The 143437-nt window shown below is 49.2% G+C and overlaps 1 protein-coding gene across 1 annotated transcript; it reads left to right on the top strand.

Annotated features, from left to right (window-relative positions):
- The first annotated feature begins 28958 nt into the window (after window positions 1-28958).
- NSG2 (neuronal vesicle trafficking associated 2) lies at window positions 28959-88437 on the top strand. Its single transcript, XM_062189636.1, has 4 exons — window positions 28959-29087; window positions 48141-48224; window positions 86133-86243; window positions 88246-88437. The coding sequence occupies exons 1-4, from the start codon at window positions 28959-28961 to the stop codon at window positions 88435-88437; spliced, it is 516 nt and encodes a 171-aa protein (XP_062045620.1).
- Window positions 88438-143437: the final 55000 nt, after the last annotated feature.

Here is a 143437-nt window from a genome sequence, read left to right as displayed (position 1 = left end):
ATCAGTGCCAGCAAGAAAGACCTGAGGAACTGCAGAGGGTGACAGACACAACCAAACAGTAGCCCCGATCACAGCTGCTGGTGGCGTAGGATCATGGTGTGTAGCCACTGGTAAAGCAAATGCATTTGTCAGAAATGGCTGCATTTATGCGACACAGACGATTTTTACTCAGGGGGCTGGTGTTGTGTCACAGTCAGCTAATCTGCCAACCACAATGCCGGCATCTCATATCAGAGTGCTGGTTTGAGTCCCAGCTGCTCTGTTGCCCATCCAGCTCCCTGCTAATGCGCCTGGGAAAGCAGCAGAAGATGGCACAAGTACTGGGCACCTGCCACCCACGTGGGAGACCCGGATGGAGTTCCAGGCACCTGGCTTCTTCCTGGCCTACCCCTGGCTGCTGAGGCCATTTGGAGAATGAGCCAGCGGATTGGAAGATCCATTTCTGTCCATCTCTCCCTTTCTTTCTGTCCCACCCTGCCTTTCTAATAAATAAAAATAAATCTTAAAGTCTTACCTTAGGACTGTGCTGACTTCCCCACCTTTCATCATAAGACAGTCCCCAGAGACCCGGGCTCTCATCCCACAGACCAGCACACTGATCCATTACATTCATAACCCAGCACCGGTCAGGAGAGCACGCTGGAGATCCTGGTAAGATGTGTGTTCTCGAAGAATGGGGGCTGGATTCTACAAAGATTCAGGAACCTGCTGGAACTTTCAGTGAAAATTTTAGAAGTCTAAAGAAGAAAATTTCAACTACAACCAGTTGTCAGTGTTAGGGCATGATACCCCCTCCACAGTAAAAACAGTGTGCTTCTGATATGGTAAAGATTAGATAGAGGGGCCAGTGCTGTGGCGTAGTAGGTAAAGTTGCCGCCTGCAGTGTCAGCATCCCATATGGGCGCCAGTTCAAGTCCCAGCTGCTCCACTTCTGATCCAGCTCTCTGCTATGGGAAAGCAGTGGAAGATGGCCCAAGTGCTTGGGCCCCTGCACCCTCACGGAGACAAGGAAGAAGCTCCTGGCTCCTGTTCTGGCCATTGCGGCCGTCTGGGGAGTGAACCAGCCGATGGAGGACCTCCCCGACTCTGCTTCTCTCTCTGCTTCTGCCTCTCTGTAACTTTGCCTTTCAAATAAATAAATAGATAGATAATTTAAAGTTCATGAGCTGGAAGCTGCACCTCCTTTGCTTTGTGTTGTCACGTTCACCAACCTGCCAATCAAGGGACCCCTCCCAGGAAGTACCTCCTCTTACTTGGGACATGGGGGTGGAACCACGTAAACACTTCCGTTTTTCTCAGTGCGTAAAGAGCTAGGAAGCGTGGTAACTCTCTCTCCTCCCTGTGCGCTCAGGGCGAGTAGAGCAGAGTATGATAAATCCCTTTCTTTGGCTCCCTTTCCCTAAACAAAGCCCTAATGGGCCCTGTGTCTTTTCTCACTTTGTAACAAAGTTTATCAGGCTGCTTGCGGTGTTTGGGCCTGTATTTAGAATTCTCTAAGTAAAAGGTAAGAACCTGGAAAATTAATTTTGGCCCTAACCCAGCTCATAACATTTCCTGAATTCCTTGCACAAACTTGAAGTGCATAACATGGTAACTTCTCTGTAGGCTTAGAGGATATAGTCCTCTCTTAGGAATATTTAAGGATTTTTATTTATTTATTTGAGAGAGTTACAGACTGAGGGAGAGATGGAGAGGTCTTCCATCCACTGGTTCACTCCTCAAATGGCTGCAACAGCTGAAGCTGCACCGATCTGAAGCCAGGAGCCAGGAGCTTCTTCCGGGTCTCCCACGTGGGTGCAGGGGCCCAAGGACTTGGCTACCTTCCACTGCTTTCCCAGGCCACAGCAGAGAGCTGGATCAGAACAGAAGCAGCAGGGACACGAACTGGCACCTACATGGGGTGACAGCACCACAGGCGGAAGCTTAGCCTGCTGTGCCACAGCGCCAGCCCCTCACCTAGGAATATTGATGTGACCCCTATAGTAAGTGACACAGAAGGTTGTCAGGAAAGGACTCTGCAATAGGCCTAGACTGGCGCAAGTGCCTGCTGCTTGGATCACAAGATCTAGGGGACGTCACAGTGTTGGGGATGTTGGTGGTGGGAAAGGATGTAATATGATGCTTATGGAAAAGCTACAACAGACTCCAAAATGGGATGATGATCAACGTCACGCTGTTCACAGCATAAAATGAAGTGTCTTTTGTTAAACAGCTTCTGACATGTTTCCAGGCTTTGATATAGACAGATTGCTTAGCCAGGGGCACCCAGTGATTAGGTACCTGGAATTTCATTTTATAAATAGGATTCTGTGGGACCTAGCAAGTGAAACCATTAGGGTACCGGCAGCAGTCATAAAATGGAAATAGTACACGTGGGATTGAAGGCTGGGCAGGAACAGAGTATGAACAAGCTGCACGAGCAATTAACCTCATCCTCATGACACCAACGTCATGTGCACACGCTTCCCGCTGGACACACACTTGTGCCTGATGGCCATACGGGTGATCTTGTGTAAGTGGCTGAAAGAGGAGGAACCATGCAAGCTTTTACAGATAGGGTAGTTTGGTCGTGATGTAAGCCAGTGTGGATGGTGATAGCAGTAAGGCCTTATTCAAAGATGGCCCCAAAGGATAGTGGGAAGGGAAAGGGGAAGAGTAGTAGGTCATCTGCTTCATGTGGGAGGTGAGAACCTATGTGGGTTCTAGGGCGATGGATGGCCAGTGACCTGGCCATTTGATCTGGAACCCAGGACTGGAAGACTGGTGACAAAAAGTTATGTGGAGGGGCAGATGGGTGAACATAGGGAAGTGGGCACAAAGTGTGGATATTTTTGTATGCTATGGTGGTGCCCTTTAGAAAGCATTTCCTGCTGGGGGCCCATGTTGTGGCAGAGCAGGTAAAGCTGCCGCCTGCGGTACCATCTGCTCCACCTCGGATCCAGCTCCCTGCTAATGCACCTGGGAAAATAGTAGAAGATGGCCCAAGTGCTGTGGCCCCTGTACCCCCCTGGGAGACCCACAGGAAGCTCCAGGCTCCTGGCTTCAGATCAGCACAACTCTGGCCATTGCAGTCATTTGGGGAGTGAACCAGCTGATGGAAGACTTCCCTCTCTGTCTCTCCCTCCCTCTCTAGCTCTGCCTCTCAAATAAACAAATAAATCTTAAAAAAAAAAAAAAATCCCCTGCCAAAGAGGCACTGGGCAACCAAGGAGACAGGCTGAAGGCCAGATGTCATTAGCCATCCTTTGTCATTGGCCACCCAGGAACTCCATGACTTTTTGTTTTCCGTGTCTTTGATTTATAGTTATCATTTCCCTTATTATGTTTGCTTTGGACTTCTTTTGCTGTTCTTTTTCTCTAGTTCTGAAGTGAGAGCTAGATTACGGATTTGGAAGTTTTCCTTTTTCTAATGCTATTTATGTTTAATGCTGTTTGTAACACTTAATGCTCTAATTTTTTCTTTCGGCACTACTTTAGCTGTGCCTCCTAAGTTTTCATATGCTGTGTTTTCATTTTTGTTCACTTGGCATATATTTTTTGATTTCCTTTGAAACTTCCTCCTGGACCTATGATTACGTAGAATTAAGTTGTTTGGTTTCTATCTGTTGCTGTTTCATTGTTATCATTTTTATTGATTTTTGGTTTGATTCTGTTATGATCTGTATGAGTTTAATTTTCTTTCCATTTGTTGAAGTTTGGGCGGTGCCCCGTGATGTGGCCTATGGTGCCATGTCCCCTGAGTGCTTGGGAATAATGCGCATTCTCCTGCCCAGTGCTCTGTAACTGTGCGCCAGATTCCTTTTGTTCATTCTGTTAAGCTAGTCTATATTCTTGTTGATTTTTTGTGGTTATATCGGTTGTTTAAAGAAGCATATTGGTATCTCCGAAAATAACTGTTTTCTATTTGTACTGTAAGTTCGGTCAGTTTTACTTCATGTATTTGTGTGTGGTGAGGATTGCAGTGTCTCAGTGGATTGACCATTTATCGCTGTACAATGTCCTTTTCTGTCTCTGATCATTTTCTTTGTGCTTAAGTCTACTTTACTGATATTGGCATAACTCTTTCTACTTTCCTTTTGTTATATCTCTTCCTGTCCTTTTACTTTCAACTTACCTGTATCGTAATTGAATTGAGTTTCTCATCGACACAGTATAGCTGGGCCATGTATTTCAATCCATTCTGACAACTTCTGTCTTTTAACTGGTGTATTTAGATAATTTACATTTAATGTAATTATTGATATGTTAGCACTTAAGTCCTCCATTTTCTTTTCTCTTCTGCTTTCCTTTTTGGCCTTTGTTTTCTTTTTCCTGCTTTCCTGTTCTTTGTGTGGTCTCCACTGATGCGGGATCAGCATAGAAGTAAGAGAATGAAGGGGGAGGAGAAGGCTCATTGCTGGAGGCAGCGAGAAAGCCAGGTCCCTACTTAGTCTTTTCCGCCGTCACCGTCACCGCAGTGAGGGTATTGGGGCACATGAACACGGCCTCTTTGGGTTCCCCGCTCAGGTCTTGCAGGTGTGGGAAGGAGTGGAGCTCCAGGTTTGTATGTGCTATTTGATGAAAGTGGGTGGTTATTGAATGCAAGCTCACTGTTCTACTAGACCATCTCTTTCCCGGTCTTTGGATGGAAGGACTTTGACCTTCTTTGGTGCATGCCTATGGCATTTCCAGATCTCTGGGTTCTTTGGCTCCAGTTTCAGAGTCTATGAGTAAGGGGAACATGCAGGTGACCCCCATTGCATTGTCCTTGGGTCCTGAGGTCCTCGGTTGGTCAGTCTGCTTCTCTATACCTCTCACCATTGTCTCCTAGGTGCTTTATATATAGGGTTAAACTTTTTAGTTTTAATATTTTGTGAGAGGAATAAGGGAAAAGAATGCCTACTCTGTTCCTCTGAAAGCATAAATCTCAATGTATTTTATACAGGAAAATTCAAATGCAATTTAATAAGGAATGGGTGACCTTTTGAACAAATGGTGCTGGAACAATTTGGATAGCCACGTGCAAAAAAATGAACTTCTACACTAAACTGCTAATGGATGAGTGATTATACACATGGTGGCATCTCCATACCATGGACTACTATAAAACAAATTCTCAACTAATAATTCAAGATGGGTCATTGGTAAAATGTAAAATATTAAAGTATTTGGAAGAAACAGGGGAAAGTCTTCTTGAGGTAAGATTAGGCAGAGAGTTCTTAGAGATGATGCCAAAAGAAAAATCCATAACAGAAAAAGTGGTAAATTGGAACTCATTGAATTAAAATACTTTGCACTGCAAAGGACACTGTTAAGAGAATTGAATGCCATAGAATGGGAGAAAATATTTTAAAAAGCATGTATCTGACAAAAGGCTAATATCTAGTGTATATAAAGAACTTTCCATATTGTACATTTTGAAATTGCTAAGAGAATAAATTTCAAATGTTCTCACCACAGAAATACTGAGTAGTTGAGGTGGTGAGTATGTTAACCGGCTTGATTTAATTATTCAATATTGTATTAATAAGTCATAACGTTTTATACCCCATAAATTTATACAATTATTAATTATCAATGTGCAATTAAAAATAGCCCTCCTAACTCTACAGTGAAAAAATAACCCAATCCAATTTAAAATGGGCAAAAACTTGAGCGTAGGGACCAGTGTTGTTAACGCAGTGACCAGGTTAAGCTGCTACCTACAACACCTGCATCCCACATCAGAGTGCCTTTTCAATCCTGGCTGCTCTGCCTCTGACCCAGTTACCCGCTCACGCACCTGGGAAGGCAGCAGAAGATGGTCTAAGTACCTGCACCCCTGCCACCCACGTGGGAGACCAGGGTGGAGTTCCTGGCCAGCCTCGAATATTGTGGCCACATGGAGAGTAACCAGTGAATGAAAGAACTCTCTCTCTCTCTCTCTCTCTCTCTCTCTCTCTCTGCCTTTTAAATAAATAAACATTAAAAAACCCCACTAATCATGTAACTCCTCTACAACCCAGCAATTGCACTTCTGGGCATTTGTCACAAAGAAATGAATTTATGTGCATGCAAAGACCTGTACGTGAATATTTATAGCAGCTTTATTTGTGATATCTAAAGCCTGAAAAGACAACCCCATGGCCTTCAGTGGATGAGTGATTATGCAAATGGTGGTATTGCCGTATGATGGACGACTGTTCATCAATAAAAAGAAACAAACTATTGGGCCATCTAACAACCTGGATGAATCTCCAGAGATTTATGCAGACTGAAAAAAGCCATCTCGCAAAGGCTCTGTGCTGCATTATTCCATTTATATGTGCCGTTCTTGAAATGGCACAGTTATAGACATGGAGAACAGGTGGATGGTTGGAAGGATCAGGAAGGGGGTTAGGGCAGGAGAGCGGCACGCGTGCCTGTGGAAGTGCAGAGTGCGGCTGAGATATATTCTGTGTCTTGACCTTGGCAATGCCGGTATGCTGGATGTGATTTTGCACCAGAGTTTTGAAAGACATCACCACTGGGGGGAACTGAGTAGATGACATAGGCTCTCTCTGTTATTTTTTTATAATTGCTTGTGAGTCTTCACTTATCTCAAGAAAAGTTTAGACAAGCGCATTCTAGTTCCGAGGCTAAATTGCTACTTACTATACTAGTAGACAATAAACAAAGCTGCGCTTAAAAGCAAATGCACCACATGCCTGTGAGTCTATGTCTGTCTCCTTTACCCTGTTCCACCGATCATTTTTTCTTTACTACATACTGCAATGACACGATAGTAATTTTTGAGTAGCTATTCATACAACTAGCTGTAGTAATTTTAGGAGTTAGGTAATGTGTTCTATAATTTAAAATGTTTTTACTGCAAAATCGTTTTGGCTCTTCTAAGCCCCTTTGTCTTTCCATGTTAGTTTTGAGAATCAGCTAGTTTGTGTCTATGTTCGTGGGCCTTTGATTGCATTGAAGCTATGTGAGATATCTTCAAAAAGTTCATGCACAATGAATATTATGAAGAAAGCTATGTGTGGGTTTCAAAGATTTTTTTGCATGAAAATAAACTTATGCTTTAACTTAAATTTCCCACAAACATTCAAAGCCCCCCTCCTGATGTGTTCAGGCCTTCTTTCATTTTGTGAGGTGTGCAGTGCATTATCTTTGCAGTCTACAGATCTTGCACGCATTTTGTAGGCTCTGTATGTAAATATTTTGTGATTTTTGGTTCACTGTGAAACACACTTTTAATTTGAATTTTCTCTTGTTGATTGTTAATATATAAAACTTTTTGAGATTTCTACATTCTTTGAATGAAGATTTTTATTCCCTCCTTCCAATCTCTATGTGCCTTTTAGTTATTTTCCTCGCTTTGTTGTACTGGCTAAGAATTCCAGAATGCCAGTTCTCATAGTGGTGTTCCTGCGACACTAATGTATCCTCATGACACTCTGTTATTTTAAGAATATGATGGAATTTAGAGACAATTTTCAGACAACTGGGAGCAGTCTAGCTTGTGAATAAGTCCGTTAGTTTCAGTATTTAGTAAACGCCATATTAGAACTATTTCCTCACTGAGATGGACCTTTCTTCATTTCTTTAAAAAAAAAAAAAAAGAAATCGCCATGACATGGAATCTTCTGGACATTAAGAGGCAAAGACCAAATTAAAAAGGAAATTATCTAAATAAAAAGCATTGCCAAAAAAAAAAAAAAAAAAGCATTGCCAAGTGCCAAGTTGTTATGAAACATGAACTACCCACTCTTGCCTGAAGGTGGGAGTCTTCAATTACATAATGGTCTGGAGTAGAGAGAGTGGTGGAGGGGTGACATCCACACACAAATGCCTTTCCTGACAGGAGCCAGGGTCAAGTGGAACATCACCCACCTATTCACCCATTCGTTCAAGTAATATTTACGAAGTACATATAGTGTATCAGATTCTGTTCTAGGAGCTAGGGGGACAACAGTGAAGAAAACAAACAAAAACCCCTGTATTAAGGGAAATCATACAATAAGTAAGTAAAGTATACTGGTCAAAATGTTGATATACAGGGACAGGGCTTGTGAGCATTCTGGGTGCAGGCCAGGCTCCCGAGGCTGGGGATCAGGAGGACACTAACAGAAGAGACCCAGTGGCATGCGTAGGAGGGAGGGGGAGAGTAACAGAGACCAGATTATGCCGGGATGCTTCGAGGACCTTACTTTCCTTCAGAGTTCCGTGGAAAGCTATTGGAGGGTTTTGAGTAGAGGACCGACAGGAGCTGAGGAATATGTCATAGAACTACCTCGGCAGCTGAGAATGACTGGAGGGAGGCGAGGGCCTTCTTACCTTCTATGAGTCGGTGAGGAATGAGTTCTCCCCTAATTCTTTAATATAAACATAACCACCAGGCAAGTGTGCTATCTGTAGAAAGGGGGTTTTCATGAGGAATTTGCAAATAGTACATGTGCTCGTTCCTTGAGACCATCACATCCCTGTTGGACTTTAAGAGGAATAGATGTTTAGGGTCTGCTCATCCTTGATGGTATAGGAGATGGTGATAGGCCCAGAAGAGGGATTTTCCATAGCGTCTTCCATAGCAATGCGTAAACTTAACTTCAGTTATTGGATTTCGGCATGTTGGCTTACTTTCTTTTGGTAAATCCACTGTTTTGCTTTTCAATTTATTTCCAGAACTTAGTTTTCAATTCTCATTTTCTCCAATTACTAGGATATAGTATTTTAATTTTTGAAAGATATTTTCAAAATTTCACACATGATTGTCCATCTACGCAAAAGCAACCTATGAAATAATATGTGATAAAATCAGTGGTAGATGAGCCAAATGTTCATATGAGCAAGGGTTAGTCGCAGTCCATGTTTCTTTCTGTTGACTTAGAATAAATGTTGGGGGGGGGGCATGTGAGGAGCAAAAACAAGTTTAAAAATGAAAATCACTCATAAAATCATCCATTAAAACCCATCTTTAATAACTATTTGAGCTGTTATATTTGCACATAGTTAAGATTATAAGGTCTCCAACTTTTTTTTTTTTTTTTGACAGGCAGAGTGGATAGTGAGAGAGAGAGACAGAGAGGAAGGTCTTCCTTTTTTGCCGTTGGTTCACCCTCCAATGGCCGCTGCGGCCAGCACATCTCGCTGATCCGAAGCCAGGAGCCAGGTGCTTCTCCTGGTCTCCCATGGGGTGCAGGGCCCAAGCACTTGGGCCATCCTCCACTGCACTCCCGGGCCACAGCAGAGAGCTGGCCTGGAAGAGGGGCAACCGGGATAGAATCCGGCGCCCCAACCAGGACTAGAACCCAGTGTGCCGGCGCCGCAAGGCGGAGGAGGATTAGCTTTTTAAGCCATGGTGCCGGCCAGTCTCCAAAATTTTGATGCTTTTTCCTGAACATTGCATCATAGACATTTCCCATAATATTCAATATTCTGAGACACCATTCTTAATGACTGCTTACTATTTCATCAAATTGGATTGGCTTCATGCGTTTTGGGCTACTCTAACATAGTACCCCAGATTGGGTAATTTATAAAGAATAAAAGTTTATTGGCTCATGGTTCTGGCGGCTGGTGCTGACCTATGATGAGAGTCTTCTGACTGGCTCCTATCATGGTAGAAAGGAGAAGGGCAAGAGAGGGTTGGCACATGCTGAACTCACTTTTATTTCAAATCCACTCCTGCAGGAATGACGCTAAGTCTCCCCCTTGTGGGGCAACGTCAGAGGAATGGCCATGTGGGAAGACTCCGGGCATTCGGGAGCTCAGGAAGCCAGAGCACGGTGTCGAGGGGAAGCATGGCAGGCGTCTGCGGCCTAGATTGGAGATTCTGGTCTTTGTCTTACAGGGATTTGTTAGGCTTATGACCTTGGTGGGAAGGAAAACACAGTTGCTTGTCGGGTAGCAAGTTGGACTCCCTACCACACTTCCTGCTCGAAATCCTCTCGGAGGCTCCAAACCTCAAATCACTCACCGGTGATTTATTTTACAACACAGGCTACAAAGAAGAGGCAGGTGAATGGATCATTGAACAGCAAAATAGTCTCTTGGAATATCCTTTAGAGACAAGTGTCTGGGCAAAATTCAAAACCTTTCTCAAGAAGTCTTTATTCTGATTAACTTATGTCTTTCTAAGTGGGTTCCTGGACCTTAACTGGAAGGGTTCTCTGTAAGGAATCCTGTTGATACGAAGTTGATGTCCTTTTCCACGCTTGCGGCTTGCCTCTTGTATTGGGAGACTCTCTATCTGTTTCGAGCCGACCAGGGGAGACATCGCCACTGACCTTTCTGCCTGTCTCTTGTCCTTTTTTCCCTTTAACTCAAAGTAGGCAATGTCCCCTTCCCTTTTAAGAAGAAAGAGAATCTCATGCTTTTCATAGCTTTCTGACTTCTGCTATTTGAAATTTAAATATAGAGCTCCTAGCAATAATAGGAGCCCAGCTTCCTTTTATGCTTACCTCTGGGAGATTCTTAGAACAAATTTCTATAAAAGCTCATATTCCTATCTGGCCATTACATTTTGTATAACATTCTTAAAGCTGACAACTTAACAAGATTTATAATGAGACGTTTAAGGCTTTTGTCATCTCTTTCGTTGGAGGTGTACTTACACAGGGAGACAAAACAAAACACTAAATGCTAACGCATCATGAAAACCGATCTCAGAAGCGCTCAGATCTTTTGAAACGTAGTTTTACAAAACATAACTATTTCCAGATAAAGCATCATCGGAAGCCTTCTGGAAAAAGACCCACATTGTATTCACTTTTCTTTCAGCTTCCAATTCTAACACGGATGTCTCAGGAAACCGAAATAAAACTCAGAAGATACGCATCTGGAAGTAAAGGTCTGAGTTTAACTGAAAAGGTTAAACAGGAGAAAGGAGCGGCAGGCAACGAAGAAATGCGTGTGTGCTCATTATCTCATTTACAGGGCGCAGGTGCAGATCATTTGTGCTGTTCTTGAGGCTGGGAGAGGAATGTTGATCCAAATGCATTCTGACGTTATTAGAAATGACTAAAGACACAATTTTAAAAAGATTAAGTGTGCCTTCTGAATCATGGAAGACAAATGTTTGTGTGTGAAACAATGAAGGAAATAGCAAGGAACCAGAAAACACGACGAATGTAAGGCAGTACATTTGTGGTATGCTGGGTTGGGCCTCTGCCTCTGGTGCCAGCATCCTGTGTGGGCGCCGGTTCGGATCTCAGCTGCTCTGCTTCCTTTCCAGCTCCCTGCTGATGGTCTGGGAGGGTGGTGGGAGATGGTCCAGGTGCTTGGGCCCCTGTGCCCATGTGGGAGACTCAGAGGAGGCTCCTGGCTTTGGATTGGCCCAGCTCTGGCCATTGCAGCCATTTGGGGAGTGAACCAGCAGATAGAAGATCTCTCTAGCTTTCTCTCTGTCTGTAGCTCTGCCTCTCAAATAAGAAAATCAATCTTAAAAAAAAAAAAAAAAGACAGTACATTTCATTGTAAGAGTTGATTTTCTATACTGAGTCAAATTCCCAAATGGAGAGATTCTCACATGGATGAGGTTACTTACAAAGTGTAATTACAGAAGGCTGAGGAGAGTCAATACAAAACATGGAGTTTGCAGTTGTATTTTAGATAAAGAGCAAATTCTAACACAGGAAAATAGGATTAGCAGGTCATTTCACATGCACAAAACAAGATTCATGAGATGTGATGTCATCATTAAACCATGTGCCAAATACCATAGCTTTAGTGCAAGGCAAAGTTTCATACTATTAACAGAAGATAGAAATAGCCTCTCATTTTTGATAGATTAAGCAAGAAAATTTCAATGAGGGCAAAGAAGGTTTAAATAACATAAGTAACACACATGATTTAATACTTGGTGTAAAATATGTGTACGTTCAGAACGGGGCTTCGGTCCTTAGTTTCAGAGAATTTTAACAGAAATAATTTATGTGTTGGGCCATAATGAAAATTTACTACATTTTCCAAAGCAGAAAATACACAGACCATGCTCTTTGACTACACACAATGGAACTAGAAACTATTCTCAAAAGGTACATATTATAGCAACAATGCATATCAAGCATTTGGAAATTTAAACCAAACCAGACCACTTTACTGAACAACTCTTGTATCCAAGACAGAAACCAATTTTTAGCTATAAAATACTTGGAAAATGGTAATGTCAAAGCTGCACTAATCAAAGGTTGAATGAAAGTCATAGCATTAATTTCATTCATTTTCAAACGGGAAGAAGACAAATCAATAAACTAGATATTTATCCCAGGAAGTTCAAAAGACAAAAATAAGATAAGCTTACAGAAATCAGGGAGACAAAAATAACATTTTGAAAGTGTGAATGAATACATTAGAAAATAAAAAACAAACTGGCTAACTGAAGAGTTGGTTCTTCAAAGTGCTTACCTAATAATAGAATGAGAAATGTAAGTACTTGCTTGGCACTTATAGGTGCTGGTTTGAGCACTTCTCTTATTGACTCATCTAATCCATGTAACGCCCCAATATGGTATTATCAGTATCCTCAATTTTGAAATGAGGACACTGAGGCACAGAGAACTAACACAGCTTACTCAGGATCCTAAATCTAGCAACGTGGCGGAGCTGAGATTTGGCCCCAGCCAGTGTGGCTTCAATAGACTATCTACCTAATTCCTATACTGTAGTCACAATTAATATGGAAAATAGTTACAGACTTGCAGAAATGCTTTAAAAGTTATAAGTGAAAGCAATTTGCACATGAAACATGGATGATTTTAAAATATTCTTTATAGGTTATTTACGGTGGAGGTTACCTAGCAATGTCAGGAGATGGTGAAGAACAGTGACCTCTGTGTTTTATGCAGGTCAAGGCCAGTACTGTGCCTGCCATAAGGGTGTATCATTAGGGCACTGTGGCAGGTGAACAGCTGTGGTTTGGAGTGTTTGACACACCTTTGCACCTTTTGGAAAATCTCCCTTTCTTTTCATGAGATGATTTTGCCTATTTATCTATTCTTCTCTCCCTTAGGGTTTTTTTTTTTTTTTTTTGACAGGCAGAGTGGACAGTGAGAGAGAGAGACAGAGAGAAAGGTCCTCCTTTGCTGTTGGTTCACCCTCCAATGGCCGCCGTGGCCAGCGCGCTGAGGCCGGTGCACTGCACTGATCCGAAGGCAGGAGCCAGGTGCTTCTCCTGGTCTCCCATGGGGTGCAGGGCCCAAGCACTTGGGCCATCCTCCACTGCACTCCCAGGCCATAGCAGAGAGCTGGCCTGGAAGAGGGGCAACTGGGACAGGATCGGTGCCCCGACCGGGACTAGAACCTGGTGTGCCCGCGCCACAAGGTGGAGGATTAGCTTGTTGAGCCACGGCTCCGGCCCTCTCCCTTAGTTTTTAGTAATTTGTAGCATGTCTTAATTTTTATTGATATTTTATATTGTGTATAAAGGAAATAGAGGTTCTACTTACGGTTATCTTCCTACATGTGGTTTGAATAGGAGTTGTCATCCCATAGATCTCATTTCCCTCATGAGAAATGAACCTGGGGCTGGCCCTGTGGCTCAGCAGGTTAAGCCTACACCTAAGAAGCCGACATCCCATATGGGCCCAAGTTCAAGACCTGATTGCTCAGTTCCATCCAGCTCCCTGCTAGTGAGCCTAGGAAAGCAATGGAGAATGGGCCAAGTGCTTGGGCCCTTGCACCCACGTGGGAGATCCAGAGGAAGCTATGGGCTCCTGGCTTCAGCCTGGCCCAGTGCCAGCTGTTGTGGCCATTTGGGGAGTGAACAAGTAGATGGAAGACCTCTCTCTCTCTGTCTTTCCTCCTCTCTCTGTAACTCTGCTTTTCAAAATAAGAAAAAAAAAATCTTAACAAAAAGTACCAGAACAGGAAGTGGTCCTGGTACTTCAGCCCTCCAGGGTCCTTCCTCAGGAGCATTGAATTTAGGACTCAGGAGAGAAAACCTCAAACTCTTTATCCTGGGGAACCATCTTAGCTGAGAGCAAGTAAAACCTTAGTCAACAATTAACAAGAGCTATCGGAACCAAGAATGAAATCTTTCTACACATCTGAAAATGACTAAAATACCAAACACTGACAACATTAAATGCCAACAACACTGAAAGCAATAACTCTAATTTGTTCCTGGTGGAAGAGCAAAATGGTACTAATGCTTTGGAAGACAGTTTTTTTTTTTTTTTTAAAGAGACTAAACATACTCTTGAACCACATCATCCAGCAATCACTTTGCAAGACATTGACTCAAGTGAGTTGAAAACTTATGTTCTCATGAATGTTGCACACAGAGCTGTTGCACTGTGGCACAGTGGATTAAGCCACCACTTGTAAAACCAGTATCCCATATCAGAGTGCTGGTTCAAGTCTCTACCGCTCTAGATCCAGCATTCCTTGTAATGCCCCTGGGATGATAATAGCCCTTGTACTTGAGTCTCTGCCATCCACGTAGGCGATCCAGAAGGAGTCCACGCTCCTGGCTTCAGCCTGGCCCAAACCTGGATACGACAAGCATTTCTGCAAGTAAACCAGTGGAGAGAAGATTTCTTTTGCTCTCCCTGCCTTCCAAATAAATAAATAAATAAATAAATAAAAGTTTTTAAAGCTTACACATAAATCTTTAAGGCAGCTTTATTCACCATGGTTGCTATAACTTTTTTTTAAAGATTTATTTTATTTATTTGAAAGATATAGTTACAGAGAGAGGTAGAGGCCGAGAGGTCTGCCATCCACTGGTTCACTTGCCAGATGGCCACAATGGCCAGAGCTGAGCTGATTTGAAGCCAGGAGCCAGGAGCTTCTTCCTGGTCCCCCACATGGGTGCAGAGGCCCAAAGACTTGGGCCATCCTCCACTGCTTTCCCAGGCACATTAGCAAGGACCTGGATGGGAAGTGGAAGAGCCAGGACTTGAACTGGTGCCCATACGGGATGCCGGTGCTGCAGGCTGAGCCTTGACTCACTGTGCCACAGCTATGGCCCCCATCGTTTCTAAAACTTGAAAGCTACCAAGATATCTTTCAGTAGATGAATTGGTAAACAAACTGGTACACCTAGCAAACGGAATATTACTCAGAGGTAAGAGGTGAATGAGCTCTCGGGTGATGAAGACATGGAGGGGCCTCAAACCCATATTGCTAAGTGAAAGAAGCCAGTCTGAAAAGGCGCCATATTGCATTATTCCAAGTAGAAAAGGCAAATTCTGGTACAGGCAACTTTATAACCACTTTAACTATATAACCACTATAACCTTATTCCAGGGATTCAGAGAGAGGAAGAAAGGACTAGATGAAGTACCAGGGATTTTTAGGACTATCCTGGATGTTACTGTAATGTTCAACAGGCATTATTTTTGCCAAAACTCATAGAATGTACAGTACAAATTGAACCCTGGACTATGGGTATGGTTAATAATAATGTATTAGTATTGGCTCATTAAGCATAATAAATGCACTCCACATGCAAGATGTCAGCAATAGGAGAAGCTGAGTGTGCGGGTCAGGGGTGGGGCAGAAGAGGCAGTGTATGGGAATTCCATGCTTAGCTTTTCTGTAAACCTAGAACTGCTCTCATAACGGTCTGTTAGTTATAAGCAGCAATCAGCTCTTTGAAGGAGAGGGACTTAAGCAGCATGGAGCTGTGGGTCTTGAAGGAAATTCATGATGTTTAGGAGACCTTAAACCATCATCTTCAGCTTCGCCACTGCTTTTTCCCTGAACACTGTTGACTACCAACGGCTGGCCCAGAAACTGAGCAGAAAATGGTGTGGCCCAGAGCCTTTAGCCATGTTGGGGGCTGGGAAGACAAATACTGGACTCCAGGGCTACCGTGAGGTCCAGAACTAGAAGGGGAAAGAGCCTGGGGGAGAAGATAAGTGCCTAGAAATGAGCCCAGCCTTCCCTGACCTTTTCCTCCTGTGCGGCTTCCTGATCCCCACTCTGTCCTGTGACTCACGTCCCATGTAGAAAATGCATGCGAAGAGTTAAAGACACACACAGAACCCCCGAGGCCTCGGGTGCTGCAGAAACCATGATGGTTCGAGGTCTGCTGTGGGTGAAGCGCCCTGGTAAGTGTGCTTTGCTTTCACTTACGTCCCCAGGTCTGTTCAAACCAAAAATAGACCAGATCTTTACAAAAAGGGAAACCTGGCCTCTGTCTCAGTCCCTGGTTGTGTCTAGATGATTATGTTCCTACTGCAGAATAACAGTGAACTGTGTTTGTAGGAAGATAACCGTAAGTGGAACCTCTATGATTTCCTTCATACACAATATAACATATCAATAGAAATTAAGACATGCTACACATTACTAAAAACTAAAGGAGAGAAGAACAGACAAATAGACCCAGGTCCACATGTGATCCAGATGGTGGAATGACCAAATATGGATTTGGAAATGTTTGCCATCAATAAAATAGATGATAAGATGTGAAATTTTATCAAAGAGCCCAGTTCTATAAAAATAACTATAAATATATAACTAAACCCAATAACCTAAATAGATTTGTTTAACAGTAAATGGGACAAATTAAATGGAAAAAAGCATGAAGACTACACAGATGAGCAGTTTAGTGAAGTGGAAGGGAGGTGAAATACAAAATAGCTGGATTAAAACATGGAGAGGACCAAACAAAAGGATGGACCACACAGAGAGGGCCGTGAGAAGTGCAGGGACAAGTTCTGACTCTCCTTAGTGTCCCAGAAAAAGAGGAGAGAGAAAACAGAGTTGATAAGTATCAGAAGAAGTAAATATGGCAGAAGACATCAAACCACTGATTCAAGAAGTACTTGAAATGCTGCTCATGATAACTTCCAACAAAATCACGCGTTGCTACTTAACAAAACTGCTAAAAACCAAAGTCAAGAAAAAGTAGTACAGGGAACCCAGAGTGAAAAAGAACCATTTTTTTTTCAAATGAGAACCAATAAGTAGACAGTTGATTTTTCAAAAATAAATAAATAAATAAATAAAAAATAAAACCGTTGGATGGTATCTTTTTCAAAAAATTTAATTTACTTAAGAAGTAGAGAGACAGAGAGAGTGAGCTTCCCTGTGGTGGTTCACTCCCCCAGATGCCAGCAATGGTCACCTGGCAGCCAGGAACTCAATCTAGGTCTCTTATGGGAGAGGCAGGGCCTTAATTACACCACCACCATTGCCTCTCAGGGTCTGCCTTAGCAGGAAGCAAAGTCAGGAGTGGAGCGAGGTGTAGAACCCAGGTCCTCAGATGCAGGCATCTTAACCTCTCGGCCAATGCCCACTCCGGATCGCATCTTTGAGGTGATGAAACACAGAAGTCTACTGTCAATCTAGAAATTTGTATCCAACAAAACTATTTATGATTTAAAAATGAAGGACAATGTCAGATACATAAAAAGTAACAAGAAAATTTATCGCCAATAGCTTACATTAAAGTAAATATTAAAAGGTAGTGTTTAGGCAGAATGAAAATGATCCTAAATGTAATTAAGACAGAAATAAAAAGAAAGTTAGGTAAGTCCAACGTTACAGTGGGAGATTTCTTAGCTCACTTAATGTAGCTACTGATAGAACAAGCAGACAAAAAATTGTTAGCAGATTTGAAAATGTGGCAATGCAGACAGCAATAAAGAGTAATAAAGATACACATTTGGACTAATCGAAATGAGTATTGACTTACTAAAACTTCATTATAACAGTCATGTGTGCTAACTTTTAAACATGTGTAACTAAAACTTACCACAAGAGCACAAATGTAGGAGGGTGCAAATATAGTTGCATTGTTCTAAGATCCTTGGATTGAGAAGTGAAAGAACTAATTTAAATGACACCATAATGAATCAAAGATGTATATTGTAGTCTTTACAGTAATGACTGAAGTAATAAAAAGTAACAAATAAAACTAAATGTAGGTGGAGATGTAACAAAAGTATTTGAATAATGAAAAAGAAAGCAAGGAGAAATAAAGTCATCAAGAACAGAGGGGAATCAAAACAACAGGAAAATGATAAGCACACACAGATCAATAATTACATTTAATGTAACTGGACTAAATTCAATCAAAAGATACAGGTTTTCAGGTTAGGTAAAATTCAATTATTTGTGGCTTACAAGGAGCATTTCTAAAATAAAATAGTAGCGATATTTACAGTAAAGGGATGAAAAAGTATTTACATAAAAACATTAATCAGAAAAAGCTAATATGGCTATATTAATGAAGTAGACTTAAAGATAAGAAGTAGTTGTAGAGCTAGAGGGACATATCACATTGATAGAAAGGGCTAACTGACTAGATACAGTTCTAAATTTGTATCTACCTAATTACAAAGCTCAAATATAAAAGGCATAAACTAACAAATAAAAGGAAAACTAGGTACATCCACAGTGAAACAGTGGGAGATTTTATAACTCACTTGATGTAGTTAGTTAGAGAAACAGCAAACAAAATCAGTTAATGGGCAGAAGATTTGAACAATATGTTAGAGAAATCTAACCGTATTGATCTCTATAGAACCCTGTACTCAATAATAAAAGAATACACATTCATTTCAAGTGCATATAAAATAGTTACCATATTGGCCATATGCTGTGCACAGAATGAGTTTTAACAAATCACAAAGGAATTAGATCATACATAACATGTTCTCTGATCACAGTGTTCTGAGATATTGGCTAACAATAAGAGAGATGTAGGGCTGGCGCCGTGGCTCAACAGGCTAATCCTCCACCTTGCGGCTCTGGCACACCGGGTTCTAGTCCCGGTCGGGGCGCTGGATTCTATCCCGGTTGCCTCTCTTCCATGCCAGCTCTCTGCTGTGGCCCAGGAGTGCAGTGGAGGATGGCCCAGGTGCTTGGGCCCTGCACCCCATGGGAGACCAGGAGAAGCACCTGGCTCCTGCTATCGGATCAGCGCGGTGCGCCGGCCACAGTGTGCTGGCCTTGGCGGCTATTGGAGGGTGAACCAACGGCAAAGGAAGATCTTTAAAAAAAAAAACAAAAAACAATAAGAGAGATGTTTAGAAGAACCCCCAAATGTTTAGAAATTAGATGAGACACTTCTTAGAAAGACGTCTCAGTGGCCATTATGTGAAATGTGCCTAAAAGGCTTCTGTTAGTCTTAACTTCTGTCTTGTGGAGGAAGATTGTCTAAGAAAATAAAGCCAAAAGAGAGAGAAGCAGAGACAAAAGACAGATAGATGGATTGAATGACTGAGAGGCCGGTTTACTCCTGTGGTCTCTGCAGCTGGGCTACTTGAACCCATACTTTTGTGATTGTGTCTTGAGTAGCTCCACAAATGTGTTACTGGCAACCTCAAGAATCCTTATGAGTACAGCACATAGGGACGCCTTCCCCAAGCTGGACTCTGTGCTGTCCTGTCCTTATTTCTCCTGCAAGCAGACCAGTGCTGTACTGTCTTCCTGGGAATCGGCCAGGCCTTTGCACGTGCCTTTACTTCTTTGTCTTCCTGCCTTCTTTGTCTTGGACATCAGCTAAGACTCCTCGTAGGAAATTTTGTCTGTCCCAGGGCTAGAACTGGATGATGAACTCTTCTCCCATACTGCCTACTGCACCATGGGCATCCCTCAGTAAGAGAGATCATCCTACTGCCTACGTTCAGAGACTTGATTTCCAAAATTGTAGCATTGGGAAGTCACTATTTAAAGTCTTGATTTTCTTATCTGCAAGATGGAGATAATAACAGTATCTATCACACAAGGTAATTGTGTGAATTAAATGGTCTTACACATGATACACACTTAACACTAGTGCTTGGTACATAGTATGTACTCAATAAATGTTAGGTATTATTACTACAGAGATTTGTTGTGAAGATTAAGGCATAATGCATACAAAGTTTCCCAGCATATAAGAAGGCCCATGAAAACTGTCTATTGATGTTGGCACGGGTCCAAGACCTTGAACCATCTTGGAGAGGATTCAAAATCCAATGTCTGATGCCATCATCCATGCTTTCTCTACCCTACAGTACTGCCTCCTTGGACAGAGTTTGAAAGTTGATGAATTTCATATTTGGAACAATTCTTCTCTCCTTTAAGCCATACACCACAGATGACTGCAATAGCCAGGCCAAAGCCAGGAGCCAGGAGCCAGGAACTTCCTCCAGGTCTCCTACATGGGTGGCACCAGCCCAAGTACTTGGGCCATCCTCTGCTGCCTTTCCCATGCCATTAGCAGGGAGTTGTATCAGAAGTGGAGGAGAGAGGGCCAGAGTTGTGGTGTAGTGAGTAAAGCTGCTACCTGCAGTGCCAGTATCCCATATGGGTGCTGGTTAGAGTCCCAGCTGCTCCACTTCCTATACAGCTCTCTGCAGTGGCCTGGGAAAGCAGTAGAAGATGGCCCAAATCCTAGGGCCCCTGCACCTGCATGGGAGACCCGGAAGAAGCTCTTGATCCTGGCTGCAGATTGGCACAGCTCTGGCTGTTGCAGCCAATTGGGGAGTGAACCAGCAGATGGAAGACCTCTCTCTGTCTCTGTTACCTCTCTGTGTAACTCTGACTTTCAAATAAATAAATAAATCTTAAAAAAAATAAGTGGAGCAGCCAGGATATGAACCAGCATCCATATGGGATGCTGGAGTGACAGGTGGCAGCCTCACTTGCTAAGCTACAACATAGCCCCTAAAATGAACTTTTAAAAATAGAACTGATAGGGTCATTCACACAAAAGCTAGCTAACTTGCTTAGGTACTTTTCCAGGATCCTAGTGGCTAACAGTTTAAATTCTTTGAGGTACTTATTTGCTGTCTGTTCATCCTCATTGATGAAATACTTTCCAAGTTTTTTAAAATTTGAAAGAGAGAGAGACACAGAGAGAGAGAAGGAGATTCTATCTGCTGGTTCACTACCCAAATTCACTTCCCAAGGGCCCATAGTAGGTAAGGCTGGGCCTGGTTGAAACCAGGTGCCAGGAAATCAGTCTGCATCTCCTAAGTGGACGGAAGGGACCCAACTGCTTGAGTGTCCGTTAGCAGGAAGTGTGTGCGTTAGCAGGAAGCTGGAATTGGAAGAGCTCGGACTTGAACCTAGACACTCTGATACAGGACATGGGTATCCCAGGAGGCAATGTAACTTCTGTGCCAAGTGCCAGCCCCTTTTTGCCTGTTTTAAAACTCAGTTATCATGGTTGTGCTTTGGTAACTTACAGTTTTTGAAGAATTAGTGCATTTAATTTGTTTCATGAGATTTATGTACATAGAGTGCTTTTTGTAGTCTTTTTTCTTTTGAATGCCTGCTTTTCTCTGTAGCGCTGTCCCTTCTTTCTTTCATGGTGTTGGTAATTTGTGAATTCTTTCTTTTCTCTTTGTCAGGCTTTCTAGAGGTTTATAAAATCTATTGATCTTTTCTTTTTTTAAAAAATATTTTTACTTATTTATTTGAAAGGTAGAGTTACGGACAGAGGGAGAGACAGAGAGAAAGGTCTTCCTTCCGCTGCTTCACTCCCTAAATGGTGTCAATGGCTGGAGCTGCACCGATCTGAAGCCGGGAGCCAGGAGCTTCTTCCGGGTCTCCCACGTGGGTACAGGGGCCCAAGGACTTGGGCCATCTTCCACTGCTTTCCCAGGCCATAGCAGAGAGCTGGATTGGAAGAGGAGCAGCCAGGAGTAGAACTGGTGCCCATATGGGATGCTGGTGCTTCAGACCAGGGTGTTAACCCGCTGTGACACAGCCCCGGCCCCTATTGATCTTTTCAAAGAAGCAGCTTTTGGTTTCATTGATTTGCATGATTTTTCTGTTTTAAATTTTATTGATTTTTCCCATTATTTTCTTTGGATTTATTTTGTTCTTATTTTTTCTGAGTGACAGCTTAGATAATGTGAAACCGTTCTCTTTTATAATATACACATTGAATGCTGTACATATTTCTCCAATCACTGCTTCAGCAGCTCTCCCAAAATTTTGATATCTTGTATTTTTGGTTTTTAGTTCAAAATATTTTCTAATTTCCGTTGAGAGTTTTTTCTTTGACATATGGAATATTTAAAAGTGTAGAACCATTTCCAACTTCTTGGAGATTTTCTTATTGTTAGTATGTCATTGATGTTATGCTCTAATTTCATTATAGGTAAGAGAAAGACATTTCTTCTTACAGAGTCAGAGCGAGAGGGGAGAGGGGAAAGGGGAGAGGGGAGAGGGAGCTCTCTTGTACCCACTCGTTCACTCCCTCAATGGCTGCAGCAGCCAAGGCTGGACCAGGCTGAATCCTGGAGCCTAAAACTCCCCTCAGCTGGAATGCAGGGGACCAAGTACTGAAGCCATCTTCCACTGCTTTCCTAGGCACGTTGGCAGGAAGCTGGATTGGAAGCTGAGCTTGATCTGGTGCTTGGATATAGGATGCCTACATTATGGGTGGTGGTTTAACTTGCTGTACCACAACACTGGCCCTAGAGAACATCTTTATATCATCTCGATTTTTTAAAAAAAATCGTTCAGGTTTGTTTTATAACTCAGGATCTCATCTTGCTAAGTGTTCCCTGTGTTCTTTTCCTCCTGCTGTTGGGTAGTTTCCTATAAAGTTAGCTGACTGAAGATTTTGTTTGATTTTCCTACAGCAGTGACTCTTAACTAGTTTTTGTCCCATTCCCTGAAGGGACACTTGTCAATGTCTAGAGATGTTTTCGATTGGTGCAACTTGGGGGAACCCACATGCATACAGGCCAGGGATCCTGCTATAAACATCCTACAATACACAAGACAGTCTCCCCCCAAATAATAATCCATTCCAAAATGTTAACAGTCCCGAGGCCGAGAAACCTTATTCTCTATCTTTACTGATTTTTGTTTGTTCTATCAGTTAACAAGAAAGAAGTATTTTCATATTTGCTTCATATGTAAACATTATATACATACACACACTAACTATTTTTCTTTAAATCAGGCATAATAGTATCTGTAATGTGAGATTCATGACAAGTATAAAAGAGAGGGGAAGGAGGGCTATATTATTATGTAAGGTATATAATTCATTGAAGACAACACTTATAAATATCTCTATACCGGCCGGCGCCGTGGCTCAGTAGGCTAATCCTCCGCCTTGCGGCGCCGGCACACTGGGTTCTAGTCCCGGTAGGGGCACCGATCCTGTCCTGGTTGCCCCTCTTCCAGGCCAGCTCTCTGCTATGGCCCGGGAGGGCAGTGGAGGATGGCCCAAGTGCTTGGGCCCTGCACCCCATGGGAGACCAGGAGAAGCACCTGGCTCCTGCCTTCGGATCAAATATTTTCACACAATACGTTTTGTGTATTTGTAAGTAATATATTTATTATATATGTTAACCTCCACATTGGAGAGGAAATGTGGAATCTGTCTGTGTCTGGCTTATTCACTTAGCATAATAATGTGCAGTTCCATCCATGTTGCTGCAGATATGAGGATTCCATTTATTTTTATGTCTGAGTAATACTTAATCATATATATCCCTATATTTATATCACTATATTTAAATCACATTAAAAAACCATTCATCATTTGATTCCATATCTTTGCTATTGTGAACTGGGCTGCAGTAAACATGCGGGTATAAGTATGTCTTTCGTATGCTGACTTCATTTCTTTTGGATATATTCCCAGAAATGGGATGGCTGGGTTGATACAGTAGATCTATTTTTCATTTTTTGAAGAATCTCCATAGTGTTTTCCATAATAGCTGTACTACCTGCAGTCTCACCAACAGTATCTTAGGGTACCATTTTCTCCACATCCTCACCAGCATTTTTTGTTATTTTTTGACTTTTGGATAACAGCCTTTCTAACTGGAGTGAGGTGATACCTCATTGTGGTTTTTCATGATTAGTGATTTTGAACATTTTTTATGTTTTGGTGATCATTTGCATTTCTTCTCTTGAAAAAAGTCTATTCAGATCCCTTGCCCATTTCATAACTGGATTGTTTTTGCATTTGTTGAATTTCTTGAGCCCCTTATATATTATGGACACTAATCCTTTATCAGATGCATAGTTTGCAAATATTTTCTCCCATTTTGTCAGTTGTCTCTTAACTCTGTTAATTGAAGCTTCCGGCTTTGATATAATCCCATTTGTTTATTTCTGCTTTTGGGTCTTGCTCAAAAAGTCATTGTCTCTGACAACGTCTGGGGGTGGTTCTCTTATGTTTTGCTCTGGTAATTTGATAGTTTCCAGTCTTAGATCTAGTTCCTTGATCCACTTTGAGTTGATTTTTGTAAAAGATGTAAGGTAGGGGTCTTGCATAAGACGTCTGCCTGGGGAAATCCAATTTCTTCAACGCCATTTATTGAAGAGACAGTCTTTTCTCCAGAGAATGTTTTTTTGGATATTTGTCAAAGAACAGGTAATTTTGGATCTGTGGATTTATTTCTGGAGTTTCTATTCTGTTCCATTGGTCTCGGTTTCTATTTTTATGCCAGTATTGTACTGTTTTGGTTGTTTCACCTTGTAGTACATATTGAAATCTGGTTTGTTCTTATGGTTTATAATTGCTTTGACTATCTGAGATCTTCTGCATGTCTATAAGAATCTCAGGATTTTTTTTCCTAACTCTGTAAGGAATGTCTTTGGTATTTTGTGGGAGATTGTGTTGAACCTGTAAATTGCTTTGGGTAGTTTGAATACATTGATACCATTAATTCTTCCAATCTGTGAGCATAGGAGATTTTTCACTTTTAAACTCAGTGGTTTATTTAGACCACTTACATTGAATGCAGTTGCTAATGTGTTTAGATTTAAGTCTACTATTTTATTATTTGTATTCTGTTCCCTCAATTTTCTTTGCTAGGTGTTTCTTTTTTTCTGCTTTCCTTGGGTAATTTAAACTCTTTTGTATTCTATTTTAATTGCCCTATTGCATTTTGACCATGTCTTTTTGCATAATTTTGGTTGCCCTAGGCATTACAACAGACATATTTAACTTTTCACAGTTTGATTGGGATAATACATATTTTGCAATTTCAAGTGCAATGTTGAAACATTACCACCGCATTGATTGTTTATCCCCCACTATTAGTTTTGCAGTTGTCTTAAGTATTCTATTTTTATACATTGAAAAATCTCATCAGAAAATGTCATAATTTTAGTTTTCAACTATCAAACATATTTGAAAGAACTTCATGGAAGAGTGATGGTCTATTCCACTAAGAACCTCTCCATCTCATTCTCTAATGAGAGGGACGATCTTCTTCTAGATCATTCCAGCCTCTTGTTTCTTCTTCCAGCTTCTCTCCTGGCCTCACCTAACAAGAAGTTTGGGTTTTCCATTACCATGAGACAATCCATTCTTCTGACCATGCTAAACTTCCAGAATTACTTAAAGTTCAATTTGTGCTTATGGCACAGTTGCAAGACATGCCAAAGAGAATTTCTTTTCCGTTGGAGGCAGAAATAGTAGAATTGAACACAAATGCTTACACCTGACTCCGTGTGAATGTCTATATTATGTTGTTCTTAGATAATGCTTGTCCCTGGAAATCATCCAAGTATTTGAAAAGGAGGAAGTGGAGGTCTAACATTTATTGAAATATCTACCTCTCACATATATGCATCCTTCTATTAACAGAGTACTATGCTTGTTTTTTAGCCTGTATTGTCTCAGAAACATCTTTATCTTCTCTCTCTCTCTCTCTTTCACACACACACACACACACACACACTTTATTACTGAACATTACATATAATAAGTATGTTTTCTTCTAGTATTTTAGTTAGTAGAGTGTATTATTAGCACATGAGCACTATCTAGGATGATCAAACAAATTCTGACTCAAACTAGGATATTTTTGAGAGCTAAAGGGACACTATTACAAATACTAAGACAGTTAGACTTCATGAAATCCATCATAAACAGCACTGCAGCTGGGGATGAACAACCAGCATAGATTTGAATCACAGGAGAAACCAGGGGCAACAATCTTGACCTCAGAGGATTTGAAGTAGCATAAGATCAGTCTTCAGTCAGGAGGTAATTGAGCTATTCAGATCTTTCCCATCAAGTTAAAAAGGGTTCTTTGAGTGTAATCTCTTCCCAAACTCACAACCACTCAGCAAGGGAGGTTGCTATGATTTGATGAGATCAGGTGTGTTCAGGGTGGTATGGCTATAGACTGTTTTTTTATTTTTTTATTTTTTTGACAGGCAGAGTGGATAGTGAGAGAGAGAGACAGAGAGAAAGGTCTTCCTTTTTGCCGCTGGTTCACCCTCCAATGGCCGCTGTGGCCGGCTCATTGCGCTGATCCGAAGCCAGGAGCCAGGTGCTTCTCCTGGTCTCCCATGTGGGTGCAGGGCCCAAGCACTTGGGCCATCCTCCACTGCCTTCCCGGGCCACAACAGAGAGCTGGCCTGGAAGAGGGGCAACCGGGATAGAATCCGGTGCCCCAACCAGGACTAGAACCTGGTGTGCCGGCGCCGCAAGGCGGAGGATTAGCCTCTTAAGCCACGGCGCTGGCCAAGACTGTTGCTATGATTTGAAATATGTCTCAAAAAACCTCACGTGTTGGAAATTTAACCCACACCTTCATTGGTTAATGATGTTTGGAGATGGAGCTTTTGAGAGGTCAGTAGATTAAATGGGAGGGGGCATAATGGTGTTAATGGCTTTATAAGAAGAGGAAGCGACACTGGAGCTAGCAGCTTGCTCTGTCTCACCACATGGTGCCCTCCACTGTGTAACAAAGACCCTCATAGATGCTGAGCCAGTGTCAGTTCCATGCTCATGAACTTCCTAGCCACCAGAACCATGAGCCAAATAAATTTCTATGTTTTGTAAACTACCTGGCCTCAGGTGTTTTATTATAGTAACAGAGGATGGACAAGGACAGAGGTGTTACTATTCTTACAGTAATGATAAGAGAGTAGAAGGCTAGAGGGTGAATGCAAGATGTCCAAAATTCACACCATCCCAATTTAGTAAGCTGACACTAGGACTATGCCCTTTCTGATTCCAGGCACCAATCCCGTATCCTCATGTAGCTTGGATTCAGACTTTAATGGCAATGAACCAAGGTTCCAGACCCAGTGCTGGAGCTATCCCAGCGCTATGACCTGAGCTGACCTGTCTGACTACAGCACGGTGGAGGGAGTAGCAGCCTATGTTTAGGTAGTGCTTGCCAGGTGCCCTGCTCTGTGCTAAGTGCTTTCCTTGTGCCATCTCATTCATGCCTCACACTTACCCATCACGTAGGTACTACTAGAAATCACATTTTGCAATGGGCAGAAACCGTTTTAAAGAGGCTGTAAGGGTGCTCACTCCATTGGAGATACATAACAATTATTAGTTCCCCTTCTCTCCTCAGCATAGTTCATAACATGGTGTAAGGTTTTTTTTTTGACAGGCAAAGTGGATAATGAGAGAGAGAGACAGAGAGAAAGGTCTTCCTTTGCCGTTGGTTCACCCTCCAATGGCCGCTGCAGCCAGCGCATCATGCTGATCCGAAGCCAGGAGACAGGTGCTTCTCCTGGTCTCCCATGCAGGTGCAGGGCCCAAGGACTTGAGCCATCCTCCACTGCCTTCCTGGGCCATAGCAGAGAGCTGGCCTGGAAGAGGGGCAACCGGGACAGAATCCGGCGCCCCGACCGGGACTAGAACCCGGTGTGCCGGCGCCGCAAGGCGCAGGATTAGCCTGTTAAGCCACGGCGCCGGCCTCATGGTGTAAGTCTTAAACAAGTCTGTGTTTCATAGTGTTGTTCTGGAAGGTCTTGAGAGGTGACCGCTTCTAATGTGTGTGCTTGCTTGTCCAGTTTTTCCAAAGGTACAAGGATTGCTTGTTATATGATGGATATTAATTATGTTATTTTTGTTGGCGTGGAAAGGATCCCTCCCACTTTCTTGAAACCGTTTTGTCCCATGCAGTGGTTGTGGCCATGCATGAGAAACAGCAGGGGGTGCCAGATGACAGATGGTATGGGAGCCTGTTCCCCGGTGGGAGGGGGCGCGAGCGAGCGAGCGAGCAAGCAGGCAGGCAGGCAGCTGCCAGATCTTCCCCGCTCGCTCTCGCGCCTTGCTCTCAGAAGCTCCGATCCAGACTCACGCGAGGCGCTGTCCTTTCAGCACCACAAGCTCAGGCTGAGGAGGGAGGACTCCTGTTCGTCCTCCTCCTCCTCCTCCTCAAATTGGTTTGGATCTGCTCTGACCCCCAAGAGTGCAGCACAGTAAGTAGGCATTTATTTCTGTGGTAACCACTCCCTGATATCCCCCGAACCCTTGCCATCCTCTGCACCCCCACAACGACCCTGTTTTGTTTAATAACGTTCCATGTGCAGGACTGGCAGGAGAAATTCAGTTGTGCTGGGCTTTTGAGGGTGGGGTGGGATCATGGTTTGACATCCAAGGGAGCTAGAGAGGAAAATGTATGATTTGTTTATTTAGTTGGCAATCTTGCAACACAGGGGCTGCTAACTTTCCATGGAACAACAACAAAAAAATGGCCCTTTGCTATTGAGGAAATGGAGGTATTCCACGGCTGAATAAAAGGATCGGATTCAAATCAGCCTCTTGTTGCTTTAGGAAATTGTATTTCATGTGCAGTATACATAGGCTGGAAAAGGTTGCACCCAGAGACATTAAAAAATTGTTGTATTTTAGGGAGATTGCTGAAGAAAAATCAATATAATAAAATAGCAAGCAGGATGGTGAAATGAAATGCATCATACTGCAGGGGCATCTAGGATAATAGAATTGCATTTTGCACTAAGAGTAGGCTTCTCACTGGTATTATGTGGATACTTAGGCTCTAGTGTCTTAGGCATTTTTTAAGCTTGCATTTGTGTGTGTGTGTGTGTGTCCTGGATCTTCCTCAGCTTTATAAATTTGAGGGCTGTTGAACCCCATGGTCAAGTAGCATATTTTGATGATTAAAGAAGTTTTACTGGACGATGGGGATCATGTCAGGAAGTCTAACCAGAAGATCAATGACTGATCAGTAGATCGAAAACCACCCAAATGGAGCTGTTGAGGACAGCACTGTTTTCTCTGTCGCCAGCCCCTCTTTCCCTGCTTTACCTCCTGCCGTAACCAGAATCCCCCTGCTTGCCTTAGGTCTGGGAAGAAAGGCATAAGGATGGTGAAGCTGAACAGTAACCCCAGCGAGAAGGGCAGCAAGCCGCCTTCGGTGGAGGATGGCTTCCAGACCGTCCCTCTCATCACCCCCCTGGAGGTTAATCACTTACAGCTGCCTGCTCCGGAGAAGGTAAAGCAGGTGTTCTGCCTCTCAGCAGCCCCCAGGCTCCCCCCACCTCCCCATATCAGGAAATAAAACAGCAAAATATTCCACCCCCAAGCCCTTTCATCTTGTCATTTGCCAAATATGCCCCCTTTCTGGTAAAAGGTAGTTATTCCTTCCAGAGGCAAGACATCTCTTGTGTTGTCTCAGATTTGTGGTAAGTGTTTATTCATATTTTTTTGTTCACATCTACATCCATGGGCAAGCAAATTAATCTTTCCTTGTTAAAGTTCTGTCACAGCAGATGAATACTAATAACGCTTCTAGAGGGTGACAGAAAAATCCATCTTGATTATTTTGGAGGAGGTGTTTAAAAAAATGCATTGGTGTAGATTTGAGCACAGAGAATTGGATTCAGTCCAAGAAACATTCAGTTTGCACCTGCTAAGATCTGTCCCCATACACTAGGAGTTGGTGATAAAAGACAACGTTTTGAAAATCCTTATCTGGTATAACAAATGAATATAATGCATCGTGGTCATGCTGAGCAGTACAGAAATTGTGAGGATGCAGACATGGAAACAACTAAATTGTGTTTGCCTGGGAAGAGGATGGGGGTGGGATTTGTGGCTGAGGTTGGGAGAACAGGTTAGGTAAACTGCAGAGGAGAGCATTTGAATAGGGATTCTGAAGGTGAGTAAAAGCCTTCCAGGTAGACCATGGGAGGAAAAGGATGTAAGGTACAGGGCACACACATGCAAAGCATGGAATGCTTTGGGGGAACAGCGAGACTGGGGTAGAGTGTCTTCAGAGGAGGCGGGGCTGGGAATGAGTGACTGGCTGATGGTGCATCTCCTGACATGGGAGTGGTCCGTGAAGAATGGAGGTGGGCACTCCTACAAAGGCAGGTGGGGGCGGGCTGGCCCATGGACCCAGGTGGGAGAGGCATTGTCATCTAAGAGCCACCCAACAGTACTTGCGGTTCAGTAATGTGAGCTTTTGTACACTGTGAGGGAGGGATTTGGAGACAAATGGTGGCGTTCCCTGGCTGAAGAGTGAACAATGGATCATTCCATCTGTTTGATTTTCTCATTGGCATCTCCAGGAGGGCATTGTGTGTCTTAACCAATTGGCTCCATCTAATCAGCAGAAGCGGAGCCAAAGCTGGATAAAGGGCCCCGCTGATTGGCTGGGGGTCGAGTCATTTGTTTTGAAAGTGCAGAGTCAATATAAGAATGTGCTCGGGTGGGGTGGCAGGAATGAGGAATTGTTGAACCATCCGGAGAAACTGGGAAAGCCTTTAAAAGCAAAGTTGGAATTGGCAGTTAACACTAAGGAGATGGAAGGCGGTAGTTTCAGTTGAGGACCTGCTACATGTGTTCCAGAGGGTCTTTGTTTTTCATGGTGTTTTTGAATCCGTCTTTGAGGCTCCTGTTGTGCGAGCGGAACCTCAGAACAATCCTTTCAGAATCTCTGGGGTGAGCCCCAGGTGTCAGCATTCATGAAATCCTGCCAGATAACTCATGTGTGCAGCTGAAGTTGAGGCGCACAGTTAGAGATGTGCATGACCTCTGGGGGTCAGGGATTGTGCACTTACATTTATAGATGACAGCACGGTGAGTCGTGCAGTCTCACAGAAGGAGTAAGTGGAAATGCTAGGGTGTGGGCTCAGACATAAATGGAAGTTGGGAAGGAGAAGGGGACTATTGTCTTTTTTTTAAGATTTATTTTATTTATTTGAAAGACAGAGTTACAGAGAGAGGCACAGAGAGAGAGAGAGAGAGGTCTTCCATCTGCAAGTTCACTCCCCAGATGGCTGCAATGGCTGGAGCTGCACCGATCTGAAGCCAGGAGTCAGGAGCTTCTTCCGGGTCTCCCAGGCAGGTGCAGGGGCCCAAGGACTTGGTCCATCTTCCACTGCTATCCCAGGCCATACCAGAGAGCTGGATCAGAAGAGGAGCAGCCGGAACTAGAACCGGTGCCCATATGGGATACCGGTACTCCAGGCCAGGGCTTCAATCCGCTGCGCCACAGCACTGGCCCTGGGGACTATTGTCTTGAAGTTTACTATTGTCTTACAGGTCTGCATATTCCAGAGAGGTGTACAAGGAAAAGGGACTGTCATCTCTCCCATCCTGCCACACTCTTGTGGGACATCCAGAGATGGCTGCCATCTTTCTCTTACCTTACTCTCCCTACCCATCTCGGAGGGCTTCCTTCTCTCCCTGAGAGAGAACACAGACTGAACACCTGCTGGCCATCTGGTCCAGGTGTGCCTGAAACTATCCCAAAGCCTGGACAACAAATACATCATCTCCTTTGGTGAACCTGAACTTCCATGTATCCTAGAAGATGCAATGGATCCCAGATTAACCACTGCAACTCCCTAGAGGAACACATCCCCACCGGGGCAAACCATGGAGTCCCTCTGAGGTTCAAGATAAAGTCTTTCTGCCAGGTGGCCCTAAGTTGCCTCTTCTGTGAATCAATGAGGATCACAGCTGTTACAATGGTCAGAACAAAGTTGGATGAGGCCACATATGTAACGTGCCTGGCACAAAGCTAACTATAAGACGGTAATAGTTACCATTTTAAGTGTTTCCTAAATGCAGGGTGCTACCCTAAGCCATATTTATGTAAATGTGTGCATCTGAGAGAAGTGCACACACACACACACACTTTTCTTTCATTCACTCAATAGTTCATGGGACCCAAAAGGATCCACTGCTTTGATTCAAATTTGAAGGAAACTCCGTTACAGAGTGGTGAAGCGATTTCCAAAAGCACATAAACAGCGAAGCATCTTGGGTGCAGAACCCAGGCAGTGTAGATCTAGAACCTTCGCCTGCAGGAGGAGCAATCTGGCCCAGAAGTCTGTTGACCTGCTGTCTGGCTCCAGCCCAGTGGCTTCACCTACCTGTGCTTGATTCTTCTCCCTCAGCTCTCTTTCTTCTCTGAGCAGGGAATTAGCGTTTTTTTGTGCACATGTTTAGTTTTGATGATCTTTTCAGGAGTAAACATGTTTCTTCTCCTGATGATAGAAAAAAAGTGTGAAAAAGCGAGTTTCCCTGAAGATGCCCAGGTCTTCTGGGTGCTCAGTGGAGTGAGACGGCTTCCCGCAGAGATGGGAGCCTCGTCTTCAGGTGGGATCCCATCCCAGCTCCAGGCTTTCCCATCCTGCCTTGGCTAATGGCTTGGGGTGGGTTCCCTAACCTGCCTTGGCCTCAGCCTTATCGCGTGTAAAATGAAGATGGTAGCATTGGAACTCAGCTCACAGGCCTGAGGTAGAGGAGCAAGGTAAGCCGGAACATAGCCCTCAGCCCTTTGGTTAGGTTCCAGTCAGATGGTGGGGTTTGAAGCTAAGGTGGTTATCAGAAATGTTTTTCCTTAAATATTTATTTATTTATTTATTTATTTATTTTTGCATGCCAGAGAGAGAGAGAGAGAGAGAGAGAGAGAGATCCTTCATCTGCTGATTCACTCCCCCAGATGGCCATAATAGCTGGGGTTGGGCCAGGCCAAAGCTAGAAGCCAGGAGCTTCATCCAGTCTCCCATGTGGGTGCAGGGGCCCAAACACTTGGGCCACCCACCACTGCTTTCCCAGCCACATTAGCCAGGAGCTGGATTGGAAGTGGATCTGCAGGGCCATGAGCTGGCGCCCACATGGGATACTAGTGTCGCAGGTGGTGACTTTACCCGCTATGCCACAATGCCGGCCAATATTTGGCCCCAATGTTAAATCATGGTTTTCCTTTTAGAAGATGTAAAACACAGAGGGAACTTGGTGTGTAATTATGAAACCCCTCTTTAGATTCTGTCACTGAACAGTCTTTGCTAGTGTGGAATATGAGTGTCAGGACAGAGCCTTTGGGAGATGAATAAGTCTAAAGCACTTGCTCTGGACCAGGGACGGGCTGTGCAGGGCGCTCTTGTCTGTAATTTCATTACTCTTCCCAGTAGCCTCGCCTAGTGTACCCATTTCACTGATGAGGAAACTGAGGCAGTGATCAATGCAGTGATCTGTCCAAGCTTCACCGATGAAGAGTGGAGTTGCTGGGGCTAGAACCTTCGTTTCCCTCTGCCTGATGCTGCCTTACTGTTGAGAAGCCTCCAGCCCTGGGAGAATGCTTCCTCTATCTGCTCTCATCTGTGGCCATCCCGTGCAGGCTCCCAGACCTGATGGTGGGGCTCTGGGGGTGGCTCCATGAGGAAGCAGCACAGCCCCTGGGGCTCCCTCCCTGCCTGGGGCTTGAGGGTTGGCTCTTGCTTGGCCTGGGCTCGCAGATGGCCCTTTGCCTCCTCTCTCTCTCTACTCAGTCCCCAGCTCTCCTTCTGTGTTTTCCAGAGTTGTGCACGGGTCCCTCCCTGCAGACACCCATGCCAGCCCCTCATCCCCACGGCATACCATCCTTAAGTCCTTACCTGACATCCTTCAATGCAGGCCCACTGGCTTCCTTTCCTCTCACGGCTACTTTGTACCTGGGACACGAGCATGTCAGACCCTGCTGGAGAAGACATTCTCAATGGGGGTGATTTTGCCTCCCAAGGGAACATTCAGCAATGTCTGCAGACATTTTTGGCTGTCGCACCTGGAGGGGAGGTGACACCTAGTGGCACCTAGGGGTAGAGGCCATGAATGTTGCTGAACATCCTGCAGTGCCCAGGACCCTCCCCACTGCCCCCAAAGTCTACAGTGCTGAGATGAAAAACCCCTCCCTAGAGTTCTCAACACCCCCAGGGAGCTCTGAACATGCTGTTCCCTCTGTCCAGAATGCCCATCTCACTCTTCTGCTTGTCCCGTAAGCCAAAACTTACCCTCCTAGACTCAATTCAGACAGTGGGTCTCCTGACCTCGCCCATCAGTATAGCTGTGGCTGTATTTATCACATTGGAAGGCACTCCTCCATAAATCCATCTATCATCTATCCCTCCTTCCATCTATCCATTGTCCGTCCGCCATCTATCCATCCATGTGTCCATCTATCCATCCATCCATCCATTGTCCATCCATCCACCTATGCACAAAATCTTGTTGAGTATGTTCTGTGCACCAGGCCATGGAAAGATGCCCAGGTCCCTGCTTTCGTGCAGTGTCCAGTCCAATGAGGAAGAAGGACTTCACATGAACCATTTCTATAAGCAGCAGGGAATGGTTGCAAACTGGGAGAAGGGCTACTAAGCAAAGGCTAAGGCGCTGTGATGTAGGAAAGGCTGTGGCTTAGGCAGACCTCTTTGTGAAGGGATGATGGCCGGAGAAGCCTTGCAGAGGGAGAAGCCCTGGCTGGGACTTGGAGTAGGCACTGATAAAGGGGAGGAGGGGTGGGGGCCCAGGAGGCGGGCAGACATCAAGGGGGCTGCAGGAAGAGTCAGGAGCATGCTGGGTGAGGGGCAGGGACCTCGCAGATGAGGTAAGCGGGGCACCTGCTCACGAGGGGAGGGACGCTGATCAGAGTTTTCTTACAGGACGACGCCCCTGGCTGCCGGGGGCCACCCTAAGGAGAGGGGACAGGCTCAGCTCATGCACGAGGCACCTCTCCTTCTGATAAGTCCTCACGCAGCACCAGAGTATTTTGCCCCCGGACAGAGGTGCTGGGCTTCTTGCAGCATTCCCACCACGAGCGCTGGAAGACAACAGTGGAGGCACGAGGCTGGCGAGCTGTCCCTGCTGTGTTCCTGAGGGGGGCAGGAGTGGAGGGGCAGGGGATGTACTTAGACTGCTGCCAGGAGCCTTTGCTCTCCCTGCCCCACGTGCCCCTTCTAGGCCTGCCCGTGCATCCTCTCAGTAGCCCTAGTCCTCCCACACCGCAGCCAGTGGGAAATGCTGGCTGAACAAGGCCCCCTCCCCTCGTGCGGCTTAAACCTGGGCTCAATTTCTCCACTTGACAGGCAGAGAAATATTCTTGAGACTCAGCAGTCGGGTGGCTTCCTCCAGAGCGTGGGAGTAAGCTCTTTAGATGCCGATTTCAGAGGCCAGGAGCTGCCTTTAGGGTCTCACTGCCTTTTGTCTAACTGGCTGCAACAGCCCAGCCATCCCCACAGCCCCTCTTTCAGGGTGCTGCTGTCACCCCCACTTTGCAGCTGCAGGGACAGGCTCGGAGGGCTGACGTGCTCTCCTACAAGATCAGCGCACGCAGGTGTGCTGCCAGATGCCAGCTGATGGATGGCAGGTCCACAGGAAGCAGGCAGCGTACAGACTCAGCCCTGCGCTGGCAAAGCCCCAGGCGGATCGTGTGCTTGGCAAGCCAGCTACCTGGCTCTGGGCACGCGCGCCTTTCCTTTCATGCTGATGAGTAAGTCTTCAGGAAGAAGCGGGCTCACCTGCTCGGGGGAGGGGAGGGCGCCTAGCTTTAGGAACCAGTCGGTGGTGCTTGGTGTGCTTCAGGTTCTGCATGGCAGACCGCGTGCACCTGGGAGTCCTAGACCTGGGTATAAATCAGCTCAGCTGTTGATCGGCTGTGTGGCTCTAGACACGTTGCTTGGCTTTTCTGGGCTTTGTGTTGTTTCGGCTGTAAAATGAGCAGACCATCTACATAACAGCTTACTGGGAGGGAAAATACACAGAGACTGTCTACAGGCCTCACTCAGGGCACTGCACAAGGGCAGCATTCCCTGTCTTTCATGGGGTGGCCAGAATATGACTCGGGAAGGTGATGCTTGGGAAAAGACTCCAAGAGCGAAAGCTGCCGAGGGGGATCGGAGCTCAGGGGGCAGGAGTTCCACAGGGAGACCTAGGAGCATGCTGAGTGAAGGGACTGGCACTTGTCCCCGAGACCTGTGTGTTCTTGGCTCTCGTCTGGACTGAACTCCGGGTCTCTTTTTCTTCCACAACACAAGATCACAGAAATGTCGCCCTGCCCAGGGAGCAGTGGGATGCACCCTCTGCCAGTTCTAGCATCTTAGAACCCCCTGTTCTTCGAGATTCCTAGGAGACTGATGATAAATCACCCCGAATTGGTGCAAAGGCTCTGAGTAGGCAGCTCCAGCAAATAGATATAAAATGACAAATGAGTATATTAAAAATTCTCTATGATTTGAAGACATAATACTTTTTAGAAGGATTGGCAAGAGAAGAATTTGATAATGCTTAGCATTGATAGCACTGGGAGCAAAGCTGACCTCAATACACTCTTGTTGGTTATATAATTTGATGCAGTGTTATTCAGAGGATGTTTTGACATTGTTTATGCAATTTGAACTGCACGCTATTTAAATGGTATGCTTCCTAATGGCGGGAAGTCATCCTACGGGCATATTCCTTTCAAATATGCCAAGGTCCATATATATATATATATATACACACACACACATATATTTTAAAAATTGATAACAACCTGGACTGTTCTATGAAAAGGGACTGGTTAAGCCAACTCTGGCGCATGGATGGGGACTGAGCAAGTGTTATGAGAGTGAGGCAGATTTGTGTGTGCAATATGCAGGGAGACAGCAGACACGTTGCTTGGTTAAAACAGCTGCAAAGGAGGGTGGTGTGGGGCGACCGCATGGGTGGGAACATAGAATGTACATGTATATTTGATGCTTTTTTTAGTTTTATTTTACTTTTGATTGACACAGAAGTGTACATATGCCAGTACTTCAAAAAATTCATGGAAAATTTGAAAAGTATGAGTTTATTTTGGTGTAAAGCTAGTTTTGAAATCCATGCATCATTTTCTCACAATACACATTTTCTGGATACTGAGGAAAACAATTTGGGCAGTATATTTTTGCTCTGCACCAAAGTAAACTCCTGTTTTAAAATTCCATTTTCCATGAAATTTTTGAAGTTCCTTTTATTTGTGGAGTCTGATATGATGCTCAGATCCATGCAAGCATTGTGAAATGTTATAGGTACAATGCAATAGCATCCAGTCAGAGAAAGATGACATTCTGTCCTTTGCAATGACCTAGGTGAACCTGGAGGGCATCATGTGTGTATGTTTCATTCTTATAATTGATAAAAATAGTTCCAGGGGCTGGCGCTGTGGCATAGTAGGCAAGGCCACTGCCTGCAATGCCGGCATCCCTATGGGTGCCGGTTCGTGTCCCGGCTGTTCCACTTCTGATCCAGCTCTCTGCTATGGCCTGGGAAAGCAGTAGAAGACGGCCCAAGTCCTTGGGCCCCTGAATGCACATGAGAGACCCAGAGGAAGCTCCTGGATCTTGGCTTTGGATTGGCTCAGCTCTGGCTTTTGTGGCTATCTGGGGAGTGAACCAGCAGATGGAAGACCTCTCTCTCTCTCTCTGCCTCTGCCTCTCTGTAACTCTGGCTTTCAAATAAATAAATAAATCTTTAAAAAACACTTTCAGACACATAAGAAACTTAAATATTTGGGGAGTGGGGATAGGGACAGTTGTAGACCATCTGAAGATTTTTATTCTTTTTTTAAGATTTATTTATTTACTTGAAAGGCAGAGTTACAGAGAGAGATAGAGATAGAGATAGAGACAGAGACAGAGAGAGAGAGAGAGAGAGAGAGAGAGAGAGAGAGAGAGATCTTCCAACCGCTGGTTCACTCCCCAAATGACTGCAATGGCCAGAACTGGGCCTGTGTGAAGTTAGGAGCCAGGAGCTTCTTCCTGGCCCAAGTGAGTACAGGAACCCATGGACCTGGGCCATCTTCTGCTGCTTTCCAGGTGCATTAGCAGGGAGCTGGATTGGAAGTAGAGCAGTCGGGTCTTTAACTGGTGCCCATATGGTATGCCAGTGTTGCAGGAGGCGGCTGTACCCGCTATGCCATATGCTGGCCCAAGATTTTTATCCTATGGTTTTCATCTTTATTGCCATGAGTGTGTTTTAGATTTTTTATCGAAAAAACCACACCCACTTCACAGATGGTAACACAGCTTTGGAGACTGATGTAACTTGCTTGCTTTCCTATGTGGAGAGACCACCTTCAGCAAGCTGGCATTCCTGCATTTACAGGGAAGTATCACAGCACTGCAATCAGAATCCATATCCTAACTGCACCACCTACTTGCTGTGTGACACTGGGCAGGTTTAGTAACCACTCTGATATTGTGTCTCCTTATGATAGCACTATCTTCCTCTAAAGTCTGTAGCAAGGGTGAAATGAGAAAAATACACATGGAATGTTTATCACAGTGCCCACTGCACAGTCAATGCTTAATGCAAAATAGGCTTAATGTTGTTGTTGTCACCAGTGTCAGTTCAGTCCTAGAAGTAGGTCCCTGGTCCCTAGAGAACATGGGGTCTAGCTCTAGGCAGCACAAGGGGAGCAGAACCACCAAGTGGCCTGGGCCTCCGGATGCGGGCACACAGGTGGCAGAGCCATGGCCTCACAGTGATCACCAGCCCCAGCCTCTGCTCAGAACAGAAGGAGCTGGAGGCCCCTGCAGGGGCCCCCGTGGCAAGCGCCTCATCTTGCCCCATCCTGTGTGTTGCCATGGAACTGGAGGGTCACAGACGTCTTGGCCTAGATGGTTCATGTGAGGCCACACTGGCCAACCTCCCATCCTGTCTCTTGAGAAAGCAAAAGCCCAGCAAGGGAAACAGAGAAACCCCATGGAAGGAGCCCTGGACCGGGATTCGGCAGGCTCGTTGGTTCTGGAGGGCAGGTTCTGACTCACTCTTGCCGTGCAGTCGGTGTCAAGTCCCTTCCCCTCTCTGGGCCCCTGTGGCGGATGGGGTGGGACAACACTGCCATCACAGTACTCTGAGCTTCTGTCTTCCGAGCCCAATACCCAGCTTCACCGGTCCAAAGAGGAGGAGGTGTGCGGTGGGGAGGCTGCCGACCCAGGACTCAGCCTCGGTAAGGGCACCCCCGCTTTCCCTCTTTAGCGCGAGGGTGTCTTTGTTCATGTAGTCAGCAACATTTCCGGGACCCCATTGTGTCCCGGGTTCCATGGGCTCAGCCTTGGAGTGCTGGGTGGCTCTTGGGTTAGGGCTCAGTTCCCAGCCTTGGTGCTGTCTCCTGGTGATCCTGGGAGGTTGTGATGTCAGTTCTGCTCTCTGGGACCCAGGTAACAGGAGATTGACAGCCCTGCCTCCTAGAATGATTGAGAGGAGCTGCGGAGACACAGGAGGTAAAGTTTCCGGCTTCAGTGGATACCTGTGAAAAACAAAAGCAAAAACAAAAACAAAACCATGAAAAGTAAGAGACAGCATGCCGATGTTGAGTGTGAATCCTGGCTCGGCTGCTTACTGGTCATCTGGTCACAAGCAAATGACTGACCTACCACAGCCTAGATTTTCTCCCCTGGAGAATGAGAAGCAGAGTAAGGACTTCATGGAGAGAGCTGAGAGTTGGAGAGAATGTGGTCAGAAGGATGAGAATGAAATGCACACACAGCGGGAGGGCAGGTGCAGAGTGGCTGGCACACAGTAGGCGCTTGGCGGCTGGCCATCCATTGTCCTGGCTTGGAACTTCTCCTTGCTGCAGGGATGAGCTGAGGTACAGCACAGATCTATTTTTGGCCTGTGCAAGTCCAGCTCATAAAAATACAATCTCGTGCTTGTCAGCACTTCCGAGCTTTTATTTATTGTCCCTGCCAATCGTAGGGCCTCTCCATGTGGGAACCTCTTCATTATTGATAATCCTGGGAAGTAGTATTTTAAATTTTTATGATCTGCACTTTGCACCATCTGAACCTCCATGTATAATCTGGCCTCACCAGCGAAGGGGGAATGACAGTCAGACAAGGGGTCCTTTTGGGATGAATAATTTATCCCATTTTCACAATGCCAGTTATGTTAAATTATGTTGCTCGTATTTGCAGCTGACAGAACAGTGGGGGGCTGATGTGTAAACATGAAAAGAGAACAAAGTTATTACTTTGCCTCTGTCCACAATGATAGTCAAAAACCTGGACTCTCCTTTTTCCAAATTCGTATGAAACCACACCTTGAATAATAAAAAGAGTATTTCCTCTCCCTTCCCTACGTGTTTTTCTTCCAATTTCTCCTATTCATCCAGGGGCTCAGGGCTCTGTTTGGCTCCATTTCTTTTTCAAGCGTGGGTAAAAGAAGAACGGCTGGAATAAGGCCTTTTTTTCTGCAGGTTCATTGTCTCCCTTCTCTCGCTCTCTCTTTGCTTATGCAAGCTGATTCCTCCAAGGTACAATTCATAAGGACTGGCTAACATTTCTGATGCTTTCCCATTCCTAGCACTAAAAAATAAAAGCAATGGTTACTTGTCTTTTATGGGAGGAAATGTTTCTGGCTCTGCTCCCTAAGAACGGAGCACACTGAACTTTAGCAACCTCCTAACGGCTGGTTGAGCCCATTAACTTTGGAGGGCTGGGTTTCCCCCGTCCTCTGCTTCTCCCCACCCCGGTGTATCTTCCCTGTGGCCAGAGCCTGCTCCCCTGCAGGCAGTGCACACCTGGGAAGCCATTCGCTTGTTTGCGATCTTTCCTTAGCTCTCAGGTAATCCTCCAGGTGTCTGGAGCGGCACTGGAGCCCCCTGCAGCTTCATCTGTGTCCCCCACTCACCCCACTGCACGCTGGCCATTCAGAACTGCCTTTGGTGCTTCCCTCAGGTGGCAGGTCGTCTTCTGAATGCTTGCTCATGTGTGGTACTTCCTTGACCCAAGACCCTTTCCCTGGGTTTGGGGAGGCAAAAACGGGAACAGAGAAGTTCATCAGAGAGCTGGGGCTGCCATTGGCCAAGGTGGAGGCAGCGTATGTACCTGGACAGAGGGGTCCATTTGAGAGAATACTTGAGGAAGCTGGCCCTGGGATGGATGGAAAGATGGGATGGGTGTGCGGACTGGAAGAAGGGCTCATGAAAGATTCCTGGGTGTGGTTGGACATAAACAGTGGTGTGGAGAATGCTGTGTTCCCTGAAGGGGAAGCTGGAGGGTCAGGTGCTCAGGGTAGGTGGGCTGCAGCCCGAGAGCTCTGCTGCAGGTGTGTGTGAATTGAAGGGCACACATCCAACCAGTAAACTGATTGTCAGGTGTATGAAGGCACATACAAATCAGAATCCTGAGGAATAAAGATGGACTTGGAAGTGATGGGAATGAGTGAGAACTCCCAGCAGGGGCTTGTGCCAGGAGAGAGGAATGACCATGACCTAGCCATGGGAGAGCCCCACCTTCCGAGGTCCAGAGGAAGGGGAGGAGCCTGAAAAGGAAGCTGAGGAGGGCTGGTCAGTGTGGTAGGAAGAGAACCAAGGAGAGACTGCTACAGACTCAAGGGAGGAGAATGTTTCAAGGCGGGCGGGGAGAACAAGGCTGTCAGGTGCAGTTGCTCCTCACTTAGGATGGGCTTGCATCCCGACAAACCCATCGTAAGCTGAAAGCATTGTAAATGTCGTAAGTTCAAAGTGCACTGATGGGCCCAGCCTACCGCCCCCCCAGCTCAGCCACACAGCATACTGTAGGCTCCGTTGGTGGTTCCCCCTTTACGACAGGAGCTGCACCCACTGGTGCTGCCCAGCGTCGCCAGAGTGTCATACTGCAGATTTGCATCTTGCTAGTCCAGGAAATGAGCCAGATTCAGAAATTTGCAGTTTCTACTGAATTTCTATCACTCTCACATCATTTAAAGCTAGAAAATTGGGAATAGGGCAGAGGTCAAAGAAGATGACTGCACAGCACTGTCCATTTGCTCCAGGCAAAGGGGCCCAAGCCATGTGGCCTTGGATATGGGATCTGAAAGAGGTTACACTTCCATAGGGGTGAAACTAAAGTATTATGTAGCAGCTTGGGTTGCTTTTGCAGCGAGTGTGACACAGCTCGAGTGAGGAGCAGATGACAGAGGATGCCCGTGGTGTCAGGTACACACTTGTCCCTTGGCCTGTGTTTGAGCTCTGAGGTTTCAGAAGAGAGGCTCTGGAACCCAAATTACTGTTTTCATTAGAAAGTCACTCAGGGTTCAGGGCAAAGCAGGACATGGATTCCAAGGGAGGGCTATGGGCCCCAAATCTGCCCAAATGGAGCACCCTAAGGCCAGTACTACAACTGATTAATGGTATATTTAAAAAATAAGTTTTATATATATTTAAAGTATTTATTAATATATTTGCAACCCATATCAATGAAATCTGATCTTCTTGTGTCATAGTCCTCTTGCTGAATTCAAGTCTAGGAGCTTCATTGTATATGTATATATACACAATATATATACTGTATATATATATTATATATATATACACACACACACACTATTGCTGTTCAGTGTTCCATTTTCTGAATAAACCACAGTGTGTCCATTCTCCTGGAAATGAACATGTTGGTTGCTTGCAGTTTGAAGATATTATGAACAAAGCTGCTCCGAATGTTCTGGTGCATGTGTCCTCTGGGGGATCCAGTATATTTTTGAGCTGAATTTTTGCTGACAACTAGGAAATCTATTGATTTTGGTATACTAACTTGGGTATTTGGCTATCTTACTACATTCTAATAGCTTTTCAGGTCATTTTCATGAGTTTTCTTAGGACACACTTATGTAGGATGAGAAGCTTTTAATCTCAAGTTACAGAAATTCCAACCTCAATTGGATTAAGACCCCAAAAAGGTATACTTGCTCCCTTTACTGCAGGCTCAGCATGGGTCTAGCTTCAGGCAGTGTGTGATGCAGAGGGCAGACGTCATAAGAGCCCATCTCCGTTTCCTCGGGTTCTGCGTGGCTCTGCCTTCTCTTAGGTGCTGTCTTTGTCCTCTGCCTGACTTCTCTTGATAGAACTTGCTACAGCAGTTCCGTAACTCAAGTCCCCACCATATCACCCGGAGGTGAAGTTGCTCCAGTGGACACCTAGGAAGACCTAGGAGGCTTCCTTCCTCATGTGCCCAGCCAACACTACCTCACATCTCATTGGTCCAATTGGGTGGCATGCCCATGTCTGAGCCAAACTGTGTCATCAATAGGCTAGCACCCTGATTGGTTTAACCCAAGTAGGGAATACCTCTGTCATTAAGGGAGTGGTCCTTCCCAACAAACCATATGGATGCCCCCCCATGGGGTAGTGGTGAGTTCCTGGAAGATTCCTCAGGGAATTTTTGGTTGGAGAAAGGGATGGATACAGGAGAAGCAACATCAAAATATTTACTATTATGACAATTGGGATGTTCATTCACTGTCTCATTTCAGCTGTAATATTTCTTAGTTCTGTCTCCGGCCTCACATGTCAGCTGGAATGAAGGGTCTTTTAAGTCTACTTAGAAGGTGAAAATGGTTTTGAGCTGGCCGAGAAGCTCCGGCAAAGACGATGAGAGAACAAGAGTGGCAGAGGGAAGGCCCAAGGAGCAGAGGCTTCTTAACATCTGCTGTGTGACGTGAAGATGCTCAAGACCAGCGTGATGGCTGAGGATCTAGACAGGAAGGGGCCAAGCCAGGAGCTGGGCTTGGCAAGGGGGAAGGTATACTGATTTCCTATTGCTGGTACAAATTACCCCAGATTTAGTGATTGAAGACAACATGAATGGCCCATTTCACAGCTGTCATGGGTCAGGAGTCCAACCACTGGTGCACTGAGTTCTCTGTTCAGGTCTCACAAGCCTGACAGCAAGGTGTTGGGGAGGGGTGGTTGTCGCAGTCTTGGCTGGTGTTGGGATCCTCTTCCAGGCTCATTCAGGACATTGGTGGAATTCAGTTCCTTGTCATTGTGGGACTGAGTTCCTGTGTTCTGGTCGGCTGTTGATGGGGAATTATACTCAGCTACTATCTACAGGGCTTTGTCCCACATTCTTGGGGAGAAAATTACATAATGAAGGTACACCAGGAGGCAAGAACTTTAGGGTCCAATGTTGCCCCCCAGAAAAGGCAATAGTTACCCTAGATTTACGGCTCATGTTGAACAGGAAATCCACTGTGCTTTATTTAGCTATATGTGAGAAGACTTTAAAACAGTTCATAGAAGGGCAGGAGTGAGGGGAAACAGTTAAGTTGTGGCTTGGTTCGAGTCCTGGCTTCTTCATTTCCAATACAGTTTCCTGCTAATGCTCACTCAAGGAGGCAGCCGATGATGACAGGAATACCTGTGTCCCTGCCATGCACGTGGGAGACTCATGTTGAACTTTGTGCCCCTGGCTTCAGCCTGACCTAGCCCTAGCTGTTGTAGGCATTTGGGGAGCAAGCTAGCAAATGGAAAATCTCACTCCATCTCTGTCTCTCTGATTTTCAAATAAAATGAAAATAGGTTGCTTATGGAAAAATGGAATTAAAAGATAAGTTTATTTTAGTGCAAAAATTTTTGTACTAGTTTTGCATAGTTTTTGCATAATATACATTTTTATGAACCTGTTTGAAGACCCCAACTGTTTTTGTATCAAAATAAACTTCTTTTAATTCTACTTTCTGTGAATGTTATGTACATACACACACACATATATGTATGGAGATGAAATTATAAATCCAAGTTTGTGAATATTTCTAGGAATGTGGGTTCAGGGAAATGATAAGACATTTTTCTGTACCACTCCATCACCTAACAATGGATCCAGTGATAGCCAAAGTATTTCTAGTAAGTGGAATTTGCAGACTCTCTTTTAAGTTCCCAAGTCACCTGCACATGTATTACTGCACTTGTTCCAGCCTGGAATGGTGTTAGGTGACAGTGGAAGCCCCTATCCTGTGAGCTCTGCCTTAGCACTTGCTCTGGTATTTTTTGCTCGTTCCTGACTTTCCCACTCCCACGGTGGCTCCTTGTGAAACAGGTGCTTGCAGACCACATGATTCTTCCTGCTTTTGTGTCCTTGACCATGTGGTTCACTCTGCAGAAAATGTCTTCGCTTGCCTTCTTGTCCACCCAGTAAATGTCTACTCATCCTTCAAACCCTGATCCCATCCCCACTCCATCCTCCCTCCCCCACCATTAGTGTGGGCAGGAGCATGCTTAATAGCCTTGTTCTTAAATGTTTTTAAAAAATGATTTATTTGAAAGGGAGGGAGGGAGAGGGAATGAGAGAGAGAGAGCAAGAGAGAGAGAAATTTCATTTACTGACTTACTCCCCAAATGCCCACAATAGCTGGAGCTGGACCAAACTGAAGCCAGGAGCTCAGAACTCAGTTGGAGTTTTCCATGGGAGTGACAGGGACGCGACTGCTTGCACCATCATTTGCTACCTCCCAGGACGCTGGAAGTGGAAGTGGACCCAGGACTCAAACCCAGGCCATGCCATGAGGGATGTGGGTGTGCCAAGCAGTGTCTTAGCTATTGTGCCGAATGCACATCCCCAGCTCTGCCCTTGAGAAGGTCTTGTGTGGCTCACGTGTGTTTCAAACAGCCACAGAACAAACCATGGTGGCACCCGGAGGCAGAGTTCAAAGAAACATTTGTTGTTCACTCAACCATCTGAGGGTTTAACTCGTGTTAACTCATCTATATCTCATAACAATCCAACGAGATACTTACAGATATTTCCTTTGTTCCATGGATGAGAAAAACCAAGACACAGAAGGCTTCTAGGGTTCACCCGAAGCTGCCACCCAGGATTTGGAAGCAGCTCACATTCTTCCAACCCTCCCCGACTACCATATTAGCAATATCAGTATCTCATGGCATAGAATCAAGGAGCTACTGCTTAGTACCTAAAGCACACATGCAAAGTATGCGAATTATTTTCATTACCTATGGTACAGAGGCTTCTGTGTTGCCATGCCTTGGCACAGGAGGTAGGAAGGAAGAAAAAAAAAGAGTAGATTCTCCCTACCCCTCACTATAAGCCCTTGTCTGTGTTCGGCTGCACCCCTTTCCTATTTGAAGCAGCAGGCAAGGGCTGTCTTTTTATTGTTTAGAGAGCAGACTACAGAGAGGGTGGGTCACAACAGCAGAGTTCACACCCGGAAATGGGCTCTGAGGCCGGAGGAGACCCAGGGCCTCCTTAACTGACATGCTTGAGTGCCACAAGGTAGATGCTCCCTTCCTTTCTGAGCTGCAGGGGGTCTGCCACGGCTTGCAGACTTTAAAGAACATTCTTCCAGGAAAATTCTTGCTCCAGTCAATACACCTGACTGTTGTCTGGTGAAAAGATGATGGGAGTTTTTGGGGAGAATTCGTCATTTTAAGCTCTAAGTCTGTGAATTCAAACTGTAAGAGTGATCGTGGTTAGAAGATTGCTTCCTTTCAGCTGTGTGTCCTTGCACAAGTGTCTTAGCACCCCTGAGCTGCAGCTCCCTTGTCAAGAGAGTGGAAGTAGTAGTGGTATGTAGCTAAGGGACATGAAGTACTTGATCCTAGTGCCGGCACATAGAAACAGTTCAAGGCTACCACTCGTTATCATCTCGCTGAGCCCTAGAAGCAACCTTGCTAAATGGGGTTGTGATCATGGCTAGGTGGGGCCCCAAGGCCCAGGCAGCTCTGGGTTCCTGCAGGCCTGGGGCATTGGCAATAGCTACTGATGATCTGTCAGGTTTCTCTTCCTTCCACTCTGCCTGTGTCGGGGGATGGAGTGCCATACTTGGGGTGTCAGGTTGACAGCATATCCTTTTTTTTAAAAAATTTATATTTATTTGAAAAGCAGAGTTACAAAGACACACACATACACAGGTCTTCCATCCATTGGTTCACTCCCTAAGGGGCCAGGCCAGGAGCCAGGAGCCAGGAACTTTATCCAGGTCCCCGTGTGGATGGCAGGGCCCAAGGACCCAGACCATCGTTTGCTGCTTCCCCAGGCATTTTGGCAAGAAGCTGGTTTGGAAGCAGAGTATCTGAGACTGGAACCCGGCACTCTGATATGGGATTCTGGCATCACAGGCAGTGGCTTGTATCCACAATGTCAGCACCACCCCTCCACATGAATTGTTCATACAAGGGTACTACAAAAAGTTCATGGAGGGGCCAGCACTTTGGCACAGTGGGTCACGCATCTGCCTGCGGCGCCGGCATCCCATGTGGGCACTGGTTTGAGTCCCAGCTGTTGCACTTCCAATCCAGCTCCCTGCTGATGTCCTGGGAAAGCAGTGGAGGATGGCCCTAGTTCTTGGGCACTTACACCTGCTTGGGAGACCCAGCAGGAGCTCCTGGCTCCTGGCTTTGGATTAGCCCAGCTCTGGCAGTCATGGCCATTTGGGAAGTAAACCAGTGAATGGAAGGCATCTGTCCCTCTTTGTAGCTCTGCCTCTCAAATAAATAAATAATTAAAAAAAAAAAAGTTCATGGAAAGTGAAATTAAAAGTAAGTTTACTTTGGTGCAAATTTAAAAAAAAAATCTATGTGTACAAGGGGTCTTCCAAAAAATTTAAATGTGTATTATGAAAAAACTATGCATGGATTTCACATTTTTTGGTACCAAAACTAACAAACATCTTTTCATTCCACTTTTCCACAAACTGTCTGAAGTACCCTTGTATAACCAGAACTGTGGAAAAAATCTAAATGCTCAATTAAAGGTTGATTAGGTCAATTGTACTGTATGAGTGCAGTGAAATATACTACACCAAATGGCGTGGGGGACCAGCCCTGTGGTGTAGTAGATTAAGCTGCCGTCTGCAGTGCTGGCATCCCATATGGGTACTGGTTCAAGTCCCAGCTGCCCCACTTCCATTCTAATCCAGCTCTCTGCTAATGTGGCTGGGAAAGCAGCAGAAGATGGCCTAAATTCCTGGGCCCCTGTACCCATATGAGAGATCCAGATGAAGCTCCTGGCTCCTGGCTTCATCCTGGCCCAGCCCTGGCCATTGCAGCCATTGGAGAGTGAATTAGCAGATGGGAGATTCTCTCTCTCTCTCTCTCTCTCTGTGTGTCTCCCTCTCTCTGTAATCCTTTCAGATAAATCATTTTTAAAAAAGCAAAAAGAAATCATACATTTATCTACCTTGGGAACTTGGGGGAAAGTATAGTATTGTGTGATAAAAAGTGATGAAGTCGTTCGTGAAATACGACTCCATTTTGTTAAGACGTTCTCATTAATAGCGAATACAGATAATACGCGTATGTCTATGGCAGCACCTGGAAAGGTATAACCAAAGCTGTCAGCTGTGGTTGCCTGTGGGAACAGGGAAGTGTGGCTTACATTTTCTCTTTTCTGGCAAGGGTTTGGGAGAGAGGAATTCTTTCTCTTCTGATCTTTCCGCAATGGTAGTAGATTAAAAAAAAGCAAAAGGAGGGGGCGGGGGGGGGAGGGGAGGGAGGATGTTCCCAGTGTGCACGTGCACTGACCCTGGGTGACCTTTCCAGGTGATCGTGAAGACAAGAACGGAATATCAGCCGGAACAGAAGAACAAAGGGAAGTTCCGGGTGCCGAAAATCGCCGAGTTTACGGTCAGTTTCTTGATGGTGTAACACACACCGCAAAGGTAAGGCCGGCTGCGGCCAGCTCAGCCCCCCGCCCGGCCTCTGGCGCCGGCCCTGCCACGCAGCCGCTGCCCGGAGAATTTCTGCGAGCCACTCTCTGTGGCGGGAGCTCCACTCTGGTCCTCCAGGATGCTCTGTGGAATCTGGGAGTTAATCCTGCCTCCTTCATTCCTTTTCTCCTGTCCCCTTCTTCTTGCTTTTCCGTCGCAACCTGCGGGAAACGTGGTGGAAAATGTGTGCAGAGCTTCAAGTTGCAGTCAGTGCGAGAGGTTGTAACAAGTACTGCAAAGACAAAGAAAAGCTGGCTTCTGGGTGGTGAGAACCAAACGGTTGCCCTGCTATGCCTTGGTGGAGGGCCCACCAGGGCCTGTGGTAAAGACTCCTTGCCGTGGTGAATTGTGGGAGGGAGCCGTGGAGCCTGCTCTGTGATGGTGAGAGCAGGAACTTCCCGGAAAGTCATGTGGGAGCGGAGTTGGGAGTGGGGGTGAGCAGGTGCTGGTGGCTGAAGAGACGAGAGCTTGTGTAAAGGCCCCGAGGCCAGCCTCGATGTGAATAAGGTGCCTGCGGATGGGCGCTGGGGGGTGGGGTGCGGTGGCAAACAGAGATGAGGCAGGAGAGACAGAGGCGGCCAGGCCTTGGAAGCTGTATGGAGGGATCCAACGGTGATGCCCGATGCCCAAGAAGCCTCTAGGGGACTTCAAGAAGAGGCAAGACATGATCAAATCCAGGTTTGGGAAAAGCATACAGACTTCTCCAGAGTGCCTGGGTGCAGTAGTCGGGAGGGAGCCTGGGGCAGCTGTCAGACTACTGCAGTGGTCCAGGGTAGAGACGGCGTGAGTAGTTCAGATAAGGGTGGGAGTGGACAGAGTTGTGGACATTCATAAAAGATATTTAGGAGGCAAATTCAGCCGTGGGGACAGGAGGACACGTGGTTCTGTGGGTGGATGTCCAAGCGGTCTGGTTGAGTTTGAGCTTTGTTTCCACCTCATCTATCAGACAGAGTGACTAACCCTTATGAAGCAGAGATAATAGTAGGGCTGCTGTGTGGATGGAGTGTGGACTGCATGAAAAGCACTTGGATCTTTTGGGAGAAATGCACCATTAATAGTAGTGTTTATGTCAACTGGGACACCAGGGGGTTTTGAAAGTGAAAACAGCCTTGGGTTGGTTGTCCGGCAACTGGGATGTGCACGTGGATACACTTATTGGAGTGTCCTGGACTGTCTCCCAGCTGCACCTTGAGCACCTTCACCTCCATTTATATCCCTGGACTGTGGGCATCGGCTTTGAGAGCAGGTGCTGCTCTTCTTTTTCCCTGGGCCTTGAGTGTCTGTTCCACAGCGTGGTTCCAGTGAGTGCACACAGATCCCTGTACGAGTGAGCACACGCCTGCAGGAACAGACATGTGACACTGTGATGCATAATGTGTGTGCATCAAGACCAGGGGATAAGGTTGATCTGGCCTCCCGGAAGCAGAGGTCATGGCAAATGTGCCCAGATTGACACAGAAGAGTGTCTTCTGAAAATCAAAGTATTGGAAGCAATGCTAGACTTTCAACAACTGTGTCACGGCTCTGTCAACAAGCTCACCTCCCTAGGATGGATTCTTAGTCTCTTAAAAATCACGGTTTTCCCCCCTGGAAGGTAATTTATTCTGAATTATGGGCTTGAGAGATATTTTCATCTTCTTTTTGCTTTTCTGTGCTTGTCAAGTCTTACGCAATGAACGCGTATTGTTATAATCATCAGACAAATAGGAGAATCATTTTTGAAATTTGTTCCTTCTGCCAAATAGAATGTGAAACACTTTTAATGGAATATTCCATGCTCAGCCGTCATTTAAAATGATGGCCGTGAAAACATGGGATGATTTGGGCAAATACTTGAGGGAATGTTGGAATGCTGGGGGGGGAAGCAGAGATTAAAATTGCATGCTTTCTAGGATTGGAACTATGAAAAAAAAAAAACACAAAGGAAAAAGCAACAACAACAACAAAAAAAACCACAAAGGAAAAAACAATATGGAAATAAGCAAGTTGAAACCTGCCTGCAGCTGGGTTATCCATAGCGGCACGGGGCCGTGTCCTGTTTCCGCATCGTTTCCCTTTGTGAGGACTCTGGGCGACATGGCTGTTTTAGCATCTTTAAATAAGCCAGCCTGACATGCAAGGGGCCTCCCTTGGCTGAGCTGTTACTCTCTGTGGTTGCAGTCACATGCAGTCAGCCGCGGTCCAGACTGTTAAATGGAAGGTTCCAGAAATAAACACTTCCTAAGCTTTATGCCCTTCCCTGTAGCATGATGCAGCCTCACACCGGGCTGCCCTCTGGCCCAAAGGCGGCTCTTTCCTTTCCCCAGCGCGGCCACACTGTTCCACGCTGGATGGATCCATTCAACCCCACCCTAGCATGCCTGGGAAGAGACTTGGTGTGCGCGGGCTGTGCTGCTATTGGCCACTGCAGGCATCCGCTGGGGGCCTGGGACAAAGCCCCTGGGCATCGGGGGGCCTTCTGTTTCTCCAACAAGTAGGGCTCATGGAAGTGATGTCAGCTGCTCACCCCACTGCGGAGCCGCAGAGCTGGGGTTTACAGCCGGGCCTGCTGGGCCTTTCCATGTAGCCGTGCACCTGCAGTAGGTAACTTCCGGTTAGGGCTTAGGATCGAAATGAGTCAGCTGAGCAGCAAGGAGCCACTTGGCCAGGGTCCAGGGCCTCCTGGGGGTGGGGCCCTGCCTGTGGGCAGGCAGAGGGGTGCTCTGCCACCAGGAACAAAATAGGAGGAATGCAGCGAGTCTCCTTTGCTTATGTAAAGCTATGAGCCTTAATTAGCCTGGTTTTCATTTTCTGAAAGGGAGCTCCCTGTGGGCCCTGCGGAGGAGGTGGAGGAGGCAGAGAAGGGTGGGGAGTGTGGGGGTGTGGGGAGGCTGGCAGTCTGAGCTGAGTCAGCTCCGCGGCTCAGGGCTCAGGCTCCAGGTGGGACTGGGGTATAGGTTAGAGAAAGGGGGGAGGGACTTCTTGGTGTCTGGCTTGTGTGACTGGGCCCAGGACCCAGGAAGTAGGAGAACTGGGGAGTCCGTGTCTGGAGGCCGGTGGGGTGGGGAGGAGGAGGCGCCCTGGAGCATTGCATCCTGGAGCTCAGGGTGGAGATGTTGACTGGAGAAACCCTGTGAAAGTCAAGGGCTTTGCGGTTAGGGCTGCAGGGCCTGCCCTGGCCCCTACCTGAGAGGTGCTGCATGGAGCCCAGGAAAACCTGGGGATCCCCTGCCCACCGCCACTCCTTCCCCAGGGGTGGTACAACTTGAGACTTCCAATTGCAAAGCTGACCTGAGAGCTCAGTTCTGTGAGACAGCAGAGACGAGGGCGGGGAGAGATGACTGGAGAAAGAGCCCTGAAAGCATTGCCTGGAATTCCTGTCATTTCTAAGACCCAGGAAGCCCTTGCCATCATGATCAAGGGACACAGACCTGAAAGACAGTCCAGGGGCCACTGGGCAGCTGGGAGGCGGCAGGGGAAAGCTGTGGCCTTCCCTCTGAGTCTTGGAGAGATGTGTCACCTTGGCAGGAGCTGGAGCTGGGAGGGTGCTGGCACGCTGGCAAGTCCTGGTGCTGTGGGGCTGCTGGTCACGGAGGGCGCTCGCGTGTGCTGGGACCGCCGACCGTGCTGCCGGATTATTCCTGACCTGGTCTGTGGGGCCGATCGGAGTGACATCTCCAGTTGCTTTCTGTGCAGAGCTGATGAGAAGCACCTGGGCTCACCTGGGCGTGTCAGATTTTGATCTGGCATCTACTGGCTCAGGACTTTGGGAAAATCCTTGTACTGCTCTGAGATCCTGATGGCTCATCAATAAACCAGGACACAGCCTCTCAGCGCTGATTAGTTTAAGTTCTTGTTGCCCTCTAGAGGATTAATAAATGATCATTTAATTTCCAGCCTATTCACATCTCCTTTCTTCCCTCTAAGTTCTGAGCTTGCTGCCTAAGTAGCTGGATTTTTGTCTGTTGGTTGGGCTCTGGCCCTCCCCTGCCTGGCTTTGCCCACGGGGACGGGACTGGGGCAGTCTGCATTCGTGGCCACTCTGGGGCTCTCTACAGTGACCCCTGGAGCCATGAATCTGCCCCCTGGAAAGTGGGGGCTTCTTTTTTTTTTGGCAGTACACTATTTTGCAACACATCAGTTCTAAGGTACATAATCGTGTACTAAAAATGCCTTTACATCCACTTCTCAGCCTAACAACAACCTTGGGAGCTAGGTAGTCTTATCAGCCCCAATTTACAGGCGATGGAACTGGTGCCCAGAGAAGCAAAGTTACTTTCCCAAGGTCCCTCAACCAGGAAGTGTCAGAGTGAAGTAAGAGCCCAGCTCTGTGGCCGCGTCTCCCCTCTCTGTGCCACACCTCATTGCTGCCTTTCCAGTGTCCTTGTCCCTCTCCTTCCTTCCTTGTCTTCACTAACATCTGCTTTGGACCGGTCTCGATGCCTGTTGTTGGCACTCACATGGGTGAGTGACAGAATCCCCGCTTAGGTCACACATAAGCACTTCTGTGTAACATAAGCTTACACGTATGTGGGTTAGAGGAGACCTGCTCTGGCCGGCTTCTCAGCTGTGCTGTGTCTGCGGAGTCATTTCCTTGGGACCCCTCCCTCATCCTCTTAGCCTGGGCTGGAGCCTCTCTGGGGCTCTGGTGGGTCACATGGGTGGGTCCTCCATCAACACTGAACTCCAACTGGCCGCTCCCCCATCTGCAGCCCCTCCCAGCTTGCAGTCCCTGGAGAGCGGGAGAGTGTCTGGCCCACCTCTTGTCCCTGGCTCCCAGCATGGGGCTCGGCATGGTGTGAGTGTTGGGTGTGCTGCATGCTGGGCTCCAGCCTTTGGGGGTGATCTCAGAGTTCATCCTTGACCCCATGTCCTGATTCAGGGTTTAGATCTGGCCCCTTCGGCTATGACCTGGGCAAGCCCACATTGGAGGTTGTCCAGAAAGAACCCGGGGCTTTGCTTGCAGACCAAGCCAGAGCACAGTCCAGGGGGTGATGTGATGGTCTAAAGGGACCAGAACTTGTCATTCGCTCTGGCAGGTGGACACAATAAAAGACAGGGCTTCAGGAGGAATTGAGAGCGAGAGGTGTAGTCCTTTTAAAAAAAAAAGTTTTAATTTTCTTTTCAATTTCAGTTTTCTGTGCTTATTCATGGGGAATGGTGATTTCATTCAGTCCATGTGCTTGGCGTGTAATGGACAAATCAGGGTAACGAGCATTTCCTCCTTCTCACAAATGACCGTTGCTGGGTGTTGGGGGCCTCCAGGCTCTCCACCACTAGGTGTTCTGAGATGTGAAATGAATCCTTGTAGAGGGCAGCTGCTCTCCTGTGCTGTGGAGCAGTGGGGAGGAGGCATGGCGAGGTGCTGGATCATGGGAACCGTTATGGTCTGCGGGGCTAGTCCTGTGAATAGAACTGGCATCTGCATTCTTAAAAACAACCCGAATAAACAGAACCAACATAAAACACCCTTTGGGGAAATTTCAGGCCTAACCTCTCAGGCTGTTGATTTCTGTACTGTTCCATCCACTCACTCATCAGCTCAATGATCTGGGCTCCTCTGCTGTGCCCACCCTGCGGCCGGCACTGTGTGCACACCCTCCTGCTGAGCGAGCAGACCCGCTCCAGGCTCTGCTGGAGGGATTATCACCCCACAGCAGAGGAGCAGCGAACAGGCTTGGGGAGGGGTGTGGAGCTGGGACCTTCTTCTGCCGGGTTCCACGCCCTGGGCCACCTGCCCCACAAGTAGGGGCTTAGGGAAGGCTGCGGAGGGGAAGCTGCAACCTGAGGATGGGGACCCCTGGCTCACTGGGCTGCCGGTTTCCCTTGTTCTTTTCTGGGAGCCTTGGCAGTCTGTCTCAGACCTCTGTCTGCTCAGGGAAAGAGATGCGGAGACACAGCCGTGCTGCCTGCTTGTGCTGGTTGCCGTGACTGACAGCTGTGGAGCTGGGCCCCTCCCCTCCGGGGCAGTCCCCAGTGAGCATCCTTTCTGGTCTGTTCTCATGCTCCACTCCGTTGCAGCTGCATGCCCTCCTCTCCACTCCTCCCTGGCCTCCGTCTCCTTCCTCGGCTCCCTCCAGCCATTCTTCTCACTGCCCAGGGGCCTACTGTGCCTGTTGCAGGTCCACACTGGCGTTTCCAGGCTTCAAGCCTTTTCCCTGGCTTCTGTCTCTCACCTGTCTCCTCCCATAGGTGCTTCAACTCCCCAAAGCACTGGTCCTTACCTGATGAAACTGAATCCTTTTTTTTAAAAAAAAATTAAGAGACAGGGTGATAGAGAGAGAGGGAGAGAGAGAGAGAGGGAGAGAGAGGGAGAGAAGGAGAGAAAGAATGCCCCCCCATCTGATGGTTTACTCCCCAAATGCCCCCAGCTGGGGCTGGGGATGGGCCAGAATAAAGCCAACAGTTGGGCACTCACTTTTGGTCTCTTGTGTGGATGGCAACAACTCAAGCACTCGGGCCATGATCTGCTGCCTCCCAAGGTCTACATTAGTAGGAAGCTGGATTGTGGAGCTGGAGCTGGAGCTGGATCCGAAACATGAATCTGGATTTGCCAGTAATGGGCATCTTAAGCAGAATCTTTTTTTTTTTTTTTTTTTTGGACAGGCAGAGTTAGACAGTAAGAGAGAGAGAGAGAGACAGAGAGAAAGGTCTTCTTTCTGTTGGTTCACCCCCAAAAATGGCTGCCACGGCCAGTGCTCTGCGCTGATCTGAAGCCAGGAGCCAGGTGCTTCCTCCTGGTCTCCCATGTGGGTGCAGGGCCCAAGGACTTGGGCCATCCTCCACTGCCTTCCCAGGCCACAGCAGAGAGCTGGGCTGGAAGAGGAACAACCGGGACAGAATCCAGCATCCCAACCGGGACTAGAACCCGGGGTGCTGACGCCATAGGCGGAGGATTAGCCTAGTGAGCCACAGCACTGGCCAAGCAGAATCTTAACCAGTGGGCCAAACGCCTGCCCCCAGTACTGAACCCGTTGTGCCTTCCTCCATGCTGTCCCTTCGCAGCCTGGAATGCCTTTCCTGCCTTTCCCTGGGGCTGTCTCCCCACTCGTCTCTCAACAGGCAACTCAGATGCTCCCTGGCCTGCGGAAGCTGCACAACCACACTTTGCCTGCTCTTCCTCTTTTGGATTCCTGCACATCTCCTATTCGACCCTCCGGTTCAGCACCTGTTACCCAGTATTGGCATTGTTGCATTTCCTGCCTGGACAGTGAGCTCTTTGGGGCAGGACTGGTGCTTGCTTAACTTGGACTCCAAGAGCCCAGCCAGCACCTTGCCAGGCCAAACACAAAAAAATGGCTTTAGTAAATGAATAAGGAGATAGGCGAGCCATCAAAAACTCCCCATGGCTGACAAGCTACACCACACGGCCGCACCAGCAGCTCTGGCTGCGCTGTTCTAAATACCTTTGTTGAAAACCAGAGCCCTGAGTTTTCTTCTGCGCTTCTTGGAGAGGACAAGTTCTCACAAAAGCCTTCTGCCTGGTGCCACGCCGCTCAGGAGGTGAGACCCCAGTACAGCCTTGCCACTTGCTGCCACCAATTCTCCATCAGAGTTCTGGCGACTGCATTGCAATGGTGAGATGCTGTTTGCTGACCGCAGCACTGAGATAAGAGATTTTACTGTATCGTGTGTTGTCTTATTTTTTATTGGTCTCCTTTTTTTTTTATCTTGAGGTACATTTCTAGGCAAGTTATCAGGAACACTGCCTGCTGGGTCAGAAGCAGAGTCATTTTCTGGCACAGAAAGAACTTGCACATGAGTAGTTGGTGCAGAACAGCTGTGCGAGTGTTTAATGTTTATCATTTCACTTCTGGTTGCGGTTTTATTGAAAATTAGAATATAGATCTGGCCTATGTTTTTGGCTGAGTGCTTTCTCTTGGTCCCATGGGTACGCCATCGGATGACTTTCAAAAATGCATACTGTTACTAATGGATAGTTGGAAAGCAAACGTGGCTTAGTATTTCATTTTTCTTTTTTTTTTTTTTTGGAAAATATTTCCCACGGAAAGAAAATATACACTCACCATTGTATCTTAGGAGGAGGATGCTCAGGGTTTGGACAAGGGGCTGGGAGTTCAATGACCACCCCGCAGCCAAATGACTGGGCTCTTTTTTATTGCTGGCTTCTCGTTCCCACTGATTCAAATAAATGTTGATACACAGATGCCGCCCAAGTCAAGTCTCTTGTTAACACATTTAGTGTAGAGTCAGGCTTCCAGAATCTGGTGAACAGTTGCTTCCTAGGGGACCCTGAGAGCTGATTGTCCAAAGTTGGCCATGCGGTGTTGAGCTGTGGGTAGCTTGAAAACCAACCATGGGGAGACCAGGAAATAATGCATGTCCCCCTCTCTGCTCGCCAAGAGGCGGCTCACCGGTGCGCCACTGTGGCAAAGGCCAAATAGAAGAGCAAGAAATACGTGGGTTAGGGGTTCAGTGCTGTGAGTTTGTGTGAGCTAAAGTCCCTGTCTGCTCCCTGGACTTGTGTTTCCTCATCTGTAAACTGGGGGAATGAGGTCTACGTCAGAGGCCTGGTGTGATGCGGAGGCGGGATAATGCAAATGAGCACTGTTCCACATGGCTCCGCAGAGGACCAAGTCCTGTGGTTGTCACGTGACAGCTTCATTCCTGGGCACTTGCACACCTGGACGGAATGCCGCCACCTGCTCAGGCTTTTTTGCCCCAGAGGTGTGTGTGCATGTGTGTGCATGTGTGTATATGCATGTATGTGTGTGCACTCTTGTCTGTGCTATCTTCCTGCCTGGGGAATTGCCCAAGTTAAACTAAACTGAAAAGTGGTGGAGAATGAAAATGTTCCTGCAAAATCCTGTTATTTGCCAAGTATCAGGTTCGTCTTGCTCTTTCCTGCTTTCCTCTCTTTGAATGCACTCCCTACACGCCCTGATCCAGAAACAAAAGAGGCAAACACTTCCCGAGGGAGATTTCGAGGCGTGCCCCGTTTCCCACCCACCTGAGGGGCCCAGTCCCCAGGGAGGGGAGGGACCTCATCTCCCGACCTCCTCGCTCCCTGGCCCTCTGCTGCTGTAATGCTCAATGATAATAAGTGGGACTTCTTTTCTTAAAAAAATGTGTGATGTTAAAGCTCCTGGAACTGTCAGAGGAAGACGGGCCCTAACAAAGAGACTGAGCGTGCCGCTTGTCATGTCACCACTGTGTTCTATAATTATAAGAAAACGAGTTGTCATAGCAACTGTCACACAGGCACCCTTCCTGCTGGATAGGCACACGGGCTCCTCAGCAGAGGGGGGGATTTGCTTGTCCAAGGGGATTCAGCGCGCCTTTCTCATGCCCCACGCTCTGCGCTCGGGGCTGCCTCACCCTCGCTCAGACCCGGGTTCTACGGTTCACTGGGCCTGCACCTCCGGAGCCTCAGCCGCCTCGCTCCAGGACTGCACGGTGCCCGTGTGTGTGCTGTGTTGCAGGCCTGGTGAACAGAAGCCCCTGGCACACAGCGGACGGCTTCCCCTGAACCCCTTCACTCGTGAAAATGCTGGAAGGAGAGACAGGGGCTGTCTCCCGGTCTTTAAAAAAATTGTTACTTTTGGTGGCCTTTGTACTAGAAAAGCAGGTTATCGCACAGAAATGCTAGGCTGAATCATGTGCAAGTGAAGAGAAAGGAGCCATAGATAGATAGGTAGGAGTGGGAGGAGTACACATTCAGCCAGATAAATGAAAATTCTCCATTTTTACATTGCATTTCTCTGAGGCCAAAAAAAAAAAAAAAAAAAAAAAAAACAACTGTAATCTCAAAAAAAATTTTTTTTCTCAACTGAGTCAGGAAATCTGCTTTCTGGGCTCAGTGTCTGGGTCTTAGTTTTCCCATCTGTAAAATGGGTAGTTGGGTGAGATGATCCCAAAGCTCCTTGGCCTGTGATGTTCTAGGTTCTGAACCAGGGATGACTTTGCTCCCTAGGGGACGTTTGGAAATGCCTGGAAACATTTTTGGTTGTCACATCTGTGTGTGTGTGTGCGTGTGTGTGTGTGTTACTGGCTATAGAACATCCCAGGATGCACAGGACCTCCCCCTACAACAGTTGTCCCTCCAAAAACGTCAATAATACCAAGGGTGGGAGGCGTGGTCCTGGGCTTACTGGCGTGCTTGTTGTGCCCCAACATGGGAATCCCAGCACATGGATGCCACCCAGATTAAGTCCGATTTCTCTGGTACTACAAGTTCTTCCCTTTGCAGCCTCCTAGAGATTGGAAGCCTTAGAGAAATTAGTAAAAATGGAGATAAAAAGGCTTTTCAGGACTGTAGGGGGCCGCTACGGTTCGAATAGGATTTGGCTTTCCACACTCCTGCACACACATTAACTGCAAAGATTTATATTAAAAGTCAATGGAAGGCCGGTGCCGCAGCTCAATAGGCTAATCCTCTGCCTAGCGGCGCCGGCACACCGGGTTCTAGTCCCGGTCGGGGCGCTGGATTCTGTCCCGGTTGCCCCTCTTCCAAGCCAGCTCTCTGCTATGGCCCGGGAGTGCAGTGGAGGATGGCCCAAGTGCTTGGGCCCTGCACCCCATGGGAGACCAGGATAAGTACCTGGCTCCTGGCTTCGGATCAGCGCGGTGCGCTGGCCGCAGTGCACCATACACGGCGGCCATTGGAGGGTGAACCAACGGCAAAGGAAGGCCTTTCTCTTTGTCGCTCTCTCTCTCACTGTCCACTCTGCCTGTAAAAAAAAAAAAAAAAAGTCAATGGAGTAATGTTAATGGCTGATGAATTCGGAGAGGACACTTGATCTGATCACGGCATCTGGCCCGCGGGCCCAGTGCTAGGTCTTCGGATCCCTGGGCATTCCTCGGAAAGTAGGGTTGGTGACCACAGCTGAGCTGGGCCTGACCACTCGCAGCTTCTTGGCTTGCTACGTGCTTGTCCCCCTCACCGCTTCCACCATCCGCTGCCCTCAGCAGATGCCAGACTAATGGGGCTGCCCCGTCGTGGACTGTGCACCTCCAAACCTTGAGCCTGAATAAACCTTGCTTTGTTCCTAAGAAGCTCCTCTCAGATATTTCTGGTGCTGTTCAAAAAGCTGACTAATATGGGGGCTAATAAGAAAGCAGCTAGCTGCAGGAGCTGGGAAAAGGACATTTCCTTTTATGTTAGTATTGCATAACTCTTAAACAGACTAAATATGATTGTTTCATGAGCAAAGCAAAATGTACAAAATGCAATTTTAGGTTCATAAAATAGCTTTATTATTTTTTTCTGCAGAGAAGGATAAAAATAATTCTTGCATATATTTCAACTGCCTCCCTCCTTTCCAGCTCCTGTCTTTGCTCCAGACATGGTAAGCCACAGCCAGGATACCTCTCTTCTAAAATTCACGTGGTCACATCTTTCCCCTGCTTAGAACCGTTCTGGGCGTGCCCTGGCCAGCAAGGTGAAATCCGGCCTCGCGGACCTGCTGGACTTGTCCTCAGAGCCCATGTGCCTGCCACCAGTCCCTGATTCAGTTCCTTAGCTCCTGTGACTGTATCTGCTGGGGCCTTGAATACAATAGGTGATCAGTAACACAGACACACACATGCCAAATGCCAGCAGTACAGAAAGACGTCAGCTGAAATACAAAGTCTCCCCTTCTCTCCATCCGTAATCCTCTCACCCCAAACATCCCTCCATGTCTGTCCTGTCCAAGTTGGAAGCCCTTAGACGCGTGTGGTGATGCACATTCAAATTAATCACGATGAAATGCAATTCATACGTCATCCTCCAGTCCCGTTAGCTGCATTCCAGGTGCTGGGCAGTGCCAGGAGCTGAGACCTAGCGCACCGGACAGTGCATTTCCACCCTCGCACTAAGTGCTGCCGGGCAGCCCAGGGACGGTTTCCTGTGTCGCCATCCGGCCACGTCTTCCGCACGTCAGTACATGTGTTAACATCTAGATGCATCCACACACTTGCTGTCCTCTTGCATTTCTGCAGCTGGGACCACGTTCTTCTGCACCTTGCTTTTTCCCCCTTGATCCATCTCAGAGATCATCCCGTGTTCTTGTTCATCGCTGAAGATTGATGAGGCTTCGCAACCTTTCTCAACCAGCCCTCTGCTGCTCCGGCCTGCAGACTTCTGTGCTAAAACCATTCTGCAGTGAGCCCGCTCTGGTGTTTCTGCACACACACACACACACACACACCCTCCAGACACTGCGGTCTGAATGTTTTACAGCCCCTTCATTTCATATGTTGAAATTGTAATCCTGAGGAGGTCCTGGGGCCGGCCCTGTGGTGCAGTAGGTTAAACTGCCATTTGCTGTGCTGGCATCCCATGTGGGCGCTGGTTCAAGTCCCGGCTGATCCACTTCCGATCTAGCTCTCTGCTGTGATCTGGGAAAGCAGTAGAAGATGGCCCAAGTCCTTGAGCTCCTGCACCCACATGGAAGACATGGAAGAAGCTCCTGGCTCCTGGCTTTGGATTGGCTCAGCTCTAGCCTTTGAGGCCATTTAGGGAGTGAACCAGCAGATGAAAGACCTCTCTCTTTCTCTCTCTCTCCCCCCTCCCAACTCTGCCTCTCATATAAGTAAATAGATCTTTAATAAATGTCCTAAGGGATCTTGGGCAACCCTTCTCCAAAGTGAGCACGCATTGGCAAGGCGCCATCCATGCTTGGAAGAGGCCTTCATCAGGCTCTCTGATCATGGATTCCAGGCTGTAGAACCTGTGAGAAACGCATTTCTGTTGTTTACAGGCTACGTATTCTGTAGTATTTTATTTCAGCAGCCTATAGGGACTAAGAGACATACTCACAAATATCCTTCCTATTTTTTTTAAAGATTTATTTGTTTGTTTATTTGAGAAGTAGAGTTATAGACAGAGAGAGGGGGAAACAGAGAGAGTGGTCTTCCATCCACTGGTTCACTTCCCAATGGCCACAACAGCTGGAGCTGGGCCGATCCGAAGTCAGGAGCCAGGAGCTTCTTCCAGGTCTCCCATGCTGGTGCAGGGGCCCAAGCACTAGGGCCATCTTCTACTGCTGTCTCAAGCCATAGCAGAGAGCTGGATCAGAAGAGGAGCAACCAGGACTTGAACCAGTGCCCACGTGGGATGCCAGCACCAGGTGGTGGCTTTACCTGCTAAGCTGCAGCACCGGCCCCTCCTTCCTATATTTTACACATGTATTTGTAGGGTGTGAGAATCTTCAGTCTCCAAAACTTTGCCAGAAGCTACGGAAATTCTCCATTGTAACGGATTTTGCCAAATTATCTTCCCAGACTAACCTGTACTCCTTCCGTGGTGTGTTCCTCCACTTGTTGCCAGCACCAAGTTTTAACAAAGATTAAAAACATTACCAATCTGAAAAATAAAAAAACATTGTCTAATCTTTAAATGTGCACATCTCTCCCAGTCAGTGAGATGATGCTTCTCTCCGTGTTCTGGCTGACACTTGGCCTTTGGTCTGGAAAAGCTTCCTGTTCAGGTGGACCACTTAGGGTGCCTCCCACTGATGTGCGTGCTTGCTTCCCCAGGCTGCACGCTCCGTCTTTCTCACTTGTTTGCTGTGTTCTCAGTTGTCCTTCGCCTATTGGTTTTGTTTATGGCACAGCTTCTTTTTTTAATCCAGCAGGATTTCTTTCTTTGCCTTTGACTCAAATTAATCACAGACTCCAGAAGGCATAAAGGAAAATATTGATACACGCAACTCCAGCAGAACTAAGGCCTTCTCCCACCTTAAATGCGTTTTCTTCTGGGGCTTCTATGATTTTTATTTTTTATGTGAAAATTTGGAGCCATCTGGAATTTGTCTCAGACAATTTTTATTTCTTGACTTGACATGCTGCATTTCCGTCGAGTTTAATTCTGTTCTCTTTTCTTCCATGGATCTGATAATGACTTGATATCATATGTTAAATTGTTTCAATTATGTAGTGTTTTTTTTAAAAGATTTATATGTTTATTTATTTACTTCAAAGGCAGAGCAACACAGAGAGAAAGACAGAGAGAGAAAGAGAGGGAGAGATCTACTGATTTACTCCTCAAATGCCCTCAACAGCCAGGGCTGGGCTAGGCTGAAGCCAGGAGCCAGGAACTCCATCTTGGTCTCCCACATGGGTGGCAGGAGCCCAAGTCCTTGGACCATCTTCACTGCCTTCCCAGGCATATTAGCAGGAAACTGGATTGCGAGTGGAGCAGCTGGGACTCTGATATGGGATGCTGGTGTCATAGGCTGTGTATTTTCTAACTGGTTAGTATTTATCAATAACAAATGCTTTAGAATTCTGTACAGTTATTTACTTTCAGGCAGTTACCAATTTGCCTTACTGTTTCAACTCATTTGCTTAAAAATTTAATTCTTGCAGTTTTCTAGATAGACAAGTGGTTCATCTGTCCTTAATGCTAACATTGCTTTCCTTTATCTGACATTTAGTTATCTCCTGCTATTTCTTCTAAATTTTTGACTCCTAATATCTTTTTCTTATCTAATTGCATTGGTCAGTACATAAGATTCGCTGTTTCTAGTGTTTCACCATTTAAATGTTGGTGGTTTTAACACACACGCACCCCCCCCCCCAACCACCAATTGCATTTTCTACCTTTGTGGAGATGGTCATATGGTTTTTCTTCTTTGACTCAGTATTAAGGCAACCTATGCTGATTTCCAAAGAGTAAGCTGCTCTTACGTGTTCTCACTTTGTCATGGTGTACCACTGAGTTTTGCTTGCTAATAAATTATCTGAAAATTGTTGCTTGAGTAGTGTTGTGAGGTCTTGTTGCACTGTCTCTGACGGGTTTGGCAGTAGTGTGAAGTTGCCCCCGGGAAGAGGACACACTTGCTCCATGCTCTAGAACACTTGAAAGAGTAGAGAAACCATCTGTTTCTTTTATTTTTAAACAGAACTCATCCATAACAATCATCTGGCCTCATATTATTAGGAGGGTATGAGTAGTAGTCAGAAACTCTGTGAAGAATTAATTCACAAACACATTCTATTTATATCCAGCTCTATCAATAAAGCTTTGAAAAATTACAACATGACAATGTGTCCATTGTCACTCACTGCATTGTACCTCCCCAGAGCAATTTTTCTCCAAGTGGCCCCATTCAGTCAAGAAGTATTTACTGAGCAGCTGGCTTGGCCCAGGCCTTGGGGTTGCTCATGTGGGTGACGCACACTCATCCGAGGCCCAGCCCACAATCTAATGTTCCCAGGATGCTGCCATACAGTGGAAACTTCCGTTGATGTGAATTCGATTCCCAAGCAATATCATTTATCATGGAACATTAATAGAGCTCGGGGCTCTGTATTTACAGATTACCCCGTAGGCATCCATTAGTCATCCTGGGACCCAGAAAACAAGTCTGCCTGCAGGCTGCACACACTGACGCATTGCGTTGTCTCCTTTCGCGGTCCAGTCTGGCTCCTGTTTCTGGAGCGGTGTGCGGGGTGGGGCGCCATCAGACTCGCCTTTCTCTGGTGACTCATTCTCCCTCCCTGAGCATTAGGCCTTTTATCTGAAAAATGATGTCTTAGTTTGTTTTGTGTTGCTGTCATGGAACAAAGGAAAGGAGGGAAGAAATGGTCAGGTAGAGGTTTAGGGTGGCTCATGGTTCTGGGGGCTGGGAATCCATCAGGTGAGGGCCTCGGGCTGCTTCAACTGACAGGAAGAAGCAGAGAGCAAGGGCTGGCCCCAGACGCTCTTGATTGTGCACCAGTTCTTTCCAGAGGCATCCATCTGCTCATGAGGGCTCCGCCCCCATGGCCCAGACCCCTCCTACTAGGCCCACCTCCCGGCGCTGTGGCACTGAGGAATTTGGCCTCCCCGCTGGATTTGGTGGGGATGAACAGCATTCAAACCACAGCAACTTGTCTTCTGTAGTGATACTTCGCATATATGTGGCATCAAGACATTGTTGGCACCCACAAAGTGTAAGTTTACCTCCTGGCCTTGCCATCTCCCCAGATACCTAGCCCAGTCCTGAGCCATGATGTGCTCTGGGCTATGGCACACTCCTTCAGGTCTGGCTTCTTCCCAGAGCCCTTGCCTGGCCTTCCTCCTTGCTAAATCCACCCACCTTGATTTCAGTTTCCATCCAAATGGCTGAAACAGCCAGGGCTAGGCCAGGCCAGAGGCAGGAGCAGGGTACTCCGGCTGGGTCTCCCATGTGGGTGCAGGTGCCCAAGCACTTGGCCCATGTTTTGCTTCCTTCTCAGGTGCATTAGAGGGAAGTTGGTTCACAAGCAGAGTGGCTGGGACTGGAACTGGCGCTGCAATATGGGATGTGGGCCTTGCAGGAGGCACATTAACCTCCTGTGCCACAACATGGGTGCGCCGTACCTCCCACCCCAGCCCAAGTCATTTTTAGCACTCAGATGGGACTCTGCCAGTGAACAGTGGAAGTTGAGCCCTGTTGGTACTCCCAGTGAGGTCTTTGTCTGACACTTATGTTCTGTCTTCAGCTGCCTCTGTTGACCATTCAAGTGGCATCTTTCGCCAGCAGGTGCACCACTCCCCACCACTGCCTCCATACACTGGCACAGGCTTGGATGGTCCTTTGCCCATCTCTTCCAAGTGGCTCAGGGCCCCATTCCCCAGAGCCATCTCTATCACAGTGCTTCTCACCTTGTCTTCTAAAGGCCTCTCCTGAGAGCCAAGCCACACAGAGGTCATTGCTGCATCCGAGGGCCTGGCGCTGGGTCTGCCCCCATACCAGGCATTCAGCCTGCATCTCTGCTCTGATGGATGATTAAGCTTTGGGTTACATGGTAAAATATGAATGAGATTTTCTCCATTACGGTTCTCTGAGGAGCCTTGGGGAGGAATTATTCTTTCAAACACGAAAATGAGGCTGGGAAAATCAATGACGTTTCTCTGCTGTAGATGACAGGTGCGATTTTCCCGAGTGTCCCAGGGCAAGGCTCTACCACAGCGGAGTCGGGGGTCCCTTTTGTTTCACTGTGCATTTCAAGTGGGGCCCAGGACAGACTTCAGCAAACCGTGCCGTTGCCCACTGCTGGAGAAATTCAGGAGCAGGTGCACTTGCAAAACCCAGTGCCTTCGTCCATGGCTCCTTTCTCTTTTCAGGTAGAGATGTGCTGGCTGAGCAGCCTTGCTGGCGATTGCACAGATAGGAACCCACATTTTAAGATGCCTCGTTCCCGCAGTGGAGTGGGAAGAGGAGCCAGAAATAAGGCAGGAGGGCAAATATTGACAGAACATCTTCTGGATTCCAGAAACAGCACTTGCTGCATCATTCCGCTCCTTGTGACCTCCCTGTGATGGGGATGGTATTCTACTCACTCCCCTAGTCCAGGGGACAAAACAGAGGCTGAGGGAGAGGTGACTGCCCCAGGCTGTATGAGTCAGACGGGAGCCATCTGTACATCTTCGGAGCCATCAGTTTGTGTCTTTTGGGCTCTGTGGATGTATCACTGACCCAGTTCCTAACCGTTGGTCAGGTTCCCAGAAAACCTGGAGCCAATTTATGGCCCCTACTGCAAGGCAGGGCACAGTTTTCCCAGCTGCTTCCCATGTACGTCGTTCTTTGTTCTTTCTGTTCATGTCCTTACCGTTTTTCTAATTGGGAAAGCGGGCATAATAACAACACCTACCACAAATACGGGTTGAGTATCCCTGGTTCAAGTAATCCCGGCCAGAGGTGTTTGGAAGTCGGGATTTTTCAGCCTTTGGAATATTTGCATCTCCATTATGAGGTCTCCTGGGCCTGGGACCCAAATCTAAACATGACCTGAGTTATGTTTTGCATGCACCTTGCCCACGTGGTCTGAAGGTAACTTCATACGATATTCTTAGGGCACCTGCATTTTGCCTTTGACCCATTGCGTGAGGTCAGGCGTGGAATTTTCCACTGGTGGTGTCATAGCAGCGCCCAAAGAGTTTTGGGTTTCAGATTTCTGCAGTAGGAATGCTCAACCTATAACAATGGCAAGGACGCAATGAGGAAATCACAGACGGTGCTCAGGGCACAGCTCGGCGCGAAGTGAGCATTCAGGGACCATTCACGATGGCTAAGTCACGTAGCTTGTGCATTGCCTCACGTCCTTTCCGGAGAAGACGAGCTGGGTGGTGTTTACTTACTGAGCACGGATTATCCAGCCCCCTCTGCAGCCCAGCCCTGGCCAGGTGCAGGGGCCACCACGCTGAATCCGCAAGGCTTTGGCTGTCCAGGAGCAAACAGTTCAGCCAAAACCCAGCGCTGGCACAGGCAGGTGTCCTGTGGGTTTTCTCAGCCATCTTGCTGGGGACTGTGCACCCCCTACTTCTCCCCCGCCCCCAGCCTGAATCTCACCCCCACCCAGTCCCAGGGTTTGTCCCCAGTGCTTCAAAGAGGAGCTTTCTGTAAAGGAAAGCCCCAGTGCGTCTCGATGTCCCCGCCATCCTGCTGCGGAGGCCGCACTGGAATAAGCACACGAGCTGCGGGCCCGCATTGCAGCTGCTGGGGGACACCTCGGTGCAAGGGAGGTAGTTCCATCAGGTTCCAGGCCCTTGCTTTAATGCTCCGAGGAGACAGTGAGTGTGTGTGTCACCCTGTGTCTCCTGCATGATTTTTTCATCTGCAAGGCTTACAAGGGACACAAACCTCCATTATTGGGAGCCAGGGAGAGTGGGGTGAAACCCACGGGTCTGATTCCTGCCCCAGTAAAACCATGGGAGAGTTAATTAGGGCTGTGACTCACCAGACCATCTTGACAAAATGAATCAGTTCAGCCGGGCATCCGGCTACATTAGTGGCAGGAAGTCAAACAATCAGCTCTGCTCATCTCTGCTTAAGGACTGTGTTTAAATAGCACTGACAGCAATAGCATTCAGCAGTTCCGGGAGCCTCATGCCCAGCGCCATGGCAGGTGCGCCCAATGTACTGGGCAGGTGGATATAAGGATTAGACCCATTCTTGCAGGTAGGTAGAGCGAGGCCCAGGGGTGTTCACAGAAGGTCAGACAGCCAATGTAGGGCAGAGTGGAGCGATAGCCCCTAGGCCAGGCACTGCTGCTGTGTGAACCGAACCGCTGCTCTGCCTGGATCCTGAGCCCCTTGGGAGCCTCTTCAGCTCTTAATGACCAGTGAACATCACCATCAAGGCGGCACTATTTAAATAGACTGCATGACCTCACCGTGCAAGCCCTGTCACCCGCGTGTGGGGACAGATTTGTAGCTGCTGTCACTACCCGTGCAGTCGGTAAGGCTGTGCCACATCTCAATTTAGTGAATTTCGCTTAGTGCTAAATGGCCCTGGTAAGATCGGGGAGGGGATATGTGTGCGCCTGCGTGAGTGTTTGTGTGTGAGGGTACTATTTCTCCAAGATGCTGGTGACAAGTTTGCAGTGGGAGCTGAACAACCCAGGTAAGAGGAAGGCCCAGGTGTGTTAGGCAAAAGTCAGAAAGACGAGGCCCGGGGCGTGGCCTGGCTGTGTGATCCCAGGGTAATATCACGGGGTTAATGGCATCTTCGTCAAACCATTGGTCATTGCAGACTGAAAAGAAAACAAGGCATGAAAAGTCCAATGCCTGCAGCAGGGGCTCAGTGTTAGAGCCTTCTCAGCCTTAACAGCTCCCTCCACGGGGTAGGAGGAGCTGGGCCTGGATCTATTTAGAGATGTCTGTGGACACACACTCCAGAGCCCGCTAGCTGCCTGCCTTGCCCTGTGTGGTCATGGTCACGGGTGCCCCAATGCCACCTGTGAGCTTGCTCCCTGCTCAGCCAGAGCTCTCACGCTCTCTGCCTCACCAGAGTTGGGTGGGTTTCCCGCTATTTCACCCTGGCCCAGTCACTTTGGGCAACTTATTTCCTATGAAATAGGGATATTTAAAAAAATTGGGAAATTGTTGAAAAGTTTAAAATAAGTCATGAATACAAATCTTTTTTTTTATTTTTTATTTTTATTTTTGACAGGCAGAGTGGAGAGTGAGAGAGAGAGAGAGAGAGACAGAGAGAAAGGTCTTCCTTTTTCTGTTGGTTCACCCTCCAATGGCCGCCGCGGCCGGCGCACTGCGCTGATCCAAAGGCAGGAGCCAGGTGCTTCTCCTGGTCTCCCATGGGGTGCAGGGCCCAAGCACTTGAGCCATCCTCCACTGCCCTCCCGGGCCACAGCAGAGAGCTGGCCTGGAAGAGGGGCAACCGGGACAGAATCCAGCACCCTGATTGGGACTAGAACCCGGTGTGCCGGCGCCGCAAGGCAGAGAATTAGCCTGTTGAGCCACGGCGCCGGCCGAATACAAATCTTGAAAGCACCATTTTGGACCTGCTGCTCCCAATCTGAAAATTGGGAAATGCCCCCCATAGTTCACATTCTCCAGCTTTTCCTGCCTAATCGGAAGATTGGCCCCTGCAGGACCCCATTCCCTCCTGTCCTTGAGCTAGCTGGGGCTGTTCCCCGTGCACAGGGCGGGTTCCATTAGATCCAGTCGTCCCCAGCATGCCCACTGCCTCGCGCCCAGCCCTTGCCACGCACGTCTGTATCACTCATCTGCTCTGTGTTGTACCAGACAAGGAGGCTGGGGAAGGCTGGCTTCCCGCTCTTGATAGGCTGCTTAGAGCTAGAGAAACATGCTTGGATTTCCTGTGCATTTTCCTCTGATTATTGCCACATGAAGACACAACCATGTGAATTAAAACCTTAGCTTCTCCATCCTGTAAGAAGTTCACTCTCAAATGTAAAACCCTTGGCCTGACGTAGATAAAACATTTTACCTTTTTTAAACTTAAAATTTTAATTTTTGTTGATTGCAGAGATGGAGACAGGGAGAGCGTCTATGCACTTGTCCACTCCCCAAATGCCTGCAATGGCCGGGAATGAAGCTAGGAGCCAGGAACTCCATCCAGGTCTTCCACATGGTGGCAGGGACCCAGTCGTTTGGCCCATCCCCACTGCCTTGCAGGAAGCCGGGAACCAGGGCTGGACATCAAAGCCAGGCGCTCCGATGTGGGCCTGGGGCACCCCAACTACTAGACCAGTAGCCCGCCCTGGTTCGAAGCTCTCAAGTGAACGATTCTTCAAAAGGCCAGAGATTGATCTCCCCCCACGAGCAGGGCCCCTGGACTCTTGTTTCTTCTTTCGAATGATTATGCCAATAGCACATTCAATTGAGAAATGAGTTATTGCTTTGGAATGCTCCTATTTCAGCCGTGCTGTTTCTCTTTCAAGGATTCCACAAATATTAATGAGTTCTTGGCTCGAAAGCCTGGGATCGCACATCTATACCACTCCCTCCCGTGGGGCGTTCTCCTCTCTGGGTTCTGAAAGAGGCTTGTGAATTATTGCTCATGTGAAGTCGAGGCCGCAGATGTTTCATTTCCCTTTTACTTTCCAAAGGCAATTTACTTAGCGGGGTTCTTCAGGGGCCCTGGAGAACCGACTTCGTTAATGGGTTTTGGGGGTTTCCGCAGGGAGCTGATTGCGCGTGATGGTGATGAGGCAGCCTTTTTGGTTGGTGTGGCGATGGGGAGAATCTTTGCATCCCAGAAGCCACTTCGGTGGCAGCCGCTCTGCAGGCAGTGGGGTCCATGGAAGGTGCACGCAGCCTCTGGGCTCACCCCAGATGTCAAGTCTTACCTCCGCCATTCGTCATTTGAATTTCCCTTAGGCAGGTAGCTTAACTTCTCTAGGTTTTATTTTGTTCATCTATAAAACAGGAATATGAAAGGGCCCATCGTATAGAGTTGCTTTTATGAATTATTAATAAGAAATGAAATTAATATAACTAGACCACATATCATACATCTTAATGTTCATCTCGAGCTTTTCCAGGGGAGTCATCTGGGATGTGGGAGCGCAGCCCAAAGACCATCAGCTCCCTCTTTCGGAATTGATCCTGATTGAGGAATTAAGTGGAGTCAGGGGTAGCAGGCAGGACCACTCAGAGATGTTCACTCCCGACTGATCGTCCCATCTTAGGATTCGCATCGCTACCCAAGGGAGTAGCACTTTTCTCTTTCTAATTGTTTTTATTTATTTTACAATGAGAGAGAGAGAGAGAGAGAGAGAGAGAGAGAGAGAGAGAAACAAACTCCCATCTGCTAACTCCCTTCTCCGAACATCTGCAATGGCTGGGCTGGGCTGGCCTGAAGCTGGGAGCTGGGAACTCAACGTGGGTGTCCCCTGTGGGTGGCAGGAACCCAGTCAGCTGAGCCATCACCACTGTCTCCCAAGGTCCTCATGAGCAGGAAGCAGGAGTCAGGAGCTAGAGGCGCTCCCCAGTGGGGTACGGGTGCGCCAACCTACGTCTTCACTGTTAAGCCAAATTCCCGCTCCTCCAGGAGAGAGTCTTGACAACATCTGGCTCTGATATTTTCGCATGGTTGTCATTCACGGAGCATGTACTGCTTCAGACCAAATCGCCGTGACCTCATGCCACCTTGCAATACGTTCAGGTGTTAGGGATCATTTTAGTTCCTATTTTATAGATGGAGTAACTGAGGTTCGGAGAAGGCACAGAGCCTGCTCACAGTTGTACGATGGGTGGTACTATGACGCGGTGCAAGCCGAGAGCCTGCCGGTCCCGAGTTTGCAGCCGCTGTCCACCAGCTCAGGCCAGTGGCCACAGCCGTCGGCAGCCTCATCCCTGCACTTCCTAAAACCCAGTGGAAGCCATGTCACTTATTCAGATAGGACCAAACTCATCAGCAGATCTCACAGTGGCTCGGGTTATCTCCTGTCCACCCGTGTGCAGGAGTCTGACGAATCTACAGTAGGAAAATGATTTCAGAGTATCGAATGACAGCCTCCGAGACAGGCAGAGGGAATGCGATTTTAGATCTTAAGGCATGTGCGTTCTTTCCAGATCCGTAGTCTCTGGACATCTGCTCCATGCCAGGTACTGGGCTCAGCGTTTCCACACAATGATCTCATTTCCTCCTTACGTCAGGACTCCAAGGTAGTTCTTATGATCCCAGTTCCTGATGAGACTCCCAAGGCCCAGGAAATGTAATAAGAGAAGCAGTAAGAGATGGGATTGGAATGCAGGCTGAGCGTCTGGTCCCAGCCGAGGCTCTGGCCACTACCCTGTTTTCCTGTCTCTGTCAGGACACAACAGTCAGACGGAAAGGTGCGCCACCTGTGGTCACCATGAACTTTGCCTGGGAACAGACTCAGGGCATGGAGGGCAGGCTCAGCTGTGAGGTCTCACCTAAGGTGACATCGGTTAGCACCTCGACTGGGCCAAGAGGATGTGGGGGCAGTCCCCGGTCACTCGCCCACCTCTGTAGACAGGGGTGAGAAGGGGCTTTGGTACCACAATCCTGCCACCTTATCTAAAGGCTTATTTATTCATTCATTTACTTAATTTATTTAAAAGGCAGAGTGACGGGAGGGGGGGGGGACACACACACACACACACAGATTCATCTTCCATCCTCTGGTTCACTCCATATAGCTCCAACAGCCAGGGCTAGGAGACAGGAGCTTCATCCTGATCTCCCACATGAATGGCAGGGACACAAGTACTTGGGTCATCTTCTGCTGCTTTCCAAGGCACATTAGCAAGAAGCTGGATCAGAAGCGGAGCAGCTGGGATTCTCGGTAGTGCCCCGACATGGGATGCCAGCATTGCAAACAGTGGTAACCTGCTGTGCCGAATTCCGGCCTCTTTCCTTCTGAGGCTTCCTGGCAAGGAGATCTGTGCTGCTGTCTGCCTTACTCACAGGGGGGACGTTCCAGACTCCCAGTGAATGCTTGAGATGGCAGACAGTACTGGATGGGGGCTACACACACTGTGTGTTTGTTTTTGTTTTCTTTTTTTAAAAGATTTATTTATTTATTTCAAAGTCAGAGTTACACAGATAGAGGAGAGGCAGAGACAGAGAGAGAGAGAGAGAGAGAGAGGTCTTCCATCTGATGGTTCACTCTCCAACTGGCCGCAGTGGCTGAAACTGTGCCGATCCGAAGCCAGGAGCCAGGAGCTTCTTCTGGGTCTCCCACGCAGGCGCAGGGGCCCAAGGACCCAGGCCATCCTCTACTGCTTTCCCAGGCCATAGCAGAGAGCTGGGTTGGAAGTGAAGCAGCCAGATCTTGAACTGGTACCCTTATGGGATGCTGGTGCTGCAGGCCAGGGCGTTAACCCGCTGCGCCACAGCGCTGGCCCCTTGTTTTTGTTTTCATAAAGCTATAAATAAATATTTCAAAGGCAAAGTTACAGAGACTGAGGGAGAGAGAGAGACAGAGAGAAAGAAACTCCATCCTTTGATTCATTCCCCAAATAGCTGCAATGGCTAGGGCTGTTCCAGATCGAAGCCAGGAGCCAGGGTTTCTTCAGGGTTTGCACATGGGTGGCAGGGACCCAAGCACTTCCACCATCTTCTGCTGCTTTCCTGGGTGCATTATCTGGGAACTGGATTGAAATTGGAGCAGCTAGGACTTGAACCGGTGCCCATACCAGTTGGGATGCTGCATTGCAAGCAGCAGTTCAGCCCGCTATGCCACAGCACCATCTGTACACTATGCTTTTTACTATGTAGCCATACTTATAATAAAGTGACACTTATAAATTATGTGCAGTAACAGATTAACAATAATAACTACTAATCAAATAGAACAGTTGTAACAATATACAGTAATAAACTTACACGAATGTGCTTCCTTCTTCTCAGACTAACTGTGCTATACTTGCCCTCCTTGTCATGGTGTCACATGCATGTGTGATGAGATGGAGAAAGGTGAATGCCGTGGACATTGTGACGTAGTGTTAGACCTTCTTACTTGAACGTAAGCACTGCGATACCAAGACAGTCCCTCTGATAACCCAGACAGCTACTAAGTGATTCACGGGAGGGTGGCATAGACAGCATGGATACACTGGACAAAGGGAAGATTCACATGCTGTGCAGGACAGAACAGGAAGGTGTGAGATCTTTGTCATGATACTCAGAGCCACATGCAATTTAAAACAACACATTGTCTTTCTGTCTGTAATTTTTCATTGACTATTTTCAGATGATGGTGGACTACAGATAACTGAAATTAGCGATAAGAATAGGGACAAAGAGACTACTGTGTATAAAGACAGATTCCAAATGGCAGGTGAAGAGTTGTTTTCTCCCATGGCAAGCAGCCAACGGCCCTGAGGGGCACACCCCCAGTAAGGGGGAGTGGGTGGGGAGCCCCAGGATATGAGGCTGGGGAGGGTGTGGGGTGCCTGTCCTCACCCCAGGGAGGAGTCTCACCTTGCATTACAAGAAGGCAGTGTAAATGCACAAAGGTTTGTGCTTATAGTAGGGTGAGTTTTCCCAAAATCCAGGCTCGTGGATACCAGCCAGGAGCCAGCCTTGCAAGCTGACTCTTCCCAGGGTAGCAACATCAGGCCTATGGCCATGAGAAACCTTTTCTGCGAGAGTCCCTCCAGGACTCCTCCCAGGTGGAGTGTGTCTGTGCGTCTGTCCAGGAGCTCGTAGGGCATGAGGAGGTGGAATCGAGGGCAGAGATCCCTTCCTCCTCACGGACAAACACAGCCAACTGTGTAGAGCACACCCCCATGGCTCTGTTTCCCAGGGACACGCTGCGGCGTGCGCCAGACTACAGTGCTGGCAGGCGTTGCTTCTCAGCTTGGCAGGAGTTATAGGAAGACGCGGATTAGTTTATCTGGCTCAGAAGCCCCCACTGGCACACCTCGCAGTGCCACACATTGGAATTTGGAGGGGAAGTTTTCTAATTTTCCAAACCAATTTTGCTGACCTGATTTTCTTCTATCAACTCTTCTGCCAAGAAAAGGGATTGAGGAATGGAAGTAGCTTAATGGAACAAGCTGTTTGGGCTGCAGGGCTCATGTCTCCATGGAGACAGAAACACAGGACATGTGCTTTCACCAGCAGGCTGGCCGGGCTGCAGGGAGACAAGTGTGCACCTCTGACCGTGGCTGGGGTTGTACTCATGGGCCTCTGGGCAGATGGGATGATCAGGCTCTGCTTTGGGGCCTGTTTGAGGTTGGCAAATGGATGTGGGCCCTTCAAAGCTCACTCCTGTGTTCCGTGTGCCAGACCCAGGCTAAAACCAGGAGAAGAGGTCACAGAGGCTGGGTCCTCCCTCTTGGGAAGCTCCAGGCCACTGGGGCAGGCTAGGTCACGGGCCCTCAGAGATCAGGGTGACCATGGAGGCCTGGAGAGGCCTCACTGGTGAGGGACAGGTCTGGGAAGGCTTCCTGGTTGTGTGTGTGTGTGTGTGTGTACGCGTGCACATACCCACAGCATTTTCCAAGGAAGGCACTAGAAGGCATGTCAGCAGTGCAGCAGCCAGGACTGTGGGGCCTGTTTTCTGACTGTGAATGTGAGGATTCCTGGGGCAGGAGCAGTTGGTGTTACCGGGCAGATGAGCTGGGCCATTGCAGCGCTGAAGAAGAAAGATGTATCTTGGGTCCAGACAACACCTGGTCTCCTAGGTCTCGCTCCACTACTGATGAGCTGGGTCATCTTGAGAACTGACCACCCCCTTGCCTTGCTCTCTCGCTTTCTCCATGTGCAAACCTGACATAGCAACGGGACCTGTTATGGGATTCTGGGAAGGACTGAGCACCATCGGGCCACTGCCTCCATGGTGTCACATCTGTGGATTCAGCCAGCTCCAGATCCGAGTGACTGACATCGCCACTGAGTGTGTACAGACTTTCCTGTCGTCGTCCCTAAGCAATACAACAACAATCAGCATAGCGTTTGTTTTGTAAGCGGTCTAGAGATGTTTTAAACCACATGGGAAGATATGTGCAGGTTATATCAAGAGGCTAAGAAAAACTCATGCAAAAATGGAATGCAAAAGTAAGTTTATTTTGGTGCAAAAGTATTTTTAAATCCACTCCCTGCTTTTTCATAACACACATTTTCCATGGACTTTTTGAAAACCTCTCCTACACAAATACTAGGCAGTTTTGTACAAGAGACTTGAGCGCTTGTGGATTTGGGCGTCCACAGAGGGTTCTGGAACCAGTCCCTACGGTGTACTTGACAGTCAAGAGGTGTGAATTCCTCGCCTCTGATTTTGGACTTGCCCCAGGTTACTTGCATTAAAACCTCTTGGATGTGTGGAAAATGCTGATTTCTGGGTTTGGTGCAGACCAGGGGGCATCAGCAGCCATGGTGGGAACCCCAGGCTGCGGCCGATTTATCTCCTTGGACGGTGGGATGCCCAGTGGGGCCCTGGGCCAGCTGTGCCAGGACACAGGTGGTGAGGGAAGGGTTTTCAGTTGTGCCGGGTCATGCTGAGCAGATGGCTGTAGGCAGATCTCTCTGATGGCCAGAGGGGAGTGGGTCAGGCAGGGCACTCAGAAGAAGCCCAAGAGATTCTTCCTGTCCCATCCCATCTGCTTGAATTGTCCATCTGTCCTGAGGCAGCTCAGAGACCATTGAGAGGCTGCACCCTGGAGGGCCCATCAGATCACAGGTGATGGTGCCACAGTGCACACCTGGTGGCCCTCAGGCTGAGGAAATAACTAAACCAAATCCAGCCCCAGTGAGGCGTGATTATGGCAGGGACGGTGGCAATAACTAGCAGCCTTGGCATATGCTCTTAACACGCGACACTTCCTTTTCTGGTTGTTCTTCTTGTGTATAACTTATGATGGTTTTTTTTTAAATTATGTGCTTATTCATTTATGAGACGGAGACAGACAGAGCTCTGCCTTCCAATGGTTCACTCCCCAAATGCCTGCAGCAGCCGGGACTGGATCAGGCTGAAGCCAGGAGCAGAAAAACTGAACCAGGTTTCCCACACGGGTGGCAGGTGCACCCGCCCACCCACCTGAGTCATCACCTCTAGCTCCCAGGAGGTACACTCGCAGGAGGTTAGAACAGGAGCAGATACTGTGACATGGGACGTGGCATCCCGAGTGGCATCTTGACCTCTCTAGTGGACACTTGTCCTGTCATGACGGTTGTGTGTGGATTAACATGACAACTGAGAGTCACTTTTCTTGTTCTTGTTCTGGGAAGGCCCAGACTTGGTATGTGGGGATGTTCTCTGTGGCCGCGGAGATTTGAAGGAAGTGTGTGTGTGAAAATTAAAAGGAGAAGAAAGAATCAAGTTTTTATGCTGGGCTGCGTGTGGATAGGAACTAGAAGCACACATGTAAAAATGAGTTGGAGAGAGTGGCCTGATTATAACGGGTATTTCTCCTCTTGGATTTCCGACATCATTCTTATGATACTAGCACAATCCATTTTTAGTGAAAATAAAGTCTAAAGTGGTTATAGGTTTATAGACAGTCTAACATACAGATGGGCAGCCAGACTTCTTCTGAGCTAGCTGGACCTCAGTTCAAATCCTCACTCTCTCCCTCATACATGTAAATCATTCTGTCAGCCTCGGATGTAGCATCTACAAAATGGACACACAGACAACACCTACCTCCGTAGAGCTGTGAGGACCCGAGAGCACTCCATGGATGCTCAGGTTGTTCCCGTGAGGGGCTGAGCGTCTTCCACGGGCCTGGGCCATCCTGAGGGCTCTCACGCTCAGCTACGTGCAGTCCTACAGAAGCCAGGTGCATCGCCCCCATTTCCCAGAGAAGTAAGCTGAGGATTCCAAAGGGCAGGCAGGGTTCCCGGACTCACGCACGGAGTGGGAGGTGGAGCTGCGATGCTACTCTAGACAACCCAGCCCCCACCACGAGGCAAAGGGCAGAGGAAACCAGGGTGTCGGTTGGGTGGAATTTACGGAGGCTGCAAGCCGGTTGCACATCCCACTCAAGCCCTGTTGCGGGATCTTTGGGGCTGAGCCAGGTACGAGGCGTCGGGCAGCCTAATTCCATCCCTGGGGGTTCCAGCTGCCAGAGGAAAGACGAATGTCCCTCGGGCTGCGCTGTTTTTATCTCCCCACAAAATTTAATTTCCCTGATGAGAGTGGTTCTATTGCTTTGAGGTTTCCATGGTTTTGCATTCTTCATCCAGAGGGGCTGCTTGTTGGGTATTGTGGCGCTGGGGTGCAGCTGCGGCTGAATATTAATGGCGATGAACTTCCTGGTGTGCGGGTAGCGGGGGTGGGGGGGAAGGGGGGTGTCAGTGGTCCTAGCTCAGTGTCCTGGCTGGGCTGTCAGTGGGTGGGGACTTGCTGTTCTACACTCTGCTGTACCCCTGAGCGTTGTCACTCCGTGGTGACTTCTGCTAAGCAAAATTCACCCTGTCTGGGGCATAGCCTCACGCTCAGGCCACTCCTGCAAGCAAACACAGCTACCGGCCTGACAACTTCCTGAACGGCCAGTGAGGTGGTGTTGGGGTTGAGGCCTTCCTTCCTCATCAGATACCCAAGAGTTCGAAGTGGCCTCTGTGCCTTCAGTAGCCACGTGGCCTCAGGCCGGTTCTAACTCTGCCGTACTTCAGTTTCCAAAGCTGCAAAATGGGGTCGCAGTTGGGTCATGAGGAGGCATGGAGGAGATAATTATTATAATATATATATATTATAATACTATATTATAATCACTTGTCCCAGTAGCTGGTGCACTGTTGGGCAGTCAAGGAGTGATTGCTTGCTGCCGCTGTGCCCCTGTGCCAGTACTCAGTAGGCATCATCTCATTGAGTCACACCAACAGGAAACAAGGGCTCAGAGAGGTGAAGCATTTTCCCCAAGGTCCCACAGCACATCAGAGGCGGAGGTCAGAGAGGAAGGTTGGTGGGGCCCCAGCAAGTGCGGAGAGCTGCGTGGATGTGGTCCACCACGAAGGCTGCAGCTCCCCCAGCCGTTGCAGAAGCTTCCCCTTGTCAAGGGCACGGCAGGGAGGAAGCAGAGCACTTTAGGACCAGGGAAGGAGTCGTTCTCCTCCAGAGAGCTTAGGCAGTGACTACCCAACAGGGCTCTTCCTCACCCTTGTACTCACCCTGCCAGGCTGTGGACTGGTTGGGAAGGGTCCCGAAGCCTCATTGCAAGGCAGGGCTCTAGGCTAAACAGGAGTGTGCAGTAGGGAAGGTGAGATTTGCATTCAACATCTCCATGACCTTGTGCCCACTCACGAGCTGGAAGCCCAAGCTGCAAAGTAAAATAGGTGTGGTCCTACGACACACCACACAATAGAATGGACAACTGAGACACACGGGGTTGAGTGCTAAGTGGCAGAGGGATGCGCCAGGTGTAATAAGAGTACACATAGGTGAAGGAGGGCTGCCCAGAGGTGGCAACGTGTGGTAGGTTGGGTTTTGAAGCCTGACTAGGAGTTTGGCAAGGGGGCAAGAGACAGATGGCATGGAGTGGAGCAATGTCAGCCAAGGAGCACATAGAACTTGTGAAATGCACACTGAGGAGCAAGGCAGGTGGTGAGGAGAAACGGGAGTGAGTTTACCAAGCACCAGGGTGGTGGTAGGGGTGGGCGCTGCATTCATTTCCTGGAGCTGTCATAAGAAATCGCTATACACCACGAGGCGTAGGGCTTCAGAAACTCACTCCGCACAGCTCAGCAGGCCAGAGGGCCCAAGCTGAGGGCTTGGCAGGGCCGTGCAGCCCTGCAGCGTCCAGGGCAGGGTCTTCCCGTCCCTTCCAGCGGCTCCCTCCGTCTGCAGGGGACTCCTCTGCCCTCCGCGTGTGTCTGACAGGTGCATTTCTGATCCGCAAAGACCTCCTTTCCCAGTGAGGCCTCTCCGAGGCTCCGGAGAGGTGGGTGTGCCCGTGTCTTCCAGGGGCCTCCACGCAGCCCACAGCCAGGCTCTCACAGGCGTCATCTGGTTGAATCCTCAGATACTCTTATTTCCCTCTCGCGGGGTGGGGGGGCTCATTCACAGGGATTCGAGGTGGACGTCATGGGGTGTTGGGAGCAGGGGTCACCACGTCCTCTTTAGTGTTCTAAACCCTTCATGTAGAATGATCGGCGACACACTGGAGGGCCAGTGCACGTCCAGTGGACAAGGAAATTCTTCAGTGAGCACTTTGTGAGGAGGACGGCACTGGCTAACGGGCCGGGCCACGCTTCTCGAGTTAGGTTCCCGATTGTCCTCCTTTAAAAAAGTAATTTATTTGTTTAAGAGGAAGAGGGAGGAGAGGAAGACAGACAGAGAGAGAGAGAGAGAGATAAAGAGAGAGGTCTTCCATCCACTGGTTCACTCCCCAAATGGCTGCAACAACCAAGTTGGGCCAGGCTGAAGCCAGAATCCCAGAACTCCATCTGGGTGTCCCACATAGGTGGCATGGACCCAAGCACTTGGACCATCTTCTGCTTCTTTCCCAGGTGTGCTAGCAGGAAGCTAGATCCGAAGTGGAGCCGGGACTTGAACCGGTACTATGATCCAGGATGCTGGTGTTGTAGGCGGAAGCTTAACCTAACTGTGCCACAATGCCAGTCCCTGGACGGTGTTATTTCACGAGCTGTGGGACTTGGAGACAGTTACATAATCTCTCTCTGCTTCAGCCTCTACTCCTGGAAGATGGAGCTACAGCACCTGCTCACAGGGCTGTGGTGAGGCTAACCAGAGTGCATCTGCGGACAGCGCCCGGCCCCGCGCTGGGCATGCGGCCAGAGTTTACTTAGTGCAAGTGTGGTGTGGCATCCCACCCCGCCTCCCACGAGGGGGTTACTGTGGCACACTGGGGCAGTCTCAGGACTCCATGGGCACATGGGCCAGTGGCCCAGGACGGCCCAAGGACTCTGGAGAGGATGTCTTCAAGGGCGGGGGAATCTTTGAACTGGATCTAGGAGTAGGCACCTGTTTGGTGTTCTGGGCAGTGGGAGCAGCAACTGCAAGTGTGTGTGTGTGTGTGTGTTGGGGGGGCGCTGGGGGCCTGGAGCTGGAGGGAATGGAGACTGGGGGAGGAGGGGCCTTGTCCACTATGTTCAGGAGTCAGGGCGCTGTCCTGCAGGTGTGACTCATACCTCGGGGGAGCAGCGTGGCCAAGGTGGCTTGTTAGAGAGTGCAGGGTGGAGACCGGGGCCAGGGGACAGTGGTGAGGATGCTGCCACAGGCAGGGGCAAGGAGGTGGTGGTCCTGGCCAGGGAGCTTACAGTGAGGACCATCAGGAGCGGTAAAGAAGCGATGGCAGAGCCAGAAGCTACCGCAGCTGGAGGCCATGCAGGTGCTGGCCCTGGGTGGGGGCACAGGGAAGGCGGGGAGGGCTGCAGGCGGCCAGGCCTGAGCGGTGGCCAGTGGGGCTTCCCAGCATGACTGTGGAGGACGACACGGGCTGGCTGTGAACGTGGGGAGCTCTGGGTGCCCAAGAGACACCTCAGGGAATGGTCCCAACGTAACGTTTCCCAACTGGAGGGGCTTCTGGCAGCCCACTTACCTCTCAGAACCTCAGTTTCTCCATCAGAAAAATGGGGCTAGTACTTCTACCTCCTTCAGGGGATTGGGGTGCTTGCACACAGTAAGTTCCCAATCACTCTTATAATTGATTATTATTATTGATATGGAGATGATATGGATTGTGGGGAGGTGGAACCTGTTACGCCAGGCCCAGCACCTCTCCCCCAGCACTGCCAACCCCTCCCTCGGCTTGCCTTCCTCTGTTCTCTCTGTGACCCCAGAAGTGGACAGAGACATCTTGAGCCTGCCTTAGCTGATGCTGACCTGAGCCCTGATTCTTTCCCGAGTGCTGGGGCTTCTGCTTGGGCAGGTGTGCAGGGCTGCTGATGGATGGGGCTGGGAAGGAGGACTGGGAAAGAACAGAAGGTGGAGTGGAGGTGTGGACACGTCCCATCTGCCTTGAGTGTGGTTTGGACCGGGTGGTGTGTGTGTGTGAGTGTGTGTGTGTGTGTGTGTGAGAGAGAGAGAGAGAGAGAGCGCTTAATTCAACTCAATATTGCAGTTCAGCAACATCTCTAGTCCCTACTTTGCACAAGTCTCTGTGCCCGGCACAACAGACAAGTCTCGCTTGCTGCCTGCGGTATCCCCAGCAGATGGAGGTTGCAAGGACTGAGCTGGTGGCAGTGACCCAAGTCCCCATTGGAGGAGCAGAGGGGGCCCAGCTCCAGCCCAGGGCTGGATGGGAAGCTGAGGAAGAGGCCCGAACAAGAGCTGTGGGCTGGGGGCCGGGCTGCCGGGAACCTGTGAGCCTGGGGGTGGCGGCTGAACCTGTGAGCCTGGGGGTGGCGGCTGAATGGGACGGTTAGACTCAAAGGACCAGGGCTGGGCCCTGGAGGCTCCTGTCTTGGGGAGGACAAGGATGACGTTGATGTCCAAAGCCCACAGCGCCAGCCTTTGCCTCTCTCTGGCTGCCCTTGGTCTGCTCTCCTCCTTGGGCCCCTTTGTGGCTGCCAGACTGCTCCTGCTGGACCCTCTGTGACCCTGGGCTGTCCCCAAGGCAGGCATGCGATGCTGTGGCTGGAGCTCACCTCGGGCTGGCTTTTCCTTTCGGACTGTCCCACCTGGGTGCTCCTCTTCCTGTGCGTGGCTCTAGGCCCTGCGTTCTCGCTTGGCCCGTGTCTATTTGCTTATTTGTTCATTCTGTGTCTGCCTCTGTCCCAGTGGTGGACTCCTTGAGGCTAGGACTGTGGCACGGGGCCTGATAAATATGTGCCGAGTGAGTGAATGAGCGAGCCAGCAAGGAGACGGGACCAGAGGGGGGGCTCTGGTGTGCTGAGGGTGAGGATCACAATGCTGGGGACACACTCACACCCGGTGCCAGAGAACCACCAGGCTGTTTATTGTTAGTCCCAGGCTGTAAAATTCAAGAGTTGAGAACAAGGTCTTTGCTTTGTCTCCGAGGAGCAACGTTATATAAACTTGTCAATAAATATCGATGCACGCTCAGACTGTCATGTTCAGACGGGCTGCGTGGGGAAGCAGGATTTTCTGCCCCCAGCCTCCAAGGCCATGGCAGGAGCTCCGCTGCAGGGACCCAGTGTGTGCAACCTCTGGCTTCCACAAATCTGCCGGAGAGGGAGAGACAGGGCAGGGCAGCGGCACTGGTTCTGCAGGGCGCTCTGGTGAAATCCACCTGCAGCAAACCAGGACTCTCCACGGAGCAATCCATGCACAACCCTTTTCACAGCATGCATTTCCATGAAGTCTTGGAATTCTGGCAACTTCTGCAACTCAAGGCTGATCATGCCTCGGGGCAGCCAGGCAGTGCAGGGTGGTGAGGCAGGCACTGCCCACTGGGGATCCCCACAGTCTACAGGGGTGCATGCCTTCTGAAATTGTCCCACACCAAAATAACCTTGGTATTTATTTCTATTTTCCACAAACTCATTGCGGTTCCCTTGTGTCCTTCTAAAATAGAATCCTGAGCCTGCCGCTCTGCTGCTTAAAACCCCTAAGTAGCTTCCTGTTACCCTGGAGATAAAGCCCAGGTTTTCGGGGAGTCTCTCCCCCGCTGCCCCGCCTCCCAGGCCTCCCCTCACTTGCACTCTTGGTGCCAGCCCTTGCCCAAGCCCACGAGGCTTCCAGCATAGCCTGGCTTCTGTTCTGTGCACAGCAGGTGTGCATCCCATATGGGTGCCGTTTGGAGTCCCAGCTGCTCCACTTCTGATCCAGCTCCCTGCTAATGCACCTGAGAAGGCAGTGGAAGATGGCCCAAATACTTGAGCCCCTTAAACCCATGTGGGAGACGCGGATGAAGCTGCTTGCTTCTGGCTTTTGCCTGGCCCAGCCCTGGCTAGTGTGGCCATTTGGGGAGTGAACGAGTGCTCAGAACCGTCTGCGTCCCTGTCCCAGAGTTCTGTATGAAGACACTTCTTGTGTCATGCCCCACAGAGGACTTCCCTGCTCCCTGCTCCCATCAGGTCCAGCGGCCCTGTTGCTGGTGTCACCCTGTGTGCAGTAAGTACCCACCCCTCCTCACCCAATAGTCTGTGGGGCCCCCACTGGGCCATGGCTGACTTACCTCCTTGCACTGCCTGGCTGCCCTGGGGTCTCAAGGAATGATCGGCCTTGAGTTGCAGAAGTTGCCAAAATTCCAGAAGTTTCCAGTGAGGCAAACTCTTCTTTAGCTCAAACAGCCTCTGTTCACCGTAAGGCACAGCCTGATGGAAGTTAGCCTTGTCTGGGCAGAGTCCCGCCATGGGGGCTGAGGCCATGGTGTCCACTTGCAGTTGGTCCCTTCGCTTTTTAAAAATTGAAGTAAGATTCATACAACATGAAATCAATCATTTTTAAAGATTTATTTTATTTTATTTGAAAAGACAGAGAGAGAGGTCTTCTATCTGCTGGTTTACTCTCCAAATGGCTGCAACAGCCAGAGCTGGGCCAATCTGAAGCCAGGAGCCAGGAGCTTCTTCTGGGTCTCCCACATGGGTGCAGGGGCCCAAGGACTTGGGCCATCTTCACTACTTTTCCAGGTGCATAAGCAGGGAGCTGGATTGGAAGTGGAGCAGCCGAGACTCAAACTTGTGCCCATATGGGATGCCGGTGCTGCAGGTGGCAGATTTACCCATAATGCCCCAACACTGGCCCCTGCATCAATTATTTTAAAGTGAGCAACTCAGTGACATTTAAAATAGTTACAATATACAGCCATCACCTCTATCTACTTCCAAAAGCTTTGCATCACCTAAAAGAAAACGCTGTGACAATTGGCAGGCATAACCCTCTCCCCTACCCCCAGCCCCTCTGGATTTGCCTGTTCTGAATATTTCATACAAATGGAATCATCGGATGTGTGACCTTTTAGGTGTGGCTCCCCTCATTTGTCAAGTTTTCAAGGTGCATCTCTATTTGTAGCAGGTGCTTCATTTTCTCTTACAACTGAATAATGTGCCTTTGAATGAATGGACAGTCTTCCCCTGCTAGTTGTTGGGGGATTCATTCTGGGACCCCCTAAAAATACCAAAGCTATGGATGCTCAAGTAGCTTACATAAAATGACCCGGTATTTATATTTAACTTATGTGTACCTCCCTTATACTCGGGGAGGGGCACTTTTCTCTGCCAAGGGCCATTTGGATATTTAGAACATCATTCACGGGCCGTACAAATGGATTGAATTTCAAGTCCCATCTGCGATTGCCTTGGCAGGGCCAGGCCCAGCAATTTCGCGGGCCAGACCTTCCCCAGTTCGGCTCTGAGCCATCTCTAGATGACTTAGAGCACTCAGCACAATGCAACGCTGCAGAAATCGTCAAACTACTGTGTTGTTTAGGGAGTCATGAAACAAAGAGAAGTCTGGACATGTTCAGTGCAAACACAAGTTTTCCCGGCACATTTTCAGTCTGCACTTGGGGTTGGATCCATGGATACAAAGGCTGATGTCGTCACAGTTTGTGTACCCATTCCTCAGTTGTTGGACATCTGAGCCTTTAGAAAATCTGGGTGTTTTGGGTTTCTTTAGCCCTCCACTCCTCCAAACGTCTGCCAGCCATGCTCCTGGGTCCCCAGCCCTGGGGGACAGTGGCCTGGACCATCCCTCTTCTGTGCCAGGAAAATGCTATCCTCAGCGGAACAGGGCACAAGGGGGTGGGTGGGTAGGTGTGCCTTTGAGGGGGATCTCCCACTCCGTGTTCAACCTCCACTGACTTCCACCTCAGCCCCACATCCTGCTGGGTGATTCTGGTCTGATCTCCACAGCAGCTCCCCACTATGCTACCCCCAACCCAATCCAGGGCAAGGAGCTAAGCGCAGTAGGCTTCAGCCGAGGGCGGCTGGGAGGAGGGTAATGGGCAGGGGGCAGCACCGTGAATCAGCAATGGATAAAAATGGGATTTGACACATCGCCCTCCTCAAACCTCATCCACATGCACAGGGAATTTCTCAGGGACAGTGTCTGTCTGCCCATAAGACTGAGACAGACTCTCCTCAGCTCCCCCTGTCTCTCCTTTCTCAAAGCCCTCCCCGTCAACAAACAACTCTGCTTCTTTGGAGTCCTGTCTCTTCCTATCCTTACAAACACGCCCTGGAGTGAGAAGGAGACGGGACGGAGATGCCTAAGATTGGTTGCATTTTTCTTTGTGAGAGGGTGTCTATCATATTTTGAGGCCAATGGGCTCCAAGGGCTACCAGCTTCCAAAACCTAACATGGCAATAAAATCCTGTTGATTAACACCATTGTCCCAAGATCATGTCCCAAGATCACAGGCAGTGCACGGGGCCAGTGCAAGCCTGGAGGTTCCCTTGAAGGCAGTCGTCTACTCTTTGCTGCCAAATCCTGGCGGTGCTCTCAGTTTGCTTGCTGTTGTATTGCTTCTTTAACGCTTGCTTGTGTGGATAAAGGATGGGAGACTCCAAGTTGGAGATCACGGTGTCCTTGTGAGCAGAAAAGGAAGATGCCCTGGCTCAGACTTGACAATGATCCCTCTGGTTGCTGTGTCAAATATAGCAGAGGGTGCAAGGAAATGATGAGTTAGCAGGCTGCTTCAAGACTGCAGGTCACGGGGCATGATGGCTTGGGCCAGGATGCAAGGAGCTGAGGCCAGAAACGACAGTGAGATTATGGATGCATAGGGAAGCATGCTGCTGATAGATCGGGTGTGAAGCAGAAGCAAAGAAGGTCAAGGTTAACTTCAAAGCTTCCGGCTTTCCTGACTGCAGAGGTGGAGTTGACATTTCCTGCAACAAGGAAGAATCCAGGGGAAGCAACTTTGAGATAGACAGAGCAGGGAGTGTGTGTGTGTGTGTGTGGGGGGGGGGAGTTGTTTTCAAAGTGTGGCTCTGATGTCCGAGTGGATGTTAAATAAAGAGTTGCTGTCTGGAGATTGGAGATCAGTAGTGGGAGTGGGGGTGGGGATGCTGGAAGCCAAGAGGCACCAGAAGTGTTGGCTGAAGGGGTCCCACGTCCCACTCCCTGCACAGTTAATAGACAAAGTGGAACAAGGTGGGAAATCCACATGTTGAGTCAAAAAGGAACCTCAATGATTGTCCTGCAGAAGGGGGACTAGGCCCACAGAGTGCAGGTGGTTTGCCTAAGACTGCAAGTTAGTGTCAAAGTCTGGTTCGAGTTTTCTGGGCTCCTGGAGCCCTGTTCTTTCCAGGTTTTGAGAGCCGTGCATGTGAGCTGACGAGGGGGCAAGCAGAGGCTGACGACTCTCCATGGTGTCTTCCCCCAGGTCACCATCCTTGTCAGCCTGGCCCTAGCATTCCTCGCCTGCATCGTGTTCCTGGTGGTTTACAAAGCCTTCACCTATGACCACAGCTGCCCAGAAGGATTTGTCTATAAGGTAAGGAGCTTTGGGCAGGTGGGTGGCCGCAGGCCAGTGTCAACGTCCGTTAGAGGGATTACTGGTGCTTTCTCTTCTTTGGCTTCTAAGTTCTGGCTGTGGCAGCCTTCCTACAGACTGCTTAAGACGTAGTGCGAGCCTGGCGAGGCATTTTCCAGTATTCGTCTCCAGCAGGCAGGGTAGAGCCCATGCTCTAGGGTCAAGGGATGGTCCAGCTTTAGGCTCCATATCAGCATGTGAGACAATCAAGACAGAATCTGCCTTAGAGCTAAAACAGGTGATAGCATCAATAGTTGTAGTTATCATTTATCAATTGTCTATTATCTGCCAGGCCCCTAACTAGACATTTTCATGAACATTATCCCAAGGAGACTGTACATCATTGTGAAAACTAGGGTCTGTCGTCCCCATTCTATATAGAGAGGCTAAGAGCGCTACGTTAAGAGGATTTGCTGAGATGCCACAGCTATTCTGTTGCAAAGTAGGAGGATTCCACGGGCGATGTCCTGGCCTGGGAACATGTTGTGAGCTTCCTACAACTCCACTGTTCTAGGACTCAAAGTTCTGAAGACCGGAAGCACTTTAGGGCCTGGCTGAATAAACCATGCTATGTCCGTGCAACGGAGCTTCTGCGCAGGGGGAAGCGTGGACAGACTGTCTTCTAAGATGATATGGACAAGCGGAGGAAGGGGGGCCTTTCCTTCATGTGAGAAAAAGGGAGGCTAAAGATACTCGCTTGTTTCATCACAAAGAAATTCTGGAGGGATAAATTAGAAAATTAATAAAAATTTTAAAAAATGGGAAGGTTGTGGCTGGGTGGGAAGTTATGGGGGGGGGGAAGCCATTGTAATCCATAAACTGTACTTTGGAAATTTATATCTACTAAATAAAAGTTTAAAAAAAAGAAAATTAATAAAAATGAATACTCAAGGGGGAGGGAAGGAGGGGGGAGGGAAGCATGGCTTCTCTGGATGTAGCTTACTCTTGGTCCTTGTGACTAGAAAAAAGCTAAACACAGAACGTAGCTCTAGATCCAGTCGGGGACACAAACTTATAGAGAAAGCACATATTTCACCAGCGACTACAGAATATACGATATTGGCCCTAACTGCAATACAAAGATGCTTCTCTACTTACTGTGGGGTTATGACCCAATAAGCCCATCACAAGTTGAAAATGCATTTAATCCACCCAACCTACCAAACGCCAGGGCTTAGCTGAACCTGCCTCACATGGGCTCAGAACACTCACAGCGACCTACAGTTGTGCAAAGACCTCTCACACAAAGCCTCCCTTAGAGTAAAGTGCTGACTAGATGGTGTAATTTGTTGGCTACTGCACTGGACGTGAAAACCAGAATGGTTATATGGGCCCAGCTTTTCACCACTGCGGGGTCAAACACTCTGAAGCCGATGCTTCATCAGTTGGGAATTGTCTGCGTTCTAAGAACACACAGAGCAGCAGGAAGACCTCGAAGTTCATTCGGTAGTCAAATCCTTAGTAGTAATCTTGATATTGTTCTGTGATGGCTCTGCATATAGTGTAGGGTAATCAAATACACAGTTACACTGATGCTAGGAACCCAGACTATTGACACCAGAGAAAAGAGATACAAGTGTAAAATGAAGGAAACAAACTTAGCAGCCATTGACTGCGGGCAACATCCGGGAAAAGCCAGTGGAGGCCGGGAGAGGGGTTCTGGTGGTGGTGCCAACAGCGCCCCCTACAGTCACCCAGTCAGAAAGCAGAGGAGGTTGGCCTTGAAGTAATGTCAGTGTGAGGCTCATTCTGTTGGGCTTCTTCCAAGGGACAGCTTTGATGATGGTGATGTTGTTGGGTCTGGGGAAGACCTGCTTTGTGCCAGGCCCAGGCCGGGTGCCGCCACCTGCTCTCATCTGGATGAGAGCCCACAGGGGCTGTGGTTCCCAGACGGGGCGGCTGAGTGGTGGGCTGGTGGAAGCAGCCGCCTGAATGACCCCTCACCCTGTCTCTTTCTTCCCAGCACAAGCGCTGCATCCCAGCCTCCCTGGACGCCTACTACTCCTCCCAGGACCCCAACTCCAGAAGCCGCTTCTACACAGTCATCAGCCACTACAGCGTGGCCAAGCAGAGCACCGCCCGGGCCATCGGGCCGTGGCTGTCGGCGGCTGCTGTCATCCATGAGCCCAAACCACCCAAGACCCAGGGCCATTAGAGGCCTCGCCCGGCCAGGATGGGGGGCGGTGGTGGAGAGGGGGACCCCCGTTGGCTAAGCCGAGCTCCAGTTACAAGACAACACCGTACTCCTGGGATATGGGGGCGGGGGTGGGGCCGGGGGTGGGGTGGGAGGGAGGAGCTCTTGGAAAATCTCGTGCACTGGAGTTGTCTGAATCGGTGTTCCTTTTTGTGTCTTGGTATTGTTGATTCGTCCCGAGTCAGGCTCATGTACAAAGGCATGTTTCGTGTTGACTGTTCCCATGTAAGATATTTTCAAAGCCCCTGCTTCTTCTTTGTTAGGCAAACTTAAAAGCAGAGAAGGACAGACACGAGGGAAAGGACCCCAAAGCACGGAACTGGCTCTCTCTGGAAGGTGCCGAAGGGTAAAGAGCGCGGGCTTCCTGGATGGGAAACAGCAGCTTCGAGGTGGGCTTCCACGGCAGCCGCGCAAGGGAGCCACACACGCTGGGGCTCTGTGGTCTGCCTCTGGGCTGCAGGATAGGAACACGGGGAGCAAGGAGAGGCGGAGTCGGAGCAAGGACTGATTTAGGCCTTCCTGAGCCCAGGACGCCCTCGGCCAGGACGGGAGCACACTGCCCCCTGCTGCCAACTTCACAGTGTCCCTGCTGTGGCTTGGGCTGCCCCATGTGGCTGAGCCAACCCACGGCCTGGGCTCCGAATGCCCACTCGGTGGCCGTGGGTTCTGCAGACACACACATGGAGATTGAGACGTGGGCAGATTCGCTTCATTTTTCTTTTTCTCCCTAATTTTTCTAGATCTCTAGCTGAACACTGCCCAGGTTTACAAGACAGCAGGGGTGGCGGGGTGGGGGGACTCCGGGAAGAAGGAAGCCCCAGGGCAGGCATGTAAACCCTTGCCTGAGCTAGAGCACAGGCACTGAGTTTTAAATCTGTGTGTGTTGATTCTCAAAGTGCTAATCGCACTAGGAACTGTGATAGGATTCTACCCAGGACCCTCAGTGAGAGCCAGGAAGAGACGCTTAGCTCGAGGCCGCAGCGAAGGGAAGCTGAGAAGGGTGTTGGCTGTCTGTGCCCACTCCGTCCTGTTGACAGGGGACGTTTGTCCAGCTCCCCCGTGGGATTCCAGAAGCTCTGGACAAGGAGGCGGCCTCCGGGCCTGACCGAACCCTTCCCTGCCCTGGACGCTCCCACGCCGTGGCCTCTCCCAAACATTTCAGGGAGGCCCATTCTGTGGGGTGCTGGCTTCAGGCCCGACAGGGCCCCAAGTGGCTGGGAGGATTGCTTATTTGAGAGGTGCTCCAGGTTCCCCACGAGTGTCCGACAGGTCATGCAAAGGGTACTATTTTTGTGTGTGGCTTGCTACGTTGCCGAAACCATCGTACACAGCTGCTGGATGATAAGACTAGTGTAGCTCAAAGTATCCCGCCAAATGCTCTCATCTGGTTTTTCCTCCCTTCCCACCCCAGCCCTCCCATCACCTCGAGTCACCTGTACATTCATTTGTCATCCGAAGCGGAACAACACATCGTCCCTAGCAAAACTGCTGAGCGCTTCATAATTCCGTGGTGTATTTTTGTCAGTAGATAGCAGAGGCTGAAGTATTTTTTGGTGTAATTCTTGAAATTTTCTGACAGGAAACAAATAAAGATAGATGTGTCTGAGCGCCTTGACCTTTCTTTGCAACTTGGTCATCTGCTTGCTGGGCCTCATGGGGAGGGCACTGGGGTAGGGGCCCCGGCAGGTGCGGTCAGCCCTGGGGGCAGAGTGTCCTGGGCTACAATTGGGCTGTGGAGGGGCACCTGGGGCCCGAGATGATGCTGAGGTCTTCGGTGCTGAACTGGAGAGGCACATGGCTCTGTGGCTTGGAGCCCACTGGGCTGTGACACAGTGTCTCCACCTACCTTCTGTGGTTATCACAAATGGGGACAAACCGGGTAATTTATAAGGAAAATCAATTGATTCCTCAGCGTTCTGGAGCCTGTAAAGTTCAAGTTCAAGATGCCTGCACCTGGCAAGGGCCTCTTCCTGCCTTGTCCCGTGGTGGAAGGGTGTTGAGAGAACAAGAGGGAGCAAAAGGTGCCCCAGCAGCCTGGAGCCCGCTGACAACCAACACTGGGCCATCCGTGAAGGCGGGCTTCCTGTGGCCCAACCACCCCTCATCACCCACTCCCCATTGAGGATTCAGCTTAGGACAGGTGGTTTTGGGGGGACACAGGCACCGCCCTGACATCTGGGGAAGGAAATAGGTCTTGACAACAGAAGAATGATGGTGCCCAGGACATGCAACGGGCGGTGAGTTGACAACTTGAGGAGGAAGACAACGAGCTATGCGTGGGGCCCTTTTCATAACCAGCTCAGGTGAGGCTTGGCATGACCTTGGCAGGTGAGAGCATTGCACTTCCTGTGACAGACGAAGAGACGGAGGCTCAGAGGGATGACGGGGCTGTTGGGGCGGCGGCAGAGGTGCTGGGATTCACACCCAGGTTTTGTGACTCTTGGCCCCATGGATTGTTCTGGTCTGTGTCAGGCCCTGGCAACAGTTAAGGTTATCAGTCACCATTATCACAGGTGTGAACCGGCTGGTTCTAAGCCAGCACTCAGGACCAGTGGTGAATGTTAAGAACAGAGAACACCTGAACTCCTCCCTGTGCTCTGTGACAAGAGCCTGCGGCTTTATGGATTGCAGTTCACAAAGCCATCCTGCCTGCTCCGAGAGGCAGGTACGCCCACCTGCGACGCCACTGCCATCGCCATCGCCGTCATCATCTCAGTTTTGAGATGCAGAGGTGGAGACACGGAGCGTGAGGCCGTTTGCTCAGCGCCGCGTGGCTCTCACCCACGCTTCTCGGTAGCTGTGAGTTCACCACAGCGCCGTGCAGCAGAACCACGCGTCTCTGCATTTCGCTCTTCAGTTTATAGTCTGTGTTCACACCCCTTCTCTAATTCAGACAGCAGGCCATTTGTGGAAGAGGCCGGGATCGGTAACCAAGGCTCCGAGCTGGTGCACGGACTGGGAGAGGGAGGGGAGACAGCACAGCTCCTGCCCTTTGGGGCCACACAGGCTGCTGAGCGCGGAGCAGTGGACAACCTCACCCACACCCACACTACATAGCCTGTCTTTGGGGGGTGCTGAATGGAGAGGTCAGGGCAGGAACGTGGGCTGGCTGATCCGCACAGCCCACGTGTAAACACTCAATGTTTTTCTCAGTTACACAGAGTCAACTAAAGACTTAATGGGCACGTGTGCAAACATTCTGTCATGAATGGATCTGGCCTCAAAACACCAACCAAAGTCATTCTTCCTCTTCTGGGATGAAGAGGCTATTGGTAACAACTGGGAAAGGCGGCAAATGGACCGGATTGGGCATGGTGACAGGTATTTCTGCTTTTACATGGTTTTTTTTTTTTTTTTTTTTTTTTTTTTGACAGGCAGAGTGGACAGTGAGAGAGAGAGATAGAGAGAAAGGTCTTCCTTTTGCCGTTGGTTCACCCTCCAATGGCCGCCGCGGTAGCGCGCTGCGGCCGGCGCACCGCGCTGTTCCGATGGCAGGAGCCAGGTGCTTCTCCTGGTCTCCCATGGGGTGCAGGACCCAAACACTTGGGCTTAGGAGTGACGCTGAGACCACGCACCCTTCCTGGCAGAGTTAACCATTTTCTCCTCAGAAAAAAAGGAGGAGACCTGCCTGTTCCCATGGATATCCAATGAGTGAGGGGACAGTTTAACCAGAGGCGACTTGAAAGGGAAGGCCTCTCTTCATTTTATGGGATGGGGTTAACAGAGCCCTGTTGGTTGACATAGGATTAGGGACCCATGATCATAAAAACAGCCTCTCAGTTTGCAGAAAGCCTTTGTGCACTTCTTAATTTATTCACCGACACTGAGAGCCTCTTTGAAGAGTGCAGGAAAGTGCAGGAAAGGTGAGGGCAGGAGGAGAGGTGAGGGCAGGAGCAGAGGTGAGGCAGGAGAGGTGAGGCAGGAGGAGAGGTGAAACAGGAGAGGTGAGACAGGAGAGGTGAGGGCAGGAGCAGAAGTGAGGCAGGAGAAGAGGTGAGGGCAGGAGGAGAGGTGAGGCAGGAGATGTGAGGCAGGAGGAGAGGTGAGGGCAGGAGGAGAGGTGAGGGCAGGAGGAGAGGTGAGGGCAGGAGCAGAGGTGAGGCAGGAGGAGAGGTGAGAGCAGGAAAGAGGTGAGGCAGGAGGAGGGGTGAGAGCAGGAAAAGAGGTGAGGCAGGATAGGTGATGGCAGGAGGAGAGGTGAGGCAGAAGAGGTGAGGGCAGGAGCAGAGGTGAGGGCAGGGGAAAGGTGAGGCAGGAGGAGAGGTGAGGCAGGAGAGGTGATGACAAGAGGCGGGGTGTGGGCAGGAGGAGAGGTGAGGGCAGGGGAGAGGTGAAGTAGCAGGAGAGGTGAGGGCAAGTGGAGAGGTGAGGCAGGAGGAGAGGTGAGGCAGGAGGAGAGGTGAGGGCAGGAGGGGAGGTAAGGCAGGAGGAAACATGAGGCAGAAGGCGTTATGAGGGCTGGGGGAGAGATGAGGGCACGAGGAGAGGTGAGGGCAGGAGAGGAGAGGCAGGAGGAGGGGTGAAGGCAGGAGGGGAGGTGAGGACAGGAGGGGAGGTGAGGCAGGAGGAGACATGAGGCAGGAGGCGTTATGAGGGCTGGGGGAGAGATGAGGGCAGGAGGAGAGGTGAGGGCAGGAGGAGAGGTGAGGGCAGCATGAGAGGTGAGGCAGGAGGAGAGGTGAGGCAAGAGGAGAGGTGAGGCAGGAGGATTGGTGAGGCAGGAGGAGGGGTGAGGCAGGAGGAGTTGTGAGGCCAGGAGAATTGGTGAGGCAGGAGGAGGGGTGAGTGCAGGAAGAGAGGTGAGGGCAGGAGGAGAGGTGAGGCAGGAGGAGAGGTGAGGGCAGGAGAGGAGAGGCAGGAGGAGGGGTGAAGGCAGGAGGAGAGGTGAGGACAGGAGGGGAGGTGAGGCAGGAGGAGACATGAGGCAGGAGGCGTTATGAGGGCTGGGAGAGAGATGAGGGCACGAGGAGAGGTGAGGGCAGGAGGAGAGGTGATGGGGCAGAGGAGCTGAGTCTGCTCCAAGGCCTGAGGATGGGAGGACTTATCAGTGTAGGTGCCCACCCTGGATTCCTGGAGGAACTGGTCTTAGGACTGGGCCTCGGTGGATGAGTTACACTTGGGCAGGCTGGATTCAGCAGTGGGCAGAAAAGAGCGCGGTGGCCTCCTCCCAGGTAATGGTGCCTTGGACAGGTGCAGAGGAGAGAGCGCCCAGGGCTTCCCGGCACAGGCGCTCGTGGATGGCTCCCCTGAGCAGGGCTCAATGCAAAGCTGACACATGCCCACATGGCTGTCCTGCCCCCCTGGGGCTCCCAGGCCCGGTAGAGGGTGAGGGAGGAGATGCGAGAACAGACAACAAGTGCATGATGAGAGGCAGCGATGGGGCCTCGTGCACTCCCAGCACTTGATCGGGGCAGGAGACACTGCAGGAGGCATCCATGTTTCTGGAACATTGCAAGATCACCTGTTGAGGGTTCCCTTCGCTCATAGTGTGTGCTAACCCAACCAGGGGGTCGTATGGAAGAAGAAGAAATAAATCCCCGAAAATTCCTCCAAGCAGCACACAATACTATCTCTTTAAAAAAAATCCTGAAGAGTTAAGGAAAAAGGTTTCCATGGCGACGATGCATGCTGGATCCCATAGATCGGACTCAGGTTAGCACAGTGGGGTGTTTATGTGACTCTACCTTATGCCAGATGTGATCTCCTTCTGGGAACCACGGCCCTCAAAGATGGCCACCCCTCTCTCTGCCCACGCCACCTCCTTTCCTTTCTCCGTGTCCCCCCTCTCTCCTATTTCTGTGTGGCCTCCCAAGGGAAGGGTGTCCAGAGACTGCGGACTGACTCTATGTCAGTTACGGGTCACTTCGAAGCTGGCGCTGGGCTGGGCTCGGGCCACATGTAGGGTAGGGCACATGGCAGTAGGAATCTGGTTCCCACGAGGAGGACAGCCAGCTCTGCGTGTGGCCTTTGCCAGTGGCCTTCCTGTCGCTGCACTTCAGCTTCCTCATCTTGAAAATGAGGACAACAGTCGCTCCTACCTTGTTTTGTGAGAACTGCATGAATTAATGTTTCAAGATTTAAACCCTCAGCATATTAACCTGCTATGGAGAGAGTTGTCACCCAGCCTGACTTTCCTCATTGATAAACTGGAATTGTTCATGAAGTTTCTCCCCACCCCCAGCAGGGTTGCTGTGGGTCACAGTGAGGCCAGGGCTGTGACACCGGTTACCTCCTGCCTGCTCCTTATCCCACAAGCCCCTCTCCCGTGTCTTGTGCACATGTCCCAACACAGACCTACGGGCCGCCATGTCTCTTCCATGTCTACTAAGAATTTTTATTAATAAATCTAGTTACATAAATATATCATTAAGCATTGTCATTTGAGAGGCAGAGAGACAGAGAGAAAGTCAGAGGCAGGGAGAGCCCCTATCTGCAGCTTTACTCCCCAAAGGCCAGCAATGGCCAGGGCTGAGTTAAACCAAAGCAGTATTCCAGGCACTCCATCCAGGTCTCCCTTGTGAGAGGCAGGAACCCATCACCCCTGCCTCTCAGGAACTGCATTAGCAATAAGCTGGTGTCAAGCGCCAGAGCCGAGGCTCGAACCCGGGTACACCGTGGTAAAGTGAAAGCGTTGCATTCAGGTTTCTGTCATAATTCGCGAACCAACCGTAACCCAAAGCTTTACGTGCAGCTGGAGACTTTATTTATATCTCATAGTTTTCCATAAAATGTTGTCTCTGGCCAGGATCTGATCCAGGATGCCACACTGTATTTAGATGTCTCCTTAGCAGCCTGCTGTGGCTGACACGTCTCCAGTCCTATCTCCTCTTTCATGGCCTTGACCCTTTGAAGAGTGCTGAGCAGGTGTTTGAGAGACTGCCCCTCAGTTTGGTTTTTGGCTGATGCTTTCCCATGGTGACACTGGAGATAGCCATTTGGGGGGAAGAATCTTTTTTTTTTTTAAATACTTATTTATTTATTTATTTTTTTGACAGGCAGAGTTAGACAGTGAGAGAGAGAGACAGAGAGAAAGGTCTTCCTTCCGTTGGTTCACCCCCCAAATGGCCACTATGGTCAGCGCTGCGCCGATCCGAAGCCAGGAACCAGGTGCTTCTCCTGGTCTCCCATGCAGATGCAGGGCCCAAGGACCTAGGCCATCCTCCACTGCCCTCCTGGGCCACAGCAGAGAGCTGGACTGGAAGAGGAGCAACCGGGACAGATTCCGGCACCCCGACGGGGACTAGAACCCGGGGTGCCAGTGCCACAGGCGGAGAATTAGGCAAGTGAGCTGTGGCACTGGATTATTTATTTTTTTTAAAAGATTTATTTATTTATTTGAAAGAGTTACACAGAGAGAGGAGAGGCTGAGAGAGAGAGAGAGAGAAAGAGAGAGGGAGAGAGGTCTTCCATCCAATTGTTCACTCCCCAATTGGCCGCAACAGCTGGAGCTGCGCCAATCTGAAGCCAGGAGCTAGGAGCTTCTTCTGGGTCTCCCACGTGGGTGCAGCGGCCCAAAGACTTGGGCCATCTTCTACTGCTTTCCCAGTCCATAGCAGAGAGCTGGATAGGAAGTGGAGCAGCCAGGACTAGAACCGGCGCCCATATGGGATGCCGGCGCTTTAGGCCAGGGCGTTAACCCATTGCACCACACTGCTGGCCCCTTATTTATTTATTTGAAAGTCGGAGTTACACAGAGAGAGAGAGGTCTTCCACCTGCTGGTTCACTCCCCAATTGGCTGCAACAGCCGGAGCTACACCAATCTAAAGCCAGGAGCCAGGAGCTTCTTCCGGGTCTCCCACATGGGTACAGGGGCCCAAGGACTTGGGTCAGCTTCTACTGCTTTCCCAGGCCATAGCAGAGAGCTGGATAGGAAGTGGAGCAGCCGAGACTCAAACTGGCGCCCATATGGGACGGCAGCACGCAGGCAGCAGCTTTGCCTGCTACACCACAGCGCCGGGCCCTTTGCTCCCTTTCCTCTAAGTGTCCTGCTCTTGCCTGCCCAACTCCATTCCTCCAGGCGGGCTCCCTCCGGACAGTACTCAGCCTCCAAGTCCTCTCAACCATCCAGCACATTCCAGGACTTGGGTCAGATGTCACTTATTCCACGAAGCCCTCCCTGATCGCCCCCAAACTAGGGAGGGCCTTTCACTGCGGTCCTCCAAATCCTCTCTATTCCTTTGGCACAGAGTTATCACAGTCTACTTTCATCGGCCAATATCTTGTCTGTGAGCTCCCGGGTGGACGGTTGACTTAGTGGATGAAAAGGTCGTCTCTGTGCCAATAATTCCCAAATGTCCTTCTCCTGTTCGGCTCTGTGTCTTGCATCCCGCGTCTGGAGACACATCTGCCTGCTGGTTATCTCAAACTGAGCACCCTTTCAGGAACCTTAAGCTCACCACGTGCCCCAGAATCTTTATCTCATTCCCCTTAACTATGCTTTATTTCTTGTGACCCTTATATTGGGTGGTGATTTCACCAGGAATATAAGACCCCTGCTAAAAGTAAATATTAAAATAATTTTAGCAAGGGTTAAAAAGTTTGGCTGCTGACAGTAGCCATTCCTTAAGATAACTGTGTCTCCACCTGCCTGCAGAATAACCTTGGGAAACTGCCTTGTGAAACTGCTCTGTGTAACTGTCTCACGCGATAACACTTGCAGGAGTCTGAAAAAGAGTTACAATAAGGTTCTGTGACTGAGACAAAATGGAGAAACTAAAGTTAACGCTAACCGCATTTTTTGCTTCTGTATAATGGCTAAGCTTACAAAACATGTGTTATTTTTAGAGAACAAAGAAGAACGAAAAGTCTCCAACCCTTATCCTGTTGTCCTCCAACCCTTTATCTTGTGACATACCAAGGTTTTACTGTTTTACTGCCATCCTCGTCCTTGCTTGCTTCAGCTGATAAGAAGAAACTGCCCGTGACCCCCGTCCCAAGCCCCTTACCTTAGCAACCATTAACTTACCCAATAAAATGCTAGTAACCTGTAGCTTGCCCAATAGAATTGTAACACAATTAAGTATGCTAATGTTGTGGTTTTAAGCTTTAAATACCCTGTAAAACTAATGTTCGGGGCCGCTCTCTCTCTGCACCCTACCAGAGGGTGCTGCTGAGACGGCCCATTTGCAAATGAAATAAACTTTCCTCTTGCCTTTGCATCGATTGGAGTGGAGTCTGTGTTTCTGGGGTCCGGTTTGTGGGACGCCTGCTTAAGGGGTCTTACAATATTGGGTGGTGATTTCACCAGCTACTTGGCTTTCCAGATTGGAAACCTGAGTGCTCTTTTTCTTCCATTTTTTCATGAAGAAACTGAGTTTCCAGAAGGTTAAATGTTGGACTTTGAACCCATTCTGCTGCTGCAGTTCCTGATCCTGAGCCTGGCGTCGGTGTGTGCCTGCCCCCACCATCCACCCGAAAGCCCTCCACCATCTGGCTTGCAGGCCCCGAGCCCCACTCCCCAGCATAACTGACAACACCCAGTGACATCTCCATGGAGCTGGCTTCCCCCCCTGTGGCTTTAAATAAACACATTTGATTAGGAGGATGTATCTTTCTATGCTGGTAATTTATTCCCTTCTATGCAAATTGTCCAACTAATTAAAAAAGAGAAAAAAAAAATCCACAATTCAGACCAGTGAGCTCCTGAAAAAGAAAAGGAAGAAGCGCTCAGCAGAGCCAGATCGGTGGAGTGGAAAGAGCCCGGGGCTGCGATCAGGCGGGGCTGGGTCTGAATCCCAGCCCCGGCGCTCTCTGGCCGTGGGAGCCGGGAGAGGGCACAGCACCTCTCCACGCCTTTGCCTCCTCATGAAGGAAGGGCAGGAATCCCTGCTACACTAGGCTGCTGCGAAGATTGTTTGTAGAACATCCAAATGCTTGGGGTTCTCTAAGATGCTTTGGAAGTAGGCAAAGGCTATTCCTTTACAATAAATTGTAGAAGAGCAGGCTTGGCACACGTACACCCTTTGGGGCCCTCGAGCACCTGGTCGCACTGCTGGGAACCCATGGGGCTGTGACTTGAAGCAGGCGGACCTACTCTACTGTGACTTGAATTGCGTCTGCTCCTCCACCCTGCAAAGACGCCCAAGTCCTAATTCGAACGTGACCTTACTGACAGGTGGGGTCTTTACAGAGACAATCGAGGGAAAATGAGTCACTGGGGTGAGCTCAGACTCAACACGACGAGCGTCCGCAGGAAAGGGAAAAATGGGCAGAGACTCACGTGCAGGGTGAAGGGCTTGTGGAAGCAGAGGGTGAGGTGCAGCCAAGATAGCCAGGAAGTTCCGGAAGCTGGGGGAGGGGCACAGAACCAGTGCCCTCCCAGTCCTGAGGAAGCACCTGCGCTCCTCACGCAGCCTCCAGAGCCCAATGAATCTCTGGCTTAAAGAACCATGAAGCCAGTATTTGTGGCGTTCGTCAAGACGCTGCAGCGTTTGTAAGACACACAGTCAGCGCTGTGCGCCTTCCCTGCCTTGTGTGCTAGCTGTCCTCCCGAGTGTCTAATTCAGTACACCTTGTGCTGGACGCACGAGCAGGGTGTGTGCCAGGGACTGGGGAGCCAGCAGTGATGGAAGTGCACACCCCTCGCCGCTGGAGTTGATAGCGACAGATGCCAAGCACTTACCGCTCCGAGGTGCTGCTCTCTGAAATGCCCCACAGTCATGCAGACACGGCTCTTGCTGCTTGGATTAGCTGCTGGGGGCTTACACGCGGGTGGACCTGGCCCTGCCCCTGTGAAGCTCCCAGGCTGCCCCTTAGGGCAGCTACACAGCTTGTAGGGGTTCACGATCACCACAGCCTGCAGGGTGGTGAGGGGAGGGCAATCCAGTGCCAAGAGCAGCCATCAGCACACCAACAGGCACACTCAGGCCACAGTGCAGCGATTAGCCAGTTGGGAGCTGCATTTGGCGTAGACAAGCTAGAAAACATCCCCCTTCCCCCAGGTAAGCTGTTAGCACTCCATCTCCTGTTTTGTAATCACGAGGGTTAGAGGGAATGGCATCAGCAAGTTGGGCTTGAAATCAGCAAAGGTATTTAATTACATGTGGAACAAAAACACGGAAAATCTTCTAAAGTCATTATTTCATTTTCTCCAGCGTGAGAAGTTGTGCTTTTCATTATTCTTTGACCTCTCTCTTTTTGTCTTTTTAAAAGATTTTATTTATTTGAAGTGTGTGTGTGTGTGTGTGTGTGTGGTGAGAGAAAGAGAGAGAGAAAGAGAGAGGGAGATCTTCCATCTGCTGGTTCACTCCCCAAATGGCTGTGAAGGTTGGGGCTGGGCTAGATCAAAGCCAGGAGCTCCATCTGGGTCCCCTAATGGATTTCAAGGCCTCAAGTGCTTGGAGCAGCTACCGGTGCTTTCCTAGACTCATTAGCAGAGAACTGAATTGAAAGCAGAGCAGCTGGGACTCAAACCAGCGCTGTAATATGGGATGCTGGTGCCGCAGGCATCAACCAACCTGCTGCATCACGACTCTGGCCCTTCTCGGATCCCTTTCTCAGCAGCACACGTGAAGACTGCTGGGGCAGAGCCGGTGTTGTGACATGCTGGGTAAAGCTGCTGCTTGCAATGCCGGCATCCCTTATGGGTGCCAGCTGTTCCACTTCCAATCCAGCTCCCTGCTGATGCGCCTGGGAGAGCAGCGGAAGAGGACCCAAGCCACTGGGCCCCATGTACCCATGTGGGAGGCCTGGGAGAAGCTCCTGGCTCCTGGCCTCGGACCAGATCAGCTCCAGCTGTTGCACCCATTTCGGAAGTGAACCAGTGGATAGAAAACATCTCTCTCTCTCTCTCTCTTTCTCCCTCTCTTTCTCTAAAATCTGCCTTTCAAATAAATAAATATTTAAAAAAGAAAGCTCCTGGGGCTGGGCTAAACCAATCCACTTCCATCTTCTGCATTTCTACCGTCAGGGGAGGGATGTCGGACATTTCCACGTTGGAAAGAGGGCTGCTCACTCAGCGAGGATGGCAGAGGGGATTCAGACACCATGTGGTTGAAAAGCCCTGGGCGCTGCTTCTTGCTTGGGGTTTGGCCTGTGCTGCCTTCCCGCAGCTCTGTGAAGAAAGCCTCTTTCAGCTGAGACCTGGAAAACCCGTGCAGCTGAAGAAGACTCCCTGGGGTTTGATTCTGGTCTCTCTGTCATGTCTCTCTTTCATCTGGGTCCCCTTGGACGGCTTCGTTGTGGCCAGTCGGACTCTTCACAAATAAATTTGCTTTTGCAAAAGCCAAGAGACAGCTTTATTTTCCCTGCAACACAACGATGTGGGGAGAATTCAATTCTCCAGATTCCTCTTGAGAAGAGCACTGTGTTTATCTGGAGGAAGTGTTTTGAAAGAGCAGTGGGGCAGAGGATAGTCTACGGCATGGGCCCGGGCACATCGAACTCAAAGTCCCCTATCATAACTTGGGAAATGACATGTTCCTTCACACATTTTTAGAATGACATGTAAATCCCTCAAGCAGTTGCAAAAGATGAACTTACTATTTTTCAATACTTAAGTATGTGCTTCAAATATATTGTCTTTGAATTTTCTTTGGGGATGTGCATGTAGCTCTTACATTTAGAACATGCCTGCCACATAACCTAAGATGGCAAGGCCCTCTCTTTAAGCCACTGGCCAAATCCAACTGTTGGTCAGAAAACATGTGACTTCATTAGTTAGTTCAAATAAACTTGACCTTGAGACAAGTATCCCACTTCTGAATTATGAGTCTTAGATGGAAAGAGATAAATAGATAGACAGACAGACAGATAGACAGATAGCTGAATAGTCAGTAAGGAGCCTTGGAGAGCATTTAGTTAACATTCCTCATTCTAGGACTTTGCTGAAATGACTCCCTTTCTGGAGCAGTCCATTCTTGAATCTCTCTCTTTAATTGGGCTTAGGGGCCTTTATTCTCAGAGGTAGCAAAACACTACGATAATACCAGTGATGAGTGATCAGCTTGGTTTTTGCTGTGTGGGAGCAGGGTGACTGTGAAGAAGTAGAGGGCATAGGAGGGAAGGTAGCCCATGGAAGTTGCCAGAGAGACTGTTGTAGAAGCCTAGAGCTTTTGGAAGTTAAAGAACTGGAGAATTCATTTCCTGAACCAAACTCTGCGTACCCTCCGAGGCTCTGTTTCCTCATGTGGAGGATTCCCAGATAGTAAAAGCAGAAAGGGATGGATTCGAGTGTGTGAAGAGTTCCATAGTTTCATGGAGAGGGCTGGAGACTTTCAACTCCAGGCACGGAGTTCTCAAAACCATAGGCATCACCCAAAGTCCTGCTGCAGAGGCGTCTGATAAGGAGGCCACGTGGGGCGGGGGGGCTTGACTCACTGCCACAGCTGCTGGGTGCAGGCGAATAGGGAAGCATCACTAAAGCATTCTGTCTCAGCCCAGACTATTTCCCTCTGTATTAAGTAGGTCAAGCTTTTTTACAGTGAATAAAAGAATACACGGACATGGATACTAAAATATTCCACTGTATAGGTCTTTTTTTGTCCCAAGAAATTACTGTTTAAATTAAGAATGGAGCCTTCTTTCTCCAAGCCCTGTCTGGTGTCTTGGTAGTTGTTTGGGATTATTCTGGGTGCACACAGAGGAACCAAAGTGTACTGAGTTATAAACCTTTCTCAAAGTTGAGAGAGAGATAGAGAGAGGGAGAGAGAGAGATCTTTGTGGCATGCTTTCCCAACCAGTCACCTGCCAGTCTGGACTATTCTCTGGTCTGCCTTCCTTAGGGTGATCATTATTTTTCAAAATCTCAGGAAAGTATTAGTGGGAGCTTAGAATGATCCAGCTACTACAGAAACATTCTGGAAGTTGTTTTTTACATAAAACTGAACACCTGCTCTGTGGCCCAGCAAGTGCGCTCATATAACTGAATATGAAGGCATGGAGACTTGGACAAGAATCTCCTTAGGAGCATTTTCCTTAATAAGCAAAACACTGGAAACAGCACAGATGCCCACAGGTAGGGTAATGGGCAAAGTAATTGCGTTCTGTCCTCATTGACTGTGTACCGGTCAGTAATAGGATGAATGAGCCGCCAATACATGTAATAACATCTAGCAATCTCAAAACCATGGTGTTGAGTGAAAGAAGGCTTAGGCCAGAGTCCATCTAACTGCAGTTTTGCAGTGGGTGAACCAATGATAGATGGTCTCAAATGAGAGAAGTCAGAACACTGGCTGCCTCCGTGGTGGGAGTGTGTGCAGTAACTGAGACAGAAGCCCAAAGAAGGTCCCAGGGTGATGGAGGTGTTCTAGAACTTGATACGCATGTGTTTGTGCTTCACAGAGACGTCCTTCGTCACAACCCTACAACACATAACCTAGCATTTGTGCGTTTCATTTATCACATTTCACTTCAACATTACTAAAAAAGCCAGGTCTAGACCAATGCTGAGTGCTAGCTAATGGCATTCATGCTGAATGGATAATGAGGAAGTATCCTGAAGTCTGCACCCAGGCAGCTCTCCTCTGGCACCTACGCACTTCAATCCTACCCCCAAGCTCAATGCTCACCCTTTTAGGGGTCAGTGCTGTTTTTTTTTTTCAGCCTGGCACTATAAGGCTGGGGAAATCCTGAAGAATCCTGAGGTCTCTAGCGAAAGAGTATGAGGACAGCAGAGGTTAAGTTGCTTTGGTGCAGGGCACTTTGTTTTCTTATCTGGTCCCTGCTGCTCCCATTTTGAACATTGTTTGAGATGTTAACTCTTGTGGACTGAACTGTTGTTCTTTCCACTACTATTTATTTATTTATTTGAGAGGGGGGAGGGAGAGAGAGCGAGAGAGCACTGCCATCGCTTGGTTCACTCCTAGAATGTCTGTGGTGGCCAGGATTGGGCCAGAACTGGAACCAGGACCTGGAGACTCAATCTGGATCTCTCACATGGTTGGCAGGGACTCAACCACTTGAGCCACCACTGTTCCTTTCAGGCTCTTCATTGACGAGAAGCTAGGCTCAGAAGCTGAAGCCGGATATAGAACCCAGACACTCAGATACGGGATGCGAGTGTCATCTGCCAGGCTAAATGTCTGCCCATGGGGGTTGAATTATGTCCTCCCAAACGTCACGTGGAAACTCTAGCCACCAGTACCTGTGAATGTGACCTTATTTGGAGATTGGGTCTTCACAGATAATGGAATTCGAATGACGCCATCAGGATGACCCCTAATGCAGGATGGCCGGTGTCCTTGCACAATGGGTAAAGTTGGACACAGTGACAGACGTATGCTCAGGGAGAATGCCACAGGAACAGAAGGGAGGCATCCACCAGCCAAGGAAGGCATAGATCTTCAACAAGCCACCAGAGACTCAGAGAGACGCATGAACACATTCTCCCTGCAGTCTTCAGAAGGAGCCAACCCCATCGGCAGCTTGAACTTGGACTTGTAGCATCTAGAACAAGAGACAACAAGCGCCCTGTGTGCACATCATCCAGTTTGCGGTAGTTTGTTGTGGCAGCCTTAGGAAACTAATACAATGTCCAAATCGTCTTCGTTCCAAGGTATTTTATTTATGTGACTTATTTTGCAAGGCCCCATCCACACACACTGAAGTTTGTGATATATGTGTAGCTGAATTCTTAAATATGACATAGCTTAGAAATGTGTTCCCACAGAAACTTGACTTTGATAGCATAATAAAGGCCAGGGAAGACAAGATTTAATTCACAGAAATCTATTTTCCAGGTGACCTTTCAGGAATTATCTATATGTGATTTACTCCCATAGAGATCCTGAGAGTGAAAATGAAATTGCTTAATAAAACCATAAAGTTTTCACTGAGTTATATTTCAATATGTCTATGAAAAAAAAAAAGAGTGGTTCACCCTCAGTTAAAAGAGTGAGAGATTCAAAAGTAAATAGAAATTTTGTCCCATTTAAAGGAAAAGAACATGGTATCATTTCTTCCTCTTTGTCTCTTCCTCCTTTGTCTCTTTTTTTTATTTTATTTTTTAAATTTTTATTTGACAGGCAGAGTTATAGACAGTGAGAGAGAGACAGAGAGAAAGGTCTTCCTTCCATTGGTTCACTCCCCAAATGGCCACTATGGCTGGCGCTGCACTGATCCGAAGCCAGAAGCCAGGTGCTTCCTCCTGGTCTCCCATGCGGGTGCAGGGCCCAAGCACTTGGGCCATCCTCCACAGCAGAGAGCTGGACTGGAAGAAGGGCAACCGGGACAGAATCCGGTGGTGCCCCAACCAGGACTAGAACCCGGGGTGCCGGCACCGCAAGCGGAGGATTAGCCTAGTGAGCCACGGCGCCGGCCTCTCCCTTGTCTCTTTATCTGAGCTCCTGGAACGTGACCAGCCCTGTGCTAGCTGCTGGTGACAGTGAGTGGCAGACACGGTCCACAAAAGACTCAGACATCTCTTCAATGGAGTAGAACAGGAAATAGCTGTTGAGTTTGGGACGGTATTTCCCAGACTCCTTTGCACCTAGGAGGAGCACATGTGACTGAATTCTGGCCAATGGAGTGAGAGGAAGTGATGTAGGCCACTTCCCATTAGCCTGCTCCTTAACGATAAATGAGAAAGTGAGGTCCACTTAACTACAGATACCTCATTTGCTATGATGGCTTTGGTTGCACAGATCAGAAACTTGCTAGTATGTTAAGGAAAAAGTTGGTTGGGGAGAGAGGAGGAATTTATCAGAATGCTAGCTTTTCAAGGTGCCCACTGAGACAGGGAAGTGGTTTTAACAGTTTGGAGTGAGGCCAGTGTCGTGGTGCAGTGGATTAAGCAGCCGCCTTTGACACTGGCATCCTATGTTGCAGTGCTGGATAGGGCCCTGGCCGCTCTGCTTGCCATCCAGAATCCTGCTAATGCACCTGGGAAGGCAGCGGATTGGATTCAAGTGCTTGGACCCCTGTCACTCATGTGAGAGACCTGGGTAGAATTCCTGGATGTTGGCTTCAGCTTGTCGAGCCTTGACTGTTGTGGTCATTTGGGGATGAAACTGGCAGATGGAAGATCTCTCCCCCTCTCTCTGTCACTCTGCTTTTCAAATGAATAAATAAAATAAATCTTTGAAAATAAAAAATAGGGGTCAGTGCTGTGGCGGGGTGGGCTAAGCCTCTGCCTGCAGTACCGGAATCCCATATGGGCACTGGTTCAAGTCCCAGCTGCTCCTCTTCCAATCCAGCTCTCTGCTAGGCCTGAGAAAGCAGTAGAGGATGGCCCAAGTACTTGGGTTGCTGCATTGGTGTGGGAGACCCAGAAGAAGCTCCTGGTTCTGGCTTCAGACCGGCTCAGCTCCGGCTATTGCAGCCATTTGGGGAGTAAAGCAACGGACAGAAAACCTCTCTTTCCCTCTTTTCTCTCTCAAATATATAAATAAAATCTTAAAAAAAAGAAAATAATAAATTAAAGATTGGGAAAAGACATTGAATAACAGTGAATCCTGCAAAGATTATTCTTTTTTCCAAGCCCCTTAAGTGTTAATACAATACAGAGGAAGTCTTAATTTAGATCTGATTTGTCTTAATACATTTTTATGTATCTCTATCTTTAGTGTGTGATGGCACTTTGCTAATCTTTGTATTATTTTGATTGTATTTACTTTCATCATTACCTCTAGGTGTATCAAATGGCACTAATTTTCTATTTATAGTCTTTCTTTTTTTGAAAGGTAGAGTCATAGACAGTGAGAGAGAGACAGAGAGAAAGATCTTCCTTCCTTTGGTTCGCTCCCCAAATGTCTGCTATGGCCAGCGCTGCATCGATCCGAAGCCAGGAGCCAGGTGCTTCTTCCTGGTCTCCCATGCGGGTGCAGGGGCCCAAGCACTTGGGCCATCCTCCACTGCCCTCCTGGGCCACAGCAGAGAACTGGACTGGAAGAGGAGCAACCAGGACTAGAACCCAGCACCCATATGGGATGCTGGCGCTGCAGGTGGAGGATTAACCAAGTGAACCATGGCACCAGCCCCCTATTTACAGTCTTAATATGAAGTGTCTTCCTTATACAAAAAATTTTAAGCAAGCGTACCTGGTCAATTTAAAGGAAAATATTAAGGAAATGGAAAGAAGTATGGTACAAGATATGGCTAGGATGAAGGAAGTCTTCGACAGTGTAAACATTATCTTATGGAAAATCAGTTGGGAAGTATGGTTTACATAGATGTTGTGCTCGCCCAAGGAGCATCTCATGTAGGGGTAGCCATCTGAAGAGTGAACCAGCAGATGGAGGATCTCTCTCTCTCTCTCTCTCTCTCCCTCTCTCTCTCTCTCTAACTCTGACTTTCAAATAAATAAATAAGTCTTTAAAAAAAAAGAATGGAGCTAAGTTGGTAGCCATGAAGAGGGGGTGACTAATAGATTGGGAATCAGAGAAGGGAAAGGGAATTTACTAACCCTCCAACTCTGTCCTGTCTTTGCTTCTTCTCATGTACCTATTATATTAGACATCTGTGGGCTGGCACTGTGGCACAGAGGGTTAAGGCCCTGCTTGTGACGTTAGCATCTCATGTAGGGATAACAGTTTGAAACCTGGCTGTCTGCTTAGCATCCAGCTCCCTGCTATTGTGCCTGGGAAGGCAGTGGATGATGGCCCAAGTGCATGCTACACATGTAGGAGACCTGGTTGGAGCTCCTGGCTCCTGGCTTCAGCCCGACCCAGCCTGCGCCATTTGTGCACATTTGAGGAGTGAACCAGCACATGCAAGACACACATACACATTAGAATCAATGCATATTTCAGTCTATAGGTGAGACACAGTAGACTGAATACTAAGGACAGTGATGCTGATAAGGAATCAGAGTAGAAGGAGAGAAAGTAAAAAAAAAAAAAAGAGAGAGAGAAAGGACACATAGGTGGACACCCAGAGGATAGGTTTTCTCTAGCCAGGTGGGCTGTGCCTCAGAGACCAGAGATGTTGGAACAGAAATCCCAGTTAGGGGGCTATTAGAACAGTTTGGGTGAAAGAAGAAAAGAATTGAACTAAATGGGGGTTGGTGTTGGGGTATAGTGGATAAGACCTCTACCTGAGACACTGGCATCCGTTGTAGGAGCCGATTTGAGTCCCTGCTGCTGCACTTCCGATCCAGCTCCCGGCTAATGCACCTGGGAAAGCAGTAGAAGATGGCCCAAATCTTTGGGCCCCTGCACCCACGAGGGAGACTCTGAAGAAGCTCCTGGCTCTTGGCTTTGTCCAGCCTCAGCTCTGGCCATTGTAGCCATCTGAAGAGTGAACCAGCAGATGGAGGATCTCTCTCTCCCTCCCTCTCTCTCTCTCTCTCTCTGTAACTCTGACTTTCAAATAAATAAATAAGTCTTTAAAAAAAAAAGAATGGAGCTAAGTTGGTAGCCATGAAGAGGGGGTGACTAACAGATTTCAGAGGTACACAAGGGAGCATAGAAATGATGGAGTGTGTGATGGACTGCATGATGTAGGCATGATGGCATATGTGACGAATTGCATGTGGGTGGTGATGGTCAGGCAGGCACCAAGAACACATTCTGCATTTCCAGCACCTGAGTGGACAGTGGCGGCATTGCCAGGGCAGGAAGACAGGAGCGGCAGCACCAGGTCCGGGGTGGAAGCAGTGAACTGTCTTTTGGTCGGTTGTCAGTTCAGGTTGGAACCATTAGTGTGCCCACGACAAAGTGTTTCATGACAAATAAGCATTTGGACAACACATCTGAGCAGCTTCCCTCCCTAATAGTCCACGCATTGCCATGCTAAATTAGCCTTTAAAAATGGTTAGGATGATTTTGTAAGTGGCACCTTTGGACTCGAGAAGAAAGAAGTGATATTGATATCCAGTGAAGGTCAGAAGCTGGCCAGACCCGGACGAAGTTTGAACAGAAATGCAGGAGTTCATTTTTAAATCGCTAAAGTTATAAGCTGGGATTTGTGCAAAGCATTTTACTCCCCATCGACTGCAAACAAGATAGATATCAATACTTTAGGGCTCACATAATACAATGCTAGAGTTTATTGAAGGAAATAAATACTCATGACAGCGACAAAAATTTCATTTCCCAAACTCGCTTCATGTAGCAGTTGGCAAGCACAGGGACCGACGGCTGGCGATTACTGATCTGACCACATACGGAGACCCGCGGGTGAGCAACACTCATCTCTGAATGACATTCTGAAACTCGGAGGGGCTTGTTAGATGGTAGGAGTAGAAGAGAGAAAAAATTAAGTGCCAGGCAGAGGAAGGGCACTGAGCCCACTGCAAAGAGGCCTGGGAGTTCCAACTCCGCCAGCAAACTTGTTTGGCGGCCTTGGGTGAGTCTCCACCATGTAATTCTCTGAGGCCCATCAATTCCTTCATTTATTTAAAAAAAAAAAAAAAAGCTAGTTCAGCAATGGGCAATGGGGTCTGAGCTTGTCCCCTACTTGACACTGACACTCTCTGTTCCACCCTAAATTTCAGTTTCCCAAGACTGCCCTCTAAGGGTATGGGATCCTTTACAAAAGACTTTCTCTCTTCATGGACTGCTCATCGCGTATTCAGTAGAGAGTGAGTTGGGGGCTAAACGAAGAAAATGAGGCTCAGAAGGGTGGAATAGCTTCCCACGGCTGAGGGCCCCGAGGTAAGGTGCGCAGCTGCCTTGGTTTGCCTGGGACTTTCCTGACAGTCTCTGTTCAGTCTCCCGAGCCTTAACGTGTTGAGAGCTTGGACCTCACTGGGGCAGTGGTGGCAGGTGGAGGAACCTTTTAGAGGTGGAGTTTAGTGCCGATGATGACGTCACTGGGAGTACTGCCTTTGGAGGGGATTCGAATAGTTCTCATGGGATCCCAGATAACTATGAGCATGGGTGGTTATAAAACAAGCAGACTAACTCCTCCCCTTCTTCCGGCTTCCTGCCTCTCTCTGTGACCCCTCCCTTGTACATAGGCTCCCACCTGGTGCCATCTGCCGTGTTATGATGGAGCCAGCAGAAGCCGAGACCAGGCTGTCGCACCCCTCAAAGTGTGAGCTGTACAGGCTACCCCGCCTCAGGTGTTTTGTTCCCGCAGTGGACCCATTATTCAGCCCTACATCCCAGGAAATCCTTCAGGGGGAGACAATGGGGCCATCCTGGGAAAATGTAGCCCAGGAGATTTAACATCGTGACTGTCATCTCCCACTCTTGTTAAATATTTTCTCATGCCGTCAGAACTGTGGTCTTCCCTTCCATTCTGTTTCTTGACTCCCACCTACCCCCTCATCTATCTCTACCTTCCAGAAGATTCTCAGAAATCCTTGGAGCATCTTTGTGGAATCTGGCTTTAAAAAGAAAGCAGGAAGAGAGGGTTTGATGAGTGACACACCAAAGCCTTCACTTCCCTCTTCTGGGCACACAGCCAGACTACACTTCGCGGCTTCTCTTGTGGGCAGGTATGACTCATTAGCTAGGTCCTGGCTGACGGTATATGAGGACACCCCTTCTAGGCTTGGGCCATTAAACCCTCCTAATGCTCTCCTCTCTTTCTGCTCCTGTTGCATAGAGAAGATTCTAGAACACAGGGAGTATTGCTATAGGCCTGGGCCTGAGTCCTTGCTTACCCGGAAGTTACAGTTAAAATATGATCCTTCCCCCAGGCTCCTCCATGTCTCCATGCCTGGTGAGCACAGGCACTCCATCGGTTTTACCCAGACTATTTGCTCAGAGCCCTGTGTATGGCCAACAGCCTTGGAGGATGAAGATAGTGTCTCCTTGGGTTAGGGCCTGATGTACTAAATGCCTCCCTCTGAGGCAAGGATCACAAGGACATCCATCCATTATAAAAGATGCAGGTCGCCTACGCTTGGGGTTCCTCGTCCATGATGTAGACCCGCAGCGTAGCACGTGCCGGGGCCATGCTGCCTGACTGCCAAAGGACTCGGGGAGCCAAGGAAACCAACGTGAATGAACACCGCGTTCGTGCGTTCGTGTCTTTTGTCTCTGACCCAGGAATTAGCTCCCACACGACGAGGCCAGGCCCATTGGATAGCTTGCAAGTGCGGGACACTCTTAACTGCTGCCGGTTCTTGACCGAGAAATCGCACCTTCAGGATCACCCATATGGAGCTTCCGGATGTCGCGATGCGCCAGCGGGCTGCTGGGGCTGCTCTCTCCAGCAGTTCGTGTGTCCTGACAGACACACAGGATCAGGAAGAACTGGCCAAGCGCCTACCCAGTGCTGTCTGCGTCGAGGTTCCTGCTGCTTTAAAGTTGTACCCACCCCTGCTCAGGTGCTTTGTTGCAACAGCCTTGGGAAAGGAAGAGCACTTGGTCAAACAGGAACAGAAGAGGGGTCTTCCTTCCCATCAAGTCTGGTCCCATAGAGGCCCCCGTGGTTCCCTACGTATCAGTCAGAGCTCACATGCCCGCTTCTCTCTTCAACATCCTCCCTATCGTGGCTCGGCCATGATTCTGAGGGCACCAAAGATTTTTTTTTTCCCCATAAGGATCCTGCAACTGCTTTAAACCTTGTTGCTCTGTGCTGTGTTTTGTGTGTCTCAGCTCTTGCTGCGTTCCCTCTTGTGAACTCTGCCCCAGCCACACTTCCTCCCCGTCTTGGAACACACGTCTAGCTGGGAAGTCTGGAGCTGAGTTTTGATGCGTTCATCCAGCATCCTTGCACCTGCCATTGCTCATGGGCAGAGCTCTCTGCCCCAGCTTGTCCTCTGCAGCCTTCTATCCAGGCTAAAGGAGTTCGCCCCATGTCACCTCCCATGACAGGCCTTGCTGTGCATGCTATCTAGGGCACCTCTCCCAGACACTCACCCTCTTACTACCCTGTGACCTACCCATCAGGGAACTCATAGCACAGAATATCTTGTTCCTTTATTTGTCTACATGCTCATTGCTGGTCTTACAACTTTGTCTATCAAGGTCACCATGATGTCTCCAGCGATTAGAACAGTGTCTGGTATCCAACAAAACTTAATACAGATGCATAGAATACATGGATAGTTGTACTTAACACATAGAACATTTATTTCTGCACTGGGCATGGTTTGAAGTATGCTAAATCCATTAACTTGTTTGATTCTTGTTGCAACCCTGTAAGAAACACAGTGTGAGGATGACGCAAAATGCAAAAATAGAGGCAGTGACAATGGAGGGACAATCTCCTAGGACTCGGGTGTAGGGAACTCACCTGAGATTTGCTTATGCATTGGGTACGGGGTTGGGTGGGAGACAATCTCACACACGCACACACACAGAGCGTTGATCAAGGCTGTTCTCTTTGAGATGTGCTGACTCTGGGCAGGCCCACTGGCTGCTGTTTGGCTCTTGGGTGCCCAGAAGTCATTCCATACTGGTCACCAGGACATCTATGTGAAGCTGTCCACAGCCCTGCTTCCAAAATACAGAGTGCATCCATTTCTGTGGTTTCTTTCACCTCCCTTGGGCTCCTTACGGGAAGTGAGCGGCACGCCCTTTCTGCTCTGGGGCCCCACCAACTTCGTCGGGGTACTCTCCTACCTGGGGCTCAGTCTGGAGCCCAGATCCAGGCTTTTTCTTTAAGAACCCACTGAAGTATCCTGATTCCTCTCTAAAATCTGTTCTGATCTGAGTGGGTGGCAGCCTACAAAGGGAGGGAAGCCCATCTTGGCATAGACTCATGTTTTCGCCTAAATATTCAGTCTGTGCTGTAATTCTTCCCCCCCAGGGTGTAGATTTCTGGAAGTTGAAGAGCTGGGAACAGATTCCCTTCTTCTCAGCTCTAAGCTCCCACATCCAGCCCCTGAGGCAGCCCCTGAGCAGGCCTGGAGGGGTAGACACAGAGGAGGAGCAGCAATATGGGGGATGGGTGGGGTTGGAGAACCACTTACAATTCCCAGTGATGATCTCACCCTTGAACAAAAGGAAGAGTTTCCTTGGGATCTGAAAAGGCATCTGCAAATATTTCTTTTAAAAATATTCTTTGACAGAGAGAGAGAGAGAGAGAGAGAGAGAGAGAGCAAGCTTCCATCTCCTGATTTACTCCTCAAATGCCTGCAAGAGCCAGGGCTGGGCTGGAGCCAAATCATGGAGCTAGGATCTCAATCCAGGTCTCCTACATGGCTGGCAGGGACCCAACTACTTGAGCCATAACCTGCTGCCTCCCAGAGTGTGCATTCACAGGAGTGGGTTTAAGTCCCACCTCTGCTTCTGATAGGGTTTTCTACTAATGCACACCTGGAAGGCAGCAGGTTTGGCCCAAGTACTTGAGTGCCTGCCCCCCATGTTGGAGACGTGGGTAGAGTTTCTGGCTCCTGGCTTCAGCCTGGCCCAGCCCCTAGCTGTGGTGACTGGGGAGTGAATCAGTGGATGGAAGATCTTTCTTTGTCTCTGTTACTCCCTGCCCTCCCTCCACCCCCACACCTCCTCTCTCTCTCCAAGTCACTATGATTTCTTTTTATTTTTTTTAAGATTTGTTTATTTATTTGAAAGGCAGAGAGGTAGAGGCAGAGAAAGAGAAGGAGAGAGAGGTCTTCCATCTGCTGGTTCACTCCCTAGATGACTGAAATGGCCAGAGCTGTGCCGATCTGAAGCCAGGAGCCAGGAGCTTTTTCCGGGTCTCCAACGTGGGTGCAGGGGCCCAAGGACTTGGGCCATCTTCTACTGCCTTCTCAGACCATAGCAGAGATCTGGATCAGAAGTGGAACAGCCAGGACTCGAACTGGTGCCCATGATTTCTAAATAAAGAAATATAAGTAAACGTTTTTAAAAAGTCACGCAAAGGCAGACTTGCTGTCTTTGCTGGTGACATTTAGGCAAGACTGACTATGACCAGAGGGGCCCTTCATGGGCATCTGAGTCTCATCCCCTACAGATTTCATGTTCCCTCCACTCCATACTTGTCTCCCCTGAGACTGTTGGGGGGCCAGCGCTGTGGCATAGCAGGTAAAGCCGCTGCCTGCAGTGCCAGCACCCCATATGGGCACCGGTTTGAGACCCAGCTGCCCCTCTTCTGATCCAGCTCTCTGCTATGGCCTGGGAAAGCAGTGGAAGATGGCCCAAGTCCTTGGGCCCCTGCACCCGCATGGGAGATCCAGAGGTACACATATCACAAGGAGCTGAGTGTTGCTGTCCGAAGCAAATGGATTTCACCCCAGCCTCTCCCCTTTGCGATGTGTGAAAACTTCCGTGGGTTTTTCATCTTCTCTAAGCCTCAGTTTTTTCATCTGCAAAATGGAGGTGAGACTGTGTGCTTTGTGAACTGACGGACCCCCACCCCGGCAAGCAGCAGGGGTGCACAGGTAGCTGTGCAAATAGGCTAACAGGCAAATAGTGTGTACAGCACGGACACGCTGGCCAGAGGGATGGTGTGTGTTCCTGGCAGGATGGAATGCGAGAGAGGGATATTTGATCACACTACTCAAAATGGTGTGCAACCTCTGTGTGGTTGATTTCTGGAATCATATTTCATATTGTTGGACTATGGTTGACTGCAGGTACCTGAAACTGTAGGAAGCAGAGCCCTGGATAAGGGAAACCATCACCGTTGAATGAGACGACATTGGATGGTGATGGGTACCATGGAAGGCAATGATGGCAGCAGGAGCGGGGGCAGGTGGGGAGTTGGGTGTGTGTTGGGTGGACTGTGCAGGTCTCTCTGTATCCTGCATAGAAGGTGCTAGAATGCTTGTTGGCAGATAGGAGGAGGGGGAGGGATGACGAGTTCACTTCCCTCTTTGGTGCCTGCAGCCTTGTGACAACTGGTAAATCCATCCGTGTGTGCGTGTCGGCCACGGTTTTCCAGGGTGACAATTTCCAGATTGCACTCACGTCTTAAAGCTGACAAATGCTTATCTTCCTCACCACAACCAATGAGATCACCCTACGGGGGGCAAAGACCTTGTGCGTGGGTGCTGGAGGGGAGCGCATGCGGGTTCAATATCAGGGAAAGCTCTGGAACAATTAGTGCTGTGTGACAGCCTCGTAATCACGGTAATTATGACAGAAATAACCCTCACCTTCTGTATGTGGCTCGCGTTTTCCAAAGTACATCCATAGCTGGAGTGTGACATCTGAGTCTCTCTGCAGGCCTGGGAGGGATTTTTTTGAGCTCTCTATACGGCCAGGGGCCCTGGAAGTCACAGAAGTGAAGGGTCTTTTCCTGGGCCACACAGCTGCACCCAGTAACCAGCTCAAGGCTCCAGTTCCGAAATCTGGATCCCAGAAAGCAGTGGCTCGGGGAGCAGCAGCTGTCTGTCAGCAGATGTGCTGGGAGAAGCCGAGCATCCTCTCAGTGAGAAGGTGGAGACGCTGAGGGCTGGGAGGTGGGGCGGGCAGTCTCTCTTGCTCCCTCTTGGGTTCGGGGTCCCTCATTGTGAGACCCTGTGGACAAGTCTCTTCTGGGTGCATGGGAGGGGAGTCTCTCTGTTTCTTTATGTCTTTGACATCAACAACCACCACCACAAAAGAAGCTTGGGCGTGGGCAACTGGCACAGTGGTGAGGATGCTGCTTGGGACACCGGTATCACATTTTGGAGTCCCTGGGTTTGAATCTTGGCTCTGCTGATTGAGTCTACTCTCCTGCCAATACACACCCTGGGAGAGCGTAGATGGTGGCTCAAGTACCTGGCCCCTGCCACTCATTGAGGAACCTGGATGGAAGTCCCAGCTCCTGGCTTTGGCCTGGCTCAGCCCTGGCTGTTGTGAGCATTTGGGGAGAGAACCAGCAAATGAAAGAGCTCTCTCTCTCTGTTTTTTCCTGCCTTTCAAATAAACAATTTCTTTTTTTTAAAAGCCACCCTTTGCCATATGCTCACTGAGGGGCTGCCTCAACCTTCTTGCTGGGTTAGGAAAGCAGAGTGCGGACGTGAGCCCACACGTCGGCAGGGACTGCCACCTCCCACTCTCAGTCGCACACAGAACTTGGGTCTTTCTCCTGCACACTTGCTCCTCCCTGAAATGGACAAAGGGCTATAAAAGGCAGATTTTCTGATGACCCGTTGAGGTCACTCGTTGGCTCTCAGACACAGACAAGAACCGGCCAGTCAGCCATGTTCAGGGCCGGGGTCCGTGGCCGTGGTCTGTGTTGGAGGGTCAGCAGCCTCTTTCTCCTGCCCTGAGCCGCTGGCCTCTGCGGGCCCTCAGCGAGGGGAGCACAGGTGTTCCCCAGGGCTGACTCCGAGGGGCCCTCCTTCCAGGTCCTTTGACTCTTCTTGGCTCCCCAGGGACATCGGGCAACAGATGGCTCCTGGGTCGGGGAGCTGCCAGCACCTCATGTGTGCCGACATATCTAGAAAAACAGAGCCACTAGCTTCCAGAATCACCCAGAGGTCCCGAGTTCCAGAGGCGAAGGCAGGAGGGTGTTCAGCAAATGTGGCCTCTCCAACAACCAGTGCTTCCGACTTCCGGGCAGGTGTTCACTCCCTGCTGTAGCCAACATTTTCCTTTCTGGAAGTTCCTGGGGCTGGAGGTAGGGGCGGAGTGTCTGTTCTGCTTTCTCCCTTTGGCAGTGACTTGCAAATCCAACAGAGCTGCTTTGTGTCCTGGCTGTGTTGCGTATGCACTGGGGAGCCCTGGCCATGGCTCACTGCCCTCTGGGGTTTCATCTCCTCATCCATCACTGAACCCAGTATCTTTTAGTATGAGGATTCATATTTGCAAGATACTTAGGGTAAGAGCTCAGGGCATGATAGCAGTTACCTATCGTTAATTATTATAATTATTGTTGTTATTAGGGGACTCATCAATCTCTCAGTAGTCTAGGAATTAGGGATTAGCCAGCTTTTCTTTACTATGATGAAATACGTGGCTAACTTTATAAAGAGAACACTTAGTTTAACTCTCAGTTTTGGAGGTTCAAGTCCAAGACCAGGTGGCCCCACAGGTTTGGCCTCTGGTGAGGCATGGGAAGGCAGGGGTAGAGGCTGGGCAGGAGAAGGACTGCATGGCGAGCCAAGGAGCAGAGACAGAAGCTGGGGCCAGCTTGGCCTTGGTGACCAATCCTCTCGGGAGAACTCCCCTCCCAGGGCTCAACCCAGTGATCTCAGGAACTTGCTCTAGGCCCACTTCTCAAGCATTGTAACTGCAGTAAGTGTCCACCTGCCTAGAGCCATTAGTTTGTAAATTTGGGGTTTAAATGTCTTCCTGAAAGGAGGAGCAGGAAGAGGAACAAGAGGAGAAGGAGGAGGAGGAAAGGGAAGCCAAATCCGGTTCAAACCCTAACCAGCTGTTAGGCTGAAATTCTCCAGCAGAGCAGTGGCCGTGGCCGTGGCCGTGGCTGTCGTGGTCATGACACACTGCACCAGGAAGGTCTGTCTGGGTCAGGGCTCAGCCTCCTGATTTTGTTCTAATGTGGAGTCTTTAGAAATGAGACATAAATACTTTAGAATAAATAATATCAAAAATAATAGTATTTATTGAACATAACACATGCCAGGCACCATGCTAAGTGCTTTCTAACCCTTTACTTCTTTTAATCTCCTAGGCACATATTCTTATTAGTCCCAAAGAAGAGGAATTGGAGGCATCGTTAGGTTAAGCAATTTACTCTACAATGCTGTTGAGTCGTCTGTTGCTGTGCAGGCAATGGTCCTACAGCTTAGGAATTGACAACATCATCATCTCCCTTTGGCTAATGACCCACGAATGGAGTTGCTGGTGGTGCACTAGGGTCTCCCTCGAGGCTGTCATGATCTGAAGATGATGAGGGTTCACTCACCCAGCTGTTGGCCTCGGTTCCCAACTAGGGGCCCCTCTCCTCAGGGTTGATTGAGCATCCTTATGACATGGCAGCTCTTTTCTGTCCAGAGGGAGTGATCCAACATGGAGCAGAGACAATGCCGGAGGCCTCTTGTGGCCTGACCCCGGAAGTCACACGCCATCACTCTTGCTTTCTCATCACTCATTCCAGTTGAACACTCAAAGGGGGGAACATTCAGCTCCAACATTTAAAGGGCATGTCAAAGAGTGAGTGGAGCAGCGCAGGCATTTGCATGAGCAGTTAAGACCTCGGGTAAGACACCAGCATCCCAGGTCGGAGCGCTTGGGTTTGAATCCCAGCTCTGACTCATGATTCCAGCTTCCTGCCAGTGCAGACCCTGGGAGGCCACGGTCATGATTTAGGTGACTTGTTTGCCATCACCCACGTGAGAGACCTGGGCTGTGTTTCCAGCTCTACCTTCTGCTTGGCCTGGCCCTGGTTCTTGCAGGCATTTGGAGAGGGAACCAGTGGATGAGACCTTTCTCTATCTTTTTTTCCCTCTCCCTCCCCCTCTGCTTCTCAAACAATACTAAATAAATAAATAAATAAATAATAGATTGTATGGGCACACTTTTTAAAAAAAATTTATTTATTTATTTGAAAGTCAGAGTTACGCAGAAGGATGGGGGGGGGGGAGATATCTTCCATCCACTGGTTCACTTCCCAAATGGCTGCAATTGTGGGGGCTGGGCCATGTAGAAGCCAGGAGCACAGAGCTGCTTCTGGATCTACCACATGGGTACAGGGGCCCAAACACTTCGACCATCCTCCATTGCTTCTACCTAGGTGCATTAGCAGGGAGCTGGATAGGAAGTGGAGCAGCCGTGACTTGAACTGGAGCCCAAAAGGGATGCTGGCATCATAGGTGGTGCGGCTTTGAGCAGTCCACCACAACAGCGGCCCCTGGGCATACTTTAAATCAACTAGTCAGAACCCGTGAACCGTCTCCCTGGGATTCAAAGCTGAGTCATCTTGAGTGTTCTGCTACTGCCTTTCCGGGTCACCTGTGCACCTTCAGGGACACCGTGGCATTGCTGGTCTGGTCAGTCTCACAGGTGTAAGCAGGGACCAGAGCACCAGGAGGCAGGGATAAGCTGCACTTGACCTGGAACGGAGGATGCACGTTATTGGAACACTGGCGAGGGAGGGAGGCGACATGCGTTGGAAGTGAAGGAGGTGGGTCTCTGTGTGTGCGCGCCCACACGTGCAGGTCTGTGCTGTGGGCAGCAGGCATGGGAGCCAGATCATTCAAGGCCTTGGAGGCCTGATAAAGAGTCTGGGCTTTAAAGTATGGGCAGGGTGGAATCGTGATGCGGATTCGAGCCCAGGACTAACAAGGTCAGATTTAACCTTTGGACAGAGCCGTAGGGCACAGAATGGGGTGGGGAGGCTGAGGCTGGGGGCTGGATGGGACTGCATCTAGTCCAAGAGACCAGGCCATGCCTGGCCTTGAGAACTGAGAATGGCAAGGAGGTCACATGGGCCCATCACTGGGACATGTGGCTGAGTGGCCTTGAGCTGGACCAGGAAGTCTCCAGGATGAAGCCCACTTTGTCAGGCCTGGGCGATGGTAGGTGTTGGTGCTGGTGCTGAGAAGATGAACAGCCCAGTACTGATCCTCTCAAGTGAGCTGCCTGTGGTTCACATATGGGCCAGGCCCAAGAATGCTTGCTTATTTATGTCTCGAGATCAGAAGAGTGGTCCAGCATGGGGGCGTGGGGTGGGGTGGGGGCTCTGTGCCCTGTGCATAGTAAAATAAGCTTGGCCTTTGAATGTGCAGAAACTTGAACTTTGTGAATTCAGTCTGAGCCTGGTGGTCCACAGCTGTATATCGGGGGTGGGAGGGAGGAACACTGGTCAGAAGACTAAGAAAGTCAAACGCATGCAGAGTGCTCTACCATATGGTTGGTACCCGTCAGCTCTAAGTCTCCTCCTTGTGCAAGAAGGCCCAAGAGTTGTGAAGTTTGGAAGCAGAGAGGACTAGAATAGGGGCTGGGCTCTTCTTTGAGCTAGATTCTGGGTGTATCTGATCCCTGCCAAAAGCGAGGTCTCGCTCCCACCAGTTCCCAGAGCCTGGCTGTGACTCATTTCTGCTGCCTTTGTTTTGACTAGTGCCTGATGCAGCCAGCTCTGCAGTGATGCAGATGCTGATGCTGTTGCTAGGCAACCGAGCTACAGCACAAATCCCATGAGACTTCTGTTCCACTCACCCCTCAACCCAGAGCTGCTGACAGTGGTTGACTGGGAAGTGGCTGTAAATGCGGGGAGGGGTCTTATGTAAGGGCAAAGGGGTAGATAAAGGCGATTGGGGGGTTATTGCTTGATGGGGAGGAAGGGGAAGTGACAGTAACAGTTTCCAAGGGAGCCTGTTCTGTGCCAGCCACTGTGCATGGATTAAATCATTGCATTTTCCGTGTCAGTCCCCAGAGGCATGCTCTAAACCACACCTCTCTTAAAGATGGAAAACCCAGCACTTGAAAGAAGAGTGGCTTATCCAAGTGCACTTAGAAACGAGGTGGGAGGGCTGAGATTTTAACCTGGTCCACTTGATGCCAGGGCTCCAGAGAGGAAGAGGAGGTGGGCATTGACCTCGTCCCTGCTTCATCCATTGTCTGCTACAGCTCGTTCTCTACAAAGCGCCCATCAGTGGGGTTGTGTCGGGCTCCTGCTCCAGCCCACCCAAGCTGCCGGGTGCCTCTGGATGAGGTCCACCCTCCTTCAATTCCACAGCACTGCTGAGCCTGTAGGCAGATTCCCCTTCCTTCCCTCAAGCCCTATCCTCCTTTCGTATTTGTTTCCTTTTCTCTCTCTCTCTCTCTCTCTCTCTCTCTCTCTCTCTCTCTCTCTTTTAAGATTTATTTATTTATTTGGACAAAGTTACACACAGAGAGAGAAGGAGAAGCAAGAGAGAGAGAGGTCTTCCATCTGCTGGTTCACTCGCCAAATGGCTGCAATGGCTGGAGCTGGGCTGAACTGAAGCCAGGAGCCAGGAGCCAGGAGCCAGGAGCCAGGAGCCAGGAGCTTCTTCTGGGTCTCCCACATGAATGCCAGGGCCCAAGGAGTTGGGCCATCTTCTACTGCTTTCCCAGGCCATAGCAGAGAGCTGGATCGGAAGTGGAGCAGCCGGGACTCAAACCGGTGCTCATATGGGATGCCAGCACTGCAGGTGGCGACTTTACCTGCTATGCCACAGCGCCGGCCCCTTTGTTTTCTTTTCTCTAGGTGTCCTGCTCTTGCCTGCCTCAGAGCATGGGACTCCCTCCCCACTGCGACCTTGATAGTCGTCCCCTGCCTGCAGGTTTCAGCCCAGACACTCTTCTGCTCTCTGAGGCTGAGTGGGGGGCCTGTTAGCTTCCACCCTCCACCGGGAACTGCTCTTCTCTTTCAGACACTGAGTTTCTACATCTTGCCCTCCACTTCCTCTACCCCAACACCTGGGCCAGGCCTTCCATGCTGGCTTGGAATTTGTGAAGTGAGCAGTCTCCAGGGGTCTTTGGTCTGGCATTGATTTGGGAGAAAGAAATGCATTCATGCTTAGTCTGCTTCTGTAATGAAACACACGTTGGGCTGCGAACTAGCGCACACCGCCAAAAATAACACTCACGCCTCGCCAACAGCCTACAGGTGAGCCACCTGAGGCTCAGAGATGGGATGCTAATCTCTCAGAGCCGCCCAGCTCATGGTGAACAGTGCTGGGATCTGAGCCCAGCCTATCCAATGGCAGAGCTCAGCTGGGAAGTCCCAGGTCTCTTTGAAGGGCGTTTAAAATGAAACTTCACGGAAATAAGAGCTCTGACATTTTCGCACATCCGGTGTTAGCAGGTACCTTCAGCTTGGAGACAGCACCTGCCACAGACTGAAAAGGCCAAATGAGAGGGTGGGAGGAGCAGCGTGTGGAGGAGGGGGGGAGGAGTTTCAGGGAGAGGGAGCCGCAGCCTTGCGCAGCCCGGGTCCCAGCCCCTCCCTAGGACCCTGGGAGTGTCCTCCTCCATCCCACCGTGCTTGGCTGGACGACAATGCATCGCTTGGGTGTCCACCACGGGGCCCTGGCCCCTGCCTCTGTCTCTGCTCTCAGCAGCCCTGTGGCTGGGCCACTCTGATCCTGGGCCTTTAGGAGCTGGGCGGGGCCTCCCATGGCGGAGAAGGGACCGCGGCTACCCCTGGGCAGCAGCCGCTCTTCCTAGGGAGCAGGACAGGAGATACCTGGAGAAGGAAGTGAGAGGGTTCTGGGACAGACAGGGGGACGCGTGGGTGGGTGGTGCGGGGCAGCTGGAGATCAGGCCATGAGGATCATTTCTCTCTCTTCAGAGCAGCATCAGAGGCGGCGTCCCCGACCCGTGAGCCACAATCTCACTGACTTTTCACAAAATTGTGCTTGTTAAAAGAAGCCCTCAAGCCTCATCACACAGTGAGTCACTCACCAAGGAGTCTGATCAAGCACTAGTTGAGGACGAGGCTTCCCTGTGTGGACGCCCAGTGGGCATTGCAAACTCCCACACATCCAGTCCTCTCCCGGTCTCCCCATCCGTGCAAGAGGGGCTGGAGCCCAGTGACGAGGGCCACGCTGGGGGCTTCTCCTGCACGTCCCGTGCCTGCGCGTCTCCCCGCCACCTCCACCCTGATGTGCACTCACTGCACGGATTTCTCTCCACTTCCACTGCCTCCTCGCTGGTCCCAGCGCTCTGTGTTTCTAACCAGGAGGTCTCCAGTGGGCTCCTGATGGGTCCCTGTTTCCGCCCTTGCAGAAAACAAGGATGTTTGGCTCACATCTATGCTCTCCCAACCCACAGAGGCTGGCCTGGGGTGCGCTCACTCCTCCCCACACTGCTACCAGCCCCAGGACCTGGGCTTTTGTTCCTCCTGGGGCACCCCGCCCCACCTTTGCGGGGGCTGCCCCTCCTGCTTCAGCTCATGTCAGTCTCTCCCAGTCGTCCCATCCTATCAGCTCATTTCACGTATTGGCTGTTTGCTTATTTCCTTATTTATTATTCCGCGTCTTGCTCCTGGGAGCCCGAATCGGTTCTATTTATAGCACCTCAAATGCCAGACGCTGTACAGCTCCAGGGGCATGATTCACACCAAAATCTTGCTCTGGAATAGTGCAGTGCACAACTTGTGCAGCTGTACACAGAAGTCCTGAAGGTAGAGGAGTGAACAAATTAGAGAACCAATTCTTAGCCTCATGGGGCCCTGCAGTTTAAGCAGTATCGTTCCATCATAGTAAGTATCAGACACTTCACATTTATTAGCCACAGTCATTACTCTACAGCTTGGGAAACAAACTGAGGTTCAGAAGAGAAACTTGTGTGCCTTACGCTCACCCATTCAGTGAAGGGCAGAGTGAGAATAAGAACACACTTCAGTCTGGAGGCAGAGTCTTCGAGGATGGGGAGGGTCCCTGTCCCCAGGGCTCTCTGCCATCCTGGGGGGGGGGGTGTTTCTTGTGTACACTGTGCACATGGCACGCTCCCACTCCAGGCACAAGCAGTGTCCGTGCCTTTTTTCTTGTGTTTAAAACCCCACAACAAAAAACTTCGCAAAATGCTTTCAAGGCCCTGCATTCACACTGACAGTAATGTAGTGCTCCCTTAGGCGATCTGAAAACCGCAAAATGTTTTGCACAAACTGTAAAAATGATTATTTTCTGCTAAACAACAAATAAAACTTTTAAGGATCATTTTCCAAAGCCCACCATGTTCCCCGCCCAGGACACAACGAGAGACGTTAAGAAATTTCCTTGGCAACAGAATCTGCTAAGCTTTTTTTGAGCTCGGTTATGAGAGCAATCTCCTGTGTTCAAATGTGTGACTGGTTTGATAATTTGTAATCAAGAGCATCTCAGCTGGACTCATGTTGGCTGCTGTAGAGAACAAGAACAAATGTCAAGGGATAGAAAATTACTTTGGATATTTAAAAGAGAAGAAATATGTAGTCTACTTGGTTTATAACAAGTTCCTGCAAATAAAATAATTTATACGATTGATAAGAAAAAGTTGTGCTTTGCTTTATGAGAAATTAGTTTGTGGAACAAACATGTTACTAAATGGGCAATAAAATTAGGACTTCTCAATTAAAGAAAAAAAAAAAAAAAAACTCACAACAACCAGGAACAGAAGCCCAAAGATGAGAGACTTCTCTGAGGCTACAAATGTGGACAGGCAGAGCTCAGGCCAGGAATCCCCAACTCTCTGCTGACCAAGGTCTTCTCGGGTCACGGCAGTGACTGGGTTTGTACCGATAGCTGCAGGTGCTGGGGAGAGACGCGGAAAACGCCTCGCTCGTGATAGGGGGATAAGACCTTCCCGAAAAGGGTCTGGAGACAGAAGCAGAAAGAGTGCCCAGGATGGACGGGGTATCCCAGGCCACACTCACAGGGCTCCTGACTCCAAGACTGGGCTCTGTTCTAAGGGCAGGATCCTGGGTGTTTATAACACTGTCCCTTTTGTCCCCAACAGCCTCTGGGGATGCTCATTGGACATCAGCTGGAATCAGAGGGGAGGGTGACTCTTGGCATCCTGGGACCCACTGAGCTCATCACACTGGACACTCCTGGTGAACTATCAGAAGGAAGGAAAAGAGGCCGGCGTGGTGGCATAGTGGGTAAAGCTGCTGCCTGTGACACTGGCATCCCACATGGGCTCTGGTTCAAGTCCTGGATGCTCCACTTCCGATCCAGCTCCCTGTTAATGGCCTCAGAAAAGCAACAGAAGACAACCCAAGTGTTTGGGCCCCTGCAGCCCACATGGGAGACTCGGATGAAGCTCCTGCCTTTTCGTGGCTCAGCCCTGACCATTGCAGCCATCTGGGGAGTGAACCAGCAGATGGAAGCTCTCTCAGTTTTTCCCTCTCTCTCTGTAACTATGTCTTTCAAATAAATAAACACATCTTTGAAAAAAAAAAAAAAAGAAGGAAGGAAAAGAATCCATTTCTTCTAGGGGTTTCCATCGTCTGAGTGGAGGTCTTTGAAACGCAATGGTTTGAAGAACAGGGGTGTGTTGGCTCTGCCTCCACAGCTTTTCCCGGGAAGTCAGGATTTCCCCGCTGGGGGAGTGCTGGGGTTGATGCTGGATCCCTTCATTACGGAGCATCTAATTCCCCCTCCAGACCCGCCCAGCTGCCTTTAGGCATCCCACTCAGCAGGAGGCCCCATCTACCTCTCTTGCTTATATTAGAGAGACAGGCTTATCCCTGTCTCCTCTGCCTGGCATAGCCCTACATGTGCCTCAGATGCTGTCTCCCAGGTATTCCCAGGCCTGTGCTCAACTCTCGCTTCCTCAGGTCTGGGTGCCTCCGAAGTCTTTTCCAGGGTGTGACGCTGGGCCTGGGAGCCTGAGGCACAGCTACTTGTGTTTCCTGGAGGGCACTGCTGAAAGGGAGCTGCGGGCATGGGGAGGAATCTCTATCTCTTTCCAGGAAGGGACAAGAGGTCGGCATTGGAGCTGAGCTGAGCAGGTGATCACCAGGTCTACAAGCATCTGCTAAGAGCCTCGGAAGTTTCTGGAAGCCACTCGAGTGTTCTGGCAAGTCAAGATCCTGAAAGGTCTTTCAGTGTTGAGTTCTTCAGACTGGGAAGACCCATTTCAAGCCTCCTCTATCCCCAGTGCCCCAGCCCTGGGCAGGCTGATGCAGCACAAGCCGGGCAAGGTTCAGCATGCAGGAGGAAGGCATGAAGGATGCTCCGATGTCTGTCTCATTACGGTGGCTGGGGTTGTTTATTCTCCACCAGGTCCACCAGGGGACTTGGACTCAAAGATATCCAAGGCTGACTGTATCTGAGATTACTTATAATACCCATTACTATGTATTTAATGCTGTGTAAACAGTTGTTATACTGTATTTGTTTAGGACATAATGATAAGAAAAACAAGTTGGTACATGTTCAGTATAGATGCTTTTTTAAAAAAAATTATTTATTTGAGAGACAGAGTTACAGAGAGGCAGAGGCAGAGAGAAAGAGGTCTTCTACCCACTGGTTCACTCCCCAGATGGCCGCAATGGCCAGAGCTGTGTCTATCTGAAGCAGGAATCAGGAGCTTCTTCCAGATCTACCACATGGGTGCAGGGTCCCAAGGACTTGGGCCATCTTCTACTGCTTTCCCAGGCCATAGCAGAGAGCTGGATCCGAAGTGGAGTAGCTGGGACTCAAACCAGTGCCCATATGGGATGCTGGCACCACAGGTGGCGGCTTTACCTGCTACACCACAGTGCCTGCCCCTACATGCTTTTAAATTTAGGTTCTATCAACAGTTGGCTGAAATGTGAGGATACAGAACCCATGAATACAGAGGACCACACAATCTCATTTATATGATGCTCTGGACGTCATGAAACTAGAGACAGAAAACCACACGTTCTTACAGGACTGAGAGTGGGAGGACTGACTACAAGGGCATAGAGGAATCTGTGAGGTGGCTAACGGAACTGTTCTATATCTTGATTGGCCAATAACCACACAATGCATTTGTCAAAATTTGAGGAACTGTAATAGGTACATTTTATAGCATGTATGTCATATCTTAATTATTTTGAAACAGAAAAATCAGTATACAGGTTGAAAATAGCCATTGTTATAAAAATCCAAGGAAATATAGAGTAAGAATCACATTAGCCTGAGGCTGTCAGGCAGTGGGAGAGGCAAGGAGCATAAAGAGGTGTGAGGAATCTTTTAGGAATGAGGCAAATGATGCTGTGTATTGATTGTGACCTTGGTTTCATGGGTGTATAGCCATCAAACTCTTTGAGCTTTATACTTTAACGGACAGAAATTACTGTACATAGATGACAACTACTATAAAATTGACTTTGTTTGAAGTATCTTTCTCCCCTTTGGATACTTCCAAGGTATTGCCTGTGTCTTAAGTTTTCAGCAATTTGAATAAAATATGTCCAGTGTCCATAAATGATGAGTTTTTAAAGTTTTAATTTTTTTCAGGTTGCTGGGCACTTTACATTTTTGTCAAGATGAGAGCAATGTTTGATTTTCTTTTCAAGCTTTCTATATTCTAAGCTACTTTGGGAAGCCCATCATTAGTGTACTTTACATTTCAGATCTGGATTTTGTGCTTGGTGTACACACACACACACACACACCACATTCTCTTCCTCTAATGTTATGTCCCAACTTTCCATGTATTAACATATTTTCTTTCACTTCATTGAGCATAGTTCAGGTTTTCTTTCTAGCAATTCCAACATTAGAGCCATTTTGTGGATTACCACTATTGATTTTTCTTTTTCCTTTTAAAATGCATCACACTTTCCTGGTTTTTCATATTTTGATGTGTTTTGAGTTTACTTTGAATATCTCAATTTTTATATTGCAGCAACTTTGCATTTCTGCTATAGTCTACGAATGTTGATGATTTCGTTTTAGCAGATAGTAACACAGAAACAAACTATGATTTCTGCCTTAACTGTAGTGGGTGTTAGCTTAATTTTTGGGTTACTATTCTTTAAAAAGACTTATTTATTTGTTTGTTCTCCCTTTAAAGGGAGAATGACATAGACATCTTCCATCCACTGGTTCACCCCCCAAAATGCCTGCAGCAGCCAGGGCTGGAGCTCCTCCTGGAAGTCCTCCTTTGGTCTCCCACACGGGTGGCAGGGACTCAGGAACTTGGGCCATCACCTGCTGCCTCCCCAGGCACATTAGCAGGAAGCTGGATCAGAAGCGGAGCATCCGGGACTTGAACGGGCACTCCGATATCTAATGTGGGTGTTCCGAACAGTGGCGTGACCCACCGCAGCACAACACCTACACCCTTGGGTCAGTATTTCATCCTGGTTTGGACTACTCTGAGTCTGCCCCATGCGTGCATAATGAGTGCATGTCCACATATGTGGGCAAAGTCTACACACAGAGTGTGGGGCTCCCACTCCCCTCTCCGGATCTTTCCTTTCCTGGGTCATTTTCTGGTGGCTGTGGTCTCACAGCTCTATCCTCTTGCTCCTCAGGAGGGGGCTTTTGCTCTCAGAGCAGTGGCTGTCTTCCACCACCCAGGATCCCCGCATGCCAGTCCTTTCTCCATGTTGACTCCCTTCCAGAACTGCCCTAAAGTCTATGGCTTTCCAGGGTCTTTGCTGCAGATGTGTTTTGCATCCTCTCCATGGCTTATGGTTGTTCTTTCTGGGGAGGGTGAGGTCTGCTGAGAGTTAACTCACTCACCCTGCTCTAAGCAGGTACCACGCTGAATTTGACAGAAAAAGGAGAAGTTCTTGATGCAGAAATAGTGAGCCTGGATATATAAGGCCAAAGGACCAGTACCTTCACAGGTTCCATCTCAGTGTGTTTTCTGGTGTCCACAGAATACTGAGATTGAGTCATTTATAAAGAAAAAAAAAAAAAGATTAGGGGCCAGTGCTGTGGGTAGCAGGTAAAGCTGCTGCCTGCAGTGCTGGCATCCCATATAGGCACCAGTTCGAGTCCCAGCTGCTCCATTTCTTTTTTTTTTTTTTTTTGACAGGCAGAGTGGACAGTGAGAGAGAGAGACAGAGAGAAAGGTCTTCCTTTTTTTGCCGTTGGTTCACCCTCCAATGGCCGCCGTGGTAGGCGCGCTGCAGCCGGCGCACCGCGCCGATCCGATGGCAGGAGCCAGGTGCTTATCCTGGTCTCCCATGGGGTGCAGGGCCCAAGGACTTGGGCCATCCTCCACTGCACTCCCTGGCCACAGCAGAGAGCTGGCCTGGAAGAGGGGCAACCAGCTGCTCCATTTCTAATCCAGCTCTCTGCTATGGCCTGGGAAAGCAGTAGAAGATGGCCCAAGTCCTTGGGCCCCTGCACCCATGTGGGACACCTGTAGCAGGCTCCAGGCTTCTAGCTTCCTATCAACCTAGCTCCCTCCATTGTGGCCATTTGGGGAGTGAACCAGCAGATGGTAGTCCTCTCTCTGCCTCTTCCTCTCTCTATGTGTAACTCTTTCAAATAAATAAATAAATCTTTTTAAAAAAGAAAAGATTACTGCTTCCTGAGTCTGGAGACTGGAAAAGCCCAGGAGTATGGTGCCACATTTTCTCGACTTCTTGTGGGGGCCTTGGGCTGCTTCACACGGCAGAAAGAGGAAGGGCTGTGAGTGCACACGGAAGACACCAACACTCTTCATGAAGATCTTGTGGAATCTGATTCTGTTCTCTACAAGTGAGAATCACTCACTCCTGAGAGTTCACCCAGCCTCACAATGGAGGCAATGATCCCTCTCCATGACCTAACAGTCCCGTCACTCGCAGAACTGTTTCAGGGGCCAAGCCTCAGCATGGATTTTGATGGGGGATAAAGCAAAGCATAGGCAAAACACAGCAGGAGGCCTGGTACTATGGGCATAGTAGGCTAAGCCTCCACCTGTGGCACCAGCATCCCATATGGGCACCAGTTCGAGTCCCAGTTGCTCCTCTTCCAATCCAGCTCTCTGCTATGGCCTGGGAAAGCAGTAGAAAATGGACCATGTGGTTGGGGCTCTGCACCCACATGGGAGACCCAGAAAAAGCTCCTGGCTCCTGGCTTCGGATCAGCGCAGCTCCCACCAACCGTTGTAGTCATTTGGGGAGTGAATTGGTAGATGGCAGTGTAGGCGGCGTCTTTACCCGCTACGCCACAGTGCCGGCTCCACTAATGGCTTTTTAACATCCACCTTCTGGGGTCGTGGCGTGACTTTTCAAAAACATAAATAAAGTAACGTCAGTGAAGCATTTAAGAACATGCCCTGGGTGTTGCAGGACACGCGTGAATGCTGCCTGAATTTTATGACCAAACAATCAGGGAACAATGAACACAGCCACAGGCCCTGTACAGGGAGTTGTCCCAGCTGGAAGGGAACGTGAGATAGCGTGAGAAGCTGCTGCCACCGCTGTGCTGTCTGCAGGTCTTCAATCATGGCAGCCTTCACAGCTGTCCTAGGTTCCTCCACGGCCGGAAGGCAGGGTGCGCGGAAGCAGATGGCCGTGCACTGGGAGCTAGATGTGTTCGGGTTCTCCATCCAGTTTCACAAGTCACCTGCCATGAGGCCTTGGCTGCTGGCCACTTTCTTTCTTTCTTTTTTTTTTTTTTTACAGGCAGAGTGGACAGTGAGAGAGAGAGACAGAAAGGTCTTCCTTTGCCGTTGGTTCACCCTCCAATGGCCGCCGTGGCCGGCGCGTTGCGGCCAGCGCACCGCGCTGATCCGATGGCAGGAGCCAGGTGCTTCTCCTGGTCTCCCATGGGGTGCAGGGCCCAAGCACTTGGGCCATCCTCCACTGCCTTCCCGGGCCACAGCAGAGAGCTGGCCTGGAAGAGGGGCAACCGGGACAGAATCCGCCGCCCCAACCGGGACTAGAACCCGGTGTGCCGGCGCCGCAAGGCGGAGGATTAACCTGTTGAGCCACAGCGCCTGCCTGCTGGCCACTTTCTCCATCTCCACCCCCTCCATGGCTGCAAGGCAGCAAAGGGGTCATCCCCTCCCGACCAGGCAGCAGCCGGGAAGATGAAGTGGCAGAGGGTGCCTGGGTCTGGGATGCATGAGGGTTGAGAGATGTGGGATCCCGCCCCCCGCAGCCCAGTGAGGAAACCTGTGCTGGTCCCCTTAAGAATGGAGGTTCAGGGCCAGCACTGTGGCATAGTAGGTAAAGCCGTCACCTACTACTGCATGGCCATTCCCCTGATTGCTAAGACAGCCATGGATCTGTTGCTGAGAGAAGAGAGGCTGCAGGAGCTGCTGGCTCCTCAGGCCACTGCTGAGAGCCCAGAAGGAGGGCAGGCAGCTCAGAATACTAGAGGACAGGGGAAGAGAGAGCCACAGCAGGTGCGTGGTCCCCGCTGAGGACGCGCTGCGGGCTGACACCCGCCGAGGGGCTTGGGATAACTTGGCTGTGTTTAACTTCGCAGTTTAAGGAGTGTAACGGTAATTTCATAAACCATGACAGGCAGAAATAATCATGATGATAGCTAACATTCTGGAGCGCTAATGTCTGCAAAACTGTGGTTACGTTTCACTGCTTTTAACCATCACAGCAAGGCCTATTGTACAGGTGAGCAGAGGGAGGCTTAGGGAGGTCAGCTCGCCTGCTCCAGTCACCGGGAACAGGGGCAGAGCTCAGCGGCTGAGGGGCTAAGGTCCATATTCCCCTCCTTGTCCGGGAACTTGAAGGGCGGGAGGAGTGGCATGTCCCCTATGCAGATCAGCTATTGGCCAAGGAAGGAGGCTAGGACGCTGGGAGAGGCCGACACCCAAGTCCAACAGCCCCATGCACCTGGAGGCACAGCGCAATCCAACATCTGTCCTGAGCACCAGCTGTGTGCAATGAAATCCACTCTGAAATGAAGCCTCGCTGAAGCCTTTTTGGGCTTCGTTTATGGAGTCATTCAAAGTAAGAAGCCTTCCAGATGCAAAGCCACGGGCCATGCGCTCTGCACACCCCAGCTCCTGGAGGTGTATTTGCACAGTGGCATTTTCCCTGGTTCAGTTAAAATAGTCAGTTCTGACAACTGCAAAAAACTCTCCTTCAACCTACGGAATCTAATTTTTCCTTCTATCTCCAGGAAACAGGGGTAATTATAAGAACCTAATTATCAGCTCTTTCCAAAGACTTGGGCTGCTTGGGCTGTGTTTCTGGTATTGGACTGAACAGCACTTGAGCACCCGACCTGCACAATGTGATAACTTTCGTGACCACGCTATCCTCCCTGTGCTAACCAGGGACTTCTTTACTGGTAGGAAAGCAAAGCAAATTCTCTTTTGGCAACAGATCAGTGGTAGGATGAGCAGCAGTGAGCTTAGTGGACTGAGTACCTGTGTGACCTTTTGCGAGTCCCTTAACCTTCCAGAGTGTCAGTTACCCCATCTGCGGAGTGGGGTTGAAACCATCTGTTTAAAATGGACGTGTGAAGTTTGCCGAACAGGGCTTCTCAAAGCAAGTCTCAGAGTGTCTGCCACGAAATCAGCACTCACTATCTGGTAGTATTATAATGTTTTTAAAGATTTATTTATTCATTTGAAAAGCCAAGAGGGAGAGAGACAGAGAGAGACAGAGAGAGAGAGAGAGAGAGAAAATCTTCCATCCACTGGTTCACTCTCCAGAATGCTACAATATCCAGGGGCTGATCTAGGCTGAAGCCAGGATCCTGGAACTCCATCTGGGTCTCCCACATGGATGGCAGGGGCCAAGCACGTGAGCCAGCTTTCTGCTTTCCCAGGTGCATTAGCAGGGAGCCCGACTGGAAGTGGAGCAGCTGGGATTCAAGGGGCCCTCCGGTACAGGATGCCGACTTCACAAGTAGCGGTTTAACCCTCTACACCGTAACACCCGCCCCCGGTAGCACTATTTTCTGTTTGGTGTCAGCAGATCCCCTCCTTGAATTAGGACAATGGATTGAGAATGCTTTTAGCAACAGTCCCCCATCCCTCCCTCCTCTTTCCTGGGAGAAGCCCAGGTCATAAAACTCAAAGAGACATGAAAAGATAGGGGGGAAAAACACAACAAAACATCAGTGCCTGGCACAGTGCCTGGCACAGAGATGCCATTCCATAAGTGACAGTTCCCTGCCTCTGTGCCCTCCACCCTCCCGGGAGGGAAGCAAGGCAAGGCTGCTGTGAGCTCACCTCTCTGAGGTCCCTAGGCTGGAGAGAGCCCAGCCATCTCATCCACTCACTCAACAGCTAGCTACTGCCCATGCAGGGCTGTGGGCTGGGCTACTGCACTAGTCCGGGCTGGACTGACGGGCTCTGCCCAAGGCCCACGGCAGTAGGCAGGAGTGAGAGGACAGCTACTGTGCCTCTGCCTCTCTCTCTCTTCTCTGCTGCTTCTCAGTCTCATTCTCTTTCCACCGGGGTTTCACCGTCCCCCATGGAGCCAGCATGTTGTGATGAAGTTAAGAACCAGGGCGTCAGCGTTCAATACCAGTTAGCTCCAGGGAGAGAGCCCACCTGGCAAAAAGAGGGGGGAGCAACCCCTAACGGGAGGGAAATTCCAGCTGACTCACCCATTACCACTGCCCGCGACACAGGGCACTCTGAGAACAAGTGGTTCCGAACATCTGTGGGATGTCAGCCCTTATTGGAGGCCAGAGGCCAGCAAAGTGTTTCTGAAAATGACAAGACAGTGACAGTGCGAGGCTTTGTGGGCCAGGCATAAGCAGTTGGGAAACAAACCTCATTCACAAAGAGAGGGGCTGCTCCTGGGGCCAGGACACAGAAGACAGCAGGATGCCTCCCTCTTCTGCCTGGAGACTGCAGTCAGGCAAGGAAATGGAGGATGGCACAGGGGCGCGGTGACCCGCGATACAGATCAGACGCCGGGAACAACGAGGCTGATAATTAGCGGTCCTGCCACTCTGAGCCACACAGCTAATCTCAATTATTTCAGTTGTTTTTCCAACGACACCAGGGAGGTGATGTTCTCCAGCCTCAGTTCCAGGAGCAGAGGGGAGGCGTGGCTTACCTGGAGGGAGGCGTGGCTTACCACAAGGCCCTGACGGGTGGAGCCTAGGCTGGCTCACACCCTGAGATGCTGCCTCTAGGTGGAGCCTCCTAGACAGAGGGGGGAACCTGCTTGGCTTGGGCAGGACACGGGAGCTTCAGGAACGGGGAGATATGGATTGCAAGTTCAAGTCCTTGTTGGGCTTCCCCCCACAGTAAGGGGAGGGAGGGAGAGCAGACAAGGCTTCTCCATGGGACAGACAGGGGGCGTTCCCTCTTCCCGTCTGCCGCAGCACAGCTGGTCTAGGAGCACCCTGAGACGGACAGGGCTGGGTCCAACTCTGCTCCCTGAGAGCCCTAAGGAGGGTTCTGGGAGGCCTGCTGAGGTGCTGGCAAATGTCCAAAGAGGGCACTCAGCTTCCCCAGGTTTTGAGCAGCCGGGAAGGGTCAGAGCTTGTACTTCCTCCACTCTAGAGATGCATATACCGAAGACTCACAGCCCCGGAACTCCCCAGAAGGCAGCACTGCGAGCAGAGAGCAGAGGCAGGACGGTGCACCTGCCCTTAGCACCGGACACCGCGCCCTCACTCTCTCAGTGGAGGAGAAAGGGCAGGCGCCAGGCGGCTCACCTGCACTGGATTCTGCAGCTTCAGCACCAAACTGGGAAAAGAGCTTCCTTAAAAAAAAAAAAAAAGAAAAAGAAAAAGAAAAAATCCTCAAGCGAACATTGGTGTCCTTGTAAATCCTAACTGGTAGAAGCAGAATCGGCCAGCACTTCCATATATAAACCATCTCCCTCGTCTTTTGTGAATCCAAATGCATTCAAGACTACAGCCAGATGTGTGAATGGAAGAAAAAAATCTAGGTTGCCTTATTCTTTGTTTTCAAGTGAACATAAAGGTTGCCATTTTTTTTTTTTTGGCCCACCATTAAAAATTGAGTTTACAAAAATTATTGTAAGGAAGCTCAGCAACACACAGGTCAGAGGAGAGAATCCTCTTTTCTACCGCTTCTCACCCTGCGAGGGTGTGCTTGTGAGTCCCACTCCCCCCCACCCCCCCCCCCCCGGGACTGGAGTGTCGTCGCCTTTGATCATGTCTTAAGGCGCGCCCGCCCGAAGCAGGGATGGACACGCAGATTGCTTTGCACTGTGTTGGCATGGGGAAGACAAAAGGGCCAGAGCGCTCCAAAGGGATACACTTGAAACCGTGGGTACTGAGGTCGCTGCCCGTGTTTCTGAATACATTGTCTTCCAAGTCACAGAAATCTGCAAGGGATTTTAAAGAAGCAGGAAACAGTATATTCCATTTGACATGATCTGCACGCCAGAAGTGAGTGTCCGGATCTCCCCTCCAGCAAGGGGCCTGAAGTGTGTCTCTGTCGCCCAGGGCTGCTAGTTGGAGGGCTGCGTGTCAGAGAATGTGTGTGTGCTAGGATTTGGTCTGTGTTCAGAAAGATGAATTGAAAGCATTCATTATCTCAGTTCTTCTCTCCAGGGGGAAAGGCAGGCTGTTGGGGGTGGGTGGGGGCAGAAACCGTAGCTGTCTCTGTAGGCAAGTCTTGTCTCTGGCACACTTACTGAAGAATCATACTTGGAGAAACCCGAGTTTATTGCCTTGTTTCCACCCTCCACTACTGCTCTGTGTGTGTGTGTGTGTGTGTTTAAAGATTTTATTTATTTATTTATTTGCAAGATAGAACTACAGACAGAGAGAGGGAGAGACAGACAGAAAGGTCTTCCATCTGCAGGTGGTGGCTGTGTCACAGTGTGGGCCCCAGGCTTAGGCTCTTACGACAACTGGTTCTTGGGAGAAGTCACTCCACAAAACCAGTACTTAGAAGGGCAGCACCCCTAGTGACCAAATGACCTTTCAGGAGACCCCACCTCCTACAGGTGCCGCCCCCGTCCAACATCGCCACCAGGGGCACCAAGACCAGCATGGGAGCCTGTGGGGCACAAACCACACCCAAACCACGGCAGCAGAGGAAGCTGCTCCTTTTCTGTGTGCTCAGTGCCTGCAACCCCAGGAGGCTGTGAAACTGACCAAATGTGGTGCATCTCTGGACAAGCTACTACTCTCCGTGACTCCCTGAAATCATCCAATAACTATTCATAGACTACCTAGCCGAGGCCTGGCGTGCCTCTAGTGCGTGGTTAGAACACATGGGAAAAATCCCAGCCCCTGTTCTGCTTCATTCTACTGGGAAGCCGTTGGACGTATGGAAATGATTCTGGCACAAAAGGCCAGGAGGTGGTGATGCAGAATACAGAAAGATAGTGATGGATGGGTGGCCACGGGGTCCCTTGCTTCTGGGGAAAGGATGCTTGTTGCTCATGGGCCTTGAGGCTGTGGCCTTGGCATCCACTTTCTGTATCTTTCACATGCAAGAGTCTACATCTGAGTCGATTATGCAGTATTCTAATATAGCCTTGTAGTATGGTTTTGCATGAGCTTGTAGTATATCAAATTCTATATGGTTATTCTTTTTGAAGATACCTCTAGTCATTTTTATTCATTCTATATAAAGTTTGAATTTACTTCTTTTCATGGAAAATAATGTTCAAGTTATGATGGTGGTTGCACTGAATATGATTATGTGGAAAAATTTTTGACATTTTATAATTTGTCTTTTTCTCTGGGATTATGCCCCAAATCTCCATGATTTATGGTTTTTAAAAGTTATTGTTGTTTACTTCATAAGGCCTAATAATTTTCTTCATATGGATCTTCTGTAGTTCTTATTTGGTTGATTCCTAGATCGTAGGTCCAATTCTTTTTTCTTGTCTTATTGCATGGGCAGGGACCAGGAGTAGAATGTTGGACACCAGGGATTGATACAGAAAGCAACATCGCCTGGTCCCCTTCTGAGGAGAATGTGTCTATGCTTCCGCCAGCACATCTCAACTTTGCTCAGTGTCAACTTCTGGGCTATGCTTTTATTTCAGCAGACAAGCAGTGAATATTATCAAACGCTTTTGAAGTATCTATCGAAACAATCATATATCATTTTCTTCTCTAATCTCTTAAACTGATAAATTATATTGGTAGATTTTTACCTATGTTGAATAGTGAAATTACTGTTTTAATATACAACCAGGCTTGATTTGCTAATGTTTTATTCCGCGTATTTGTTTCTGGTGAATGTGATTTACCACTGCCTTTTACAGCTTTGATGTCAGAATTCTCAGAGATGCAAGAGAAATATTTCACCTTATTTTCTGTTCAATTTATACATTATCATCTTTTTGTGAAAAATTGGTAGAATTCACCAGAAACCACCTGAGTTTGTTTTCCTTTATAAGGGGGTAGGCCTTTGGTCACCATATAAACTTCTTTGTTTATTGATCTATTTAGGTTTCCTACCCTTCTTGAATCAATTTGAATCATTTACATTTTCCGAAGAAGCCATTCATTCATCTCTCACGTTTGTCAACATGAAGTTGTACTGAGTATTCTTACACACATTTTTAATATCGCTCTTATCTAGAGCTCTTTGCCGTCTCTCATTTCTAAAGTTATTTTTTAATATTGTTTCTCTGATCTTCTTGATAAGAATTGCCAGAAATTTGTCTATAATATTGGTCTTTGAAAGGACTTTTCTTGGGTTGCATCAATCAAATCTATTGGCTTTGTTTTGCTTATATTCTATTCCATTAATTTCTGCTTTCATCTTTTTTAGTTGCTTTCTTTGCAGAGTTGAGTTATTTTGTTATTTTCTGCCTTTTTTTTAGATGCATGCTCAGTCCTTTTCTTTCAACTGCTGTGGTTTTCTTATAAACACATTTACAGCCATAGATTTTTCTCTAAGTGAGCGGACTAGCTGGAGATGTTAACAGCGCTAGACAAGATAAGACGAGTTGCCTGAAGTCCCCGGGCACGCCTGAATAACCATGCTATAAGCTTGGTTGTTGGCCGACACCAGATCGGATTTGTTTATATCACACAAATTATGTTCCAACAACTCCAAAGAGATTTTCAAATCAGAAAGTAGTACATCCCAGCTTCTCTGGTTGGCTTAGTCCACTTTAAACACTTTTTAATCACACTTACGTGTTCTCTTCTTGTTTCTGTCCATCCGTGCGCACGCGCGCATGTGTGTGTGTGTGTGGCACCTGTTACATGCTTGAATCACAGTGACATGCCAGATATGGCCTCTGTCCTCAAAGTGTTCATGGGTTAGTGGAGGAGACAGATAGGTGAGCAGGTGAGCTGAGAGGGCACACTTAAAGCAAGTGGCTGGAGGCAGAAGAAATTCTAAGGCAGGGGTATAAGCTGAAGCTGGATGCTCACCCAGGGTTTCCATCTCCCAGGGAAAGGTGCTCTTCCAGGTAGAGGCATCAGCTTAAATAAAGGCAAACAGGTGAGGGGAATGTGGAGTGTTTGGTTAGCCACACAGGGGCTCCAGCTAGCTGAAGCGATGGGCATGGTTCTGGGGGAGGGTCCACAGTGAGCCTACCAGGACGGCCTCTCAGGGAGGCACTGAGGAGCTGGGACTTCACCCTGTGCTGTCTGGCCAAAGGCAGGCGACATTGCTTGGGCTTCTTCCAGGTTTGCCTCAGCATCACAGCCCGGGGATGCAGAGTGAGGAAGGCAGTGTTCTTTCCCTTCTCCCTACCTGGCTCCTAAATCCAGGTGCCTAACTGTGAATTGGTGCTGGGGAGAACACCACATGCTGAGAAGGGCTCTGTGGGTGGAACTCAGTGTCACAAAGAAGCTGCCAGGGCTCATGCTGTGGTGCAGCAGGTTAAGCCACCACCTGCAACGCCACCATCCTCTATGGGCACCTGCTTGAGTCCCACAGGATCCACCTATGATCCAGCTCTCTGCTGTGGAAGATGGCCCAAGTGCTAGGGCCCCTGCCACCCAAGGGGTGACCTGGATGAAGTTCCTGGCTCCTGGCTTCAACCTGTCCCAGCCCAGGCTGTTGTAAGTATTTCGAGACTGAACCAGCAGATGGAAGACCTCTCTCTCTCTCTCTCTCTCTCTCTCTAGCATGCTGCACTTAAAATAAATAAATAAATCTTTTAAAAAAGAAGGAAAGAAAGAAAAGAAGCTGCTTTCTGTGACCCCAGGTAAGTGGCTTCACCTCCTAGACTTTCTTCAACCATCAAATATAAAAATATTTTTAAAAGTTCGTGGAAGATGGAATTAAGAGGTGAGTTTATTTTGCTGCAAAATTTTGAAATCTATGCATAATTTTTTTCCTTGCATGAGTTTTCTGCAAACCTCTGGAGGCCTGCAGAGGTGGCGGGGAGGGTTTGATGGGACGACGCCCTCCAGGTCCTCATGGCTAGCATCCTGCTGTCTGAGTTGACATGTAAACATGGATTTTCCATTCCTTGACTGAGTATCGAGGTGCATGTTATCAGTTTGCTTTTTTCCGCCCCCTTAGAAAAACTGGTTTGATGTAAGGAAATGGTTTATGTATTTTATTTAAGAGGAAATTTTAAAAAAATAAATAAATAAAACCTGCCCACAAAAAGGGCTGCTGCTCCACGGCGCTGCCCTCTGGCGTCTGCAGCAGCCTGAAACGTTGCGGCTTTGTATGCCACCTCCCCCTCCCAGCCTAATGACATTCCCCAAGGTGGCAGAGGAGAGCTTCTGGTTGCCATGGAAACTGGGCACCAGCAAGAATCAAGAGAATTTTAGCCCTTGAAGGCTGCAGATTTATTCCCCGTTGCTCTGGGAGCAGAGCTGGCTGCAAAGATTAGGGGGTGGGGATAGTGGAGAAGCTGCTTTTGGTCTCACTGTGGCCCCTCTGGAGCCAAGGGTGCTGTTAGGAGGCCAGAATGTTCCACAGAGCTACAGCTGGGACTCCCCTGGTCTCTCTTTTGGGCAATCTCTGCTCCCCTTCTCTTGGAACATATCCCAGCCCAAATGAGATCAGGACATAGGAGGTGAGCGGAGAGGCATGGGGGAAAGGTGGAGGTGAGGGCAGTCTGAATCCCAGCCCATGCCGTGTGCTCAGCAGCCCGGGGCCGCTCTGTTCTCTGCAAGGTCTCGCCTGAGTTGCTGACATCCCCATCATCGCCCATTATCCCGTCACAAGCCCAGCTTAACAGATGACCCAGCCCATCCGTGTGTGCTGTCACCAGCTCTTCATGACAACCCTGTAGACGGAGGCAGGTGTGTTGTCCCCACTGCATGGATGCAGAAGTGGAGTCACAGGGGCTGGTGTCTGGAGGAGCAGAGGTGAACCGTAGCTCCCAGTTTGGCCATACAAGGATCTGTCAGTGGGCAGGTGGAGAGAGGGCTGCGGGGGGAGAGTGAGGAAAACCGCACAGGGTGAGTGAGGTTTAGAAGGAGGCAAATGGCCATAGGTATTGGATCAATTGGTCCCAGTGGAATGGAGTCGAGCCCAGAACATTCCCCCCTGAAGGGGCTTCAGGATGCCATCTTCGTGCCTCTACACCTGCCCTGAAGAACCGCCCACAAACCACCTTGCAGTGAAGGTGCACCGTTGTCTACTTGGAAACTGAGGCTCAGAGAGAAGCCGCTTGGCTCGGGCCACACGTGAGGCAAGGGTGGGGACTGAGCTCCAGATCTGACACGAAGGCCCCCCAGCCTGGGAGGGGTGCCGACGGGAGGTCGTCAGCTCCTGAGGACAGGGTCACCACGTCATGGGGGGGATGCCCGCACACACACTCGTGCATGCGCACACACACTCACAGGTACACAGCATGCACTGACATGCTCACGTGCACATACACACACTCACACTCATGTCACATTCACCACCACGAACACATACAAACAAGGCGCTGTGCACACACACACATTGTCACATATAGACTCACACTCCGTCACACGCACACGCACACTAACCATGCACACCGTCATCTCTCACACACTCACACATTCATGCATCTGCACACAGACGCACAGTCGCACACAAACACACGCTCCCACATCACATGTGGACTGGTGCATACACACTCACAGCTTCATGCACCCATGCACATTCTCACATACAGACTCACCACCATTCACATACACACACACACACTCACAACCGCTCACACACACACACACACACTTTCCCATGCACATGGAAACACTCACACACACACAACTCAGACACACCTCACCCCTGCTTTGTTGGTGGTGTGCCAGGCACACTGACATGGGTACTGAGACCCTGGCCACTTGTGAAGCTGATATGAGCGTGCACCCTGCCTGGACACCTTCCCTTCCCCCTCCACCTCTGCCCCTGACTTCCAGCCACTCGGTAAATCCTCTCCTTCAAACTACTGGGCAAGCAGCCATCAGCAAGTCCACCCCAGAGGGCACACAGCCACATCCTGGCCTGAGATGCTCCCGCGATCGTCCTCAGCCAAGTCCCGAGAAACAGCTCCAATCCCCGCACATCCACCTGCTCATGGGGTATCTTCACCTGACCGCTACAGAACTCCCCCACCTGGCCAGGGCCCTCCCCTGCTGGGCTCAGGGCCCTGCCCCTCAGCCCACCCCATTCTCCCCACCCTCGCTGGCTCAGTGTCCACCTAAACAGCACTTCATCCAACTCTGACCAAAGCCAAAAAAAAAAAAAAAAAAAAAAGCTATGGATGAAAAGAAAATGTGTGACTTCCTTTGGCTGAGAGAACGAGTTTGTTTAAGGTCAACAAGGAAGGGAGAAAGGGAGAGCATCGCACTTCCCTTTAAGATGGGGCCGGTGCTGTGGCACAGTAGGTTAATCCTCCGTCTGCGGCGCTGGCGTCCCACACGGCCACTGACTGCTCCACTTCTGATCCAGCTCTCTGCTGTGGCCTGGGAAAGCAGTGGAGGATGGCCCAAGTCCTTGGGCCCCTGCACCTGTGTGGGAGACCAGGAAGAAGCTCCTGGCTCCTGGCTTCAGATCAGGGCAGCTCCAGCCATTGCACCATTTGGGGAGTGAACCAGTGGATGCAAGACCCTTCTCTCTGTCTCTCCCTCTTACTGTCTGTAACTCTACCTCTCAAATAAATAAATAAAATCTTTAAAAAAATTTAAGAACTTTTGATTTGAAAGTCAGAGTTACAGAGAGAGAGAAAGGGAGAAACAGAGTGAGAATGAACCATCCTCTGTTTCATTCTCCAAATGATCACAACAGCTGGGACTGAGCAGGGCTGAAGCCAGGAGCCAGGAGCCTCTTCCTGGTCTCCCACGTGGGTGCAGGGATCCAAGAACCTAGGCCATCTTTCCCAGGCCATAGCAGAGAACTGGGTCAGAAGTGGAGCAGCAGGGTCTACAACTGGTGCCCCCATGGGATGCCGGCACTGCTGACGGCGTCTTTAACCCACTGAGTCACAGCTGGGCACTGGAGCTTCCCTTTCAGGGGTCTGTCAGACCCACCTCGCTGTTTTTCAGCGTCGTGAGTAGACAAAGACTTTCCTTGTCTCAAGAACCCATTGGTGGAGGAAGGACCTCTTTAAGATTCTTCCAAGACTGTGAAAGATCAGGGTAGGTGGGGCTGGCACTGTGTCCTAGCGGGTAAATCCGCCTCCTGCAGTGCCAGCATCCCATATGGGCACCAGTTCGAGTCCAGGCTGCTCCACTTCTGATCCAGCTCTCTGCTATGGCCTGGGAAAGCAGTAGAAGATGGCCCAAGTCCTTGGGCCCCTGCACCCATGTGGGAAACCCAGAAGAAGTTCCTGGCTCCTGGCTTCAGACCAGTGCAGCTCTGGCCATTGCGGCCAATTGGGAAGTGAACCAACAAATGGAAGACCTCTGTCTCTCTGCCTCTCCCCTCTCTGTGTAATTTTGACTTCCAAATAAATAAATCAATCAAAAAGAAAAAAAAAGAAAGAAAGATCACGGTGGGCGTTAAGGACACGTCTGAGGGCCGACTTCTAGCCTGGGAAGCCCTGATGGATGTCAGACAGCAGCTGTGGGACCCTGGGGACCAGCCCCTGCCCAGGCCACCTGAGAGACTGCAATCCCCACCCCACGTTTAACAGCAGTGACGGTAACTGCCACTCTCGTTTCTTTTTTTCTTAAGGATTTATGTATTTACTTATCGGAAAGGCAGAGTGATGGAGAGAAGGGGAGAGAGAGTCTTCCATTCACTGGTTCATTTCCCAAACAGCTGCAATGGCCGCTGCTGGGCCAGGCTGAAGCCAGGGGCCTGGAACTCCATCCAGATCTCCTGCATGGATAGCAGAGGCCCAAGCAATTCGGCCATTATCTACTGCTTTCCCATGAGCAGGGAACTGGATTGGAAGTGGAGAAGTTGGGACTAGAACCATTGCTCTGAGAGGGGCGGAGACTCCTTTAAAGTTGCATGCCAGGGATTCCACCCCAGAGCTGCTGGCATTGAAGGCATCACCATGCCTGCACTCCTGGGCCTCTCCCAACCCCTTCCAGCCTCCCCTGGCCTGGGCTTCGGGGCCAGGAGTCTGCCGGGGAGCAGGAGCTACTGTACCAGACCCCTTGACTTTCTAAAATGCTCCTTTACCTCTTCAGCCCGGTCTGGCTCACGATAGGCTGCGTTCACAGAACATCACAGCCCAGAGGCCCAAATGCTAAGAAATTTGCTTCTCAAAGTTCTGGAGGCGGAGGGTCCAGGATAACGGAGCGGGCCGACTTGGTGTCCAGTGAGGACCTGCTCCCCGGCCCCCTGGTGGCTGCTGTCTCGCTGTGTCCTCGTGTGGCGAGTGCCAGGAGAGAGCTCACTGGGCTCCTTTCCAGGATGGCTCCACCCTTGTGCCCTAATCACCCCAAAGGCCCCGCCTCTTAGAACCATCACAGGTGCACAGGGGTGGGGGTGTTTTAGGATTTTAACAGATGAAGTGGGGTTCAAGAGCACACGCGTGTAATCGTACCAAGTCTGAATTTTCTCACCTACAAAATCAACTTCATAATAGTACAGCTGTGTGTACGTGTCCTCGGGGGTTGGAGTCTTACTTCCTTAGTTTTGTTGATAACGAAATCTGGGGCTGCTCAGGTCTCTTACGCACCATGGCATCGTATTTGCTTATATCCTATACACACACTTGAAATCTTCTCTAGATGGCTTGTAATACCTAACACAATGTAAGTACTAGGTAAATAGATGTTACACTCTACTGGTTCAAGGATAATGAGGAGACAAAAGACTCCGTGCAAGTCCAGCTCCGATGCAATTATAATTTCAAGTATTTTCAATTCTCAGTTGATTGCGTGGCTGCAGAACCCTTGGGTACGGAAGGCTGGCTCTCACGGTGCCTTCAACAGGCTGTTGCAAGTGTTCGTTTGACTTAGCACAGTAACCAGCACACAGCAAGCGCTAAACACCAGCCCCCCTTGCTATCAGTGCTGGCTCATTCACACCCTCCCTGCAGTGTTCCTTCCCACTGGGCACCTCTGTGGTTAAACTTTGTCACCACCCTGTCTGTGTGGCCCTTTGTCTGTATTTCCCCAACACAGGGATTATCTCCCTCCTAGCTCTATGCGCTTAGCTCACTCCCGGATTGGTTTATTATGTATCGGTTTTGCACCCCTCTCTCTACTCCCAGCCTCCAATCGTAATGCAAAGCCCTGGCACACAACTCCCCACTCACTGCTCTTCCCCCAGGCCCAGCACAGTGGCCGCTAGAGGAAAGATGCCCAGTACATTTTCCTGGAAAGCTGAATGAAGGCTCCGTTGGGGATATCCTTTTCCTTCTTTTTTATTTTTTAATTTTTTTGTTTGACAGATGAGTTAGACAGTGAGAGAGAGAGACAGAGAAAGGTCTTCCTTCCATTGGTTCACCCCCCAAATGGCTGCTATGGCCAGAGCTACGCGGATCCAAAGGCAGCAGCCAGGAGCTTCCTCCTGGTCTCCCACTCTGCGCCCATATGGGATGCCGGCGCCACAGGCGGAGAATTAACCAAGTGAGCCAAGGCACCGGCCCTCCTTTTCCTCCTTGAGCCTGAATCTTTCCAATCAACAGACAAAGGACTGGCCTCACTCTGAGATATCTCACCCAAGGCCTGATGGCTGTGAATGAATTTCAGGTACTTAG

The sequence above is a fragment of the Lepus europaeus genome, chromosome 4 (genome assembly GCF_033115175.1).
Source record: "Lepus europaeus isolate LE1 chromosome 4, mLepTim1.pri, whole genome shotgun sequence".
Taxonomy (NCBI): Eukaryota; Metazoa; Chordata; class Mammalia; order Lagomorpha; family Leporidae; genus Lepus; species Lepus europaeus.
Note: the sequence above shows the minus strand (reverse complement) of the source record. Positions and strands in the feature narration are given on the sequence as shown.

Coding starts and splice junctions, on each gene's coding strand:
- NSG2 (XM_062189636.1), top strand. CDS start 28,959: ATGGTGAAGCTGAACAGTAACCCCAGCGAGAAGGGCAGCAAGCCGCCT. Junction 48,225..86,132: donor CGAAAATCGCCGAGTTTACG/GTCAGTTTCTTG, acceptor GTCTTCCCCCAG/GTCACCATCCTTGTCAGCCT. Junction 86,244..88,245: donor CAGAAGGATTTGTCTATAAG/GTAAGGAGCTTT, acceptor CTTTCTTCCCAG/CACAAGCGCTGCATCCCAGC.